General features: G+C 39.7%; 1 protein-coding gene across 1 annotated transcript; it reads right to left on the bottom strand.

The window, feature by feature from the left end:
* Window positions 1–8,218: 8,218 nt before the first annotated feature.
* Tmem178a (transmembrane protein 178A) lies at window positions 8,219–70,407 on the bottom strand. The gene is made up of 4 exons (XM_047523441.1): window positions 69,927–70,407; window positions 21,964–22,077; window positions 18,584–18,721; window positions 8,219–9,203 (listed from the first exon to the last, which is right to left on the bottom strand). Exons 1-4 carry the CDS (start codon window positions 70,324–70,326, stop codon window positions 8,962–8,964), a joined length of 894 nt encoding a protein of 297 aa, XP_047379397.1. The 5' UTR covers window positions 70,327–70,407; the 3' UTR covers window positions 8,219–8,961.
* Window positions 70,408–144,179: the final 73,772 nt, after the last annotated feature.

Here is a 144,179-nt window from a genome sequence, read left to right on the forward strand (position 1 = left end):
TCTGGCACACACTCTGCAGTCAATATAGATATGACAAAGGAATGACCCTATGACTGAGCAAGGGAGCAGTGCTGGTCACTCCGCCTATGACCACATATGTCTTTGTTCCATAGTGTTGAGATGTCCCTCTTTTTGCTGAGGCCCCAGAACGAATTTGCTGCTGCAGGGTCTGCTCTTAAAGAGACCGCAGAGCTCAGGTCTTAAAACAGTAAATGAAGCTTCCAAATAACACAAGAATATAACCTTGAAAACTAGACCTGGGAAGCAGCAAGTCTACTCCAGGGGTTCAGGGACCAGCATCTCCGTGGTACTGCACTTACTTATCCCCCTCTTTCCTTCAGCATGTGAATTTTAGCATTTACTCTCCACCCCACTGGCCCCCCAATAAGTTACTTTCATGGTCACCTGCCAATAAAGTGAACAGAGCCAGAAAGGTCCGGGTTGCTGAAAAACAACTTGCCCTCAGTTTGAGCAAATCCACACATCCCAATGTCTCGAAGGCAAAAAGAAAAAATTTTCTTTCCTTGAAAGATTTCTCTTTTCCTTTGTGACATTGGAATATATGGAATCATGCAGCACAGAGCCAGCTGCTCAGTCGTTACTAGGGAAAAGCTTGACATTTTCTGTGGCACCTTCATGATTATGTAGGCGTATCACAGACCCACAGGCTGATTGCTTTAAAAAATAATGAAATTGTGCTAAATTTTATCTTAACCCATTGCATTTTTACTCATCTGGCTCCCCGAAGTAACTGGCTTTTCCTTTTGTGCTTTCGGATAGGCTTGTGAGCCGAGGACCATTCACGTGTCCCCACTGTGTGACCTCACATGTTCCTCCCCGAGGCTCACCCCCATTCTTTCCTCGCCTCCATTTTATTTCTCCTGAAAACCGTTCCCCACTTCTGTGAGCACTCTGTAAACTGTGACTTTATTTGGAGAATTCTTTATTTAAGAACTGGCTCATCCTTTGAGTCAATACTGCATTAATCACTTGTGTTATCTCCTCAGATTACCTTTCACAGTTGGTTTAGTTTCAATTCCCGAGTCCATTTTATTTGAGAAACTTGTTGGCATGATAGCGATTTACTGTAGTCACAGCAGAGGCATATAAAGCAGAGGCCGATGCGCCATTGAAGGGTTTGCAGGAATACAGATACTTGCTCAGATATGACCACCTCAAAATCCAGCTCACTCCTCTGCCAGGACTGGCTGGGAATGCGTGGACTAACGCTAGGGGTCTCAGGTTCCTCTCCTGTCAAGGGGGATGACAATCACTGCCCCCAGTGCTTCCCAGGATGTCTGAGGCTTTGTTTTGTGCAGGGTTTGATTTTGTTTTTCCTGAAGTCATCACACAGTAACCATTCTCTTGAAGAGAAGATGCAAAATGAAATGCTCTTTCCTTGATGTGGAAGAAAAAACTTGGATGGTATTCTTGAATTGACTCCCACATCAGATGGCTTTGTTTTATTGTTTGTGTAATTTAATATGCTATGTTTTTAAATTAGTTCACATTCAAGTTGGATAAAGAAAATAAGTGTATAGAGGTGTTCAAAGTGTTTTTCAGGTTTCTTCAATGTGCCGTTATTGCCAACATCCCTGGATGGCACATGGGTTCATGGACATCTCATAGGAGGGCCCACAGAGAGATGGGCAGGGACCACACAGCAAGACAGCCAGGAAGCAAGTACTGTAATTCCTAACTCTTGGAGTTGCTAGCCTACCTCTAACCACAAGGCTTAGAGCCTCCTTTTTGGAGTAATGGCTTTCATTTAATAACTTCTTTAAAAAGCCATCAGGGATGCTTTCACAGGGCAAAGTAAGGAGGACATACCAACTTAAATATTAACCTTTGAGCAGCCCTGGTGACGTGGGAATTTCTCATAATGTGCTGTGCAGTGGGGAGTGCCAAGAAGGTAATTAAAATTTCTGTCATACCTTTAGGCTACTGCAGACCTCAGGGTCTCTTGAAGGTCAGTCATGTAAGGAGAAGTTCTGTGCTTATGAAAACAGGTCTGCCATTCTTGACTGAGTTACAAAGGGCAGGGTGTGCTCTGGTCTAGAAATACAGAAGCTTGATTAAAAACTATAGCGCAGTAACTTCTAAGGAGAATGGTCTAAAGTGGGGGCAGGGGATGTGAGTCTATCAAGATGTACACAACATTAGAACAGGCCCAGAGATGGTCCACGATGCTCCTGATGTATATTGGTATGTGTGCTGGGTCTTGGGTAGTGATCAGAATGCTGTGTAGGAAGGTGGAGACGCTTTGGAGGAAGCAGGCTTGGAAACCCAATGCTGGCTCTGCCACCTGGAACTTTAGGGAACTGTTCAGCCCCTATGAGACTTCCTTTCTCCATTCATTAAATAGGCACAGTAATAACAAGATGGTCTGAAATCGGCACTGTGGAGCTGCTGAGTCCTCTCCTCACTCACGGACTCACTCTCATTAATGTCAAAAGACCCACCTGGAGAGAACTTTGAAAATCAGAGCTTCTGTTGATACTGAACAAGAATAATGAAGACTTAAGACTTGACAGGGATGTGAGTGACTCTAGTTCCATCCTCTTACCATCCTTTAAAGGAAGGAGATGTTTTGTTTTGTTTTGTTTTGTTTTGTTTTGTTTTGAGCACCCAACAGAGTCTAGAACCAACAAATGGAAAACCAAAGCTTTGGCGGGAAAGGGGAAAACCTCAACAATTTATTTAAGTCTTTGGGTATATTTTAAACTCTTAATATGAACAGGGTCAACCAGTATGATGAGGTGCCATGTGTTTTACATCCAGAGAATAAGTGTGAAGCCCACTGAAACCATGGCTGGGTGAAGTTCAGCTCAGGCATGGCCAAGTGTTCAAAGTATTTATGTGCTCATCACAGTCAACCTGAGTGACAAAGGCAAAGTCATAAACAGAAATAGAAGGTATTTATGATTTAAGAATGAAATCTCCTGAGCCTGACATCTGGCTATGATTAAGGGGCACGGTGTTCATGGTGGTCTGTGAAGCCTGGCCCTTCTTGTCAGAATCTAGTGGAGACTTCATGAACCCTGGCCACAGCAAAGCTTTTGTGCACTTTCCAAAACCCCCAGAGGATGTCACTCCTCACATGCAGGTATTGAAGGAATTCATCTCCAAGTTCCTGTGTAGACCTACAGCGCATTCTGAAAAACTCGAGGGTACCATTCCCCCATCCTTACTACCCACACTGGAGGGAGTGGCAGTCCATCGTGGCCTTTCGAGATAAGCAGAAGGTGCAATGACCCATGATTTTATGACCATCAGGAATGTCAGCCATAGGCATGGTAGGGACTGATTTTCAGAATTTCTCAGTAAACTCCAAAAAAGGAAAATACTTACCGAAGCAGGCTGAGAGTCTATCAGATATGGTTGAAGTTGGGGATAGCCACGTGTGACATCCACCCTTCCCATTCACTCACGACCACTCCCCACGATCACAATTATTCCCCTTTGTACTTGAGTTGAAATCTTCCCAGTCACCACTAATTGATCAACTATCATCAATCCTATAGGCAAGTTCTGGAGAGCAACTAGAAATCAAAGAGGAATTGGCTGCCAGTCGGATCAATTAGAAAGAGCATTGGGAACATTGAACCATATTCTCAACCGCAAATTTCAGTCCCAGGCTCCTCTCAGTTCAGGATAAGTACCATCCTAAGCGACACAGTGTACCATGAAAGTTAGCATCCCCCAAAACCATGTTTTCCCTCCATATTATTGTATCCCTTTTTAGCATAAGAACCACAGTTGCCTTAGTAAATAATGTAGCCCTAAAAATCCTTAGGCATCATCCTTGATAATCTCCCTTTCTTTGTCCCCACCAGGGAATTTACCACAAGCCTCATCAATGCCATCTCTAAAACATATCCATCCACATGCCTCCGTCTTCACAGCCAGCTCCTTGGTCCAGGCCACCATCCAGTCTCCTGAAATCCTGTGACTGTCTCCCTCCACACTGGCGTCTCCACCTCTAGTTTTGGCCTCTTCTAAACTATTCTCCACCTAGTGGCAACACACATAGTCTTAGAGTAGAAATCGGTTCCCATCCTTGTTCTTCTTTTGAACCCTTTAATTGCTTTCTATTGCCAGAAGAAAGCCCAGCCCCCTTAAGGCAGCCAGCAACACCCCACCTGGCTCAGCAACCTCACCTGCACCCCTGCACCCTTGCTCTCCTCTGCAAACCTGTGGTCTCCTCTGGTTCCTGTCTGCAAATGTATAGCCCCAGGCTTTACACAGAGCAGGCACTATTTTACAGTGAATGCTGAAGGGGAGGAAAAATAGGAACTAAAAGCAGAAAAGTATCTTATTTTATAACCAACCAATTTGTTTTCCTCTTGTAAGGGCTCCAGGCAGATATTCTAATAGGATTTAGAACAATTAAAGAGCTTTGCTTTGAAGGTTTGTAAAGTATAGGTGGAATACTGAGAAGAACTGTATTGGCTAGCCATATTCCCGGTATGCATTTGGACACCCTGAGCATCTTCAAGCATTTGTGGTTGGCCGGCAGCACGGAGAACTTCTTTTCCTTCTGGTCAGAGGACAAGGCCCTGGAGAAATTCAAATGCAATTTAAAATAGTTCTTGGTCAGTATAGCTATTTGCATTCAAAGGAAGTCATTTCTGAAGCATTCCTTTCAGAATTCCAATTAGAGATTTGAAACACCCACACATAAATGAGAAAGTTTAAATTGAGGTGTAGAACCATATTGAGGTTACTAACGTAATAATGTTTGAGCCATCAAATAAATGTTCCATTGTACTTAGTTCATAACACATTTCAAATTACGTCTGGGTTAGTTTGGGTTAATAGTCCCTTTAATTATTCTAATGAGGCTTGCTAGCTTGCCAAGCTATATTCTCTTTCCATTTAGTCTCATCATACCACTGTCTATTTTTAATGGCTTCCCCAAAATTGGTGCTAAGGGAGTCAGTTCTGTCCATGAAGAGGAGAGTTTATCTGTGACTCTTAATTCATTCGATGATTCCACAAAGATGGGACAGCATCTACTGTGTGCTAGGTGCTGGGCCAAGCACTGGAGATGAAGCAGAGCAAGACAGTTTCTACCTTGTGGGAGTCTACAGTCTGGTTAGGGGTGGATAAGTAATTAGCATAACTGCTCAGGAAAGGAGTCAAAGTAGGGCAGCCTTCTTCAAGATGGCATTCAGAAGGGTTGTCTTGACACAGAAACACAAGGGAAAGTCAGTAAGCCAAGCAGGGGAATGGAAGTCCCCAGCAGAGGAGACAGCTTAAGCAAAGACTTGGAGGCAACATGCAGGTGACCTGAGCTTCCCCCAGGTATCAGCCTCCATCTAGTGGTCTCCAGGAGCCCACGTCTTCTCATCACTCTTAGCTCACCTAAGAGTGTAGTCCACTTTTGTCATTCACAGGTTCAAGTTTCAAATGGGAGATCTTCAAGAGGCACCCCTCCCAACCCCACCTCCCACAAGTTCATAATGTACTTTTTATTTTGCCAAAGACAAATTCAAACAATGAGAATGTCATGAAGTGAAAGGCACACAGCCAAGGGGAATGGGCAAAGGAAACTTATTTTAATAACTTTGAATTAATTTATTTCTGGATTTATTTATTTAGGGCCAGAAAGGGTGACGTCAATTTTTTTACTTGCACTTTACTGCATCTTACTAGAACATAAGCTTTACAAGGGCAAGAACCTTTGTCTAATTTGCTTCATTGCTGTTTTCCATGTGGCTAGAATAGTGCTTGGTACATATTAAGCATTCAATAAATATTTGGTGAAAGATATAGTGAATTTTATGGAGGCTATTATGCTCTATGGGAAATCTTGATTCTCAAGGGTCCATTGTGGTCCAAAGAAAGAGGAGCTGAGAGTCCCTGTGCGTGGGCAGGAGTGCTCTTAACATCGCAAATAAAACAAGGATGAAACAAGGCCATTTCCTTTGAAATGCTGTTCAAAGGAAAGGAATATATGTGTAGTCTGCGGTCACCTCATCGAGGTTTTGGAAAAAGTTTGGCTTTTGTAAATGCTATCTATATATAGCAGATGAGCATGATTTTTAATCTACAATCCCAGGTGTTCTGTAAATCCACTCAAAATCCAGAGCCTTATTTTGCAGGATTGGAGGAAATTGCCCTCAAACATTATTGGGGACATTTGGACACAATTGTGACCATGTCCCTGATCTTTCTAACGCTCCCACTGGTTACTACTGAGAAGTCTCCATTCCAAGGCTTGGCCCCTCCCTGCCCATTGAGTCTGCTTGTGGGATATGAGAGCTGTTGTACCAAGGGCCCCATTATCCCTGAACCTTTCAGGACTGTACAGCTAATCTCGTGGTCTCCATCCTTTTCTCTTTTCAGCCCTTTAGCGCTTCTACTCTGCCAAGTCACTCCTCTGACCCTCCCTCCTCTCCTGGACCCACTGCATAGTCACTTCAATGAGCTCAGCCACCTCTGCTTTCTTCCCAGCAAAAAGCCCTGAGGCAAAGAATACAGTCTGGCTACATGCATGCAGCTAGAAGTGGGACAGAGAGAACATAAGGAGAACAGACAAAGGGTCTCAATAAATTATTCATCCCACACAGTACCGTGCAACCATTCCAACATCTTCATTCACAAGCCAATTAAGAAAATCCCTCTAGGAGAACCCCAAGGACTGGGGACCAAATGCCCGATACTGGCAACGTTTGCTCACATTTCCATGACAGTAAACAGAAAGCGAGGAACCCTGGCCAGACACATCGCTGCTTCCTCTGAGCTTGCTGGGGCTGGAAAGCAGAGAGGCTCAGTTCTTGCCAGCACATGTTTGAATCCTAAGTGAACTCCCCTGGCTTCTGGGCAAATCTTTCTGGTGTGTGAACCCTTCCACCTTCTGCCACTGCGAAGCTTTCTTCCATTCTCACCTCAAACCCCGGAGGAAGCTTCCCTGAAACTTCAAAAGTTACTCACTCAGACACTGCTTTGGTGGGTGGAATATAAATGTTCAAGAGTCCTGACATCTTCTAGGGGATCTTTAAAAAGAACTTCAAAGAAAGAGCTCTCTCCCGCTTTGAGGATTTTCCACATAAGCTATAAATGAAAATAATTGCCCCTTTCTATACGTCTCTGATCCCATCCAGAGGGACTGCTTTATTAAACAGGCCTGAGAGATTGTCAGGAACGTGCTCATAAGCCTCAGCTGCGCCTGGAACCACGACAAGAGCTTGCATGGCCACTGGCATCTTCCAACTGTTTCCATGACAAAATGTGGACACTGTCACTTGGAAATCAGCCTTTAGTCTCTCTGGGGATAATTATCACTTTCCTTTTCTGAGTCCTAAATTAGCTTTTATAAAGAAGAAAGAATAACCTTTTGTGAAATTAAGACCTAAAACAGAATCTTATTCAGGATAAGGCATCTTCCCCTATTTTGCAGAACAACTTTACCATACATATACCATGTGTAGAGAGGGGGACAATGTTGGAGCTACAAGGAAAAGTTTAGAAGCTAGCTAGTGCCCACCTCTCCACTGAAAAATGAGAAAACGCATTGGAAGGTTTTTAGCTTTGGTCCTATACCCACACATAGGAAAGGGTTGGGGTGCAGATGAAGCCAACATTGCGAGTCTGCTCCTCAGCTTCCATGGAAGAGCGCCTACTTCATAGAGTTTTTGACAGGACTGAGTGAAATAACACCTGGAAGAAAACATTGCCCAGTTACAGGTACTTAGTAAGAACTAAGTACAGGAGCTAACTTACTTAGTAGCTAAGGAGGTATTAAGTGTAATTCTGTTCCCAAACAGTGCCAGTTGCACATCAGAAGTGTATGGGATTTAAAAAAAAAAAAAAAAAAAAAAATTCAGGTCTAGGTTCAGATATGGACCTTGAGTTAATGGGTCTGGGGTAGGGTCCAGCTTAGGTCCCTCCGAAGAATTTGCCAGGTGATTCTAATGTGTAGCCAAAGTTGAAAATCACTGGCTTAGGGGGTCCAAGAACAAGGTACCCTTATCACTGGCTAAATGCCAGCCAGATGGTAAAGGAGGCAGGGGAGAACTTTATATCTTATAGCAAGATCTACAAAGAAGTTTGAAAATGAAATCTTTTGTCAATAGCAAGTGTGTGATTGCTATGAAAGATAAATAATGGCCAACCTAATTAAAATGAAGCAATTAGGCTTCATAAGAGTCTTACTAAAACAATAGAGTTCTCATCTGTTCTATGGCTAAGGAAATTTGTTGACACAGCTAAAAGAGAAAAACACACCTAGATTAACAAGGGGGCAGTCATTTAATGCAGAAATCCAGTTAACGTAAACAGACGGAAGCTGAACAACAGATAGGACTTCAAACAATACTGCATAGTGTCACGGATTAGCTTTTACACGGTTGATCTGTTTTTCTTATGATTTCAATTCCAATACAAAGACAGAAAAGAGACTTCAATTAAAAAATAATAATAAGGCAACAGAAGAGTCCTCCTGTGACAAGGAACAGCCACAAATAATGCACAAATATTGGGTGCTGACACAACAAGACACCATTCGGACACGTTCTGAAGATGCTGCATTAAAATTTAACAAGCATTGTACAGTGACAAGAAAATTATACTTGCTTTGTTACGAATCCTTTTGCAAATAGAAATGACTCTCAGGTAATTGTTATATACAAACTTTCTGAAATAAATGGAAATCATACAAATTTTTTTTTTCCGTTGCAGTTCCTCTTTTCCTACACCTAGAAATGTTCCATGGCACTGCTCCCTATTTCTCACAGTCAAAGCATAAATAGTCATTAAAGCACTTGAATCCACAGTAGTCTTGTCCTTAGAAAGGTTGGGAGGTTTTGCATGATTTTATATCAGTCATCCAGAAAGGGCTGCAGGCAACAGGTTGGAATGTAAAAGACGGCTTTTGTGCTTGGAATCCTGATGTGAACTCTGCTCTGCTCCCCTCAGGAGTCGCCCACACCACGGAGGGGCCTTGAATGCAGACAGTCATACCGTTGAGTCCCTGCCAGACTTTAGATGTACAATCTTGGTCCGGCTAATAAACGGATAAGCGATGCAGAGACCTCCAGCTGCCACAATAAAACCTAAGCTGCACCAGGCACAAAAGATAGACCAGCTGTAGCCGTGTTCCACATCATCAGGTAGGCTATAAATGAGCTTCGGGAGCCGGTTCAAATCATAAGAGATACTGGCAGCATACGTGCAGAGGGAAATGGTGCAAAATATCCCTATAAATAATACAAAGAGAACAGAATGATCAGTTACTGCTTTGCCTGCTACCAGGCCTTTGTGAAAATCAGACCAACCAGTAAGGCAACCACTCCAAATTCATAAAGATCTATTTATTGTCCTTTTACTTGAATTAATTCACTCAACAGACAAGGACAAAACTTCTATGCGCCAGACCTCATGCTAGGGACTAGAGATACAGGGGTGAAAACAAGAGGAAACTTTTTTTTTTCTCATTTTATTGAAATATTTCCTTCTCTAATTCGACTTTCTGTATTATGAATTCTGTGCACACATGAAAATTTTATTCACAATAAGCCTGTTAGCTCCTATTTAGTCTGTTTCTTTTATTTATTTATTTATTTTTTAATTTTTTACAGACTACATTTTGATTCATTGTACACAAATGGAGTACATCGTTTCGTTTCCATGGTTGTACACGATGTAGATTCATACTATTCGTGTAAAATAGGAGACTTCTAATAACTTCACTGATTCAGAATTACTTGGTGAGAATGTTTATGCATGTTTGAACTTATTTTTGTTTTTATTCTTAAAAACAATTTAATGCCAGGCACAGTGGCACCTGCCTTTAATTCCAGTAGCTCGGGACGCTGAGACAGGAGGATCAAAGTCAGCCTCAGTAACTCAGCAAGGCCCTCAGCAACTCCGGGAGACCCTGGCTCTAAACAAAATACACAAAAAAAACAGGCCGAGGATGTGGCTCAGTGGTTAAGTACCCCTCAGTTCAATCCCTGGTACCAAATAAATAAATAAATAAATAAATAAAATAATTTAATAAAAATTCTATTTTTAAGGAAAAGAAATCTTTCTCAAACCTAACACAAAATAACTGTCATGTTCCTTTACTCCATACCTGACTTGAAAAAATTTTATATAGTGGCAATCATTATACAATCTGCTTTCTTTATCAATGAATATTATCATAAATAGTTATCATTTCTCTGTAAATAATATTTCAGTTGAATTCTTACAAGTAGCTAAGTGTTTTTTTTTAAGGTACAGATTTTGGCACATATTAGGGCATTAATAATTTTTTTAAATGAATGAATGCTTTTAAATAATATAAATTAAGTCTAGTAATTTGGATAAAGATCGTATACTTCAACCATTCAAACCAAGGGAATTTAACAGACACAAGTAGACACACCAAATTTTACTTTTTTATATAAATACATGTATGTATAATTGTCCTTCAAAAATAGTAAAACCCAAACCAATAAAAATGCTTCAAAAGCCCAAGTCATAGGATTTTCAGTGCTCAAGTGATGTTCCAAGGACATAGATGCTTCTATTCCACTGCAGTGGACACAAACAATGCTCTTTTTGGATAGGTAGTGGATCAGAATGAGCAATCGATGAGTTAGGGATGAATAATGAACACAGAAACTGACACCCAGTCAAGTACCAATTCCAGTTCTGGTGGTCTGTTCTGGGTCCTACACATCTCTTCATCATATTCGGGTTTATCCCTGTGTGCAATGGAGGCTACACCTATTTGCTGGGAAATTGCTTTGGCATCTTTAGGCATACAAGCAGCATTCTCCATCGGAAACAGAAACATTTTAGGACTGAAAAGAGAGAGTTGCAAGAAGCAGAATCAATGCTGCCCTCATCGCTTAAGGTATAGCTTGGGAGATGGAAAACACTAGCAAGAAGCAAAAAAACAAGTTCAGAGTAGGTAGCAATTTGAAGGAAATAAAAATCACCTTAATGCCATTTCTTAAAGTGTTATAACTCTACTTCCATTCAAATCATGTAAGGATACATTGCCTGAATCTGTTTTTCCAAATGTGCACTTAGAAAAATAAATATTCTAAATTACAAGGGCACTTCATCTGAGATAATTTGATATTTTCTACTCTTTGCCGAATTCTGTTTTTGAACTCTAAAATGATTTCATTTTTCTAAAACGGGCAAAAAAAATCTCATTCTTTCTTCTTGCTCCATTTTTTTTTTTTCACAGTAGACACATCACTTTGAGTACTCCAGAAGAAAGAACTAGATGGAAATAATTCTTTCATAAAGGAATATTCTATTAAAAAAAGAATATTCCATTGCTTTTTCCAGACTTCATGGAGAGTCAATGTTCTGACATCTCCATGAATGTTTTCACTCGCAGGAAAAAAAAAAAAAAAAAAAAGACAATGTTTATGTATAGCAAGTCCCTTGTAATGAATGCTAGTAATAGAACAAGGCCATTAGGGGGGAAAATTGATCTCTGGAGTAGCAACAGGTAAAATATAATAATAGAACAATGGCCTATTCACAGGGGGTGGAGGGAAAGCTCCATTTTGCATTTAGCTGTCTACACACAGCTGAATACCTAACAAGCATGTTGGTTTTTTTTTAAATACCATGGTTTTATGACCTCTGACAGCTTGAGTTCAAACAGACATTTAAGCATCCTTCGATGTCTGCATGCACAGAGTTTGGATGTAAAAAACAATGTATTCTTTTCCCTGGCTCTACTATTAGTCATTGTGTGACCTTGAAATTTCCTAACCTGAGTCTTCATGCCTTCATCTAGGGAAAAAAAAAAAAAATGGGGGACTTGGTTACTGAAGCACTTACAAGGTCAAATTTCTAGGATTCTGCTAGTTAAAAATAAGACATGGAAAAAAGACATTTTTCCAAAAATTCTTAGTGAAGTTTTATGTAGCACTCAGTTTTATGTAACTAAATAAGAAATGAAGTACCTATGTATTTTTCCTTCTGTATTATACTGTCTTCAATTTTATATTGAAAAGGAGTTTTCATTAGTTCCCCTTCCTCCATCAGCTCCCCAAAAATTGCTGTTGGTGAAATAAATTTTATTATTCCATCAAGGGTTCATATTAAATACAAAAGACCATAGGAAACAAAGATGAGCCAGGGCAAAGATTTCTGTCTGTCCTCAGTGTTATGGATGGTTGAGCTCTGCCTGGGCACCTGGTGTGCTTACTCCATGGACACTGAAGGATGTCACTCACAGAAAATCTTTGCCCAAGCTTCTGAAGAGCTGAAGCTCCTCAAAGCTCAATCTTATGCCTTCCATGAGCAAAAGTACAAAATTTGTTGGCATGCTTTTTGCTTCTGCTCTCACTCTTGGATCCATCTTGCCTCACATTATAGCTTGGATCATAAATGTCCCCCAAAGGCCACTGGTTGAAGGTTCAGTTCCCAGCTCGAAGCACTATTGGGAGGTGATGGACCTTTTAGGAGGTGATGCCTAGTGGAAGGAAATCAGGTCTTTGGGGGTGTGCCCCTGAGGGGGATATCAGGACCCCATCCCCTTCTTCTATCTTTGCCACCATGAGGTGAGTAGCTCTGCTCCACATGCTCTCTCTGCCATGATGCTCTGTCTCACCACAGGCCCAAAGCTAGGACCAACCAACAATGGTTTGAAACTTCTAAAACCATAAGCCAAAACAAACTCTTTCTCCTTTAAGTTGATTTTCTCAGGTATTTTGTCATAGTTACAGAAAGTTAATATACTCTGAAATCTGGTTGTCCCCTTGTCCTATTTCTTTTACTTATTTGTATTTATTTTACATGTAATATGATACGTATCTTTGAGCCACTTGGGTCCTTTTTAATTAGACACTCATCAAACTTTGTGAAAACTTGCTTTATTTCCTGTTGCCTGGATTCACTCCACAGAGAGTGGAAATCAGGTCTATTGGCCCACAAACATACCCCCTTTCTTCCCTACCCTCTCTCCAAAAATGCCCCCACAGGCTGCTGCCCTTTGATAACATCTTTTCTCCTTCCAAGGAGAAGTTGTTTTGGGTAAGATGAAAGCAAAGGAGCGATGAACAAGAACAGTTCTGCCTTTTGGACGTTTAACTCTCAAGGAAATTTGCAAATATCTAGCTCTCAGAGCTATTGTTTGTGGGATGAGCTGGACTATTTGTGATTAGCATAAGGAAATGTACTGAGAGGAAAAAAAGCATTGTTTCCAGCTTTTCCAATAAGCTTTTGTAAAAGAAGCTACCCCATGAAAGATTCTTTAAAAAGAAAAAAAAAAACTTCTAAATTCAAAGACATCAAGGAAAAAAAACACATCATTTTTAAAAATGAAAGTATGCTTATTGTCACTGGGTTAATAGTTTAGGTCATTGATACTGTGAATTCTATTTTATGTTCCATAGGCACATCTTACAAAATTCATGTATGTGAATTTGCTAGGGCTGCCATAACAAAGCACCACAGACTGGGTGACTTAAACAACAGAATATTTACTTTCTCACAATTCTGGAGGCTATGAATCTGAGATCAATGTATCAGCAGGACGTTGCTTCTGAGACCTCTCTCCTGCATTGTAGATGGCCATCTTCTCCGTGTGCCTTCATGTGGTCTCCCCTTTGTAACTGTGTTCAAATTTCCTCTTCTTTAAGGGCAGGAGTCACACCTGGTCAGGACCTGCCCTAATGATCTAATTTAACTTAGTTTTCTCTTTAAAGACCCTATTTTCAAACAAGGTCACATTCTGAAGTTCTGGGGATTAAAGCTGTAACAGAATTGGGAGACACAGAATTCAGCCCCTAACACTGTGTACACACGATCAATGAATCATGTACATTTCTATCTCTTTTGTTGGTCTTAATAAGATTGTAACTATTATAAGTGTTGTTTCATCAGTTAATCAACAATTGTTTCCAGACCTAGTTCTGATTATGTTAGAGGTAGCTTAGTTTCACAAGTTCTTGCCGGTCCTAGCCATAATTTGTTTGACCCTGATGTGGTTAGGAACCACTCCACTTTCTAGCATACTTCTCAGGAAAAGATACGAGAGACTTCTTTGACTTACACACATTGTCTAACAGAGCTGAGCACATGGAGTGAAAGAAACCTGCTGAACAAAACTTAATTCTGCAATACATTGAGTTTCTACCAACTTAAAAACCGGATCATCCCAAATTACCCCAGGTAGGACTTACCTATGTAGCAAGTTATTTCAGATAATACTGCATTTTCATCAATAGCAATCTAATTAATGAAAGACATGTGAATGGGGTGCGAAAGAATAAGTAAGATACTCTGGCATGCAGAGTATCAAAATCTAAGGGACCCTTTCAAAATCTAAGGGTCCATCTTGAAGATCCATGGGGAACAAGGCCACCCCTCCTTCATTCTTCTCTCATGCTTCCCCTCCCTTCCTCTTCTTCCCTGATAGCTGATACTTTCTCAGCCTAGCTGGTAGCCCCAGGAAAGAGAGGGTCCCAAGTCCTGTGCTTGCTCCTGGCTATTGCTGGTAGTATCTTCAAAAGAGTGAATAATTACTGTTCCCTGACAAGCCTTATATGCAGCTACTATTCTTATAAAATATTAAAAGATTTTTCTGACAATATTCTTAATTAGAAGATGCCACGATATTATGGAATTGCAGGGCTAGAAGGAATAATTTTCAGATCAGGACAGTAGTAAATTTATGCTACCATCCCAGATCATCAACCTAATGCCCTACCCTAAAATCTTCCTGGTGCCTGTGGCCAGCTGGTAAGATGTAATTAGGGAAACTGGGCCCATTCTTTTGACCTCCCTTCTTTGATGTGCTTAAAAGGTTGAAAGGAGTAGAAGCTGCTTCACAGTGGTTAGCTTGCTTGATAAATAACCTAACTACAACACCCAAAGGCATAAACATTGATTACCCCACCCCCTTCTCCTTCAAAAGATGGCCTGCCCATCAGTCTAGTCTCTGCCCTTCCAGCAAAAATGTCTCATGTTACTTTTCACATAGATTACTCCAACGGCCAGGCCTACGTTGTCTTAACTAAATGACCGGGCAGAACTAATAGAGACAGGTCAAAACTTAAGAAAATAATAAGTAAAAATAAAAACAGATCCACAATCTGTAATTCCTAAATAAAAAAGAAGTAGAAACAATCTTTTTCTAAGAGGTTAGCAAGTTCCTTTAGTGGTAAAGCCTGAGCGGCTCTAACATGAAGCTATTATTGTCCTTATTGATCCTGCTTAGTGTGAATATTCATAAGTTTTGCTGTAGAAATGTCAACATATTTGATTTCAAGATGCTACACCAGACCTTCCTGAGAGTGTTAGATAATATTGAATACATGTACCATACTATCTTTCCAAAGTAAAATTTTCAAAATCTTGAGTTACAGAACACACCTGGCCTCAAGGGTTTCAGATAAAGCACAGTGGACCTGTAGTTTCAGGTCCTAAATGATGGATGGCCTAGATAATTTAATACACCTACTACAGCAGAGTCTTTTCATTTGTCTGCACTGAAGCAAAAGAACTGGCAACCCGGCTGGGTGTTAACTGCTCCTGACATTTTAACAGTGCCCCCTGAGCACTGTTTCCTCTTTCTCTGCTTTCAGGATGTGAGTGTTACATGCCGAGTGTGCTTTCTCAAACTGGCAGTGGTCACTCAGGGCACAGACAGTGAAGGAGAATGCATTCATTGGGCAGGGAGATCCCCACCAAGGGAAGTCCAAGCTCCAATTTTTTAGACTCCCAGTGTATTATAGGATACTTAAAATACTTAAAACAGAAATATTAAAAATATTCAAACACACTCTAAAATGTTAGCATTTAATAAATTAACCCCTTAAGGTATTTATAATTTAAATTATAATCATTAGAAATAGTATTACCACAGCAATCTCACAGAATGCATCATTTAATGTGGATGGAAAGATTCATTCTCAGCACACTAAAAGTAGAACACCACAGTACTGAGCAGAAGAGTCGATCTCCTCATCATCTGTGTGTGCCTCTGCATCTGTGTGTGTAGCCTCGGAGCATGTGACGTCAAAAGTCTAAATTCGAAGCCCCTGGGAGATGTGAGGTCTGTTCCTGGTCTGGTTCAAGTAACCCTCACAGGCCCCAGCAAGAAGAAAGGGGGCGCAACCTGGCTCCCCGATGTGAGTAATAGCATTGCTGCTCCTCATGTGGGTAATCAAGACCTGTCTGCAGAAAACACGGCAAAAGGAGAAAGATGGTTCAATAGTTTCCATTTTCACACTTCCAACTGTCACATCATTGATGTTCTCCATTGAAGGTTTGGCTAATAAGTTCAGGCAGAGAATGAAGATACCAGTGCATTAGAAAGTGCTAAGTTTAACATCAAAAATCTGTGGGAGGGCTGCTGTCGAGAGCTGCCGGAGACAGGCTGCTTAATTAAAATCAATCTTTAACCCTTATTTGCGCTCATTCCCTGTTACTGCATGGGAAGGTTCTATAGCTAATTTATCTCAAGCAGTGGTTGGACCTAATTACTTTAGTTGTTTATAAAGAAAATTTCAAGGCATTATTTTGATAACAAAACAAACCTCTGTAAATCCCACAGTAAGGGACAGACGAATACAGCGCCCAGGAAACTCCAGGCTTTTCCCTGTGCCCACCCAACACTAAACTTCCACCTTCTTTTTCCTTAAAACCAGACCAAGCCCCCAGGCCTCCCAGGACACACCCACTACACCTGAATCTCATGGCCTCATGATTTATTTTAATGTTAACAGTTGCTCTATAAGCTAACAGCATCCTAAATTATTCAAGTACTACTGAATATTAACAGTATCCTTTAAAAAATAATCCTACTGAGGCTTTTGTCAAGTCTAGAGAATCTCTCTTTTTCCTGATAAAGGATAGTGGTGTGGAACCTTTTTTGGAGAGGGGTGCAAATCTGCACTTCTTTGATGTACAGGGGGAAAAAGTGGGGGGTACTGGTAAAGGAGTGGGAAGAAAGGGAAATTTTTAATGATCACTAAGCCCCAGCAAAGACTTAAAGGAATCCTCTGGTCTCTTTTTCTATGCTGCTCTGTCCTGCTCACTCCACAATTTGGATTTTAAACACATCCCACGAGCGGGCACCCAGTGGCTGGCCTCAAAGGTTCAAATAAATCCTCCTCCAAAATGTCAGGAACTAGTGTTAGGTTCCTGGTGCCATTGTACATTCACCAAAATTTGGAAAAGTTAACTTGGGTTTTTTCTCAGAACTATGCAGGGTCCATGGAATTTCTGAATGTTTTGCCAAGATGCTAGGAAAGGGGCAGATGAGAGTTGAAGGAAGGACCCCGGGAGAGCAACCCAGAAAGCCAAGCTCACCCACCTGCCAGTTATGCATAACAGACAGACCGAAAATGGTGCAAGCCCTGAAGGACAGGCTTAGAAAATGACCAGTGATAGTGAGAAGGCCTCAACACCTCATCATGGTCACTTGAGAATAAGCTTATTAAACATGGCCATCAAGGTGGCATTAGTCCTGATGCTGGGTACACCTGGAGGAACTTAATTTGTCATGCATTCATCATTAACACAGTAAATTTTTATGAAGGGTAGGAAGGAAGATTTGTACCCCGCCCCCACCTTCAGTTTGTGTTAGCCATCAACTCAACACCCAACCATTTTTAGACAAAAATACCTTTCACTTGTTAATCAAAAACTCCCTAGCCATGTCTCCACACACACCCCTCCCAGGCTCATGCTTTAAGTCAAGTTCCTCTGCTCAAATCCTTCTAGTGGATTCGTTGCCCTTAGCTTTAAATCCAAACTCTTCACCATGACCAAGAAAGTCCTAGAGATCTGGCCACTGCCTGTGGCTCCTGTGTGGTGTGATACGGGCCTTTCCTCTGCTCCTCTCCAGCTGCACTGGTTTTCTTCCTGTGGCTGAAAACACACAGGTACATTCCTGCCTAAAGTTGAGTGCCTAGCTTCCTGGGCCTGCAGCACACTGCCCACCACTGGCTGCTTCTCACAGTCTAACTCAGAAATCGCCATGCAGTGAGGCCTTCCCTGAGCTCCTGTTCTACTCTGTCCATTTCCTTCGTAGTTTTTATTATGATCATAAAGCATTGCTGATGTCTCCCCACAAAACAAACAAGCAAGAGGGCTCTCGTCTTATTTATCACATCTAGAGCAGTGGCTGACACATAGTAAGTCCTCAAAAAATATCTGTGGAGGGAAATGAGCGAATGTCAAATCTGCAACAGTGATGCTGAGGCCCCTGCTCTGAGGCAGCTACCTGAGCTGACTTTCAGCCCAGGAATGAGCTCGCTCTCATTGAAGGCTCCTGATAAGCAATGGCCCATCTCTGCCGAGAGTCCAGGCCAGGATTTGGTGCATGGTCTGAAAGAATGGGACAGAAAAAAACAAACCTGGCTCAAATGGAGACTGGATCCAGGGCACTTCCATCTCCCCTGCTAATAGGGCACAATGCAGAACTCAGGGCTGCATTTTTAACACTGCTGTTTTCTTTAAATTCTACACTTTCCTTCAAAGTCAAATGAGCTTCTGGTTGCTCTTCTCTCAAATGAAAACAAAATTAATGGGGATGCAACAGAGTGAAGTTTGCTGCATAGGAACAGGGTTCACCTTGGCTGGGAGAGGTGGCCTAAGGTGTGCAGCGTACCTGTCATGAGGAACAGGAGTCCAGCCACGTGCTGGGTCAGGCTTTCCTCCCAGAAGAAGCTGACGGTGGCCACGATGCAGCCGCACAGCAGGACAGCTACGGCCATGCCCAGGAAGCCGGCAGTGATTCTTCTTAAGTCTAATCTCAAAACAGAGACAATCAAAATCAGAAGACTCAGGAATGTGACTGAAATGAGAACAAAGAGTTTTGTATACTATGTGAAAATTACTCAGTTACACAGATAGGCTTTGGGCTACAGGGAAGTGGTTTGGGGAATTCTCTTCCCAGGTGTTCCCTTAAAGGATAGATACAGTGTAACCAATGGAGGAGTAGAGTCTACCCCTCCCAGTGTACGGAGATGTCCATCCAAGTACGCAGCACACAAGAGGGCACCCCAAGGTCAATCGGGTAGCAGACTGCAAGGGACTGAGTAAACTGAGAGTGAGGCAGGGTTGAGAACTCTCTTTGTTAGCCCCCAAAGAGCAATACAAATGAGGGTTAATTAGTGGCTGTAATTGATCTGCCGTAGATGGAAGAGCCTAAACAGTGAGCTATGGTGAATTAAGGTTTTTGTCTGAGTGTCATGAATGAAGATTATTTTGCTTTCATTTACGTTGACCCCTGCCTACTTTCAAAAAGGATTTGAGAAAGTGAAGTCAACTTGGGGAATGAAATAATGGCCCAAAACGCACATAGGAGGTGTCTGCTCATAAATACCCTCTATCCTAAGGTATAGGTCCCAGAAATCAAGCACCCATTTGCCCAGGATAAGGAGAACTGTACCCATTGGTCAAGTCTCCATTGTATACCCAACAATAGAGCTGAGCCCATCATAAAAGTGACAACGTCTAACCAGATGCATGATCCCTCCAATTACTAAGGTAACAAGCACTCAGAACTCGGGGTGCCCACCTTTGGGCTATTTTACTTTTTCATTCTATTTCCTTCCTTCCTTTTTAATTTTTTTTAAGAAAGTTAACTTTAAATTTTTTGCTATCTGTATGCTAAATTTTATGATGCTTCTTATAACAGATTCCGACCATATATTTGTTGCCCTAGGGCTGGGCAATAGGACTGGGCAAAATAACAAGGACCATGAACACACAGGGGCACATGGAACCAAGACAAGACACACACCACACCACACTGTTGGACGTGTGGGCTTCTTAGCTTAAGCAGCTGCCACCTGGCTGGCTGGCTGTGAGCTCCTGGTATCTTAGAGGTACTACATGGAGGATGGATTAAAGCAGCCTCCAGCCTCATTCTCAGCATCTTAGCCACACAGACCATCCCTCTTCTTAAGGGGAATTCCCCACTTCCATGTCAGAGCATCCAAGTGAAAACAGGGTATCTGCCTAGAAAAGGAAGTAGAAATACCACAGAGCAAGGGGTCAGGGGCAGTGGTAATTTAAGAGGCTGAGTTAAATGTTATGGATAAAAGGAGTTTGGAGAGATTCATATCTGAACTGAAGAAATGTGATAATAGTTCAGTCACTATTATCTGATGACCTCTCAAATTTCCTGTGGTTTGAGTGATAGTTCTATCTTCTATGACTATTAAAACACACAAAGTTCAGATATAATCCACATGGGATTTGCATTAGTACCAGACACGTTAACCTTATCCAGTAAATGTAGTACAGATCACCAAGGTGATTTTCTTAGAAAGAGCCACGCATAAGACTGTTAAAAGCATCTTTCTATGAGAACTTCCCCCCCAAATTAAGAGAATGCTAGAATATTGCCTTTTGGGGCCATAATGGGGTTCAGAGTAAAGAGATAAAATTCTTTTTCAAGATCCCATGATGATCTTTTCTGACATGATCAAAGTCAGTAACTATGAGGCTCATCTGGATAGATGAAGAACTCCAAACCTGCTCACAAAGAATTAAGAACACTTAGGTAAGACTCTGACTTGGATCTACTGAGAAGTGGTAGTTAAAATTTGCCAGCAAGAAAGAACTTTCAAGAAGTCATACTACTAAAAACTAAGCCACATTTCATCCAATGATTTTTCCAAGTTTTTAAGTTTGCATTCACAATATTTATATCATACCAATAATATAATGTGGCAATATCATTAGAGCTTGCATGTATGTTGCTATGATTTGGATCTGGAATGTCCCCTAAAAGATCATACGTTGAAGGCTTGATCCCAATGCAGTGATGTTCAAAGCTGGGGATTTGGGGGAGAGACTGAATCATGAGTCCTCTAACCTCATCAGAGAACAGATCCATTGATAGCTGAACATACTACCAGGAGATGGGAGAAACTGTAGGCAGGTGGGCAAGGATGGGGAAAGTAGGTCACTGGGGGGTATGCCCCAGGGGACTCTATCTTATGCCTGGGCCTTTCCTCCTTCTCTGCTTCCTGACTACCATAAGCAGAGCAACTTTCCCCTGCCATGCCCTTCCGTCCTGATATTTCTGCCTTGGAGTCAGTTGACCATGGACTGAAACCTCTGAAACCATAAGCCAAAATAAATCTTTTCCTCTCCAAGTTATTTTTCTCAGTTATTTGTCACAGCGACAAAAAAGCTAACACACATATATGTGTTTGAGATTCAAGGGCCTTTAGCCCTGCAGAGTTATTTACTTACAGAATGAGCCCCTGCATGGACTTCTGCAGTGGCTTTCACCACCAAACTAGCTGCAGTCCCTGCTGCTTATTTCATTGGGAAAATGACAATGTCAACCTCTAATTTGGGAAAACACTGAAAAGAATTCAATGCAGCGTTTTGTTTTCATGAGCTATCTATCACAAGACAGTTTGAATCAATAGTTTCCAGGTAAATATCAGTCCTCTTTAGTTTCACATTGCATGATCCTTCCTAGAGTTTCACATTTCCCCAACAGTGAAAAAGAGCTGTTCCTTTGGTTGAGATGCAGAGGTACAGGCACCCACTGAGAAAATTATGACATACACTCATAAAGATTTTTTAGCAGAAATGCCAAGGTCTGAGATAAACACAGTGACTGAAATACATATCGTATAAACAAAACAAATGTAGAAGCATAGAAAGTATAATCTCCTTGGTTTGTTAGACAAGTGGAAGGGCAGGTCCTTGTCCCCAAGACTTGGTTAAGAAAAGATTCAGTCGCCTGGTATGTACAGATGCCACCAGCACAGAAAGGCATACTACCCTGTCTCACAGAGCCTCATACCTGATTTTCACACATTTGGTTTATAAACAAGTTGTGCCCACAGCATAGTGAAATGATTCTCAGAGCCTCTGACCAAGTTCAATAGGGCCCAGAGGCTCACGTAGGATAAACACTACATTTCAGTCCAAACCTGAGCAGTGGTGTGGGGGGAATGGTGCGAACACATTTTTGTTCAGAAAGACACCATTTCCTCTCTCTTTCCCAGAAATACTTACGAAGCAGGTGCCATTCGTCTTGCTGTATTGTCTTGGTTAAATTGAAAGGAATGTTTCGTAAGCGGATTGGCTGAGAAAAGTGGTACTTGATAGCTGTGCACCGCTGTGCAATACCTGGAAGGAAATAAGAAATGCCATTTACTAGTCTATTCATTTGTAATAGAATTCTGGAAACCTAAGGCAGAATAATTTATCCTAAACTTGGTTGAATGGAAGAGGGATAGGGATCTCTTGATTATTCTCATTAACAGAGGCAAATCAGAACAGTAAAAACCTAAACCATGAAACAATTTTTAAGCCATATTTCATTTTTTAAAAATATTAAATTTTACAAGGATCTACATATTATCCTGTTTTTCAATACCAAGTTTAATATGACCTAAACATTAAACTACTCAAAAAGAAATGGCCTAAAAGTATAGAGATGGCTGGGAGAAATCAGTTCCAGAATTTTAAATTAACACATAAATTACATATCTGAATTTGATCCAATCTCAAACTCTCAAATAGGTTATATAGAAAAGTTCATTAGGAAGTGTGTAATTAGGAAATCAGAGGGCATTTCTCCATTAAGACAACTTCTGCGTGCTGCTTTAGGTAGTGACTATCTTCAGTCAAAAGTCCATGTAACCCTCGGTTGGCTAATGTCATTTTTTTTCTCCCTTTGTCTGGTTGCGTGGCTAGCCCTAGGCCCAATATTTTGATATAAGTAAGGGTACTCACTGGTTGATCTTGTAACCTCTCCTCTGCTTTTATTGCATAAATTAAAACAGGACCTATTCTTCTCCTAAATGCTTCTGAATCCCATGAAAAGTATCTACTTTCTCTTAAAATTAAACAACAGTCAAAACTTCCTTCTTTCCTTGCAAGTCATCTTGGCCAGTTGTTCAGATAAACACAATCTCACTAAATTAATTTTTATAAAGGCATGAGTGAATGTTAGCCCTTTAACTCTGACAGCTGTTCAGAAGTGTCCTTATAGATGTAAATAAATCTCTAATTTGTGGAATTTGAGTAAACATAAAAGTAAAGTGAAATTTGAAAAAAAATCAGACAGTGAAAGGAGATTAATAAAGCATGGTTCATATCATAAGCTAGTCAGTCCTTCCTGTGAACACACATACAGGCTTATCTTCCCTAAGGAGTTTCTCAGATAGTTATGTGCATAAGAATTACCTGAGGGTGTTAAAAATGCAAATCCTAGACTCTACCTTAGATAATCTAAATCAAAAGACTTGGAATGGAGACAGGAAACTTTAGGTTTCCTGAATATCCTATGTAATTCTGAGTTCTGAGGCAAGTAGTCCTTGAATTTCAATTTGAGAAATACTACCCCAAAATATCACTGATTTTTGGAAGTTTTTTTTTTTTTCCCTTATGAAACCACAGAGTCACCAAAATCTCAAAGTTCTTTTATTTTTCTTTTTGTTTTTCAACATAAGCCTGCTGGTTGTGCTGAGAAAGGTCTAAGGCATATAAGTTTGGGGTTTACATGTAAGTTACATGTTTGTAAGTCAGGAAAGACTTGTACTTGCAAAGAGCAAATAATCTGGTGTAGGAATAAAAGCAGTTAAAGGATCACAAAAGTGATAATAGCTTACATTTCTATTATTCAAAACTATCATTTCATTTGATAGTCATTCTCAGGCTGATCTTAAAGCTCTGCACAAACAGAAAGTGAAAGGTTAAAGCAGAATTGAAGATGAGTCCTAACAAACACACACAGTCTGTTGCCAAAAGCTTAGAGACTTCATAATGGTTCCAGGTATTGAAGGACATTTTTGTACAATTATTAGCTGAGCACTTAGCTAATTGGAGACTTCAGGGACCATGTATGACAAAAACACAAACTGCAGAATGAGCATAAGAAAGTCATTAAAGAAATAATAGCAACAATAAAAAATAATAACAAACCTTGGGGAAGAGAAAAATCTAATTTCCAGAGTTGCAACAATATATTATTTAAAATGCTCAGTTTTCAATATGAAAGTACAAGACAAGCAAAGATATAAGAAAGTATGGTCTACAGTTGGGAATGTAGTTCAGTGGCACAACATATGGTTACTTTGCATGAGGCCTTGAGTTTGATCTACAGTGCTACAATAAGGCAGGAAGGAAGAAAGGGAGATTGGTTCATAAGGGAGATAGGGGAAAACAGTCAAGAGAAACTATCACTGGGAAACCCAGACATTGGGCTTATCTGATAAAGACTTTAAAATAGGTAGTTTTAAATATGTTCAAAAACACTAAAGTAAATCATGTCCAAAAACCTAAAGAATGAAAACGGTATCTCATGAATATCAGTAAAGTGACCAAAAGATTTTTAAGATTCTAGAGTTGAAAAATATGATAACTGAAATGAAAAATTCACTACTGAGCTCCACAGAAGTGTTGAGCAGACAGAAGAAAGAATCAGCACACTTGAATATGAGTCAATTGATATTATCCTGCCTGATGAAAATAAAGAAAAATGAATATGGTTTGTGAGATCAATCATACCAACCTAAGTATAATGGGAGCTTCAGAAAGAAGGAAAGAAAGAGGCAAAAAGATTTTTGAAGAAATAATTGTCCAAAGCTTCCCAAATTTGATTTACAAAAATTAATTTATGCATAAGACGTTTAACGAAATATGAATAGGATAAACTCAAAGAGATCCCAACCTAGACACATCATAATGAAGCTTTTAAAATCCAAAGGTTGAGTGGGAATCTTGAAAGCAGTAAGAAAAAAGCAATTTATCATGTATATGGAATCTTCATTAGATAACAGTTGATTTCTCATGAGGAACCATAAAGTCCAGAAGAGAGTGGGATGACACATTCAAAGCACTGAAAGAAAAACATTGTCAACTAAGAATTCTATATACGTGAAATTTATCCTTCAGAAATGAAAAGTAAAGCGTCTCACCTAAACAAAAATGATAAGAATTGAGCACTATCAGAAATGCCCAGCAAGAAATACTAAAGAGAGTTCTTCAGGTTGAAATGCAAGGACTACAACTGAATACACATGAAGAAGTAGAGATCATTTGTAAAAGCTATGACACAGGTAAACATAAAAGACAGTAAAAAGAAATCCATAATTCATTTGTAATTTTTTTCTCCTATCTGATTTAAAATTCATAAAGAATAAAGCAGTAACTACCAATTTGTGTTGATGCACAATGTATACAGATAAAATTTGTATGACAATAATACAAAGGAAGGGAGAGGGAATGGCACTACATAGGAGCAAAGTTTTTGTACACTATTGAAATTTAGTTAGTATTAATCCAAACTAAGTTATTATAAATTAAGATGACAGTTCTAATTGATATATGTGTATATATAATATATATATGTATATACATGAAATAAAAAGGGAATTAAAAAGGCACTTTGGAAAACTTCATTCAACACAAAAGAAGACAGTAATGGAGAAAGTGAGAAACAAAAAGGCATGAGGCATCTAGAAAACAAATAGCAAACTGGTAGATACAAATCCTACCTTCAGGAGTTACATTAAATGTAAATAGAGTATATATACCAATCAAAAGATGGAGATGGGCATCAGATAAAACAACATGATCCAACTATTTGGTATCCACAAGATACATACTTTAGACTCAAAGACACAATAGGTCAAAAGTAAAAAAAATAGGAAAAGATATACCATGGAAATAATAACCAAAAGAGGGATGGAATGGCTATCCCAATATCAGACAAAACAGACTCCACATAAAAACTGGTACTGAAGACAAGAAAGACATTTTATAATGATGAAAGGATCAATATATTAAGAAGATATAATAATTAAAAACATATATGCACCTACCAACAGAGCACCAAAATACATAAAGCAAAAAAATTGACAGAATTGAAAGGAGAACAAGATAATTCAGCAAAGTAGTTGAAGAATGCATTAACCTACTTTCAATGATGGTTAAACAACCAAAGATCAATAAGGAAGCAGAAGATGTAAACAACTCTATAAACCAACTAGACACAACAGAAATGTGTAGAACACTTTACCCAACACCAGCAGAATATGCATTCTGCTCAAATGCACACAGAATATTCTCCAGGACAGACCATATGTTAGGCAAAAAAAAAAAAAAAAAAAAAAAAAAAAGATCAATAAATTTAAAAGTATTAAATTAAATTCACATTAAGTAAGTTCTCTCACCACAATTCAGTGAAATTAGAAATTAATGATAGAAGGAAATTTGGGAAATTCACAAATTTGTGTAAACTAAGTAACACATTCCTAAATAACCAATGAGTCAATGAAGAAATCATGAGTAAATCAGAAAACATGTTGGGAATAATGAAACAAAATCACAACATACTTATGATTTCAATATGAGGTGTGCCTTTAAAAGCTTATGCATAAGATAATGTAGAAATGTTCAGAGGTGAACAATTAGATTATGAAAGCTATAACTCAATCAGTGGGTTAATCCATTTGATGCATTAATAATTTGAGTCAATCAGTGGCAGGTAGGGCATGGCTGGAGGAAGTAGTTCACTGAGGGCTGCCCTTGGTGATTATGTTATTGCTGGCTCCTTGACTTCAAGTTCTTTCTGCTTTTAACTACCATGAACTGAGCAGTTTTCCTCTGCCATGGCCTTCTGTCATGATATTCTGCCTCAGCTTGGGCTCAGAACTATGGAGCTGGCTGAACATAGACTTAACCTTGGAAACCTTAACCTTGGAAGTTGCTCTAGTTAGTCACAGTGACAAAAAGCTGACTAACCTAATACTAAATTTATAGTATTGTTCAAGTATTGTTCTAAGTTTCAGTAGAGAGCTTAAAGGGAAATTCATAGTTCTAAACATGTTACAAAATCTCAAATCAATAACCTACCTTTCCACTTTAAGAAACTAGGAAGAAAGAGCAAACTAAACACAGAATAGAAATAGATAAAGTTAGAGATAAATGAAATAAAGAATGAAAATATAGAGAAAGTAAACAAACCCAAAACTTGGTTCTTTGATAAAGTTAACAAAAAAACTGACAGATTTTTAGATACTTTTTTTATATTTTGGTACCAGAGACTGAACCCAGAGAGAATTAACCATTGAGTCACATCCCAAGCCTTTTTTATATTTTATTTTGAGACAGAGTCTCACTAAATTGCTGAGGCTAGCTTTGAACTAGCAATCCTCCTGCCTAAGCCTCCTGAGCCACTGGGAATGCAGGCATGTGCCACCATGCCCAGTTTTAGCTTTAAAAAGAGAAAATTCAAGTTAACTAAAATCAGGAATAAAACAGGGACTATTATTAACAAACTTATAGAAATATAAAGGAGTGTAAGAGAACAGCATAAAAATGGTATGCCAATAAATTAGACAAGTCAGAAGAAATAGCAAATTCCTAGAAAGATGCAAAATCCAAGACTGACTAAAGAAGTAAGAGAAAAATCTGCCTACAAATACGACAAGAGATTGAGTTAGTAATTTAACTTAGTAAAAAAATTTAACACTGGCAAACATTTAAAAAGAGTTGTATGACCTGAACACTTGGTACACAGTAAAATAAATAAATAAATAAATAAATAAATAAATAAAGACTATAGTAAGAATATACAAGAACTCTGGGACATGAAGAGACTAAACTTAAGTGTCATTGACATTAAAGAGAGGGCAAGGAGATATAGGCTAATGTTATTAAGAACCTTTCCAGTGAAAAAATAGCAGAAAAATTTCCAAACTGTAGAAATGAGATGGACATCTACATAAAGGATTATACAGAACTCCAAGCAAACAATATCAAAAAAGAAGTTCTTCAAGTTACATCATAATCAAAATGCCTAACATAAAGAATAAGAATAGAATATTAAAAGCCTCAGGAGAAAAATATCAGGTCACATTTATAGATAAACTAATAAGAATTATTGCTGATTTCTCAGCTCAGACTAAATCTAGGAGGGCTTTGAATAAGAAAATCTTATTTCTCTGATAGAAAATAATTGCCAAACAAGATTGCAACATCCAGTAAAGCTATTCATCAGAATCAAAGGAAAAATAAAATCTTTCCAAGATGAGAATAAGCTAAAAGAATTTGTGACCACTAAGTCATCACTAACAGAAAATAGTTAAATAAATAATACAACAGAACTTTAAAAACACCCCCCTGTGCTCCTGAATGGATGAAGCTCACTAGAAAAGCCATTAAGCAAATAAAAATTAAGACAATTAAATGTATGAAATAATCAAAATGGCAGGAAATAATAATCATCTCTCCATAATAACTCTGAATATAAATTGTCTCAACTCTTCAATTAAAAGACATAGTCACAGTGAATTAAAACACAAGAACAGACTATATGCTATTTTCAAGCGATTCATCTTATGGGCAAAGACATTCACACACTGAAAGTAAAAGGATGGAAAAGGATATTGCATGCAAATAGAATCCAAGAACAAGTAGGAGTAGCTATTTTCATATCTGACAAAGCTGATTTTTAAAAAATTTATCAGAATAGACAAGAAAGGTCACCTTATACTGGTAATGAAAACAATCCAATAAGAAGTCAGAAGTGTAGTAAATATTTATGCCCCAAACACTGGTGTGCCTAATTACATAAAACAAACACTTCTAGACAAAATCTCAGATAATCACCAATATGATAAACTGGTCAATTTCAATAGGTAAGTCATCCAGACATAAAATCAATAACACACTTCAGATCTAAACATGATATAAATCTAATGGACCTAACAGACATTTGTAGAATATTTCATCCAACCACTGCTGAATTCACTTTCTTCTTAGCAGTGCAACCTTCTCCAAAACAGATCATATTTTTAGGATAGGACACAAAGTAACTCTTGACAAATAAAAAAAAAAGAAATATAAGTCCTTGCATCTTTTCAAGTAATAGAATTAAATGAGAAATCAACAGCAAGAAAAATATATATAAACCACAAAAACAATGGCGATTGAAAAATAGACTTTTTGAGCATGGAATGAATCAGAAAACAAAAGAGGGAAGAATTTAAATTCAGAGAATCAAACAAGAATAGTGATACAATGTACCAGAATCTCAAGGACACTATGAAGGCAGTTCTAAGGAAAGTTTATTGTATTAAGTGCCTACATTAAAAAACAAGCAACAGAAAAAAACCTCAGAAAGATCCCAAATAAACAATATAATGTCATATCTCAAGGTCCTAGAAAAGCAGGAATAAATTTATTCCAAAATCAGTAGAAAACAGGAAATAATTATGATCACAACTGAAATTAATAAATGGAGTATTAAAAAATACAAAAAATCAATGTAACAAAGAGTCTGTTCTTTCAAAAGATAAATAAGATTGATATAACCTTTTGATAACTGGAAGAAAGAAAAATTAGACAGTAAATATTACCACAGATATTAACAAATTTAGACAGAAAAATATGTAATTATATATTTTACATATATTTAATATGTTTACATAAATGAATATTTGATATACATGAATACACTTAAAAATATATATTCATATGTAATTATATACATGTAAATATATATATTTACATATATAATAAAATTAGAGATGAAAAAGGAGACATCAGTGTAGATATCACAGAAATTCAGAGGTTTATTAGGGACTTTTAAAACTCATATTCTGATAAATTGGAAAACCTAGACCATACTGACAAATTTTTAGAAGCATATGACCTACCAAAATTGAACCAAGAGGATATAGAAAACCTAAACAGACCAACATCAAGCAACGAGATTGAAACAGTAAGAAAAAGCCTTTCAATCAAAAAAAAAAAAAAAAAGGCCAGAACCAAAGGGATTCTTGGCTGAATTCTACAAGACTTTTAAAGTAGAACTAAGCCAATTGTCCCCAAATTGTTCCATGAAATATAAAGTAAAGGAACACATCTAAATTCATTCTATGAAGTCAATATCACACTAATACTAAAACAAGACAAGAACACATCAAGGAAAGGAAACTACAGGCTAATAACTCTGATGAACATAAACCTAAAAATTCTTAATAAAATATTAATAGTCCACATTCAAGAACCATTAAGATTTTATATCATGATCAAGTTGGTTTCATCCCAGGGATGCAAGGCTGGTTCACAAATGCAAACTAATAAATGTAATTCATCACATAAATAAAATTAAGGACAAAAATCATATGATCATCTCAATAGATGGAGAAAAAAATCTTCAACAAATTCAACACCCATTCAGGTTTAAAACACTGAAGAAACAGGGGATAGAACTAATTTACTTCAACATCATGAAGATTGTATACAATAAAGCCAAAGACAACAAAATACCAAACAGAGAAAAACTGAAAACATTTCCTCTAAATTCACGAACAAGTGAAGACTATCCACTCTCATCACTCCTATTTAATATAGTTCTTGAAACTCTAGCCACAGTGATCAAGAGAGAAGCAGTTAAAGGGATACAATAGGAAAAGAAGAAATCAATTCTCTCTGTGTGCTGATGACATAATCCTATACTTAAAAGATCTCTTTTAAAAAGCTCCAACAGAAGATTTCTACAGCTGGTAAACAAATTCAGCAAAATAGAAGATACAAGATCAACATTCATAAATCAATAGCTTTCCTATACTCCAATAATGAACCTTCTGAAAAAGAAATCAGGATAATAGTTCCATTCACAATAGCCTAAAGAAACAAAAAAATACCTAAGAATAAATTTAATTGAGGTGAAAGACCTCCATAATGAAAATTATAGAACACTAAATAAATTGAAGAAGACCTCAAAAGATGGAAAGAACTTCCATGTTCATGGATAGGTAGAATTAAGTGGTCATATAACTAAATGCGGTCTATAGATTCAATGTGACTTCAATCAAAAGACCAATGACATTCTTCACAGAATTAGAAAAAAAACAGTCCTAAATCCATATGGAAGAATAAAAGACCCAGAATAGCCAAAGCAATCCTAAGCTATAAGAGCAATGCTGGATGCATCATAATACCTGATCTCAAATTACACAAGAGAGCAACAGTAACAAAAGCAGCAAGGTACTGGCATAAAAACAGGCATGAAAACCAATGGGATAGAATAGAAAGAATAGAGACAAATCCACATAGATATAGATACCTGATCCTTGACAAAGTTACCAAAAACACACTGGAGAAAAGATAACCTTTTTAACAAATGGTGCTTGGAAAACTGAATATCCTTATGTAGAAAAATGAAACTAGAACCCTATCTCTCACTTGCACAAAAATCAACTCCAAGAGCAGAAATTAGACCAGAAACACTGCAACTGCTAAAAGAAAACACAGTGTCAATACTCCAACATATTGGCACAGGCATCGACTTTCTTAATAAGACTCCTAAAGCTCGAGAAATAAAACCAAGATTCGATAAGTGGGATAGATGCAAATTAACAAGATTCTGTATAGCAAAAACAGAAAAGAGAACCTACAGAATGGGAGAAAATCTTTGGCAACTTCTCTTCCAATAGGAGTTTAATATCTAGAATATATAAAGAACTCAAAAAATTTAAGATAAAAAAAGCTGAATAACTCAGTCAATAAATAGGAACATGAACTAAACAGTCATTTTCCAAAAGAAGAAATGAAAATAGCCAAGAAATATATGAAAAATGTTCAACACCCTTAGTAATTGGGGAACTGCAAATCAAAATTACACTGAGATTTCATTTCACTCCAGCTAGAATGGCAATCATTAAGAATACAAATAATGAGCCAGGCACGGTGATGCACGCCTGAAATACCAGAGGCTCTGGAGGTGGAGGCAGGAGGATTGCGAGTTCAAAGCCAGCATCAGCAACTTAGCCAAGTCCTAAGCAATTTAGTGAGACCTTTACTCTAGATAAAATATTAAAAAATTGGGCTGCGGATGTGGATCAATGGTTAAGCAACCCTGGGTTCACAAAAAAAAAATACAAATAACAATAAGTGCTGGTGATGATTTGAGGGCAAAGGTACACTCATGCATTGTCAGTGTGACTGAAAATTAGCATAACCCCTTTGGAAAACAGTATGGATATTTCTCAAAAGACTAGGAATGGATCCCCTATATGACCTAGTTATCCCACTCCTTGATATCCATCCAAAAAAGAACCAAAGTCAGTATATGGTAGTGATACCTGCGGTACCAATGTTTATAGCAGTGCAACTCACAACAGCCAAGTTATGGGACTGAAAGATAGAGGGAGCCCGCACCTGTATAAACACAGGCTTCCCCAAACTGCCCCCAGCCTCCTGAAAGTGGTAAAGAATTTTCCGTCTCTCATCTTATCTGTGAAGGCCAGGGGGCTGACCCAAGAGCAAACCGTGCTAACGACCACCCTCCTCTCGGAGGTCAGGGTGACTCAGAACTTAAGATAACATGCTTTACAATTGTGTATGTTAACCAATTAGGAAGAACACTGTATAACTGCTTGCCTTGCATTATATAAACCCTGATAACGAGGGCTCGGGGTCTCTTAGTGTCACTGGTTAAGGACGCAGAGGACCAGGCTCGAGTTTGCTAATAAATGACTCTTTGTTGCTTGCATTGATGGTGGTTTCTGGTGGTTTTTGTGGGGTCTCGAGCCTTTGGGCACAACAGGACCAGGGTAGGTGTCTCTCAAAAGACGAATATGTAAAAAAATATGGTATATATACACAGTGGAATTTTACTCAGCCATTAAGAACAATGAAATGAAACAATGAAATTGTTCTTAATGGACAATGAAGAACGATGAAGAACTGAAAAAGAGATGATATGGGCTTAAAGGCAAGAAAAATTCAGTGACCAGGTGCAGTAGTGCACACCTGTAATCCCAGCAGCTTGGGAGGCTGAGAAGGGGTATCATGAGTACAAAGTCAGCCTCAGTAATTTAACTAGGTCCTAAGCAACTTAGCAAGATCTTGTCTCTAAATAAAGAATAAAAAGGGCTGGGGATATGGTTCAGTGGTTAAGTGCTTTTGGGTTCAATCCCCTGTACCCAAACAAAAAAAAAAAAAAAAAAAAAAGAATAAATAATAAAGAAAAATTAAAATTCAATAAATCAAGGAAATTAGGGTCATGTAAAGTGAAGTGGCAATGACACCTGATGATGATGACTATGATGACAACAAGCAATTAATCTCTGGAGTCTTTTTAAAAACAAACGAGATATTTACTTATTAAATAGAAAAAGCATCATTATATTGTAAAACAGTGCTAAGAAAAAACATTGTAACTAAACATACTTTACTGGCACACAAAAAAAATATAAAGCTTCCATTGTCTACTTTAAAATATTGGATTTATTTTTCAGAACAGTCATAACTTCTTAATTTTGAGTTCTGAGGAAAAAAAAATTGGAAATATCATTTAAATTTGTAGCTTTCTATTGGTATAACACTATGTAGAAAAAAAAAACCTTGAAGAATCCTGAGAAATTAAAGATTAGAATAGCTGGCTTTTGTCTCTTATATGATTATTCTTAGTTTGAATTTGTACTGGTGTTTCATGGACGACTATTCAAGGTTGAAATTATTGATTAGTTCCTAAACTGGGTTTCATGTTACAGTCTTAAAATTGTATTTCTGCTATAGGTCTTGTCAAATAAGACATTTTTTTTGCAATAAAAGTCACATATATTTTTTAAAAAAAAGAACAATGAAATTATGTCATTCGCTGATAAATGGGTGGAACTGGGGAACACCACACTGTGAAATAAACCAGACTCAGAAAGTCAAGGGTTGAATGTTTTCTCTCATCTGTGAAAACTATAGAGAGAGGAAAAAAGAAAAGAAATAAAAAAGGATTCTCACAAAAACGGAAAAGGGACCAATGGAGTAGAGGAAGAGGAATGAGAGGAAAGGAAAAAAGGAGAACTGGGAAAATACTGGGGAACAGAATCTACCAAATTGTTCTATGTCCATGTGTGAATATAAACAGTGAACCCTACTTACATATAATTAAAATGTATGAATTAAAATAATAATAATAATAAAGGAGATCAGTGAAGTTAAGCAAGTGAATCAGGGGGAAGGATGAGTGGAGGGAAAGGGCAGGTACTAGGGAATGAGATTGATCAAATAATATCATGTGCATGTACAATAGCATAATGAATTCCACTATTATGGATGCTTACAATGCACCAATTATAAATGATTTTTTAAAAGAGTTTTACATCACGACCAAATGGAATTTATCTCAGGAATGCAAGATTGGTTCAAAAATAATAAAACCAATTAAGCAAATACACCTTATCAATAAAAGACAGAAATCACCTGATCATGTCAATACTTTGAAAAAACATTCGACAAGATCACATAATACTTGTGTTGACCCTTAAAGCTAAATATGAAAGGTATTATTACTTCCACTAAACAGAAAAATCTGGAGCTCAGAGACGTTCAATAATTAGCCTAAGGCCATGGTACAACATAGTAACCAAGCTTTAATCCAAACTTTGTGCACTACTCACTCGAGAAAGTCAGAAATTCTCAACCTGCTTAGAAATGCATGCTAATTATGTTAATTCTACAGGTAACTAAAACTGTAGTTATAAAATATATGTGAATTTGAAGTTAAAAAAATAAGAGTCGATTCTTCCAGCTTAGCACCAACATATGCTCTTTTGGAAACAAATCTGAGGCCTCATCAGGGGTTCTGCCTGTATATTATCCAAAACCCCTGTACTTGTTACTTGAGATGTGACTGACTGCATGACTGACATGTACCTGCATCTGGCAGAATCTACTTAATGCTAGAGATGAGATGTGGAGGAGGAGAAATGGTTCTCTCAGACTCAAAGGAGCTGGCCTTAGAACAACTTTTGTGCTAGGAAGTGTGTGGTCCATTTCAAATCACTGCAAATTTTCCCAGGGCTCATCTCCTCTGCCCCTTGTTGGTAACAGGCAGAATCCCAGCAGGCAGGGAATACAGCAGGAAGAAGGCGGCAGCTGGACTGGTCCTGTCCTTCTTCCCAGGGGATCCTTCATGTGCCAGGAATGAGGTAAGTAGTGCACACATCACCAAATGGCTTTTCCTTCCCCACTGGGATCTGGGGCTAAACTTAAAGTGCCAAGAATTCTGAAGTGAGAAGAGAAAGTCGGTAAGGGGAATGACCACACGGAGCCTGTAGCCAGACCTAGACAGCAAAAAGCAACACTGAAAGATCCTGGAGATTGGGGTTTCTAATGGTAAGCCCAGTTTCTCGGCTACATTTGTGTGTGGGTGGGGGAAGTCCTAGCACCACGCCCTGGGAAAATGATGAGAGACTTCGACAGAATGAGAAGAGAGAGAGGGAGTGAAGTATGGATCCGCAGCAGTATCATAAACCAGCCATTAGCTTTTTTATGTCCTTGATCTTAAACAGTTGTTCCACTGTCGTAGCAGAAAGTCAAAGAGATTTTGAAGAGGAAAGCATATCATTAAGGTTTGGCTTCCTACAGCACACACATTAAACCGACAAAATGAAACCTGACAAAAATCACACAGGAAAAGTCCTGATGCTGCGAGATGGCTTGCCAAGGAAAAAGGGGGTCCTTTTGACAAAAGGCAAGTGTCTATAGACAGTATGCAGATCTAAGGTAGGGACAGAAGCTCGTGCAGTACTGTTAGGGAGTGATACTGTGAAAATCCACAAGGAGGCATTAGACGCAATGTTTTCAAAGCCACACATGCAAACTTTGAAATTAACCCGGCTTTCTGGGTTTAGACAGCAGTGAATCTGGCTCTCTGAAAACGAACACAAAAAGCATGAGCTCATAGCACCAGATGGCATCACACAATGGGGGGAAGAAACACGCAGAGGATTGAAAAGAACAAGTTGTGGTCTATATTTAGTGATTAATTAGCTTCTTAAAGGGCCAAGTAGAGCCACTTCAATGATGATATGAACCACCGAAGAAGATACATAAATATGTTGCACAGGGGTGAGGAACAGAGCTTTCAGTCTGGTGAATTTCTGTTGTTTCCAATGCTAAGAGATGTTTTAGTTCCAAGCTAAATCATAGAAACCCACACTGACGAGTAAATGAGGGAGAAACAGAAGAAGCAGCAGAATATGCTATAAAATGTCATTATTATCAATCAAAGATGAGGCGGTTATGTGACGCTTCGAGGGCTTGCAGTCAGACAGACGTGGGTTTGAATCCCAGATGTGTGACTTTTGGCAAATTATTCAGCCTCTCTGAGCCTGGGTTCCCTTATTTGTGAACAAGGGGAAGTTGTGGCAGATACCTCATGAGGTTACTGGGAGGGATGAATGAGGCAATGCAGGACTTAGCATATGATGTGGCCTACTGTAAGCACTCCATGGGTGTCAGCACTGGATTATGAGTGACCTCTTGGCACCTGCCCACATTCATTACAGAATCCCTGCCACATACCACAAGTCTGTACCCTCAACGGCCATCAGATTAACCCAAGCGTTGGGAGAGATAAACAGATCTGTGGGACAGTTGCTGAGCAAAGGCCCATCTATCAGCTCTCATGTTTTCTCTCCATTCTCACCCTCAGTACAAGACTGCCATCGCCTCACTCCTGAAAAAAATCACCAATGGACCTCCCAACTATTCTCTCAGCCTTCAACCACCCTCAGCCGCTGCTAGGTAAATCTGCTGTGTGAAAACCTGGGCCTCTGCTGCCCATCAGTGAAATGAGATATGCAAACCTTTAAGGTTTTTGTTACTTCTGCCTGCCTTTTACAGTATCATGAACTTATGTTGCTTTAAATTAATGATTATAAATGAAAAACAGTTGTACTTGCCATGGTAGAATTATGTGTTTATTTGAAAATAAAGTGCCTGGCACATACAAGTGCTACATAATTGTTTATTAAGTCGCTTTTATGCTTTGCCGAGGTGCCAGCTTTCAAACTTAGACAACCTGAAGGTGAGAAAGTCTCTCATGGGCCCTCAGAGCAGAGCATGAGACTGGGGTTTCACTGTCAGCTCTGTCAGGCCATCTTGGCCATCTGTCTCTGTCCAAGAAGATATGATAGGCTTCCCCTTGAATCAAACCTGGATACTAACACCTCTCACCTGTGTGTACCCTCACCTCACCTGCAGTTACCTGGGACTGGTTACCAGGAGCCACCTCTGCCCTTCTCAAAAGTGTCCTCTGGAAGTGTCAAGCCCACTTCTGTGAGCCTCCTGCACCTCCAACCCTCACCTTGAAATACCCCAAACTTACTAAGCCCTGCCTACCCACTACCTTGAAAAAGCCTTCCCCAAACTCCAGAGTCCACGCAGCTCACTCTTTTCTTGGTTTTTCTATTCAAGTTAGACACTTGGCTTCACAACCTGGCTCTTGTAGTCAGTCTGCCATTTCCTAATAGATCAAAAAGTTTGCCTCCCAATTAATGACCCAAGTTCCTTATGAGAGGAGGTGTGACTTCTCCTTGGTATGGGACATTTGAGAGACAGGTCCCAAACAGACGATGACATCTGATGCTTACAGAAGTCCTCTAGCAGGAGAGGTAAACAGCAGTCTGCAATGTTTCCTAAAACATTTTGAGGGCACCTTGGAATTCCATAACTGGCCCATGGGCAGAAAAATAAAGAGTTCTTTTTCCTGCCAGCTCTGCCAGCATGCATCCTAGTTTGAGGAAAGATCAGGGTCACAGGGCAAGGCAGCAACCATGTTCTGGTTGGAGAGATTTAATTTTGGAGCAAATCAGGCACTAAGCAGACAAAAGAAAATGTCTTCCTTATCTCCTCCTTTATTAACCCTCACTTAAATAAATAAACCAAGTACAGTAAGCTCAGTTACTTAACACTGACTTTAGAGCCTCAAATGACCAAAACCAGTCCCAAAGTAAAACCCTGGAGGATAAATCTATAGAGTCCACACTGTTGAAAGGAGGCAGATACAAAATTAGTAAGCCAGAGCTGCACTGTCTAGTGGAACTATAATGCAAGTCATATAAAATTTTAAATTTTCTAATAGTCACATTAAAAGTAAATGGGAGGTTTTAATATTTTATATGTAAACATATATAAATATGGAATTTTGTATATTTAATATTTAATTTTTAACATTTAATATTTTAACACACAATCAATACTTTGAAAATTATTAATGAGATCCTTTTTTTTCATACTAAGTCTTCAAAATCTGAGTCTGGTGTTTGTGTTCTGCTTACAATACGTCTCCTGTCAGACAAGCTTCACTGCAAGAGCTCAAAGTCCCAAGAAGTTAGTGGCCATTGTATTAGAGAGGAGATGTTTAGATGAAGGTGAATAAGCCTGCAATTAAAGTAAAAGCAACTGAGAGTGGGGATGTTTCAGGAAGGACCTGAAAGATGGGAAGGTTATTCTTTGTTTAGGTTCTCTCTCCACAATATACTACTTTGTTCCTCCTAATTGTTTATTACTATTTATGAAGAACCAACTTCTTGGCAGCTATGGAATTATATCTGGGTTCACTCAATACTCTCTGGAGCAAGATGACCATTTGCATTTTGGGTTCACCATTTGCCTGCTGATAGTGCCCTTGGCAAGTTGCTTAAATTCTCTGAGCACCAGTTTCCTCAGCTATAATATGAAGACTGCGATAGCCTATTTGTCTCACAGGAGGATTAAGTGTTAGTGTTGGCTTCCATTATTTTTATCATGACTACTGCTTCTTTTTAAATCTAAACAAACCCAGACAACGGGACTATTTCTTAAAGACAGGACTTGGGTGAAGTTCCTTAAACTACTTACACATGATCTCTTGAGGCAAAGATGGCGATTTCAATGAGGAGTCAGACAGACTCAACCCATGCCATGCAGAGACAATAAACATCATTACAGGAAGCTTTTTTAAAAAATGTCAGTGAAGTCAACCAGAAACAACAGCATCCAAACAAGGATGAGCCTATGAAAAGTGGAAACCGTCTTGGGTTAGCGTAGTGTATGGCTACTGGTTTCCTGAAATAATTTTGAAATCTCCTTGAATGTTGCTATTATGTCGTCTCAACAATAAAAAGTAATGAAATACAATTTTAAAACCAAGAATTCTCGGCTTCTTAGAACCATCACGGCATACAGCCAGTGGCCTAACTGGTATGGTTGGTATTGGTCATTTGAGGCTAAAGACAGGATATGATTTTATGTGACCTGTATGGAATTTTAGGCCCAGCTAAGTACTCTCTGCTTCTCTCTCCCTTTATATTCTCCTTTTCTCCATTCCTTTATCTTCCTTCTCTAGTAGGAGACAAGAACCACAAGTGGAGACAATTCATATTCTTCATTCTGCATCCCAGAGTTACCATGTTGAGAGAAAGGGACATGATCTTACCATTGGAAAGAAGACAGATATAGACAAGTACAAACACGCCCCTGAGCCACTTGCTCCCTGGGCCACTGCCTGATGTGAAACTGAACATATCCATTAACTCAGTGGATGCTCAACTGAAATACACTTTGCCTTTCCACAGGGATACCATGTTACCAGGACAGCCAATAGTCACTGCTGATTACTCTTGCTCTAGTCACAACATGCTGCCCTCAGAGAGATCAATACAGTCAGAACTAAGGCTTTATTCACAGTACATGGGTCTAAAGTTATTGTATGCACACCTGAACTTAAAATCTCCTGGATTCAGGAAGATATTCAGTCCAAGTGGAAAGTTAACCTCTCCATTATGACTTTTTGATTAGTGTGAATGTCAATGAATGTGTTTAAAATGGTGACACTAAACCTATGTGCTCCCAAATATTGCAAGAAACCTGACAATGCATTCTTTTTTCCCCCTGCATTTAAAATGTGTTTATAAGAAGCAGCATGTAAGAATGTAAACTAGAATATTAGCTTCAGGACAACCTGTGAGAATTAGAGCAACAAACTTAGTCTGCATTGAAGCTTGGTTTCCTCATCAGGAAAACAGGTGATCTCCCAGAACTGTCAGGAGGATCAAATGAAACAATACACACAAAGTGTCCTAATTCGGTGCTTGGCACATGGTTGGTGCTTAATAAATGTTGGTGTCCATCCACTCCCTCTCACCTCCCTCTTTATAAGAAGCACAAGTAAATGGTGACCTTGGGACTGCAGTTCTTTCTGCCATTTCATCCTCATCTCCAGCATTCAGGAGGAAATAAATGGCCAAGTCACAATCACTCTCTTTTTTTCCTCCCCCCAGAAATTTTCTTATTGTAGTAAAATACGCATAACATAAAATTTACAATCCTTCATATTGGGTATACTGAAGGTGTACAACTTGATTATTTGATATATGCATACATTGGAATAATCATCACAATCAAGCCAATGAGTGTATCTATCACCTCACAGAGGTTTTTGCTTTTTGTTTTTGTTTTTGTTTTTGAGTGTGCCTATAGTGAGAACAGAAATTTGCTAAGAGAATAGATCTTAAGTATTGTCATCATGCTGTATATCAGGTCTACAAAATTTATGCATCTTGCATAGCTGAAACTTGTACCCCTTAACCAATATTCTATCTCCCCATTTCCCCCAGCTGCCAGGCCCTGGTAAACACCATTCCACTCTCTGTTTCTATAAGTTTGACTATTTTGGATTCCACATATGAGATCAGGCAGTACTCTATGTGTCTTTCTGCAACTGACATACTTCACTTAGCAAAATGTTCATCAAGTCTACCCAGGAGGGTGCAAATAGTAGGATTTAAGGCAGAGTAATGTTCAATTTTATGTATTATCACATTTTCTTCCTCCATTCATTTGTAGATAAATATTTACATTGTTTTTATAGTTTGGCTATTGTGAGAAATGTTGCTAAGAACATGGGGATGCAGATATCTCTTCACAATCCTGATTTCAATTCCTTTGAACATATACCCAGAAGTGGAATTGCCGGGTCATATGAAAATTTTATTTTTAATTTTTTAGAAACGTCCAGATGGATTTCCACAATGGCTATATGAATATACATTGCCACCAATAATACCGTCATTGTGGTGTAAATTTCCTCACCAGCACTGTTTTTGTTGGTAATAGTCACCCTAACAGGTTAGAGATCATATCTCATTGTGGTTTTGATTTGCATTTTTTTGATGATTAGTAAGACTGGCCACTTGTGTGTGTGTGTGTGTGTGTGTGTGTGTGTGTGTGCCATTTTTATGTCTTTGGCAATGTGGTCTATTCAGGTTCTTCGCTTATTTTTCATTTGTTTTGTCTCTCTCTTTTTTTTTTTTTTAACTGTGGTATGTCTTAACTATTTTGACTATTAACCTGCTTAGATATATGGTTAGCAAACATTTTCTCCTGCTCCACGGATTGTGTTTTCACTTCATTGATTGGTTCCTTTGCTGGAAAAAGTCTTTTAGTTCAATATAGTCCCACCTTTTGATTTTTTTTTCTTTTATTGCTGTGATTTTGATGTCATATTTAAAAACAACAAATTGCCAAGAAGGTTTCTGCCTGTTTTCTTCTAGAATTTTACAGTTGGGGTCTCATATTTAAATCTTCCATGCACTTTGGTTTGTGTATATGGTATAAGTGTTCAGTTTCATTCTTTTTACATATATATCCAGTTTCCCCAACATCATTTATTGAAGAAGCCATCTGTTTCCCATTACATGTTTCAGGCACCTTGTCAAAGATTAATTGACCACATATGTGTAGTTATTTCAGAGTTAGTTATTGTGTTCCATTGGTCTATGTGTGTGTTTTCATACCAGCACCACACTGTTTTGATTACTATTGTCTTAGAATATAATTTGAAATCAGGAAGTGTGATGCCTTGACCTTTGTTTCTCCTTCTAAAGACTTCCTTTTGTTATTCAGGGTCTTTTGTGATTCCATATGAATTTTAGAATTTTTTTATCTCTGAATTTTTATGTCATTGTAATTTTGATTGGAATTTCATTGAATTTGTAGATTGCTTTGGGTAGTAAGAACATTTCAGCAATAAAAATTCTTTTAATCCATAAATGTGTAATATGTTTCTCCATATTTGGGTCTTCTTCAATTTCTTTCATCAAGTTTGTAATCTTTGTAGTTTGCCATGTATACACCTTTTACTTCTTTGGTTAAATTTATTCCTAAGACTTTATTATTTTTATTTTATGCTTATTTATTTTTAAGGAATTGTTTCCTTGATTTCTGTTTCAGATAGTTCATTGTTAGTGTGGAGAAATGCAACCGACTTTTGTATGTTGGTTTTGCATCCTAAAACTTTTTTGGTAAATTTTCCAATTTTCTTCTCCTGTCATTAATTTTTAGTTTCATATAATTTTGGTCAGAAAAGATACTTGCTATGATTTCCATGTTCTTATACTCATTGACTTGTTTTGTCATATAATCTATCCTGGTTTCCTTGTATTCTGTTTATTTATTTATTTTATTTTATTTTATTTATTTTTTTGGTTTATAGTTTCTGGATTTTTTTGTTTATGGTTTTGGTGCTGAGGATGGAACTTGGTTGGCACATGCTTTATATCCCCAACTCCATTATCTGTCCTTGAATATGTTCCATGTGTGCTTGAGAGGAACTTGTATTCTACTACAGTTGGATGGAATGTTCTATATTTGTCTGTTAAGTCTATTTGGTCTTTAGTGTTCTTCAGGTCAGTTATTCCTTTAGGAATTTTTCTGTCTATATAATCTATTCAATATTTCAAGAGGAGTATTTGAGTCTCCTACTCATATTGTATTGCTATCTATTTCTCCCTTCAATTATGTGACTATTTCCTTTATATATTTAGGAGTGCCAATGTTTGGTGCATATATATTTACTATTGTTACATCCTCTTTATGAACCAACTCCTTTATCATTATATAATGGCCTTCTTTGTCTCTTGTAACAGCTTTTCCCTAAATTTTATCTTGTCTGATATAACTGTAGCTACCTCTTCTTTTTATTACACTTTGAATAGAATGTCTTTTCCATCCCTTTGTGTGTATTCTAAGAGGAGTTTTTTGTAGGCAACTTATAACTAGATCTTGTTTTCTGATTTTTTGTTGTTCCTTTATTTCTTTTGTTTGTTTGTTTGTTTCCTCTTTTGTGGTCTTCCTTTGTTATTTGATGATTTTCTGTTGTATTATGCTTTTATTCCTTTCTCTTTATCTTTTGTGTATATACTGAAGATTTTTTCTTTGTGATTATCATAGGCCTACATAAAACATCTTATAAAAGACTTTTAATCAGATAGCAACTTAATTCAATTGGATACAAAACTCTTAATTTTCCCTCCCCCACCTACATTTTATATTTCTGATATCATGATTTGCATCTTTTTATGATATATATCTATTAACAAATAATTGTAGCTATCGTTATTTTTAAAATTTTATCTTTAAATACTTATAGTTGTGTTAAAAGTTAATTTATACATCACCATAACAATATTCTGAATTTAACTATAGACTTACCTTTATCAGTAAGTTATATATTTTCACATGTTTTCATGTCACTATTTAGCATTCTTTTACTCAACTTGGGGAACTCCCTTTAGCATACCTTATAAGGCAGATCTAGTGATGATGAACTCTCTTAGCTTTTGTTTGGGTAAGTCTTTATCTCTCCTTCATTTCTGAAGAACTGCTTTGCCAGGTCAAGTATTATTGGCTGATCATGTTTGTCTTCTAGCACTTTTAATATATCATCCCCCTTTCTCCTGGCCTGCAAGGATTCTTTTGAGAAATTCACTGATTGATTTGAGAAACTTCTGGAGCTTTCCTTGTTTGCAATGAGTTGCTTTCTTATCACTACATTCAAATTTTTCTTTTTTCTTTGACTTTCGACAATTTGATTATAATGTGTCTCAGAGAAGAAATCTTGATGTTTAGCCTAGGTATCATGGATCTGAGTGTTCATTTCCCACTCCAGATTTTGAAAGTTTTCTGTTGTTATTTCTTCAAATAAACTTTCTGTACCTTTCTCTGATCCTTGTGGAACTTCCATAATGCATGTATTGTTTTCTTTGATGGTGTCACAAAAGTCACATTAGAATTCTTCACTCTTTTTCATTTTCTTCTCTTTTTCCTCTACCATGAAATGCTCTATTGAGTATTGAGTTTTTCAGTCCAGTCATTGTGTGCTACAACTCTAGCATTTGCTTGGTTCTTTTTTATTTACTTTTTTATCTCTTTGTTGAATTCATCATTTTGTTCGGTATTGGTTTTATTGATTTCATTTAGTTGTCTATTTGTATTCTTTTGTAATTCTTTGAGCTTCTTTAAAATAATCTTTTTGAATTATTTGTTAGGCAGCTCATTGATCTCTATTTCTCTGGGATCAGCTACTGGAAATTTATTTTGTTTCTTTGATGGTGCTATATTTCCTTCATGTTCCATGAAGACTTGCACTGCTGCCTTTAGATCTGAAGAAGCAGTCCCCTCTTTACTGACTGACTTCAGAAGAAAATAACCCTAACCAGCTAGAGATATTAGAGATCTCTCAGATCTTTCCTACCAATGCCTCTGCCCCATTCCACTCATTTTCTCTTGCAAGGGAAGTCTTAGGATTGTTGGCTATTTATCAATTCCACAGAGTTAGTACAAGTGCTAAGAGACTCTATTTATTTTCCTTAAGTGTTCAAGGTTGTGTACTTTCTCCTAATCCCAAAGAGTTGAGCTGGCTGCTAACATCCATGTGCCATCTGCAGGAGCACATCATCAGTGCAGGCTTGTGTGCACCATCTCAGGGGTGTGCACAGAGTTCTGGAGGCATGCATCAGTCAGTTGTGTTCAGGAGGGGGAGGCAGTGAGGCATCCCCTATGTCTTGTGGGTTGGCCTCTTAATGGAATACACAGTTAGTAGAATCTGTGGTCAGATTTTGAGATTCATGCAGATTCATGCAACATTCATGTTATGAGCCTCTTATTTTCCCCATGCCTAGATTTCTCCCCACAAGACCATTCAGCCATGCTGATACCCTCAGTGATCTGGGTGGAATGAAGCAGAAGCGGGCCTCTCAAGCAATGTCTTATGAAGTTGTGGAATCTGGATATCCACTACACTCTTTTTTCTTGGCACTGAGCTATGCCACCTTGGGGAATAGGTAGCATGGGTAAAATGAAACTGATCTTATTACTTTCTTTGATGCATCTATTCTGACTATTTTTTGCTCAGAGGTTCACCGGATTCCTGGGTTCCCACAGAGGTACTTTTGGTTATGGGTGGTTGTCAAAAACCAATATTTTTTGTGGGGGCATTAGGGTCAGACTCTCTTATTCAGCCAACTTGTTGACATCACTCTCTTAACCAATCCCAAGTACTGTTCAGTGGTATTAGGTACATTCATATTCTTACATAGCCATTGCCACCATCCATCTCTAGAACTCTTTTCATCTTGTGAAGTTAAAATTCTACTCATTAAAACCGCTGGGTGCAGTGGCTCACACCTGTAATCCCAGCAGCCTGGAAGGCTGAAGCAGGAGAAGCACAAGTTCAAAGCCAGCCTCATCACCTTAGGGAGGTCCTAAATGACTTAATGAGAACCTGTCTCAAAACAAAAAGTAAAAAGGACTGTGAGTGTGACTCGGTGATTAAGCAACCCTGGGTTCAATTCCCAATACCAAAAACCTAAAACCAAAACCAAACCCAAACCCTATTAAACAAAACCTCTCTATTCACCTACCCCCTGGCAATCACCATTCTAATTTTTGTTTTTACACAAACCATTATGTCTTATATTCAAGTCAGTCACTTACCATTTATTCTTTCACTCATCAAATGAATGAATAAAGGACTCATTCATTTAATGAACATTTATTTTTCAATAATCTTTCAAACTGAGCACCTACTTTCTGAATCTAGAATACGGTACCACAAAAACTAATGACTAACTAAGTGAAACTAAGCCAGAACTCTGAAGGGAGGAAAAAAAGGGATGGAAAGAGAAAGAGATCTCTTACTTGCCTCAAGATGACCTGGAAACAACAGATAGCATTATCAATTTCTCAAATATTCAGGAAAGTACAACTTGTGGGAGAAAGGTTGCATGTTTCAGAATCTGGCGGTGTTCCAGGGCAAAATATCCTTAAAAACAATGCACTCTTCATCCTTTCCAGGTGTCTTGGTAGAGTTCTTCTAATTCAGCTTCACTTTGAAAAATCTGTTTCCCTTTATGAAATGAACCCTGAATTGACTAGTAACTACTGTATATGGAGATTAGGAAAGTGACATTTAGTACAGCTAATTTATGAAAATACAGACAAGGGCAATAGCTTTGTTCAGACTGTGAAAAAAATGCAAACATATTTGCTATGGTGAACAATGTTCTCGTGTCCTCTTCACCAGATGGGCTGCTGGATTTATGACAGGTTGTGTCAGAGATACATATCAAGATAAATGGGAACAAGGAGCCCTTGAAAGCTGGTCTTCAGGATCGAGAGCGCCTACTAAAGCCTGAAAAGGGTGTGGAGAGTAGAGAAAGCATGGCTTGTGTGTACAGAGGTGCTCTTGGATAGGAGGAATACTTTCTAATGTTCTATGTAGCACAGTAATACAACTATGGTTGACAATAATTAATGGAATATTTCAAATGGATGAATGAACATTTTGAATGTTCCTACCACAAAAAAATGATAAATATCTGAGGTAAGAGACACACGAATTACCCCCTTTGATCATTACACATTGTAAACGTGTATTAAAATGTCACGCTTTATCCTATAAATATCTACAAACACTATGTTCATCAAAATTTTTTAAAAATTATAGGAGACTGCTGTATAGCTGGCTTTATAACTGATAAAGCTGTACACCTAGACTTTTATGAATTATTGAGAGCAATTTCAAAAAATAATATAAATTGATTTAAAATTATATTTGCAGCTTTTTCAAAGCAATGATCAAGCAAAACAGAAACCTGAATCTCCATTCCTTTTACTTCTGTCCAGCCCTTCATGGAGAGCCTGGGAGGTGCCAGAGACAAAGAAGCAAAGGGCTATAAAATCTACAAATTGGTTGCATTATCAAGGATGCACTCCAACAACAGCTGAGGATGACATTCCCCACCTTCCCATGGCAAGAGCCTGATGGTAGAAAGAAGCCAAATCCCAAAGCCATTCGTGGCAGCAGCAGGAAGTGACAATCAGGGAAGGGTCCTCTATCTTTGGCAGCCTTTATCACTATTTCCCATGTGTTCTGCTTCCTCCAGCAGCTCCACAGACGTCTCTAAATCACTGCATCAATCAGCAGCCAGATAAGCACACTTTTGAGACCACCAGAATTGCAGGAGTTTAGTTATAGGAAAATGATAACCATGCTTTTATTCATTATGTAGTATGTTGCGCTTTGTTCAAAGTGCTTCTCACCATCCATGTTAGTTACATAAAGCAGGCATTTTCCCCTTCCACAGATAAGGAGAACAAGACACAGGACACTTAGGAGGCTGCCCCAAGGCCACATAACTCAACAGTGATGATCATGACCTCCTGGAGCTGACTGTAGGCCAGGTTCCATGCTGGGAGCTTCACTCACCTTTCCTTCATGGGATGGGTTTTATCACTACCTCGATTTCACAGAGGAGGAAACTGAGGCTCGGAGAGGTTAAGTAATCTGCCTAAAGACTCATGCTAGCAAGCGACAGAGCTGGGACTGAAGTTGCATCTGCCTCCCAAATCAATTCTTAGATGCTGAAACAGACTGTCCAATAAGAATCTTGATACTGTCTTGATAAGGACTATGACGACATCTGGTCATACCTAATTAATACTTTTCAGTGGACCAGGAGAGCATGTGGGCCTACATTGACAGCACACTGCTTTCACCATGATCTCCATCTGTACATTCCTAACCCCTGTGCCCTTGTCCCGAAACACCCAGGCTGCCCCCTACCTGCACTGAAGCAGGAAACGAACTGCTGGCTGAAGGCACCTTTCCAAACCACAGTCCATAGACATCTTTCTCTGCTTGCTGCACAGGTTTTCAAGGACCTAGACACCTGCCTAGGACTGGGGGAAAACAAAAGAAGGACCAGAGAAGTAACTGGGAAGGAAGTGGTATGGGAAAGAAGGGCCCACAGAGAAAGGAACGCCACATCTCTGTAGACCCAGAGCCCCAGACACACAAGACCCCTGATCAGGGGTGGGGATGGGGTTCATCTCTAGAGTGAGGAGGGGAAAACCTCACAAAGTGACCAAGTGGAAATGACATCTCCAGGTGGGAATCTATCCATGGGGGAAGCGGCCCCGTCCCCAGAGCCACACACTCTACCCTGGATTCCCCATATTTCCTCTGTCCAGAATCACCCACCTGCTGCATAGTTCAAACAGTCCAAGTAGCCATCAGGTGCTTAAGCCTGAAAAATAAATGTACTTTTGGCTTGTTCCAATGACAGCATAGAGGGAACTATTTCCCTTTCTGTTTGCCACCTGTCTTAATCATAAATAGTCCTAACAAGGACATACAGACTGCCTGGTGGAAGGACAAAGAGGACAAGATAACTTGCAAATAGTCTAGACTTATCCTTCTTGTTGCTTTCCATCACACACACACATACCCGTTGCCTTTCAGCCTACATCTCAACAGAGCATGCCCACACAATGTTACCACCCTTAATTTTACATCAAACAGCACAATGGCATAACTAATTAAGCAGGAGGGAAAAATGCCAATAGGCAGTTTTGTTAAGCATCTCTTAAATTAACTCCTGGAGGATTCGGGCTAAGAACCAGTAAATAGGCGGAGTTTACAAGGATCACAAAAGTCAAAGGTTAGCACCCAGTCCTCATTCACCCTGTCATTCAGCAGCTGGGTCCTCAGTTCCTTGGGAGCCCAGCAGATCAGCCCCTTGCCATGAGATCAGCCCCACTCACCCACTGGCACCCTGCCCCCAGGCGCTGTGCTGAGTCTGGCTCTCCCCTAGCCTAAGCCTCGGCCTAGAGCTGCAGCACATCAGCATTCCTATCACTCCCCTCAGCCCAAGGGGAAAAATTTCCAGCTGCCTTGTACTTAAGCATCACCCTCGGCACCATCAGCCCGAGCCTGTGCATAATTGACAAGGAATATGTTGATAAGGAATGGGACTGCTCCAAGTTTCTGAAGGATAAGTAGGTAATTAAAAGAAAAACCTAATTTAAGAAAATTCAGAAGACATAAAAAAAAAAAAACCTCTTTGGCAACATTCTTTATGGATTATTCTTTTAGCAGAAGACTTCTGTTTTGAATCTGTTTGTTTTTCAAAGCCCAAGGCAAGATATCCAATATTCTAGGACATCCCACGGTTCTCCTTCTCATGCCTCCTAGGCAGGGTAGCTTAAGAGTTCTGGGCTGGAAACAGAGAGCCCACATCTTATTTCCCTGCAGGGCTCAGAAGCACCGAGTTTTTCCAAGTCTGAACACCAGGCGACTTCCTGCTCAGGGCTCAGCTGAGTGCTGAGGGTTCAGACACACTACCCAGGTCAGAAGCTGCCCCTATGCAAAAGATCTGAGAGAACCATTAGGCATGGGGAGCACAGGTGTGCAGAGGCGAAATCAGCTTCTGCAGGCGCTCACTGCTGCTGGCCACACCACTTCACTGCCTGGATGGTTTAAGACCCACAACAAGCTAGCTAGCTGTCAACATGTTTGCCTCAGACAGGAAACCAACATGAGCTCTACGAACTGCGCCCTAAGACACAGCCTGGACACATTCTTCATTCCACTTCATCTCCCTGTTCTGGAGGTTGACTTAATATTGGATTATGGCCCTACTACACCCATTAGCTTCATGACCTTCAGCAAAATAATTCTCTGAGTTTTATTCAGTCCATAAAAGGGGGTTGATAATATTGATCTTATTGGGTATTCCAAGGACTACAAGAGTCCAGGCACTTCTTATGCATGACCCTCTTAATCCATGCTTCCTGCCTTACCCCACTTGGTTCCATCTAATTTAACAAGTCTTGTTTAGCCCAATGGGTCGCAGAGCTTATCTAACCTCAGCTGTTGGACCCTGAGATTTGCCCCAGTTCAATGCTACCTGTGAACTGAATGGAAGCAAACACAAGCCCTCCCTCACAGAGTTTAGGGTCTTGTGAAGGACATAGGCATTCTTGAACTGATACCACAAAAGATGTCAAATTACAACTCTGGCCTAGAGGAAAAGCACCCTGCATCCTGAGATCATAGAACAGGGTGCTTGAGTCATGAGGATTAGGGAAAGTAAGTCGGAGAAGGCCAAGGTCTCAAGGAGGGGTAGGATAGTCCTTGCAGGGCAGAAGGAAGAGCATGAATAAGGACTTACTGGTGGAAGCTCACTCCTGGAATGGGAATGCCTGCAGGGCCGGGTGCAGAGAGTAAGTGGGGGCCACCATGGAAGATGCTGCTAGAAAGAAAGGTGGGGGCTAAACAGAGGCCGATCCGAATTCCACATTGAGACTTGGTCTCTATCATAAGCCTCAATGGAAGTCACCCCAGGTTGTAAAATGGGAGAAGACATGATCGGAATTGATTTTTTTAGCAAACAAGCAAAAAACCATTTCACTCTGGCTGAGCAAGGAGAGGAGTAGGCGAGGCCAGCAGCAATTTAAGTGATAGAGATACAAACAGGCCATCACAGAACTGCCAGCAGGAAAAGGTTCCCAGGGAGGGGACGATGGGGAAGCCCTCCTGAGCCAGGCAGCCAGGTCTGGGGTGGTGCTGGGGAAGGATTGGGCATTCCAAACGGAGGAACTGCAAATCCCAAGGGTGCAGACGAAGGATGTTTATATGAACTAACGACTAACAGGAGATTGGGTATTGCCAGAACAAAACATGTTAAGATGGAGTGTTGAGAAATGACAAGATAGAAGGAAAGGCTGACAGAGGACAGGCAGGAAGCACTCCTCCCCTGCGCTACAAAGCCCCATCCACCAAGTTCTTAGGAGCCACAGCTAATTTAAACAAGGAAGTAAGATCAAGTTTATTTTAGACAGATGATTCTGTCTACCAGGTAAATAAGGGATATGAGGACATATGGGAGTCAGAAAGATAGTTAACTAGATGACTACATACATTAGAATACACCCATATAAAAATATTAAAAATGATTAAAATTGGAATTCATGGTTCTTTAAAGTTGGATCCAAAGCAGCATATTTCATCATATCTCAAATATTTGCATACATATATGAATGAAGACTGGATGAAAACAAATCTCTTAGCAAGTTTATACAACTAAGTTAGGGGTTATAGATGATTTTTGTTTTCTTCCATAGTGAGGAAAATTGTTTTCTGCAATGTCTACTCTAGTATATTATTTATTGAAAGTTCATAATCAGAAAAAATACTTAAACTACATGAAGTCAGCATGAATGGTCCTATCAAACTGATAACATCAATTTACATTTTGATATTTAGTGACCCTAAATCTTAAGCACAAGATAAATATCATTCTCTCTATGCTCAGAGAGAGGAAAAAGGAAAACGGGAAAGCAAAATGATTCATTTAACATGACACAAAAGACTGGAGGCAGAAGCAGATAGGAACTAGGTAGACACATGCACTCTTTTGCTGGTTCAATTCTTTTTGCTGAGAAATTATTTGAACAGAACAGATCATGCACAATCCAATAATTAAGATAGCCAAAATAACTAGAAACAGCCCAATAGACTGCATGATTATCACCCCAAATCAATAAAGAAGAAGTCAATCCCAATCCTTAGATAAATAAAGCCAACTACACTGCTATAGGAACTGTAATTCCAGAATCCTGAGCTCAATTAAGATGATATTTTTCTAGAAGCGAGGAAGAGGCCATCTTTGCAAGGGAAGAAAGCAGAGGTTGCCTCCATGCTGTGACCATCATCAGCCACACTGTGTCAAAAGAAAGGTAAAAGTTACCACAAGGGCACACAATCATAAGATGCATAACTTCCATGCCAAAATAAACAGTACCTGCCGTCCTACTTCTCTGATGGTTGATGGTTGTGTGGCTTTCCCCCAACTTCCCCATCGACTTCATAAGCTACAAAAACCTAACCCTAGAAGCAGCCCCAACCACAGGTAGTATGAGTCACTCCAGGCTCCAACCTGCCTGCCCAGGATGGACATCTATCATCCTCTCAGACGGGGAAAGTGTGGTCTCAACACAGCACCAGGTCTGACTGCAGAGCATATGGCTTCTGTTCCATGGGCACCCAGCCCGGCATTAGACTGGCCCTATTTTTATTTATTTATTTTAAATTTCAGAAGAGTATACAGAAACTCAATATTTTTAATATGGCTTTCATAGCCCAAAATAACATTCTTGGCTTCTTTGTTGGATGGGTGAGGTGAGACCATGGGGAGGGAAGATGGAGGAGGTAGGAGGTTTCCCAAAATTGCCAGCCTTGCAGATAAAACAAGTGCAAATTAGTCAGCTTCCAAATTTATGATGAAATGGACCATACTGTAGTTTGCACGCTAATAAAGTGGCTTTTATTTGTAAATATACAGAAAATGAGTAACCAATTTAAATTTTCCTAATCCACTGCAAGTGGTCCTGAGGATCAATAGATAACAATGAACTAGAAGTTCTGCATACATGGGTCCTAGTTTAACCTCCACCACTACCAATCCCCCTGGTATCTACTTTAAGAAGGTGATAAAGGACAAATGAGGCTATGAATAGGATGATTGTGTAGGATGCCCTACAAATGAGATCCGGTCATGCTTGTCAATCATCTGGACACTCTCATAGACCCTGAGGATCTGCCCTTTGCATGATCTCTTTATACTTCTGAGCCATCTCACAGTCCCTTGGACTATGCCATTCTTTGCCTGCTGTCATCCTTATTTTCTCCTACAAAGTATAGTCACACACTTTACATTGTTCTGTAAAACAGGAAACACCATATACCTTGATACTGTACTTATTAAGGGTCACTTACTGCAACACAGAAGAATACCCCCAAAGGCCTTTGGGACAATAAAGTCAAAAAGCTTCACTCACAGGGGTAGCTCCTGAGATGTCACTTACGACTATTTGCCCTAACTTCAGAACTAATATCAATGGTGCCTGTGTCTAGTCCATTAGAAGCAGCAAAGTGGAATATAAAAAGGTAGACATAGATAGAGGCAGACATAGAAACAGAAGGAAATGATACTTAGCACAGTAACAAGCACACACACACACAAATCAGAACAAGCACAGTTTTTAATGGAGAGTAGACAGCGTCACTTAGTTTTAAGGCACAGAGTTCTTACCGCTGCATTTCCTCAGGGCGCTTAGGTATTATGTCATAGTTCATAATGACAACCTTGAGTCATTAAGCAAAAGTTAAATTTAGTGCTATTTCAGAAAGCAGAAATACTCATAATGTATGGAATAAATGTATCCATCCAATTAGATAAAACAAGCTTTGACGCACATAAAGGTAGACTTCAGCTATTCGAAAAACTTACCCTTTAAATCCTGATGCTCTGAATAAATCATAAAATGGAACAATCTGAAAAACTCATAGAAAGTATGAAGCTCGACTGTTCACTTTAAAAAACTGAGAAACTGAGGTCTAGAGAAGTTGAAATGATTTGCCAATGTTCAAAAAGGTGCAGGAGAGCCAGGACCTGGCGAACAGCTCCCAGTTCCCAGGGTTCCTGATCTTCCCCCTCTGTAACAGATAGAGACTCTCCACCATACACAAACAGCAGCTCCACAGCTACTCTCCCCAAACACACGATTGGTCAGAGAACATGTCTCCTTTTTCTCTTTGTAAAACTGCCTTGAGTTATGTGAAAGGAAGTTGCTGTGTAAAGTTAAGGTATATTTTCTCGTATTCCTTGAATGAAGCATTTCTCATCATACAGATACTACAGAATCATTTCAGTTTTCTAGTTAATAATCTCCTATGGATTTTATAAGAAGGAAAGGAAAAAAGCAAACCAACAGAAATCCCAACCAAATGAAAAAAAATATATATATATATCCTAACAAACACTTCCCCAGACCAGGAATCCCAAGTTAAGACCAACATGTAAAGGGTCTTCCCTTCCTCCTTCCACAGAGGTCTCTCCCTCATCTTCCCCATCACTGTTCAGTGCAGGTTTATTAATGTGCTTTGAAGAGGTTTATTTATTTTTCTCCTCTTAGAAAATCCTCTAAGTCAGTCTTCTATATAACCAAAATGCAAATGACTAGAAGTCGTACTATGACCATGTCACAAGAACCAGCCAGACCTGACCAGGTGCCACAGAAATGGGCTTGTCTAACTAATGTGGGCGCAGTATGAAAAGATTTAAGAGAACCAAAGGTCCTATGGCGCATCAGAGGCTGAGAAACAGATGTGCCATTGTAATCACTGCCATGTTGACTAAAGCAGGTTACCCAGCTAGGTCCTTTCATCTAGGACCTAGCTAGGTACGAAGGAGGAAATTTGGGGTCAATTACATCATGTTCAAGTTTTTTAAATAAGGCTTTCCATGAAATTAACAATCATGCCTATTTCAATACTTGGCAAGCTACCTAGCAAAATCATTCAAAGAAGAAAGGGAGAGACTGAAATGACTAACCAATATTCATAATATGAACTAAAGTGATCAAATACCACTTCTAGGTATTTAACACCATGGATTATTAAATTCAAAAAGCACATCTCTAAAAATTTTGAACAAAGTGAAGAATAATTATAGGCTTCTTGTTGAATTCACATGGATTATGAGTATTAAATACTTTCATGAAGCAAAGAAGGAAATCAACCTAGAAATTTTTCCTATAGTAATAAAAAAAAAGTAGATTTTTTTTCTTTCATTAAAATCTTTTCAAAAGTTTTTTAAAGACATCTGAAAGGAGCAGGAAAAATTTAAATTATACATACTATGTAATTTTCTAAAGGGTATTCTGCTCTGTTCTCCATTATAAACTCTAAATCCATTTTCTAAAACCACATATACCTTATTAATAACAAATTCCCCCATGAAACCATCTAAGAGGAAAAACACAGTGGTGTTCTTCCAACCAAATGGCAAACATTGCTCCAACCAAATAGAATTCCTGAAATAATATAAACGGTCTTGAGATCTCTTTTAAAACAACAGGAGATGAAAAAGAAAATTGGTGATAAGAAAGCCTGTCATATTCAAAAGAACAAAGGAAAGCTAGGTGGGCAAACAACTTGTAAACAGGAAAAGGCCCTTAAATTTGAGTTGTCCTGATACTTACCTACTTCTGGAGAAAAGTGACCTTCTCTAGTCTGCCACACGGCTGAGTTAATTAAGCAGCTATTTTCTAGGCATCCTATCATTACAGTTGGTTAATGCTGTAGGAGTCCTAAGAGGTTACACCAGTCCAACCTTTCAATTTACAAATGAGAAAATCAAGATCTGAAGAGGAGAGGTGACTTGCCCACAGTCACACAGCTAGTTTAGAGCAGAGTGAAGAAATGCTCCAAATCTCCTGACTCCTGTTACCTCGATGAACCACAAAATAAACCTGCTAGAGGAAGATCACTTCAGAATGCCAGCAAAGCCCCTCATCTCTTCAAGAGCCACCTCTGCCTGAAGAGCACTCTCACACACCACGTGACAGCAGGCTTTTCTCAGCACACAGAAACCTACCTAGCAACAGGTCTGACAGCAGCAAACAGCTAAGAGCTTAATGAAGGGCAGCAAACAAGTCTTTCGATTCATTCAGCTATTCTGCTTCCTGATAAAGGGAAGTATATAATTGGACTTGCAATAATTTTCTTGAAAAAAATATTTAATAAGTCAACTGTACAAGGACATGCATAAAATGAACTTGGTAAAATACTACCAGTATATTGAGTTCCAATGATTTAAAAACCACCCTACTGGGTCCTGTAAAACAAAGAAGACAAAGAAATAGTTCCTGACAGTGGGACTTCCTACAGATAAGCAGAAAGACAAGAAAATCTGAATGACAATATCATCTTTCTGATAAGGATTAGCATTTTATGAGGAAAACCCTCATAAAGAAGCTGTCTTAATTTTATACTGATAACTTTGAATATTTGGGAGGTAAAAGCATAATATGAATGCTGATTTTCATCTTTTTGTTTTTGTTTTAACATCTACTATTACTATTTTTTTAATGCCAAGTACTTTGTCTTCTTTGAATTATTAGTATCTTCGTCTTTGAAAACTGAGAATAATTCTCCCTTCTCCTTGTCCTTGAATTGGATAAAAACTCTGAGGTAGGTGAGAAGGGAATGGATCTGATACGACTAGGATTTGAATCAATCAAATGCAATTTTTAAATAGCCCTTCTATGAAAAGATCTCCATGTGCCAGACACTGAGCCAGGTAGCAAATATTCCTGGTCTTAAGGTAGGAAGTAAAATGGACAAGGAAATAAACTACTGTACAGTGTACACATTATTATAATAGAGCTATGTATAACACAACAATGGGGTTCAAAACCCCAGGAGATTTCTGAAACCATGAATGGTACTGACCCTTAAAGATACCATGTTTTTATCCCACATATGTGTAACTCTCATAGTTTATGAATTAGGCAAATAAGAGTTTAACACAACAATAATAAAACAAAGCAATTATAATATACTGTAAATAAATTACCAGCATCACTACTATTGCACTTTGAGGTCACTATTAAGTAAAATGAGGATTATTTGAATCTAAGCATCAAGCAGGATACTGCAGCAATCTGATAACAAAGGATACTAGGTGACCAACAGGCAGGTAGCACACAGTGTAGTTACACTGGTCCAGGGGACAATTCACATTCTGAGCAGTACAAAGCAGGAGGATGCAAAGTTTCATCACACTTTTCAGAATGGTGCACAACTTAAATTTATGAACTATTTATTGATGGGAATTTCCATTTAATATTTTTGGACTGCAATTGACCACAGAAGCAAAACTGTGGATAAGACTAGACTACTACAAAACAAATTAATTCTGTAGGAAATGAGGATAGATTCAAGAAAAGCTAGAAAAGGAATAACAATGGCTCTAAGCTTTCAAGGAAAAGCAGACGCTGTGCAGATGGACAAAAGAGGATGGTATTTCAGGCAGAAATAGGATATGCAATGACAGAGAAACATGAAAGGGCATGTGTACAGAGGAAGCAGCAAATGGTCTAGGGTAGCCTGACCCCAGATTTTATGGAGAAGTGACTGGGTCTGTAACCAGCAAGGTAGCTGGAGCTTCATGGCAAAAACTCATTTTTGGTTTGTTTGTTTTTTTGTTTGTTTTAGTTGCAGACGGACACAATACCTTTATCTTATTCATTTATTTTTATGTGGTGCTGAGGATTGAACCCAGTGCCTCACACATGCTAGGCAAGCGCTCTACCACTTAGCTACAACCCCAGCCCTGGCAAAAACTTTTTTATGACCAAAGAAATTTAGACTCAAAGCTTTAGGCAGTGGGAAAACAGAGTTTGGGGCGGGGGTCTTTTGTTGTTGTTATTGTTATTTGCCATTTTAACCATTTAAAAGTGTGCAATATGGTGATATTTAGAACCTTGTGTGATCAACTCTCACTACCTCTCTCCAGTACATTTTCATAAACCCAAAAGAAAATCCCATACCCACTAAGCAATCAGTCCCTATTCCCTGCTCCATGTTTCCTTGGTTTGTCTATTCTGGATATTTCATATAAATGAAATCATATAATATGTGGGCTTTTGTGCCTCAGTTCTTTCACTCAGCATGCTTTCAAGGTTCCATCATATAAAGGAATAAAATTATATGGACATTCACATTTTCTTTATCAGTTCCTCAGCTGGTTGTTTACCCTTTGGGCTATTGTGAATAGTCCAGTTGTGAAGAGTTATGTATAAGTTTTTCTTTAAGTATCCATTTTTAATTTATTTGGATGTGTACCTACAAGTGGAACTGCTGGATTAACTGGTAATTCTATGTTTAGTTTATTGGAGAATCCAACAGAGAGTTCTAGTCAAAGGAAGGACATGGTAAGATTGTATTTTAGAATGTTAACTGTATCTAATGGATATTCAAGAAAATAAGATCCTGTAGAGATTGTTCCTCAAAGACCTACCAAATGACTTTCTCCTTCCCGGCCTTCCTATCCCTTTTCCTTTCTGCTCTCTTGCTGCCTTTTTTTTTTTTTTTTTTTTTTTTTCCTAAACCTACAAGTTGGCATGCAATCTGGTGGTCCAAATATATGCCCACCCACATACCTTGTGGCTTTACACCATCTTTTGAGGCTTCTGTGCTAAAATCCTGCTAGCTCAGCCCATCTGCAACAGTTCAGACTTTCTTGCTTCGTAATTCCTGCTCTAAAAGGTGCCAAGCTTTAATAAATAGGCCTCACAATGTCAAACGAGAAGCCCAGGAGGAGCAAAGCAATTCCATCAAGAAACTGGAGGGTCGCTGGAGTCGTCTGAAGTGAACATTCCTGATGAGATGCCTGGCGTTTTTCTTCATATGCCCTGTGTCCATCCGGCTCTCCAAAGACAGAAACATATACTGCTAAACAATCACTTCCCTGGCTGGACTTCGAGATTTGTACTTTCAAAAGCAAAGGATTCTTGACGAAATTTCAAAGATTATGAAACTGGCTTTTCTTTGAATTCAAATTGGTTTCTCAAATCTTAAATATGTGCCTTTATCAACACACCAGGACCTGAGCAATAGCAAAGAGTGTTTTGCTAAGTTTCTTTCTTCAAATAATTACAGTTGTAGATGCACTTGGAAATTGTAATCATGGCCCCTCAGTACCACTCAAGGAATTGGAATGAAATAGATTGTTGTTTTCCTCTAAGGAATCAGGAAATTAAAACAAGTCATATCATGGCTTGAACATGGTTTAAATGGAACTGGTTGAGAGGTGGGATAGGGGCTGAGCATGATTAGAATAATGATCTCCATGACACTCTTCTCTGGAGTGTGCTGAACTTTCATTATTATTATTATTTCATTATTATTAATTATTATTAATTAATAATTATTAATTATAATTATTATATTAAATATTAAATAATATTATTATATTATTGTTGTTGTTATTGTTATTATTATTATTATTATTTGCAGGAGGTGGGGGGTTGGGTGGGGACAAAGGCTGTGTATCTGGGAAGCACTTTAGCACTGACCTCACCACTCTAATGTGTATTAAACTTTAACAACTGTACCATCTGATCATAGAGCATACGGATATCCTCTAAAATGCACAGTTTCAAGTATTTTGTGTTCCATTGTAACAGTGCAATTGTAAATAAACCTCCTTAGAAACAACTCCCACCTTTGGGCCACTAGAGGTTAAAGAGACACAAACAGTTCCTCAAAAAGAAAACCATAGAGCTTTCAGTACACTTCCATGTGCCCCTCAGGGCAGGATACAGAGAAAGTGGTACCCTTGGAAGAGCTAGCAGGAAATCTGGGTTCTGTTTCGCAGTGTCCTGCTGTGGAACAACCAGAGGTAGGATGGGAATCCACTGGAATGTCCCTGCTGTGGCAGCCTCTACAGGTGTAAAACAGCAGCCATTCTTTCTTGACTACCAGAAACCAGGCAGCCAAGAGCTTCCTGAAGAGACTGCCTCCCTCCCAATCCCCAGGGAGTACAGCTTGATTGGCCTAAAAGAATGCTGGTAATTCCACTCCAGTTGCCAGGGATTGGTTTAGAAATAGTCATGTGACATAATTCTGACCAATGAGACCTATGGGAAGTCTACTGGAGAACTTCCAAGAAATTACATTAATTGTAAAAAATGGACTATGTAAAACTTAATTATAAAAAAAAGGGGGGGCTATTATGCATGGATTCATTGTTAAAAAAAAAAAAAAATGGCCTTTCCTATTTCCTGGTTTTTGACTTAAACCTGCGTGAGGAAGTGACTCACACTGTGACCAGAAAGAGACAAGGCTTAAGCAAAATTGCCTAGGCTGGGACTCTAAAGCCTCAGAGTACTGGATCTCCAATTCACTGCAGTGCTAGATTCCTCCAGATTTCTCATTATGCAAAATGATGCATTTTACTTGTAGACTAAACTATTGTTATTTGGATATTCTCTTATTTGTCACTAAAAGATTCTGAACTAATAAACCCACCCGCAGGAATAGGAATGGATAAATGTTTCTTAAGCACTTTATTAGCTTCATTTTTAAAAATTATACCAACCCATAAACCAAAATATAATGTTTCATACCTCATCAGTAATGTTACTGTATCTGACCTTTATTGGGAGAGAAAAAAAAAAAAATTCCAGAAAACTACATACATAGAGGAACTGATCAGAGAGAAAAAAGAAAATATTTTAACCTGCAAATAGAACTGGAAGAGTGCTAAAACAAGAACCTGTGATAATTTAGAAATAAAAATATGCTCTTAAAAGCACCCATGCCACAAATTTCCAAATGAAAATCTGGGACCTGTTAGTAAAAAGCACTCAATTTCCCCCATGGCATAATCAAAATATTACTGCACAATCATCTGTATGTGCAGCCAAATAGAACAGGGAACTACTCTATTTAATGCCTCTCAAGTACATTTATTTCAATAACTCTGTCACATTTGGAGGACATACACAACTGTGCCCTGTTAAGGTTCCTACTGTCATTTTATACTGAATTTTCCCAAATCAGGTGTGTTGGGACCTGCTCAGAGAACTAACAGGAAATGAGTTATTTATACAGCTGCCAATTTTCTAAAACAGTAGTGGTGCCTGGAGATGACATTGAAGGACTTAAGCACCCAGGCCACAATATCCATGAGCCCCTGATACAAACCTCGACTCTAGAAAATGCAGTCTGAATTCAGCCCCCACCCACACCTCCTATATACCAAATCAAAGAACCCTTGCCCTCCTAAGGATATACTGTTTTATAAATTAAAATCAATTTGTGAGATTATGCCAATCCCCCTTGCTCACAGGCATTCTGATAAGCTCTCAGAGAGAAAGGGAGGGAGTTAGAGGGATTGCATGTAATTGACCGGAGTTTCCAGCGCAAATGCAAATCACCCATTACAGACATCATGGTATAAAAAATCAGGTGAGGATCTCTGCTTGAAGTTCCTTTCAAGTCTGAGTCTACCTGTGCTTACCCATTTGCCTACTACCAGTTTGAGTTTCCTTCAGAAAGAAAAGGTAACCCTTGAGAGAAACAGAAAGTCAATATAACATGATTTTGATGCTGCTTCTTCAGCTTCATCTGGCTGGATTTGAACTGTAAGTGCTGAATGGAAAATGGTTATCTTGTGCTTTTGTTTTGTTTCGAACACCTGAAGGAAAAAAAAAAAAAAAAAAAAAAAAAACAGCCTTTTTCAAACCCATTCATGTTAGCAGTCACTATTGCTTTTCCTGCCACTCTTTTATTTAGCCTACCTCTTTATTTTTCCAATACTTGTGAGCTTTAGCTTCCTGCAACCAAAACTTCCATTTTCTCAATATCAAGTACAGTTTTCCTACAATATGTTAAACACTAAAGACAAGTCACCTGCAGTACATGATTCTTAATTATCAGTGGCATAAAACAAATACTGAGCTCCAACTGGCATAGTTTTAATTATTCATTCTAATGGACTTATAATTTTTGTCCCTTACCACTAGCATTAGCAGTTTATCTTCTGCGATGTTAAATTGGTGCTCTGTTGATCTGTTTTATAATTTTCCAATCACAGGTGATCAACTGTGGTTTTTTCCCAGGATGACTTCATTTGACAATATTTAACGAGATGCACATATTTAAAATTGCATAACAATCGTAAACATTACCGTAAGCAGTTTTCAAAACTGTGAGAGCTTAGCTGGGTACAGTAGTGCACACCTATAATCCAAGGGACTAGGAAGACTGAGGCAGGAGGATCACAGGTTCAAAGCCAGCCTCAGCAACTTTTACCAAGACCCTAATCAACTAAGCAAGACCCTGCCTCAAAATAAAAAATAATAATAATAATAATAAAATAAAAATAAAAAGAGCTGTGTATGGGGTTCAGTGTTTAAGCACCCCTGGGTACCAGAGGTTACAAAAAATTGTGAAGGCTTAAAAAGAAAAGGCATTCGAACTTGAATTAACCCACTGACTCAGACCCTCTTTTCACTGCTCTGAGTGTGATAAGGAAAAGCTTAATCCCTTGAAACCAAGAGGATTTAGCACTAGGTTTTTGCTTGTCTGTTTCTTGTTGTTGTTGTTGTTGTTGTTATTGTTTTACTAAACAGGCAAAGGAAGGAAGGAAGGAAGGAAAGAAAGAAAGAAAGAAGAAAGAAAGAAAGAAAGAAAGAAAGAAAGAAAGAAAGAAAGAAAGAAGGAAGGAAGGAAGGAAGGAAGGAAGGAAGGAAGGAAGGAAGGAAGGAAGGAAGGAAATAAATTCTAACAGTAACATTTGTTGACTGATTGCGAGTGAAGTAAATGTTCACATCTCTCACACCAAATAAAAATTCCTTAAAATGTAGACAAAAGAGATTCCAGACAAATGGGGCCTCCCACCCTAATTCTCTCTACCCTTCTTGTTCTTCTTTTGTTACAGACCCTAAGTAAGGAAGTCAGTGCTTATTTGCATGGGGGATGAAAGCATCAGTGTTGATCTGCAGTTGAGTGACCTGCTGTAAGACAATTAAGCCTTCTAGAATTATAAACACAATTTACCACTTCCAGAATTTCTGGAGTCTGTTCTCTGTCTACCTAGATAGTAGTATAGTACAGTATCAAATAACTTAGATAAACCAAAAGGAACCACATAATATCCTTTTGGTTCTTAGCAGGGAAATGACTTGATTGATTTCCACCTATGAACAACATATTAAAAAGTCTGAGCACTGGGGGACATCAGCAAGTTCTAGAAAATAATTCAGTGTGTCCTCAGTAATTCAAGAAAAGGGAAAGAAATATGGTTTGTATTCTTCCCCTTTTTTCACTTACTAATGCATTCCCTGATGGGTGTCCCCATGACATTATTGTTTGGTCTGCAATCAGCTTATCTGGCTGAGTTACAGGAAAGATGGAGTGCAGCGTGTAGTTTCCCGGTACTCTGCAGCAAACAAAGGCTGTCAGCCTCACTACTGCCGACACTGACTCTCTCATGCTCCAAGAAGTTCAGTTGCATCCTTTTAGTTAAAACTTGCAATAAAACAGATTAATCACTGCAATCACTTTTAACCACAGGGAAATGCTATGAGAGAACAAAAGAATAAACTGTCATAAATTTTACCAGGTTTGGAAGATAAAGTCCATTTTCTATTTTCAAATGCCTTTTATTTTTGATAAAAATCTTTACTACCAGCTACACACTGCCTTAGACAATATCAATGGTGTGGTGTTTAAAAACAAAAATAGGGAAACAAAAAAATTAAAACCTAAAGCAGAAAATGTTAAAACCTACATGGTTAAAGTGATCTTATCTGGATTACCAAAATACTGAGCTAATGTTTTGCTCCACAAGAGACATATTTGCTGTTTGTATTATCTGCCAATCCTCTTTTCTCCTTCTACCCCACCAGGTGCTTTGGGAGGGAATAAGAAGTGAAGAAGATGATCAGACCAAATCTATTTTATTTTTTGAACCAGTTTAATATATAAGGAAATGGACCCCAGACATCCACACAATTGAGATCCAAAGAAAGACAGTGGAATTTCCCTAAAAGATAAGGTGGACACAGAAAGGTGAACTCTGAGCATGAGGAGATAGCCAATCCAAGGTGTGGTTTGCTTGGGGGGGCACAGATCAACAATCTGTGATTGCAATCTTGTAATCTGTGATTACATAATTTGATAAGCTAGGGTGCAAAGCACTATGGGTGTATTCAGAAATGAAGGACAGTTCATTCTTGGTAACAGTAGGGAAAATCCTGTGTCCTGCCTCAATCACTTCAATGTTCCCACTGCTGAGGATCTCTTGCTCAGCAGTGACACAAGGAATCTCAGTGACTCCAGATGCTCCTCCAACAAAAGCTTATCTTGTACAGCAATCAAGAACACTTGCAATTATGATCAGTCTGCCTGATGGGGTTTGAGGGCTCTCTGAGCTTTGAAGAAGAAAAATCAGTAGCTAAGGAAAAAAAATCACAGTGACTTGAGTAAAACTAAATGTGAACTTTCTGTGACACAGCAAAAACTTTTCTATCTTTCCCCTCAAGGCCATTGCTAGATGTTATTCACAAGACATGGTGAATGAAAATGTCATTGATTCTGGAAATTTTGATCACAAACCATTTAAAGCACGATCCACTTTTCTGTTTATAAATTACTTGTAAAAGGTATTTCCTGTGCAGATGGCAAGAATGGCAGCAAGTATCTTCTTTCGATGGCAGAGTGGCAAGAATTTAATTTCTGTTTGAGATGACCTTCATGAGGGTTTGCAATATGATGTGTTAACACACAGACTATCACACTTGGGTATGCACAGCTTCAATACAAGATGAAGCTGCAAATGTAGTCATGAGTTGAGTAGAAATAGCAGTGGGTTTATCCAAAAAAAATGGTTCATTTAATACTGTGCCTAATGTCAGAATTGATGCATAAATAAAATGCATCTTCTTCTCTCCCCTTTGCAAGATAAATGCATGTGATATAACAGCACACTGGGAGACCCACCTTAAATTTCCTCCATGGTAGGACAAATCTTCCTTCTGCCCAGATGAGAGATTTGACTCTGCTAATGAGCAGTGAAAGAAGTAGTCTCTAAAGTGGGGTGCTTACATGCCAGAGAATACTTGGGCAATTCTTTGGAAGGTAGGATGAAAATAGTCCAGCTTCTACTTCTATATTTTTATTACTGTATGCCTTCAAAACTCACTTTTGTCTATATCTTATGATGTATATGTTAGTACAGTTCATGCACACAATTTAAAAATTAGTAAATATAAATTATGTTTATATGAGCATCAAATAAGTGCATTCTTAAAAAAAATTTGGATACCACTTGCCTCAAGAAGTAAAGAGAGAAAGGAAAAGGAAGTCGTAAATTGCAATGCTAGCATGCTCCAACCCAAGGAATCCCTTTTCCAGCAGCATCTTCTAGGCCAAGAGAAGGTCTGAGAACAATCTGTGAACTTCCAAGTCAGGAGGAGTAAGAATGCAGGCCTCTCAGCTTCCCTAGATACATCTGCTCTTGGGAGATAATTACTCTAACACAAATGATACTTTGGCCTACAAATGAGCTGAAGAAAATCATCAATCTATTTCTGTGTCAGGTAGAACTTGGTGGGTCCTGTACAGACTATTAATTTCATGGACAATAAGCAACGGGGGAAGCAGATAAATCATTAGCACAGTGAAGAGCAGATCCAATGAATTCCTACCAAATCTCTTACTTTCCTTTTCTTACACAGAACAAAATGACAAAGTATTTATGTCCTGCTGTCTTTGATATCTCTGTTTATCTCATTAGAGGAAAAATGCTTCTGAAATCACAAGGACATATTTTATTTCAAGTCTCAAGAACTCAATCCCAAATGATTTATACAAGTTAACATGATGCGCTATAGAATGATAATCTTCACATTTCTGAAATCCGATCATTTTTAATTTCATAAAAACAAAACACTAGAACATTAATATTCCTTTTGCCTATTGCAGGCAGTATATAATGTTAGAATTTGATTTACATGCACAAAGTACATGTATTTGAAAGGTAATGTTGTTTTTAATTTAAAAAATTCAAGTTGAAGCTAGTAGAACAGTTGGAACTTCCAATATAATTTTAATAACTCTGATTCCTGTTCAAAATTGATTTCTCCAAAGTTCTACATGATGTATTCACAAGTCTTATTAATGTTTATTTGTTAAAGTCAGTGTGACTGAAAGAAGCATCACATAATATTCCCACAGAATCTCTTTTCTTCTTCCTATCTTACTATGCATCCAATAGTTGAAACACATGTATTGTATACTTGGAACAGAATGGCTGGGAGTCCCCCAAAGGGCACAGCACTCCATTACTTTGCACTAGATTTTCTGTCATTTACTTCACCAGTACTATCAACCTTCCCCAAGTGCTCTCTGCTTCGTCAGGTAATCTTTCACAAACTACTTGAAGTAGTTACTATGTAATCTACTACAAAATACAAACTCCACTACTTGAAATAAACTCTAAGGTAGGCATTTTGACCTTTTTTGTTCATGCTACCTGAACCTCATATACCTGGATCAATACCTGAAACTCCAGTATCTATTTATTGGGTGAATAAAGGAGAATGAATGAATGAATGAATGAATGAATGAATGAAGAATCTACCATTAGGTCACCTCCTCTAATTGCCTGGGACCCTTACATACATCATGACAAACCCACTTGCCTTACAAGCTTTTTATGACTTTTATACAAAAAGGTTTCTGTCAAACCTCCCCCACAGTCCTGATGGCACAGGGATGCCAAAAACGCTAAGCTTTAAGTCCATCTGTTCACGTTCCTACCACAAGGCTCCCCCAGCTATTCCAGACTTCTTATGGTTGGGTGGAAGATGACTTCATTTCACATTCTCAGAGCCAGTTCTTTGACTGGCACATCTTCCTTAGTGCCAGAAGTTAGCCAGTACTGCAAGAAGGGCATATCTGGAAGATTAATTTAGATTCAAACACAACAGAACCCCATATGTGTAGCCCAAACCTTCCTGATATTACCTTGCCCGTAATAGGTTTCCATGGGCATTTTGTTGAGTTGGATAGTGAACTACAGAATTACAGTGTGAACCAATTATCTCTAAAGCATTTGATAAATTCTCATGTCATTCTGGTGTGCAAGATAACGAAGTGTGGATTGGTGAATACAGTGCTATAAAGAGAACTTACTACCAGAAAAACAACTGTCCTCAAACTATTCTGGTGAGTTGACTATTCTTCGTTAGCCTAGTGGAACACCATAAGGTTCTAGTCTTGGTTCTTAAAGAATGTGTCAATAATTTTACCTCCCTTCTTGTTGAAGGTTCTAGTTAGAGGTCCAACCTTAGACACTTCTAGAATTATAATGAGAGGGTAAAAAATCAAAATGTAATGATTCTCCCAAATGTTAGCTCCATTAAGATCAATGCTTTTCTGACTCATGTGACTTCTTGTAAGTAGATTAAGACTACAGGGCCTATACATATTTCTGAACTAATCTCTCATTGCTCATATTGTATTTTCTCTCTTATTTATCTCTCAGATATTTAAGCATACTTGCCTCCAGTAATAAGAAATGCAAATAATCCTGATGGTGAGAATGTTTTCCATATTTTCCTCTCTGCAGCCTTAACCCACCCACCTCCTGGTTTTGCCCTATGGGACCACAGAGAAAAAGGCTGACTTCTTTTCCTCAACAGCTCACTAAACCTGTCAAGCAGACCTTATACCCCTCTCCCATTCTTCCCCATTCTTTTAAGTCAACTTTTCAAAAAATTAAAATTTCTATAGGATGTTAGGATTTATAAACAAAGTAATTCAGAGAGGAAAATAAGAACTTGGGCTCTAGTTTTCCAAAGTTTTAAATAAGATATAATGTCAGTTCCTTGGGTTTTTTAAAACCTTTATTTTATTTATTTGTTTTTAATGTGGTGCTGAGGATTGAACCCAGTACCTCACATATGCTAGGCAAGGGCTCTACCACTGAGCCACAACCCCAACCCTCAATTTCTAGTTTTATATGGTTCATTTAGGGAATTCCTACCACTGCTGCTAATGTCAGATACCTGAACGAAGGCAATAACATTTATCCAATACAAGTAAGTGCTTTAAAATCATCTGAGATAGGGAAATATTGATGACGCTCTCAAATTATGCAGAGAATCAGGATTTTAAAGCTGTTGATGTCATCCATTCATTTTCCATATGATGAAACTGAGATCCAGAAGAGTTACATAACCAACCCACGGTAGGGTATAGCAAAGTTCTATTAAGAGTACCAGACATTGCTGACCTTCTCCCAAACAACGAACTTTGATTCTATAACAGACCTGTGTCACCCTGTCCTCCAAACTCCTCATTTCTTAATAGTGCCAACTCATTAGCCTTCCAGAAAGTTAAATTTACTTTGTTATGATTACAACAATGATAAATGTTAGAACTATAAAATTCTCTAAAAACTAGTCAGCATTCCTAACAGGAAGGACAATGAAACTGAAGGCCATCCTTGCTGCTGGCTTGGACAATAGTGGGAGAACGAACTACAATTTAGCAACAGAGCCAGGGAGTGACCCTGTGTCTTCTGATCACAACCTCAGACTCTTCAGTGGTCTCCACAAAGGATTAGCCAACACCATCAGTACAAATCTGAGATTGTTTTCATCTGGGAGATGCATTCATGACTAGAAAATTCTAGTTCTTTTAACTAGCATGTGAGTTCTGTCTTATGGAAGTGCTGGACTGGACAACCTTCTGTCAGGATTGTAGAAGGGAGGTAGGACAATGGGAGAAAGGTTGGATTATTGACCTCTAAAGTTCTTCCACTTCTAAGATCATTTGATTCTGGACTGTCCAGGAGCTAGAAACGTCAGCTAGTGAGGGCATTTCCAGAAGTGTTCTGCAGTGCCTTGTGGGAGTCCCTCTCCTGCTGGGGGTTGGACTCTGTCCTGCTGTTTCAGACATTACACTCTACCCAAATTACATGCAATCAAATACTCTAGGCGTAGAAAGAGTGTAAGGAAATGCAGTTCTGTCATTTCCAAAGACAGACTACACTGCTTAGTTTTCAAAATTGCTTTGCCTAAATGAGCATTCCATAACTGAGCCTCCAAATTCAGCTTTTACAGTTTGTTCATGTACTATGCTACTATCAGGATTAATTATGCAGCATCTCCATGAGGAGAAATCAGAGATGGATGCAAGTTAGGAAAGCAAGAAAAAAGGTGCACTTTCCAAAGGAAGATTACTATATCAGATTCTCCCCAAATTGCTGGACTCCTTCCATGTACAGACAGTTTGGATGGCAGTCCCCAGCTGGGTTAGCCATGGGAAGGAGGAAGTTGACATGTTTGAGAAATGAAGAATATGCCAACTAACAAGACTCGGAAAGCCAACACATTATTAACCTCCTTTCTATGTAATTCCATTTCAAGCTGTAATTTAATGTACATCTGTTCATTTGCTTTCCTGAATGGCTACTAAATATTAAAAATGTTCTGACATTGGACTTTTTTCTTCTTTGAAATAATGAGTCCAAAGGAAGAAGGTGTATATATATATATATATATATATATATATATATATATATATTTTTTTTTTTTTTTTTTTTCCCCCAGAGGGGAAAATAATTCTGTTAGGGGTTGAGTTCTGAAAGTTAAAGGATTGTCACATTAAATATTTTTGAGTGGAATTACAAAAAAAAGAATTCAAACTATCTGATTACATGCATGGGAACCAGGTGTTGCATAGATTTCCGAAAAGCAAACTCAGGCCCAGATAACAAACAATAAAAATATCCTTCTTTAAAAAATGTCACAATGTAAGAGAGAGTGATACATACAGACTCCATGCCCATATCTGGGCTCTCCACTTTACAGGACTTGGCTATTTTCTCTCCTCAGCTTCTATCTGGTCCTGAGGAGGGTAGGGATGGGGCGGAGAATTGGTGCAGGTGGGTCATTATCAGGAGGACTGAAAACCATAGCTGTCCTATCTGCCTTTAGCTGCCTCCGCTAGTGAATTGCTGGTATGTGAAGTCCAGTCCACACAAGCCCTGCACTCCAGGTGTTTGGAGGAAGGTTCTGGGGCCTCCTTAGCTCCCCATGAGCCCACCAGGGTGGGATGCCCACATCAGTTCAGTTTGACACCAACATCCGTGCATCCAAGAGAAAGCCCTTTTCCCTCTTCTCTGAGGTTTGCACTACTTTTCTTCCAAAGGGTATTTCTTCCAAAAGGAAAGCACAACTTGAAGGAAGGAGTCCAGTGTGTGTGCGGGGGGATCGAGTCTTTTTGACTGTTGCCCTCACAGGGAGGCGCGTCAAGAAAACCCACACATGCTTCCCAAGTCAGGCAGGTGTAGCACAGGGAAGGACGAGACGGGAAGAAGAGGGCCAGAGGCAGGGAAAAGCAGGAAAGGGGACAGGCGTGGGGTAGAGCACAGACTTGGAAGGGGAAATGGGAAGGGCAGAATGAGGAAGAAAGAGGGATCGTGAACAAAAAGAGGGAGAGAGAGAGAGAGAGAGAAGCCGGGGAGAAAGAAAGGGAAAGGGATGGGGAAAGGAGGCGGCGGGGACGGATGAAAGAATGCGCCGGGCAGCGGAGCGCGGAGCCGCGGCGGGGAGGTGGCCGCGGGGACCGGCGCGCCCCTGGGAAGCCACGAGCTGCGCTCCACGCGCGGCCGCCGGGACGCGGGGCGTCCGCCGCTCACCTTTCAGGATGAGGGTGTCGATGTCCCGGTCGATGCCCAGGAAGTAGCACTTCCTCCAGAGGCCCGAGTAGGTGGCGAAGAGTGGCCGACCGCACTCGGCGTCTAGCCCGCCGAGCCCCAGCAGCGAGCGCCAGGACTCGGGGTCGGCGCGCCCGGGGCCGCCCGGGAGCAGCCGGCGCCCCAGGGGGGGCGAGTCCCGCAGCGGCAGGTGCGACAGCGGCATCAGCCGGTTCTTCTGGTCCGGGGGGTCGGCGCCCGCGCGGCTGCGCTCGCAGCTCTCCTTGTGGCGCCGGGGGTCGGTCTCGTACCAGTGGTCGGTGAAGATGGCCGTGACGAGCAGCCCCAGGGAGCAGAGGCTGAGGCCGAGGCTGAGCGCCGTGACGAGCGCCCGCGGCTCCATGGCTTCCCGCCCCGCCGCAGCCGCCGGTGGGCTCGCGCGCCGCCGCCAGACACAATGCACTTGGCCTCGGCTCTCCTCGCGGCCCTCCCTCCCTCCCTCTTCCCCCACCTGCCCCCCACCTCCCTCCCACGGCCTCCCCGCCCCGCTCGCTCCGCTCCCCGCGCCCGGCTCTCCTTCCCGCGCCCTCCGCCCCCTCCCCGGCCCCAGGCTCGGCGCCCTCCCCGCGCCGCTCGCACTTTCCTGCCCACCTCCTTCGCTCCAGCCCCCTCTCCTCACTCCGGGCGCCCCACGCCGTCACTCCCCTCGCCCCTCGCCCTACCTCCAGGTCCAGCCGTCCACCCTTCTCTCTAGAGAGCTCGCTCGCCTTTTCAATCCCTCCCCGCCGTCCTCACTTTTCTCCCTCTCATCTTCTCTCTCCTCTTAACCCTGTCTCTACTTTTCCCCTTACTTTTCTCCAACCGGTCCTGTCGCTCTTTCCCCCACTCCTGTTGTCCCTCTGCTTCCCGGATCCGTGTTTCTTTATATCCCTGCCCTGGACTCGATGCCTCTCTCCACCTACCCCTGAGCACACCATCTCGCGTCCTCTCCCCCTCCAATGACCTTAAAAGACATTCACCAACATCAGACTCAGTCTTGTCACTTGTCCAAGTTGATTTTGATCACTGTCCCGTTTTGTACCCCGGGCTGTGCGGCAGTGTTTAAATCTCTGGAATCTTGATCTGCAGCGGTGGACCCTCTGCTGCCCGAAGCGTGCAGCCTCTTAGACCCCCTGCCAGCTCCCTCTGTCTTGGCTCTATCCCTCTCAGCCTTTCATTATGCAAGCTCAGACCCTCCTCTGAAAGAAGACACCCAGTGTCCCTGGAGTGACAGAATGAGGGCCAGAGATTTTTCTCCCACTTCATTTCAACCAGCTCTGAAATGGACTTCTTTTTCGTTGACCACCTCCACCTCCCCCTTCTCCCGGGAGTAACAAGCCTCTTGGAATTTCTAGAAAAGCACAGGATCAATAAGTCCTGGCAATAGCACCTGCGCTGTGAAGTGATTATTGCCTTTGAATAAAGAAATCCCCCCGTAATAAATCAAAGTAATGATTTTTCTCCTGTGCAAGTTTCTCTCATGGGCTGAGAGGGTCAACAACAAAGTCGTGCTACACACCAAAGTCAACATCTGAGCTCTCCTGTTCTTCCAGGGCACTCGGTAGTCACAGATGTTAATTCCAAAAACGGCAGGCAAATTCTTATTTTCTAAAATGAAGAAAAACATTAGGACCCAGGGTATCTAAGAGTTAATGGTGTATGTATATAATCTGTACAACAGAGGTGCAAAACCTTGTGCCACTCAATGCCCTTGGGGCCATGTCAGAGACAGGAAACCATGCTGCTGGAACCCAGGGATGGCAATTCTTCTGCTCTGATGCTATGAAATATTAATGATCAAGAGATTATGAGGCATTCATTAGATGCTAAATGTCATTACTCCATGATTTAATGGGACTTATTAATTAGTGCCCCACATCAATTGGTATTAATGTGATTTATATATTTCCTCTAGAATGACATCTTTAAAGGTGGTATTGAGAATCATGCTGGGATTTATTTTCATTGCTGTTTGTGCTCAGCATCTTCAGACAGTATTTTTCCAATGAAGAGCATGTGCCTCTTCTGAGCTGTTCAGTTCACAGATAGATCCCTTAAGCAAATCTTTCAGTCATATCAGACCCCTGTGCCCGTTTCTGCTGACCTGACAATGTGAATTATTGCTTGGATTTTCTCACAGCTTCAGCAAGAACTATGGTGAGCTCTAGTCTAATTAAGGAAGACAAAGAATTATAATTTTAGTGTTCCTCTCACCTATAAGCTTTCCCTTAACAGGAAACACTAAGCTCATCAAAGGAGTCTTATCTGGATTTGCACAAAAATGATGAGTCTTAGGAGCTTTCTTTTATTTGTATTCCATGATATGTGTAAAATCCTCGATCTTTATGGATACACAGAGAGAATACCTCGAACTATAAGTCCACAGTTGACATCTAAAATTAGGTCATGGTTTTTTTTTTATTTAAAAAATTGCTTCTTGAAATAAAGTCATTACAAGTTATTACAAGCCTTGAGAGTCCCAAGGGATGTCAAACCTTTAGCATGCCCTCATCCCCTCTCAATCTTTACCTGGTGTTCTACAAGAAATATTCAGTCACATTTCAGATCATCTTCACACAATAACTCTGTTCCCAACTGGAGCTAGAAAGAAGAAAACCTCTCAATCAGGCACTGCCATTTAACATAAAAGGACATACTGTTCTGCCTCATTTTCCTAGCCAGAACTCCTTGATCGTACCCTTCCCAGAAAATAGCATTATCCTTGAAGTTCATTTACGTCTCTGTTTAAGACCGGTCTCAGCATATAATCCAAAGGTTACTATATGATGGATTGCCCTAGACAGTTTTTCATAAAAAATGTCACACATTACAAATATGGGCCAGCAGTATGTAATGAGAGCACTGCCTCTGCTGGTGCAGCATTAACGGTGTCGGCGGGGATGTGACATATGATGTGTACACAGGCTCCGCTACAGCAACTGCACATTTGCTCCATCCACATTTGAAAATTTTCTATTTTGGATATTTCCAACAAAGAGCTATCACCCACTAACCTCTGCTCTGTGAGGAGAGCGAGACATACAAAGATGAATAAATGGCTCCCATCTTCAAGTTGCTCCCAATCTGGTGGCAAGAAAAAAGACACCTAGAATAAGAGGCAAGTGCTGTAGCAGAAATGGGAACAAAGTGTTGAGGGAACATGGACAATGGAAAGACTAATTAACTGCCTGGGGGAGTCGGGCGGGCTGCATAGAGACTTCTGAGTTAGTTCTCAAAGGACAAGTTAAACTTTGCCAAGAGGCTCATACCAAAGATATTAACATTGCAGTCAGGCTACACCTCTTTGCTTTTATGTCTACCCCGTACATCTGAAGGCTTTGATATTTGGGGACACTGTAAAATAAGTATTGTTCTACATTTTTAAGTCATAGTGTTGAAAGAGTCTAGTGACTTACTACAAGCTAGATACTTGCAGATGAGTGGAAGCAGAAGTCTAAGTCAGAATATAGTCAGTCATTTAGCCTGGCATGGAGTCAAGAAGATGGGAGATCAGATATCCAGCCAGTGCTATGTGCTATAACCTCCACATTTTCAAACTTTGCTTGTTTTTCATTTGTCTTAAAATTCTTTTTGCCATCTCCAGATCAAATACCCCAGAGCATCCCTCTGAAAACAATCATGTCCTAAAATGTCAGGGAAAGAGCCAGAAAGTTTTCACCTGGGTGTCTCACTGTAGTGATCACAACATGTCCCAAACTAAACTCTCCTATGTCCCTATGGTCTAGCTGTCCTTTCCCACTTCTTTTTCTCTGCTGTTGACAAGTCATGTAAGTCTGTCAAACTCAGTATTTTGCAATTATATAAATTATAGAGATTTTTTTCCTTTGACATGTCTTCTATATCCACTCCTTCTTTGTACATTTCAATGATTTGCGATTGCCATGCCTCTAGTACCTCACGTCTGGATTAATACTTCAGCTTCCTTCATGGCCCCCATGATTCCAGGACCAATCCCCTGTAGTCATCACGGACAGTGTTTCCAGATGCATCTTCCTCAAATGTTACTTTTATTATGTCATCTTTCAGCCTCCTACTCTCTAGGATAGAGACGATGATCCACTATGTTACTCTAGAGTCCTTCTTTGTTACTGTCAGTATTCCCATAGCATTTAAACATTACAAATGATGTGCTGGCTGGCCATGTTTAAATGTTTAGAAAACAAAATACTTTTGCCATCTCCAAACACATTTACCATAATATCTAAGTGTTTTATGACATTTATCATATTTCTCATATTTCTCTTTATAGTCAGAAGTTCTTTAAATATTTCCTTATAAAAAGGCACATGCACACACACACACACACACACACACATATGTTCTCCAGGTATCCCAGAGCTATGAAAATGATTTATTGACATACCTATGCTAAGCTAACCATGCTAACCATGAATATTCTAAGAGGCTTTCACCCTTTGTCCCAATGTCAAGGTTCAAAGCAATATCCTTCCTAATTTCAAATATTTGGATCCCACTATGGTGCCTACATAGTTTAACCAAAACTATGCACTGGTTTTCATAAAGAGTGAGGGTTTTTTTCCCCCCTTAGTAATATCATACATTGTTTTTTTCAGCATTTAAAGTAAGGATATAGTCAATTAGATTTTTTAATTACAATATGACATTTCTGCAAATACTTGAGGTATCTATATTAAAGTCAGCACTCTAAAATGTTTTATTATTTTTCTAAAGCAATTTTATTTTAATTCATCGACATACACTGAGCACCTCCAATGTAAGCTATCATGCTAGGCCCCTGCTGGATTATACAAAGATGAACAAAAGATGGTCTAATGTCCTTAGGGAGCTGAGGTTAGTAGGAGGGTGGGGAGGAACAGAAAAGCAAAAGGCCATGCAGAGGGACAGCCTGGATGAATGCTATCACAGAGGAACAAACAAAATGCAACAGGAAACTCTAGTACCGTGAGTTTGGTTTCCATTGGGAAGAACATGGGCAAGCCAAGTGGAATAGATGCTATCTCAGGCAGGCCCTAGAGGAAAAGGCGTGTTTTCTGTATGTGTCAACTCAGTCCAGGACAAAGCCAAAAGTGAATTTTAGAAGTAGCTCCTACACCATGGTGCTCTTCTCCACTCCCACGCACGAGGTAAGTCATCCTGGCAGTGCCATTTTGTCACTTACTAGATGCCTGGAACCATAAAATACCACAAAATCCCTGAAATAGATGGTGCCTGATAAGTTTCTCATTTCCCTGACACACCGCAGAATGTCACCATTCTTTTTCACATTCCTGGATTAAGCTGTTTCCTTTTTGGATCCTTTAAGCACATATGGTGGGGGAAAAAAAGTGTTCAAAGAAACCCATAACCATGTTCAGTCCCACTCAAAGTGTGATGTGTTAGCAGATGGTAGCTCATTAATTGCCATACCTAACTGTATTCACCACCTCATCTGTGTGTGCAGATAGCTGGGGTTTAGAAGTTAGTGTTCAATCAGGCTCCTTCAGGCTACGTTTGGCAACCAAAGCAAAGCTGGGTAGAACTGAAATACCCAGTGTCTGTGGTTCACAACCACCCGTGATGCAGTTCGCGGTGAACAGAAATGCCAGCCCTTCCAGGCGTCTCCCCTTTCTCTTACCAGAATCTGGGGAATGCACACATGGGCACTAGAGCCAGTCAGAAAATTCCAGCCCCACTGCTTTCTACCTGAGCACCTTGAGCCAGTTACCCAAACACCTAAGTTCTGAACAACAGAGATCAACATCTACCTCCTAGGATGCATGACTCACCATCATCACATGCTAGAGACATCCTTCCCACACCCAACCCCATCCTACTTATCTACATAAACACATAAACATGCTTCAGAAAAGCCGTCAAGACCATCTCATTTAAATGCCATAAATACAAATGGCCAAATCATTTATTAATGACATAATTTATCCACATTATTATTTAAACTATTCAAATAAGGAAGACAATCTACTATTCTCATCTATTCATTATTGAACACCCATGAGCCAGGGAGGGAGTATTCCAGTCCTAGAGAGAGTATTCTAGTCCTAGAGAATAGCCAATACAAAGGTCCTGAGGCAAGAGAAAGCTTGTATCACTGAGGAACTGAAGAGAGACCACTATGGGCTGGAGTAGTGAATGAGGAGAGGGATGGTCCAAGATGAAGCAGCAGAGTTAGTTGCTGTCATATCATGAAGGCCCTTGATGACCATACTACGGAGTTTGGACTTTAAACCAAAGAAAATCTTTGAAACGTTTTAAGCAGGGAAAGGGTATGAATTGATTAATGTTTTTAAATGTCACTCAGACTGCTATGTGAAAAATGGATCAGGGCTGGGGATAGCAAGTGAGAGGCAGGGAAATCAGTCAGGAAGCTATTACACTCATGCAGACAAGGGTGACCTGGACCAGGAGGCAGCCCAGGTAACAGAGAAGTTAGTGGATGGAGGTTGAAGTCACCAAATCACCGTGAGTGTAGATGAGGGAAGGGAGAAATCATGAACTGTGCTGTTTCTGGTCTGAGTGCTGAGACGGGAAAACTAAGGAGAAATGTGCTTGAGGGGAGAAACAGAAAAAAGGTTTTAGACATGTTGAGTTTGAGATGTCACTTAGAAATCCCAGTGGGACAGGCATTGGATATGTGAACCTGAGAGTAAGGGAAGCAGTCTGGACTAGAGATTTAGACTTCAGAGATGTCAGCCTGCAGGTGATATAGACATATTGATACTTAAATTCATGGGACTAGATGAGATTGCTAGGGGGATGTGTAGCTGGAAAAACTAAGAGGTTGAGATCCAAGCTCTGAGGCATTGAAAAATATAGATCTCCATTAGAGGAGAAGGTGCCACAGCAGGAAAGAAAATAGGAGAGAAACCTAGAAAACACAGGTGCCCTGAGCCAAAACAGGAGAACCTAACGACATACTATAATGACACAGCAGGGCAATATAGAGGTTGGATAAGGGGTCGTGGAGTCTCGGGTTCAAGTTCTAGTGTGATCAGGGCTTGGGGAGTGATTTATCTTCTCTAAGCCTCCATTTCCTCATCTGTGAAGTGGGGATAGGAATAATAAAGACCTTCTTAGGAAATGTTAGGAGAATCCGAAAGCATAATGAATATAAAGTACTTATCAACATAAGGAATGTGAAGTCTGGCACCAAGTAAGTGCTCCATATACAAATGACAGCTGTTGTCATTATTGACATTTATCATCTCCTACAATAATATTTGGAGACAGTTCACATTTGCAGGCTGTAATCCTAGATGTGATGCAGAACATTACTCTCCCAAGGATTGTGCCCTAATGAAACGTATGGAGTCCTACCATAAAGTCCCTAAAAACATAAATCATCTGTAGTGTTGGTGAAATGATGAGCATTCAAAAGTATGAAGAACTATTATGCTCTTTCAATAGGCTGTTTTGTTATGAGCTCATAAAAGGGGTTTAATGCTGTTTTGTGACTAGCAGAAATAAGCTGCCAGAGCACGATAAGGTATCTCCATTTCTCAAGGTCCTTAAAATGGACTCAGTGGAAAGGCGTCTATGGAAAACGACTGCCCAGAGCTACTGCCTCTCATGGTACAAATCATGTGAGGTGAATAAAGAGAATGCCTGGACCTTCCCTTCCCTAAGAAACAGGAAAGTCCTGAGAGGATAGGGAGACATCAAGTCAGCTCTGGACAGCATCTAGGCAAATGGAGGAAAACGAGACAAGCTCCCTCTAAGAAAGCCAGAGAGAAAAGGGTAAGAACTCAGGAAAACCCAAGACGCAAGAATGCAACTCCCAAAAGACAGAAGGCAGCTCCCCACAAGTGATGAGGGATCCCAACTTTTCCCACATGAGCTGGGTCAACATTCCAAATTCTTACTGCCAAGACCAGGGGACAAAGAGTGAGTTAGAGGTCCCTGAAAATGGTAAGTTCAACACAACTCCTTCAGCATTTGGACAGCTCTGCTTTGGTCTGCAATTCCTGATTCAGATAAAACCCTTGAAAATTTATTTCAGTTTAGGTAATTATTTAACAAGGATGTGAATTGGGGCCCAGATACTCAGAATAGCTAACACTGCTAGGTTCTTTATAGCTCCTAGTATGCCAGGATTTCATCCAGCACTGTGTAATCGTCGGATGTGCACAGTGCTTGGAGAACCATCCTGTCCTTCTGTAAGTAGTAACCAGTTTGGCAGGACTTGGCACACACCTCTCATGGCCACACCTGAGCCCCTGTAGTGAATGGGCACCACATGGCACTGATGGCCACTCAGGTGGAGAAGCAAATGAAAGCTGGAGGACAAATTACCATCTCTCCTCCAATGAGGATATGGAGAGGCAGGACCTTGTCAGGGTCAGATTTATGAGGTTGATTAAAAAAGAGAGAGAGAGGAAATGCACCAATAGCCAAAAAGGAATCCAAGGAGGTGGCTTTGATGTATGAGTTCCATCTGCTGAATTTATTTGGTGTCTGCAATCTGCATGTGATGGAGAGCCTCGGACTATGTGAGTGGCAAGTCAGAGAGGGGTTGGCGGTAGGGGAGATGTCTCTTAGTATTTTCCAGCCAAGTCACCATGTCCCCTTATGAACCCCGCTGAAATTCAAACACAACAGAAAGGAATTGTCTCCTAAGAATTCTTGTAATTAACCAAAAGAAATTCCTGGAGTTTCCAACACTGAAGTTTAACCCCAAATGTAAAGGGTTAGTTCTTGGATATTTGGGAAATTCTTTAATCACTCAAGTTTCTTTGTCTGAAAGATTCCTGGATGTTTTGGTACTGAATTTTATAGACATAGTTTTAATTGCTTGGTCCTTCCATTCTCACTCAGAAGTTTATCAACCACTTTTGTCAAGAAGCTCAGGTTCTTCATGTCAATAAAGTAAGAATTAAAAATGGCTCTCATGGCAGTATGAACTGGGTTTATATGACCCCTTTGGTTTTTGTTTGTTTTTGGTACCAGGGATTGAAACCAGGGACACTTAACCACTGAGTCATATCCCCAGCCCCTTTTATTTTTTCAATTTGAGACAGGGTCTCACTAAGTTGCTTAAGGCCTCACTAAGTTGCCCTAAACTTGCAATCCTTCTGCCTCAGCCTCGTGAGCTGCTGGGATTGCAGGTATGCCCCGCTGTCCCCAGCTATACAATACCTTTGTTATAATTGGTAGTAGTGACAGCAAACAAAATATGTAATCCTGACGTAAGGTTGGAGGGTCACCTAAGGATATAGCCAGGATCAGGACCAAAGCTATCTGAGTTTCCTGGGATCTGAAATGAGATTTGGAGAAGGTATGCTATAGAAATTACTCTCAAGAAAAAGGAAAAGTACATGATCAGTACATCATAGATATAGATAGATAAAAGCTGAACAAAATAAGCAACACACCAAGCAGTAGGCATAGGTCAGGGTGGTTTGGTACAATTGCCCAATCTGGCTCAGTGTTGGAGTATTTAAAGAGTTGGATGTTTTACATTTAGGATAATGGCCATTTTCACAGTTTCTCTGATCTTATTGCCTGCTACTTTCCATCTATTATTAAAGAGCTTTTATATATTTATAGAACAATAGTATGTAGCTAACATGTGTTGATCACATACTATTTGCCAGGCATTGGCAAGCACCTTATATGCCTTTCTCCTTTAACTGTTGTAGCAATTATTATTACTAATTATTATTATTATCCTCCATTTTACAACTGGGGAAGCACAGAGAGGGTGATAACTTGCTTTAGTGGCAGAGCCAGGACTCCAGCCTGCCTCGTGTGACTCCAGGACCTGCACTCTTAATTGTTATTTGTATACTTAGTTGAAAGATGACAGTGTTTTAGAACAGGTGATGACAGTGGAGTGATGAGAAGAGGTTGGTTTCTGGATAGATAATGAAGGCAGAGCTGACACGCATGAGGCCCTGAGTTCAATCCCCAGTATACACACACACACACATACACACACACACACACACAAAGGAAGTAGAGCCAATATAATTATCAATGTGTATGATGTGTGACAAAAGAGAAAGAATGGAACTGGGTGGAATTGTCATCAACAGACATGGGGAAGGTTATGGAAAATATAAGTTGCAGCAGGAACAGTTTCAGGAGTTCAGTCTGGGGTACACTGAGTTTGAGGTTCCTATTAGTTACCCAAGTGGAGATGTTGAATGAGCAGTTGGATATACAAGTCTAGGGAAAAGGTTCAGACTAAAGATATAAATTTGGGATCCAAGAGGATCCAAATATAGAAGAAACTTCAACCATGAGACTAGGTGATGTCATCCAGGAAGTGAGTGCTGATAAAAGAGAAGAAGGTCAAGGACTGAGACATGGAAAACTACTATTTATTGAGGTTTAAGAGATCAGTAGAACCAGCAAAAAAGACTGAGGGGAAGTGGTCAGCATATGAAGTCCTGGGAGACAGGTGATTAAAGCATTTTTAACAAGAGACAATCATCAATGTCAAGTAGTTGCTGATTAGTCAAGCAAGACTACAGCTGAGAATTCAGCATTGGGTTTAGTAACACAGAGGTTTCTGGTGACCTTAATAAGAACAGTTTCAGAAGAGTAATAGATACAAAGGCTTGATTAGAATGAGTTCAAGAGAGACTGGGAAGGGAGAAGTTAGAGCAATGGGTATAGAAAACTCTTTCAAGGAGCTTTTCCATAAGAGAAAGGTGAGAAAAGGAATAATAGCTAGAGGTGGAAATGGGATTTAGAGAGGATTTGTCTTTAGTCCTCAGGGAGATGCAATTTAAAAGTACACTGAGATTTCATCTCATTCCTGTTAGAATGGATATTATTTAAAAAAATAAATTCTGGCAAGAATGTGGAGAAAAAAGAATCCTTATATACTGTTTGTGGGAATGTAAATTAGTACAACCACTATGGAAAGCAGTAGGGAGGATCCTCAAAAAACCTAAAAATAAAACTACCATATGATCCAGCTATACCAATCCTGGATACATATCAGAAAGAAATTAAGTCAGCATACAAAAGTGATAACTATATACCCATGTTTATTGTGGCACTATTCCAAATAGCCAAAATATGGAATCAGTCTGGTCCATAGATGACTGGATAAAGAAAATATGTTACATATACACAATGGAGTATTATTCAGTCATAAAGAAGAATGAAATTCTATTATTTGAAGAAAAACAGAACTGGAGAGCATCATGTTGAGAAAAATAAGTCAGATACAGAAAGATGAGTATCACATGCTTTCTTTCATATGCAGAAGCTAAAAACAAAAACAAAACAGATGACCTAAAAGTAGAAAAGGGACTATTAGGGACTGTGAAGGGATCAAGGAGGCGGGGCAGAGATGGGAGAGCAGGAGAGGTAGAAGAGAGGGTGGACATGGTCAATGCACAATACGTGCATGTATGTAAATGTCACAGTGGAATTCATTATTTTTACAACTAATGTGTATTGATTTTAAAAAGTGAGGGTTTGCTTATTTTATTGAGTGTAGGAGGAAAACAGTATGCTTATGTGCTGATAAGAATGATTAATGAAAGAAATTGATGCATAAAACAAAGAGAGACTTTCTGGGGTTAAGTCCATGTGTGTGTCAGAGGGGAAAGGACCTGGTAGATAGCTGGAGAAGTTGTCTTATGAGGGCACAAGCACGGTTCATCCATACTAAGAGTAGGAAGAATTGAAGACATGGTAACAGTGGCAGGAAGATGGATAGGTGTGACCTTCTGGAAGTTCTCTGCTGATTCATAATATGCTCAGCAAATGTTAGTGTATTCAGTAGACAGAGAAAGCTTGCACATAGAGATGGCTGAAGAAGTAATATGGGGACTTAAACTTTTGAAACTTAAACTTTGTGAGAATAAGCTGGTAGTAAAACAGAAGAGCATTTCAGGAAGGGAAAACTATGTGAACCCTGAGACAGTCAATGAGCAAAGTATGCTTGTGGGACAGTGAGCACCCTCGTCCTGTCAGGGGGAGGACCTGTGATGATAAACTCATGATAAACTTGGAGATGTTGATTAGATTCAGACTACAGAGGGTTTAAACATCCATGATCTTGCACAATGGAGAGAATGTCAAGATGGAAGGAGAGATGAACTACATGGCAAAAAGAATACCAGGTCATCCTGGTGATGAGAGTCGTGACAGTGACATTGGAAGCAAAGGAAGAGACACCAGACAGGTGATAAATACAGAATAGAGAAGGCACGGGTCAACCAAAGTGGGGAAATGAGTCAGATGCTGAGGGTCAAATGCTCAGGCCAAGATGACTAGACAACAATGGAGCTGTTGACTTCAGGTAACTTCAGTAAGTGAGTAAATAAATAAATCAGGAGGGAGACAAATTTGTGGATTGCAGCTCTTCCCACAGAATGATATCTATAAAAATGTTCACCAGAGAGTGGTGTAATGATTAATTTGAATTGTCAACTTGATTGGATTAAGAGATGCGGATGATTAAGGGACTTCTGGGTGTGTCAATAAGAGCATCTAGGAATGATTGGCATTTGGGATAGCGAACTGAAGTGGAGACCCTCCCTTAGTGTGGGCAGCACTGCCCAATAGGATGGTGGCTTGGATGGAACAAAAGTTGGAAGAACAAGGAAGCAGATGCAGATGCAAGCTTGACTCTTCTTGAACAGGTTCTTGGCTGCTGCTTTAATCATCTGAGGATATCAGACTCTTGCTTTTTCAGTCTTCCAAAGCGAACTCTGCCAGTGGTTCTCCACATAGTTTCCAGAAGCTTTGATCTTGTACTAGGGTAGCACAGTTGATCTTTCTTGTTCTGGAGCTTCTGCCTCTTGAACTGTGCAGCTACTGGTTCTTCCAACTCTCTAGCCTGCAGACAGCCATTGAGGACTATTCACCTTCCGGCCATGTAAGCCAATCTAATAAATCCCCTTTTTATAATCATACTTCCTGTTAATTCTGTTCCTCTAGAGAACCCTGACGAATACAAGTAGGAAAAGTAATCCTCCACGTAGAGATAACCATGAAGAAAAGGAACCCAGGTCTAGCAGCATCCTGTGAGCAAATCAGGAGAGCTATACAAGCCAAGAGTATGGAGTTCCATAGTCAATTGTACCAGGAGTTACAGGAACATCCAGCAGCTGATAAAAAAGGAAGGGTTCCAGAGATGTAACCCTAAGACCCAAGAGAAGTTAAAGCAGGAATCAAAACTTCTGGTGTTTGAGGGGTAAATAGAAAGCGAGGAAAAATAAAAGTAACATATCTTGATTAATATTTTGGAAAACTTTGACAGTCAAAGAAGGAAGAGAAATCATTCTGGGGCTACTGAAGACAGGAAGATTAAAGTTTCTAAAGGAGAGATGACTTTGTAGGTTTGCAGGAGAGGCATAGAAAAAATGAGACCCATTTTACCCCTACAATCAAAATTAAGATTGTAATTTGAATAAAGAAAAATTATATCATTAATAATAATATTATCACTTACCTATAAAATCTCATTTGTCACAAACTGATCCAAGGCCATAAAATACAGAATTTTAAAAAGAGAAATTATGGATACCCATTAGATCTCAGGAAGATGGAAGTGGCAGGTCCAATGTAAAAGCTTCCTTCTCTGTCTCAGTAAGGGATCACTTTTGTGGTGGTGGTAGGTGGAAAAACGGCCAGTCCTCTAGGACCTATGACTATGTTACCTTGCTTGGCAAAAGAGATTTTGCAGGTGAGATTAAGTTAACGATCTTGTTGAAATGGGGAGATTATCCTGAATTATACAAATGGATCCAATCTAATCACACTCATTCTTAAAACTAGAGGATCTTTCCCTGGGAAAGAGAGAATTATGCAATATAAAAAGGGACAGAGAGTAGCAACACTGCTGGCTCTCTAGGCATGAGGCAGCCTCCAGAAAAGAGGAGGAAACACCCTAGGGCTTCAGAAGGTATGGTGGCAGAGCTGCCACCACTTTGGTGTTAGCTCAGTGAGACTAATTTTGAACCTCTGGCCTACAAAACTGGATGATAATAAATTGCCTTGTTTTAAGTCATTAAGGGGCTCATAATTTGAAATTGCCTCAATTGGAAACTAATATAATGGTTAAATTGCTGCTTTTTTCAGACAGGTAGCCCCAGACTCATGGTGATCTCCCCTCCTCCCTGACCCTGCTCCCTCTTTGGTCCAGGTCCAAGGGCCCACTGAAATCCTAAAGTCAGGAAATTCAAATGTTTGGCAGCTGGAGAGTGAATGTGTGAGCAGATCCTCCTACTTTCCGGGCCTTCGGGCATCCTTTACCTTCAGGCATTTATTTTAACTGAGCGCTCAGTCCATCGCCCAAGGCGCTACTCTTGCTGCCACCAAGACAGGAAAGGTTTGAGAATTATTGCAGTGGATACTGCAGAAAGCAATGGAGGAAGCCCAAGTGCAAATCATTGTGTCTGCTACAGTCACCAGAAAGATATATACAGTGAGTTTCTCAGGTTCCTGCAGAAACCCTGAGCTGTTTCCTGTATCAAACAGCTGTGAAGACTTTGTCCCCTTCAGTCTCACTTCCAATGCCACCAGAATGGTTTTTCACCTGGCATTTAATAGAACAAAGCACATTCAGCTATTGACCTCATTACCTAACCAGAGATGTCAAGACCTTAGAGGGGGTCTTCAGACTCTGCATACGGACTCTGCAGCAAAGACACTGAGTGAGCAGTATTGATACGAGGGAGAACTGTTTTGTTCAGGAGGAAGGAAAGATGTCAAGGTTAACAAGCAGAAATAAAAGGAACCGAGTGAATAAATCCAGGGGAATACAGTAAAGATTTTATGGAGAAAACAAAAACAAAAAGGGAAGGAGAAACTGAAGATTGTTGATGTTCTCAGCACCATAAATAAAAGCAAAAGGTGTGAAGAGCACAGCGGGGTTAGACATGACAAGCTGAAGGTTCAGATGAAATCCAGTGATGCCTGCCCCAGTCCCTGTTGCTCGGGCATTAGAGTTGCTTTCCCTTATTAATGACGTCATGACAGGGAAAAGGTGCATTGGTCTATTTTGTCGGAAAATGGGCTACATGTGACTAATTAGCACCATTTGGGGAGGAAAGTGGAAGAGGTTTGGAAGAAGGGTGGTTATGTCGCAATAAATGAAGCCATGAAAGGAAGGAATCAGTTACATTTAAAGAATTCACTTGGGCCCTTCCAGCAGAGAGGGCTTCTGGGCCTGAGACTTGATTCTCTGAACTGGCAGCCAATCTCTAAACCCTGGAACCTTCTAGAACTGTTCCAACTAGCTAAGGGTAAACCTGTTTACCCTGCCTCTCCCACTCCTTTCTTGCTCCCTGCATTGACCTATGAACCATCCCTGTTATTTCTGAGTGTGGGTCCTGCATGTTGTATCCCCTGCTCTTGAGAACTGAGCATAACAAATTCTCTTTTCATTGGCAGTCAGCTCCTGATTTGTTGACCTCATTGTATCTGAATAATTAAAACCTTCACCTTAAAGCATCACCCCATGGGCACAGGCTCATGAAAATTTTGTTTATTAACCAAAGATTAGGATTCAGTTGTTTGGGAGATGATATTAATGAGAATAAGGTGACAGTCAGTTATAAGGAAAATTGATTTGCTTTCCTCTGACCCATTGCCAAACGGTCACACAGCACTTTCAATTGTTCAGCATATATTTATTTAAAGCTATCATGTGCCAATTAGGTCTGTACAAAACCATCTTTCTACTTTAAATTCAAGTGGGATCCTTATATAAGTAGCTGAAATTACCAAGGTCAGGAGGGAGCAGTTCACCATGACCACCTGAGCCAGTACAGATGCACAATATCTGTAAGCTCCCTGATTTCTTCTTGTGCCCCCTGGAGAGGAGGGCCACCGCAGGTATGATATGACTGTGTCACCTCATGTTCTTTCTCACCAATCTGCAAGACATTAAGTCACTTCATAATACCCAGCCTTTTTACCTTCCACGCAAACATGCTAACAGAAAGGCCACCAGCCATGTCCACACAACATAAATATCTTTAAACGCACCTAGGGAATTGTTTCAAAGTTAATTGGGGGTGATGGGTAGGGAGAGGGGCTACTTAGTTTTATTTAAACAATTGTGTACTTTTATACTGAGAAAACTTCCCTATCCTCTATTTTATACTTGAGGAACTCAAGTCCTAGAAAATCGGTGATCTACCTGGAAGTAATGGCCTCGCTGGGAATAGAATCCCTACTTGACTCCTCCTGTAATTCTGCTCTAACTGCCTGCGTCACTGAAGCACATCCACTAAGTTCAGGAAACTTCGACTCCTTTTTCTGAAAAGGAGGATAATAGTACCCCTCATAGGTCTCTTGTATTATTCATGATGTGAACGGTGCGTCGCAAACTGTGAAATGGGACATGAGTGACAGTCTATTAGTGGTAATATTGTTAAGCTGATAGAAGAAAAAGGCCAGAACAGTAAACAGCTTGGACTTACATCCCCACCCCCTCTCGGAAGGCAGAACACATGTCCCAGAAAATAGACTCTGATGAAATGTTTCATCCAACAGCCCCAAGCTACCATTGAACCTCTGTTCGCAATTATGGATTTGTTCTTTTTGGCTACAGTGTAATCCCAGGATTACTCTGGGAAATATGACTGAAACACTTTTAAATTATTTAATCTCCTTTTTCAAATATATATTTAGCTTCACAAGTAATACATGTTAATTACAAACTCTCCAGTCATACAAAAATGCAGAAAGACAAAGGAAGGCCCTTCCCTCACCTTCCCTGACTCCACTTCCAAAAGGTAGCAATGACCCTCACACACAGTTTCTTAAAATACAGAAATGCATTTCATGTTTTTCGTTAACAATCTGACTGGTGTCTTCATCCTTATTCAGCTGCTTAGACGTTTTTCCATAAGTTACATGATATTCCATCATATAAACGTGTTATAATATACAACTCCTCTCCCATTCAGGTCATTTCCAAGATAGAATTCACATACATGATGATATATTTAACCTCACTATGTACATATTTGTGGACACATTAATTAATTACTTTTGCAATACTGGAACCCAGGACCTCAGCATGCTAGGCAAGCACTCTGTCACTGAGCTATGTTCCCAGCACCCCCCCCCCCTTTTTTTTCTGAGAAAAGGTGTGGCTAAGCTGCCTGGCCTCAAACATGAAATCCTCCTGCCTCTGTGTTCCAAGTAACTGGGATAACAGGCATGTACCACCAGGCCCAGCTATTCACGGACATTTATGTGAGTATTTCTATAGAATTGCTTCCTAGAAGTCAACCAGTAGGTACCTGTGGGATGGCTAAGGAAACCGAGACTGGTGTTTTCACTTCGAGTAATTGTCCTGACTTTCACCTTTTTTGATCACCAGCTATCCCTCCATGCAGACAACCATGCCCAAGTCCCAGCTGAACACAGCCTAGAGAGGACAGAGATGGGAATGGCACACTTGGAGAGAACCCATTACATAAGTCTGGGAGGGGTTATCTGGTGAACTCTGCAGGGTGACTCAGCCCTCTTTTCATTCGCCTCTCACCTTGTCAAACTCCACATTCCTGCTGACAAGTGGCATCTGTGTGTACAATGAAATTTTGACAACACCGGCCCAAGGTTGCTTTAAATAAACCAAAGAGGTCATGTCACAGTTAGTGAGCATTCATAAATAACTTCCTAATGAATAAAAACAAGAGGATGCCCAAACTTCCACTCTGCAAGAAGACCATATTCAGTCTCCACTGGAGACGGGGGAGCATCGATCCGTCACCAGCCAAGCGAGGCCCTTGTGTGCCCAAGGCGAAGTTCCACCCAGCGGGCTGCTTCCAACTCCCGGCTCTCTCAGCTCCCACAGTCCCAGCCTATGCATCTGAACTCCAACTCCTGGGAAAATGCTGGAACAAATCCCAACTTTCAGAGTTGTCTTTAGCTTCAGGAAAATATTTTCCGGAGTTCAGTTGTATTTACAGGCCGATTCCTAATGCATCCAATTTTCTACACCAACTGTAATTCACCTGTTATGTTTGGACTTTTAGCTATGCTACAGTTTTCCTAAATTGAAACATTTCTTATTCTCAAAGATCTCCCTGATGTTCAAAAGCAAAATTGGTTTCCTATAAAAACTTGGCATACTATCATTAATTAACAGAAAGCAGAATGCCTCTGTGTGTTTACCTTTGCAAAGTGTATCCATGCAACGCATTTCTTTCCCAGGGGCATCGTTTATTCCTATAGACCAGAAATTAAGAATGCATTTAAAAATAAATGCATGTCTTTCATCAGTAGGGAAGTTTTGAGACGCAGATTACTATATTTTATGAAAGGACACCCAACACAGGGGTGTGAAAATTAAATAGAGCCTTGCAATATGAGAAAATAAATTATGTTAAATCGTTCGCTTAGTCTGTGGTTACTTTTCTATGATTTGATCCAATTTGCCAAACAATATATGGGCTGATCACCCCACCAGTCACTAGTTATTCATCAGCCTCCTTTATGGATGTTCTGAATTGGAATGCAAGATAAGGATGTGTGTGTGTGTGTGTGTGTGTGTGTGTGTGCATGCGTGCACACTTGCTTTTACTTCTAATTAAAATTCCAAGGGCTCATAGAAAATTACAGTTTACAGTTAGAATTCTTTTAAAATGTGGTATAGGGTCAGAGGTGTAGTTAAGTGGTAGAGCGCTTGCCTACCATGTTTGATACCCTGAGTCCAAATGCTAGCACTGCAAAAAATAAGAAACGAAACAAATAAACAAAAAAGCCTGTGTACCCACACACACAGAGGAATATTATTCAGTCTTTAAAAAGAAGTAAATCTTGCTATTTGCAGCAACCATGACATTTCAGAAAAACTGAGTCCTCATGTATGAGAACTGACTACTAAAGGCTGAAGGTGCCAAGAGACCAAAGAAAGAAGCAGATGGAACCAAGATTACATAAAGTGTGAGTTAATGGTAATTTATGGACAACAGTGTGTCTTGGGTGGCAGCAAAATAGGTGGATCCCTATAAAACGAAGCAGAAGGAAGGAGTTTATATGCTAAGCTCTACTAAGGTGGGTCACGGCCAACTGGAATGTACCTGTCTTTCTCAAAAACTATTAACAGCGTCCAACATTAGTTAAGAAACAGTCTGAATATAAGTGGTTGGCCCACTATACTCAGCTATCTTTTTTAAAAATTTTTTATTGGTTCTAACTAGTTGTACATGATAGTAGAATGCCTTTATACATTTTGATAAATGATACATAAATGGAGTATAATTTCTCATTTTTCTGATTGTACATATTGAAGGATCACATAGGTCATGCAGTCATACATGTACATGAGGTAATAATGTCTGTTTCACTCTACTATCATTCCTAATCCCTTCCTTACCCCTTCCCCTCCCTTCACTTCCCTCTACCTAATATAAAGTTATTCTATTCTTCCCTAGCCTGCCCCCCTATTCAGCTGACTATCTTAATGACCTCATTCATCCTACAGGGATTGGGGATTGGGATGCATGCCAGGGTTACCTGGTGGGTAAAATGGTGGTTACAACTAAGATGGCTGTAGTCATGTCAAGCTGGATATCTATACATGGATGAACATTCTGCTCAGTGAAATAGGCCAAACACAGAAAGACAACTACTCCGTGATCTCACTTCTATGTGGAATCTACAATACAACTCACAGAAGCAGAATAGCATGGTGGTGGCCAAGCAGCATGGGGTAGGGTCAAAGATGGGGAAGGAAATAAGATGCTGGTCAAAAAGTTGGGTTTCAATTATGCAAAACAAGTAAGTTCTTGAGATCTAATGTACAGATGATTGCTACACTTAACAATATTGTATATTTGAAATTTGCTAAAAGGGTAGATCTTAAGTGTTCTCACCACAAATAAAAAAAGAAAGAAAATAGAAACTCTCAAGGTATGATGGATTTGTTAATAGTTGGACTGTGGTGATCATTTCACAATGTACACATATATCAAAACATCAAGTTGTGCACCTTAAACATGTCAAATTCCAATTTGTCAATTATACTTCAATAAAGCTGAAAAAAAAAGTTAGAATTCTTTTAAAGACTAATGCTGGAAAGTGAGACTAAAATGTTCTTCATGTGGTTATTTTAAGTTGGCATGATTTAAGTCCTGGTGTATCTAAACCCATGAACCATAGTGTAATATAGTTACATTTCTGTCTGTATTATAATGTAGCTTGGGGTATAGCTCAGTGATAGACTGCATGTCTAGTATGTACCAGGTCCTGGGTTCAAGCTCCAACATTGAAGAAGAAAGAAGAAAGTCATAATGACTTCTGGGTATGCCCTTGAAGGCTGGAACCACACTTCATATTATTTTTGCTTCTGTGACTTTTATAATAAGGTTAGGGATGTAAGTAATGCTAATAAATACAAGACATTTGAAAAACGTTTTCCAACTTTAATTAGAGTGGATCTCCTATGTTTCCTACCTTCCATTATAGAAAATGTAAAAAATTTTAATTTAAAATTCCTACTTAGAATCTTTCAGGCTTGTCACTCACAAAAAGCAGGAGGCACAGTGGGACCGGCTGAAGGAAATGGCCTTGTTGGCAGTCCTCTTTTCTTTCCCCCTTCTGTTGAAAGCAGTGCCAAAGCCAAACAGAGCAAAGCCATGTGTCCTGGGAGCACTGAATAACATCAATTCTATTAAACTGAAAATGGAACAGAGCACAGACTCCAGCAGGCAGGGGAGGCTCGCTGGGGCCTTGGCAGCAATAGGCAGGCAGCAATAGGCACAAGGAACCAGAGTGCAAGCCAGGCCAGCTGCAAACTTGAAGGTCCTCATCCACTCTAACAGGTGCCACTCGCTGCCCCATACAGGATCACACAAACCTGCAGGAATCACCCCCTCACCTGACCCCGCTGCGCCCCTGCCTGCCCTCTGTGCTCCATAAGTCACGTCGGCCCCAAATTCAACTCTGTCCACCTATTTTAGACAACGGCCTACCTCTTCACCTCTAGGTTCTTGGTGTTTCTTTTCCTTCCCTATTTGGTAATGTTTAAACTTCTTTTCTAGAATTCTGAGCATCGTAGCCCCTCTAGTCTGTCCTCAGGACTCCTGTGACTGTCCCTACAGGGAGCCCAGTCATTCAGCCCAACATTACCACTTACATTTGCCTTCTCTCTGGGCATGGAGGGAATCCGTCTCAGTCTCAAGGCACAGGATGTGGGGAAATCAGGCATAACTCAGAGTTTGTGGCTACGAGGAGCTTCAGCCCAAAGGGAGGGACATAGTAGCAAGGGATTCTTAGGACAGGCACAATTGTGGCATCAAGCAAGGCATTGCTGATTGGCATCAGGTGACACAGGCCTAACAGTAAGGAAGTGTCCTGAGCCAACACTGGAGCCCACCATTGGTGGCCATATCCCTGGACACCAATGTGAACTAATTCCAAAAGTGAGTTGGTATACTTCCTGCCAGGACTGATTTTGAAACTGAGGTGGATATGGGATTGGGACCATGTTAAATCTAATTTTAAGGATAGGGAGGATGCAGCCAGAAGAAGAAAGTTGGATAAATAAATGAGATGGATACTTCTTAGAGGAAACACAGGCTTTAAAAATGACTACGTGTTTTAGAGTAGAACAAGACAGGTTGAAAAAGATCTTTTATTTCCACCCTAAGAATAATGTTTTGGAGGGGCTGGGGAGATAGCTCATTTGGTAGAGTGCTTGCCTTGTAAGCACAAGGCCCTGGGTTCGATCCCCAGCACCAAAAAAAAAAAAAAAAAGGAATAATGTTTTGGAGAACTCTTAGGAAGAAAAACAAAACGTTGGAGTAGTTAGCAATTTTAGGTTCTCCAAACTAAACAGAAAATAGTTATGATAGTAACTATAAATTCCCTCACAAACCAAGAGCATTTATTTACAGCAGGCATGCACCTGTCTGAAGGAGAAAGAATAAATTTCCCTTTTGGAACTCACAAGGTTCCAAGTTAGAAGACAACTCTTCCATTGAGCAGGTAGTTCAAAGGGAACAGGTGATGGAGGCAGACTACTGGTTATAAGGCAACATCTGAACTCACACACCAAGATCAAAAGGTCCTCCCAAAAGTATGTCAGTAATTTAATTCTCTTTGCTGCGTAATCTGATTTGCCACTATAAATCAATGTAATGATCACAGCAGCAAATACTTAAATACAGGCTTCAAACCTGGATAATTGCCCAGAAGTAAAATGAATCTAAGGGTCCAATATTCTGACATTTAATAAAAGTTTGAATTATATTTGCAGCCTGCTGTGATTTAATTTTCTTGAGTTCAATATTTAATAAACAATAGAAAACTATTACAAATATCTTGCTCCATTCAGAAACTACTGGTTACCTGCCTAGATCTGGGGTCACACTTCAAGATAATAAATTCCAATTGAGTCACAAACTTGTTGTCTAACAAATTAATCTATCTATCCTTCAATTTTCTCATCAATAAAACAGGGATTATGACAGAATCTACTTAACATGGAGGGTTCATGAATTATCACACACAAAGAGCCCAGGCCACTGCCTGAAAGTAGTGAGGATTCAGTGTAAGCTAATTATGTTGAGGTTTTTGTGTGGGGGGGGGAGTTGTTGTTGTTGTTGTTATTGTTGTTTTAAAGTGGAACCAGACTGCCCTCTCCTCTTCTCTTGTTTGCTTGCCTATTTCAAACAACTGTACAAAAAATATATATATCTTTTTAGGAAGAGAAGAATTCTCCCAATTGCAGACATCAACAAGGGTAATCTGTATCTGAATCAAACATTGTCACAGAGAAAGCTAATTTTAGGGCAAACTTAAAAACGGTCCCAGGCTTCTGAGTTCCAAATCTGATAGAAATTCCGCAAAGCACAAAGAGACACCTGATAAACAATGTAGTGCAGTGCTGTTGCTTGTGTCTCCTTCTGCCACCTTGGCTATAAGCCCCATAATAGCCAGAAATATGTCACATTTGTCTTTTTATCCTCAGATGTTACAAGAATGTCAGGAACCTAGAAGGCAGTACTCAGTGATTCTGGTTAATTGTTTAATGAATGAAATTCAATATGAATTAGAGACTTGACACAGAACTCATAATTCACCCTATCTTCATGTAAGCTAGTGCTATATCACAGCAAAGGACTCTTGAAAAGAAGCCTAACTGAACACAAATATTTTCCTTAATTTTTCTGTAAAACTGTTTGGGGGCTTTATTTTTCTTCCTGGATCTCTAATTATTTACATAGAATATTGTATAAAGGGGACCAGGATGCATAATAATAGTAGCTCCTATTAACTGAGAGTTTTAAATGATCCAAGCCCTATGCAAGTATAGTACAATTAACTCTTAAAACAAGCCTGAGCTCTAGCTGGTACCACTGTACCAGTTTTATAGACGATGAAAATGGAGAACATAAAAATTGAGTTTTTGCAAAATCATACAACTAACAAGCAGCGGACCTTGCCTGAAACCATTTTCTCTGATTTCAGAAAGCCCTACTTTTGACGATTACACTGAAGTTAGCCCTCTTAAAAATTACAAAATAACAGCTGAGAGGATCTTACATATTTTACATGAAAGGAAACTGAGATGCAGAAGTATGAAGTGCCACCTGGTTCTTCAAAGGCAGAGCCTGAGACTTGAATTAAAGATTTCTGTTAGCCAGTTGCAGAGGTGCACACTGTACTCCCAACTACTCTGATGACTGAGGCAGGAGGATTGTAAGTTTGAGGCTAGTCTGGGCAATTTAGCAAGACCCTGCCTCGAAAGAAAATAGAAAGGGCTGGGGATGTAGCTCAGGGGAAGAGCACTTGCCTAGCATGTGCTGAGGCATTGGGTTTAATCCTCAGTACACACACACACACACACACACACACACACACACAAAAAAAAACACAAAACAAAAAAAAAAATCCTCCTGTTTAGCCATCCAAAATGTTTCTCCTATACCTAATCACTTCCTTTTTAACAAAAGCAGCACTATCCTCACTCTGGCAAACCTCAGTCTCTTTATTGAATACTAAAAAGAATTTCTGTTATAGAAATGACTTGCTCTTATTTCGTAAGTTTAATCAATTCTTTTGAAATAAAAAAATGCACCAAGAATTAAATTTCATGGGTTAATCGCCTAAGCATTCATTTTTTAAAAATTTTCTCTGCCTCTGAAATTGCCACTCAGAGCATGCCATCTGACATAGACTCCTTTCTAGAGACTTTGTCTGATGAAGGGAAAAAGAAAAAAAAAAGACACAGTTCAAATCTATTTTCACAATCAGATCTATCATTCACCAGGTGATTGCCAGGTAATAGATGTGGGTGACAACAGTTCCCTGATGAGGTCCAGCATCTTAACTCAGATACCCATTGTGTTCAGTCCATTTGTTAAAGATGCCCATAGTATACCAGCCATGTGATGATTGAGTCATTGTTCGCCAAACCGGCATTCCGAGTGATGGGGGACGATGGGGGGGGGCATATATGCAGAAGGCAAATCAGGTAAGAACAACAACGATGCTGGGCTTAGTTTAGAAGGAAGGCTGCTCCTCCAGTTTATTTTATTCCAGCAACAATGGCAGCTGGAACACTGGAGCCCCATAAGAATGAAGGGTGCCTTTCCAGGGAGGGAAAGGAGAGGATTCAGTTTATGGACAAAATAAACATGAGATCTATCCAGTCCCTTTGGAATCATCCATAGGACCTGCTATGAAGTCATCCCATTAAAAGTGTTCTTCTTTTCACATAGGACAGCAAAGGGTAGCAAAATGTTGATAATTGTTGAACCTGGAAGAATGGACACGTGAGGTCTATTTTTCTATTCTATTTTTTTGTGAATTTAAAAAGTTTCACGGTAAAGCATGGAGTGGTATTTTAAGGCAATCCTTTCCTTAGGATGAAGGAGCCCGCAGAGTCTTAGTGACAATGGCCATCCAAGAAGTAGGCAGCACTGGACTTGAACTGAGAAGTCCATGATCTCTAGCAGTTCAGGAACTTCCCTGGCCACAAAGCCTTGAGGATTCAGCCTTCCCCGCTCCACACATACTTCACGTTCTCCTCCTCATTTGCTCCTACCAAGCTCTGGGTAGCCCATGTCATGCTGTATTTTCTTTATCTTCTTCCCTCTCCCTGCAAGAGTCTGAGTACTCCTTGAGAGAGGGGATCACCACCTCTGCAAAAATGAATCACTGCACCTAGTGCAGTGGCTGCTTGTAACCAGTGCTCAGTAAATACTTGCCCTCAGTCAAGGAAGAAAGGAACTGACATTGATTAATTATACATTTATTAATAGTGCCCATCTACTAGAGTTGTTGCAAAAATTAAATGAGATCACTAAGTAAATGAAATCACTTAGCACAGTGAACATTCATTTAATAATAGCTGCTTCAATCATTATCAATATAACTACCCAACTTTCCTATGCTTCCCCACCCCCTTTGGTACTGGAGATTGAACCCAGGGACATTCTACTACGGAGCTACATCCTAGTCCTTTTATTTTTTATTTTGACACAGGGCCTCTCTAAGTTGCTGAGGGTCTTGCTAAGTTACTGAGGCTGGTCTTGAACTTGCAGTCCTCCTGCCTCAGCCTCCTGAGTTGCAGTCTATGCTATTTAATCATCACCTGAAAGATACACCCTGGGAGTTTCCAGTTATACCATCACTAAGTGGCAGAATTTAAAACCAAGACCATTTGTCTCCAAAGCATATGCTCTTAGCTCTACATCATTCAGCTCCATTTCTAACATCACTGTCAACTCTACAAAAATCATTCTGCAGCAGGGTCTAAAAAGAGCCAAAATCTCTCCCAGGACTACCACTTGTGTATTGTGATCCTCACCGACAGCTTGTCAGATTCTAAATGCAGGCAGGACACCTAACACCTTCCCTGACTAAAAGGAGGAATCCTCAAACTGTTCCAGGCTGCTTGGTCTTAATTTAATCCTTGAATGGACAGAAAGAAACAAATAGCAGTCATTGTGGCTTGTGTGGTTGAAACAAATGTAGATTTTCCTTGAGTCTGCAGTTTTCTTCCCCATATGCATTAATGTTAGTATACTCTCCATATATTTTCTTTATAGTGAGTTTAATCATGGCTATAGTAAATCATGTGGGTGCTGCTAGTCAAATGGCACAGGTCTGGATTAAATGTTAAGAGAATGCTGGGCTGTAACCATTTCCTTTTCTTTCATTTGCACTTAAATTTTCCCTTTTTCCCCAAGGAACTGTGGACGGCAGCTCTCTTGGAGGACAGAGTGTGAGGTAGGCTGGTGGGCAAGAGGTGCAGTAAGGGATAAGCAGTCTATAATCTCTGCCTCTTTCATTTACTCTGTGATCTCAATCAGGTTATTGCATCTCTGTATGCTTCTGTGTGCTCAGTCATAAATGAAGAAAATATCATAGAGAACTCATAAGAATGGAGGGTTCACACTTGCAAAGAACTTGACAACCTCCTTAAGAGATAATAAAAAGGAGTTTATTATATATGCAGATCATTGCATTATGTTCCACTCCACATCAATAAAGTACAGATTTCCTCAGCTTCATTCATGTAAGTTTTCTCAGCCCACAGCTGAAGAATCTGCACCAGGAGGCCCCCCCAGTCACTATCAGGCCAAAGGCAGCCTCAGGGTCCATTTGCCTCAAGAGGTCAGATGTGTGCTCTTTGCAATGTGTTTTCCCCTGTGAATTCAGCAAGGGATCCAGGGTTGGACTTCCAGCACCAACCCTCAGATACACCTTTTCTAAATATATCACCAAAATAACATTTTAATTGCATCAAATAACCTACACTAATTCTTTATTTTCAGCCTTCTAGGGAACTTGGAGTGAAATTCGAAGTTACCTCCTTGGCAAAGGAATGGAACCCTTAAAACAACAAAATGGATCATTGGTGTAGAATAAAGGGTTAGAGGTGGACATCCATTTGATCTCTCAAAGGTCTGCCCACATCTGAAGTTCAGCAGTTTTACCCCTTCTCAGGAGTGGCACTTCCTCTAAAAAAGAGCAACACGAGAACCTTCAGGAGACCAGGGGATGTCAGCTATTTCCATCTTCAACAAAACAGATGCCTTCCTAGAGTACAATCATCTCCCCCCACCTAGAAGTGTCTAGATATTATGATCATAACAGTGCAGTGGGATAACTTCCAAAGGAGTCCATAAGCCCTTGAAACCTGAGCAAAGGAAACAGTGGATCAAGACACCCAGAGCAGACATGCCCTCAGCTCTAGGAGCTAGAGAAGCATTGCCAGATCTCTGTGGAGGGAGAATTTGGCTCATCCTTGTGTAACAAGCAAGGGTTAGTAGCTATACGTGCAAACGAATTGGCTAGGTGAATGAACAGCTAATCGTACTAAGCACACTGAGTTATCTCGAAACAATCCATTCATGCTTTTAAGCTCTGATTTAGGAGCTCTCACTGGGTACTAGTTACAGCTAAAAACTGCATCTAACAGATCCTAAATGCTGTCTGACATCCACCCTGTGTCACAGATGGTGAGCAGATCAGCCTATGTCAGAAGTACCTAGAGACTTCCTACCAAAAGGAGAAAGCACTTCATAATCACCTTCTGTCTTTATGTAGCCTGTTGTCCTCTAACAACCCCATCGTGACTCTTCACCTTGGCTTCTGTGCCCAATGTCACCTTCGTTGCCTATTCTGTGCCCTTTACCCAAAAAATAACACTCTATTCTCTCATTTTGCAGTAATCCAGTTAAAGTAATTTATATAAATTATGGATGTTTGATATCCTTTCCTGCAGAATTTGCATTTAGAAACAGAAGATCCATTAATCTCAATTCATCTTCAGGTTAAAGGTTTTACTAATGTGTAGGTGACTTTTTGAAATATCAGAGCATCTTGGTCTTGGGAGTAAGTTATTGAAAGCAAATCAAGATACTTCCAGTGAAAAGGGAATCCGTGTTTAATTCTGCTGACTCCCTGAAGACCATTTTAGTGCTTCTTCATTCACAGGCAGAATAAGGCTTGCCCACACTCTAGAAATGTCATGTTAATGTTATAGACTGGCTGTCCCTAAGCACCATCTCTGATTTGCAGAGGTAGAGAATTTAATAGTTCAGCCTGGTTCCCTTTATAACAACCAAGGATATAGGGATGACATAGCTCAAATAGAACCCTAACTACTTACAAGTTGAGAGTTTCGTTGGCAGGTACCTTATAGGCTGGGTGGACATCCTAAAAGCTATTTCCTACAAGGAGTCTTCCCTCAGACACTTTCAATTTGTATTTCCTAAATTTCCTGATGGTAGATACACCAGAGTCTTACCTGAAGAGTCTAAATCTGTGAGTCCGGAATGGGATCTGGGAACATCTGCTTTCAGAAAGAGCACTGAGTGATTTTGATGATGAAAGAAGCTTGGGAAACTCTGCTGAATCAAACCACAGAGGCTCCTGCCTGCACAGAAGGACATTTTTAAGTAGCCAAGCTCCACCATCCTGAACTTACACTTGAAAATGTCTAGGCCTAAGATTCTGAATGCACCTCCTCTCTCCTCAGTCTGACACCTTGGGGGTCTTCTTTCCTGAATCATTTTGAGGTTTGGGGAAGTAATGGTGAGAAGATTCAAGATTGCCCATTGATTGCCCATCGATGTTGGATGTGAAACACAGGTTTCTCTCCCCTTCCTTAGCAATCTGGATGGTAAGAAAAACCCTCCTGCTTTAAGGACTTCGACTGCCTTGTGAGTAGATGAATTGAATCCCTCAGTTTCCCTTCATCCCTGTCTTAGTATTCTAACCCTGGGTACTCGGGTCTTAGACATTCAGTCACACAGCTTGAAATATCAAGTCACCTTTCCCACAACATCCCCATAAGGGGTTGAAGGGACAGTGATGTGTAATAAACTAAAACCTTGTTTTTACATGTTGTTGTGTGACTCAAATAATATTATGCTAAAAAGATGATGTGATAGTCGTGTATTTTTGGAGGGGTGTATAAGCAACTAAAGGAAGCCACAAGATGCAATTAGGGCAAAGGTCAAGCAGATGGCTAATGACAGCAGCTAAAGTCATTCTCCCCCTTAGGTAGAGTTGAATTTTAAAACTAAGCATGATGCAAAACAAGAAATACAAACAGCCAGTGAACATATGAAAGACTGTTCCACCTCAGTAAGAACACAAGTTAAAAGAGCAATCGGCTCAGATTTTGCCTACCAAACTGGCAAGGATAAAAAATAATCCCTAGTGCTGGTGAGGAAGTGGGAAGACAGGCCTTAACTATATTGCTGATGGAGATATGAACAGGCACAGCTTCTCTGGAAGGTAAAAGACTTAAAATGTTCATATTTCTTAAATCTATCAATTTTGCTTATAAGAACTTATCCTAAAAAATTAGAATGGGCAGAAAGGTTTATGGTGGTTGTTCATAAAAACATTAACTATATTGGCAAACACCTAGAGGAAAGAATATCCAGCAAGAGCAATTGGTTGAACAAACTGAGGCAGGTACACAGAATGGAGACTACACTATCACTAAAAGTGACAAGTTGCAATTATACTTATAGGCAGGGAAGTATGTTAATAAAATATTTAGTGAAAAAAATAGTTATAAAAAGTGTGATCTCACTTTTATATTAAATAGATTGTAGTAAATATACTTAGGCATGCCTGCCTAGCTCATAATCTATTTCAGTCAGCTCTTTGTATCTAGGGGCTCCATATTCATGGATTTAACCAACTATAGATTGAAAATATATTTTTAAAGTTGCATCTGGACTGAACATGTACATTATTTTTTCTTAAATAATGCAGTATAACAATTTTATTCCCTAAACAATAAACTATTTACATAGCATTTCCTTTGTACTAAGTATCATAACTAATCTAGAGATAGTTTACGGGAAGATGTACGAGGGTTATATGCAAACATTACACCATATTACATAAAGACTAGAGCATCTCAGATTTGGACATCTAAGGGGATGGGGTCCCAGAATCAATCTCCTGTGGAGACCTGGGGTGGACTGTAAGTGGAATTACCCCTCACCCACAATCCCTACAAATGGCTTCCTGGTTCGATCTTAATAACAACTTGATTTGGGTGGGTTGATGTGAAGAATCAATAAATAGTCTAATTCTCATTCTGGAGAATTAGAAGTAGAGACACAAAGCCCAGGGTCACATGACTCTCAACACGTGGACTGAAGGACATTGTCATATCAAGGCCAAAGTGACCATTTTCAACCACCTGTAAGTCAGGAGTAAGCAGAGGGATCCTTGCTCGAAGAAAGAACAGGAATAGAGCAAACAGCAAGGAATGAGTGCTAGGAGAGACTGATAGGTAGAAGTGGGAGTGTCACTGTCTCCGTCCTCTCTCCACCATTAAATAAGTCCCCACTAGTTGAGCTACCTTGAGTCATAGAAGAGTAAACTTGCATGAAGGTGCTCCCAATACCAAATGTACCGCATAGTAACTATAACTAATAAGATTTGCTTGAATTTGTTTAGAGAGTAGATCTGAAGTCTTCTCACTAAGTGCACACAATCAGTGACTATGTGAGGTGATAGACATGTTGATTAGCTTGATGGTGATCATCATTTACAGTTATACACATATCAAAGCATCATGTCATAGACTTTGAACATATACTACTTTTATTTGTCAATTATAGTTCAATAAAGCTGGAGAATAGAAAATAAACATCAAAGTTTAATAGATATTAAAAATGTGATCAGATAGATTTTGTGGTCTCGGTCTCTGAATTTTCTGACGGCAGTGCATGAAGCAAAATGTAAGAGCGCCTGCAACCCACCCAGGACTCTCCTTTAAGTTAACTGAATGACTTTAGGAAATCATTCTGCCATCCAGAGTCTATGGGAATTTCAAGTGCAAAATTCCTGGTTTTCTGCAGAGGATAAAGAAAACTTATGGAGCTAAGACTCACAGGACTCCATATTTGCCCACCTTGCAGCTGGAAACCCACGGAAGAAAGATGAAATAATGTTCTGCCAACAGATGTAAATCCTGATTCTGTTCCTTAGTGTGTATGATTTGGGGCAGATTACTGTTAGGTTGGATTCAGGCGGATGAATAAGAGGGAGCAGGACAAAGGGCAACCAGCGCATGTGCAGCCTGCGAGCACCAAAGAACAAACTGGCAGATGAACCCTAATGGCGCTTCGCACCCACTTGTCACTCAGCGGAACCCCCAGCCAATTCTGGACAATAAAGACCCTGGCCCTCTACCCTGGTCTTCAAGGTGAATCTTGCTGAGAGCTAATCCCAATAAAGCATTGTTTAGCCGCTTTTGGTTTGACTCCTTTTTGGCCATCCGCATCTAACTTTACAATTACATGATGGGTTTTTGTCTCAGTAAAATAGAATTAATTTTTATACTGGTTCCAAGGACTGTTGTAACAACTAAGTTGAGATAAATCATGCATGAAGTTTTCTGCATAGTACCTAGAACATAAAATAGGTATTGAATAAATAGTTGTAGTCCCCAAAGGCCCTGTTCAGGACAAACGGGTTCTTTGCTTTCCAAAAGTCTGCTTACTCCCTATCCCTAGTCTAGTACTTCTCACACTTCAAAGTGCAGATGAATCCCCTGGAGATGATGCTAACGTGCAGCTCCATTCAGTAGTCTGGGGCTGGAGAGGGTACCAGGGCTGATGGTTTGCATTTCTAACTAGTCCCAGGTGATGCTAACACAGCTGTTCTGCCAGGCTGGTGGTAGTAACCATTTTTCTCAAAGAATTCCTAACATAGAAAGGCTTCTCATACCTACTGTCCACATATAAAAGAATTAACTGGAAACTTTTTACTGTAGTACCATTTGGTGACAGATGTCCTAGTCACATTGGGGTTAAACACTGCCATGTTTTCCGTTTCAGCTCCTGGAGTCATGGTTTCTAAAATATATTATTAGTTCACTTTTTGGCTTTGGTAAGTACAAGACATAATTTAACCTTTCTTTGGTGATTTGTGAGGCATTTCAGACCCTTGCAGCGCCTCGGGTCATTATTTAGAACATTCACTTTCATTGCCCTGTCCTAAAGACGCAAGAGTTATAGTACAAGAAATTGCACTGAATTTGTTCAGTTCCAGAGCATGGGCTGAACTCTGTTGAAGGTTTGTTTTTTTTTTTTTTCCCCCCCGTGTGTGTGTGTGTGTGTGTGTGTGTGTGTGTGTGTGTGTTTCTACTTTGGAGTGTCTTATCTTGCCTTACTATGAAATACAGAACACTATTCAGGTTAATTGAAGGATCCATGTGTGCTCTAGAGAGTTATACACAATGCTAAGTGATTGTACAGACCAGAGATGTTACCACAGACCCCTTTAATAGGCCACTTCGACTTCTACCACCTACTTTTTTTGTTTTTTGGTTTTTGGTGGTTCATTTTGTTTTTGTTTTTGTTTGTTTTGTTTTGTTTTGTTTTTTGGTACTGGGGATTGAACCCAGGGGAGCTTAACCTCTGAGCCACATCCCCAGACCTTTTTTATACTTATTTAGAAACAGGGTCTCACTGAGTTGCTTAGGGCCTTGCTAAATTGCTGAGACTGACTTTGAACTCACAATTCTCTGGCCTCAACCTCCTGAGTAGTGGGATTATGGGTGGGGGACGTGGTACCCAGCTCCTTCTTCCACTTTCAATGGAGAGTGCTGAAGGGCACATCCACAGGACAAATTCAGACCCTGAGCATCCCAGGAACCATATTACCTTATCAATCATGCATGCTTCTTTTTCCCCAACCCTATCTGCACAAAGAATTAGGGCTGCTTCAATGTCACTTCTAAGATGGGGGTGGGAGACAAATCCACTTCTCAAACAAATAAACTCAAGACTGCCGCTACTGAGCATTTAGGAAATCTGTTTGGCTTTGGTTTGCTGTAGTTTTACGGAAAATTTCTGCTCTATGAAGTGGTCATTCTCAAGCTGTTTCAAGCTCTCCCAAGATCTATTAGAAACCACATGAACCATGTCTAGTCTTGCCTGACTCTGTTTTTCTCCACTCAGTTCTGACTGGTTCCTCCCTTGTCCTCCATCCCCCTTCCTTCTTTTTTACCTCTCTCTCCACCTTCTCAGGCATTCCTGAGATGGTTACAGTCACTGAGAAACCCATGTCCTCTCTCCACACCCCACAAGGGCATCCCCTTTGTTTCCAGTCTTTGCCCTGTGAGGATTCTCGGTTAATAACAATTCCATTCTTACAGGGAAACTTGTTTCCCTTTTTGTGTATTTAAGGGCAGGCACTGTATTTCCCAGATTCCAAGTCCTTCTGAAGATCTGCAGGTCCCTGCACACACATGTACTCACCAAAGGTAATTTGGATGTGTACTTCATAAACCTTAGAAATGTTTGTGCTTCTGAACCTAGTGATTTTCCTTTTAAGAACAGAATTTACCCTAAAAATTAATTAAGGCTGAGCACAGATTTATGATGATTGTTTGTAATGACATTGAATATATTGGCAAATCCCTGGAGGAAAGAATATCCAGCAATAGCAATTGTTTAGCAGGTGCATGAAATGGATACACACTATTCACTCCTTCAGCTACTGAGGTATGTCAAGTCTGACTCCCCTTCCACTTAGGTCATTTATAGGCATGGGGGGACAGGGTCTGCTTGTACAGTTCTATAGCACCAGCCACACCAGCCCAAGATAAATAGAAATCAAACTACAGAAGCTTCAGGGAATACAGATAAGTATTGCCCAGTAGAAATATAATGCAAGGAATAGATGGAACTTAAAACATTTCTAGTAGCCACATTTTTAATAAAAGCAAAAAACAGTTCAAATTAATTATGATAACATGCTTTCTTTAACCCAATATGTTAAAATATTGTCATTTCCATATATATCTTCAATGTAAACAAAGATCAATGAGCTAGATATTTTACATTCTGGGTCTTCAAAATTCAGTTTTGAATGTCACACTCACCGCGTATCTCAATTGGCACCAGCCACAAATGCAAAGACTCAATAGCCACATATGGCTACTGGCTTCCCACTACTCGGAAGAACAGAACGAAGATCTTTGCTGTGATTTTCTTAAAGGAGCAGGGCAAGAGGTTTTATAAACCATCATATATCATAAAGGTTACATCCTCAAAATCCTTTCTAGACAACTCTGCAAAGTTCCCACCTAAGACAACTAATAAGAATCTCTTGCCCAGTTTGCTCCCGTCACATCACACTCTTTGCCCTTTGTCCCTTTTTCTCCCCCTTCTCCTCATCTTGCTCTCTGTGCCTCAGTCCCTAATGCCCAAACTCTTTGACTACTTTTCTCCCAGAAATTTGCTTCTGAAAGTGTAGTGAATAAAATTGTCTTATTCACATCTTAAAGGTTCACAGTTGGACTGCACCAGTTCGCCCATCTCCAGGGTGTCAAGCACAAGTGATCCCCGGCCTGGGAACACATGAGCCACTCTTCAGATGCGCAGGGACTTCACCAAGGCAACCGAATCTGCCTGCAGTGAACATGCTCCCATTCACCAGCCCACTTTCAGAGCCCTTCTCAGAGCTGCTGCCAGCACCTCAGCACTATGGGGAGAATCAGAGGGAATAGAAAGGATTTCTGCTCCATGGTAAACATGGTCCCTGAGAGTCATAGGAATGAGAGGGAGGAAACGCAGATGCAGAGGAACCCTCCCTGGACCCTGGCTTTATTATATTTAGCTGGAGGGGCTACCGGTTTTGCTGTGGTCTGTTTGCACAGCTTTTCTGTCAACCCCGATTATATCTATTCTTTGCTTGTCTAAGACCCAGATGGTGCTGTCCCCAAAAGATGACATGGGTTGAGTTATATCTTCGGTGATTGGAAGTGGATGTATGCATGTTTGGTTTTATCCTCCCTAAGATTCCTTATGAAATTCATAGTTTCAAATTATTTGGTTGGGATGAAGATTGCAAACCTTAGTCATAAGATAGAAACTTTATCATGGAAAATCGACACACATAATGATGTCTAGATAAACAGTCTTGATGTTCTTCTAACTCTTTTGGATCTAACTGAATGAACCCTAGTATCTACTGTGTGCACATAAAAGACCCATATTTTCATGGGTATCAAAATCAACCCAGAATCATCCAGATACACAGAGTTCTAAGGCTAATCTATTGAGCCCCTGAAGTTTTCTAAACCAGTGCAGTTCTGGCAGAAATGGTTGTCCAAGGACAGCCTCAGTTTGATCAGCATTCAGTTCAGCATCTTTAACCTGCTATTAATCACTCACACAAACCCTGGCTGAAGACCTGCTACTCCTGAGACACCCACTTATATCTAAACATTAAAAAACATCCAAGAAATACCAATTGTTCTTTTCATTTTTCCCTGTCCAAGCCGAGTCATTCTAACACCAAATGGCCTTTTAATGTCTTTCACACACTCCTCCTCCTATGTCTGCCAATATTATAATGTATTGTTTGGCTGGTGATTTTTCTCAATTCTTTTCTCAACTCAGCAGCCAGAAACACTTCTCCCAACTTGGCATAAGTCGAGAATGTCCATTCTTGCTGACTTCTGTGCCTGAACATTGCCAAAAATCCATGCTCTTAAAGATTTATAAAACATCTCTACCTTTTGGGGGGTCCAGGAGACTATTTAATCTGTGGCCAGAGAGTCAATATTTTCCAAGTGTACTCTATGGGTTAAAAAGTACCAAACCTAAGTCTCTGTCTCCTTACGATCCTCAAGAGATGTTTAATTTTCCACTGGGACACATTATGCAAGAATTCTACTCACAACCTAATGAACAGAAAGGGGTTTCTTGTTCACTATAAGAGCACATCCTCACATATTGGTATGCAAATCATAGTTTCCTCTGAGCTAACTCATTTATGACATTTCTCTCAGTTGATTTGGATAAATAATAATTTCAGGAAAATTGAAGACTGCTATGATACAGTAGGAAAAGTGTCAAGAATATGGTCATCGGTGAGTTTGGTCTTGGAAAGTCACTTAATATCCATAAACTGCACTGTCAAAACATGAGATTAGATTAGAACAATGTTTCCTGAGGTACAGTCTCTGGGGACCTCTGGATCCATAGGATTTCCAAATTGATGAGTCTACAGGTGACACAAATGACATGTCTCACTCATGTAGTCATAGCTATTTGTTTTGAACAAAGGTAGTTGCTGCTCTGATTAATAATGTTGAGGTTCATATAAAATGATTATTGAATTCATAATGGCATACTGTCACTATATACCTTCTCAGTGGATGCTATAAGCTTTAGTGCTACTATATAGGAACCCAAGACAGGCTGATGTTGAAAAGGAATTCCACTTGAAAAGCTGGGAAACTCTGTGGTATAATGGTCTGTTACATCCCTTTCAGGAATAAAATTCTATGACTAAATATTTCTGTTTTGATGAGAAGCCCTTCCATGCCCCAACTCAAAAACTGGTAAAGGAAAAAGTCAAATACAGGCCAGACTTGTAGTAATGGTCAACTTACATGTAGGCAGAGCTCTCTCCAGTCCTGTGGTACTCTAATTAACTGCAGAAGCTCCTACAAATACAAAAGAGAGAAAAATTCCACACGGGGGCTATTACTGTCTTAGAAGATTTCTTGAGATTCATTTTATTCCCCTCTTTTCTGTTCCATTTAACTGTCAAATCACTTCTGACAGGATGCTTCTAAAACAGGCAATCTATAGCAATTATGGTAGCCAAACAAGAAGCACATAGCCTACCTTTGTTTGTAGCCATAGTGTTTTATTTTTTAACTCAAGAGGAGATGTCTTTTCAAAAAAGCACATGCAAATATTCAGTAAATTAAACCCAAATGACTAACCATTTCTTTTGGGAACTGAAGTTTTTTCATCTTAATGTAGGCCTTAGGATAATCCTGGTGGTGAGAATTATCCATGGATATAGGAATATATATTCATTTGTGGAGACAGTCAAGTTTCATGGACAAGATAAAGTTATAAATATCTTTTAAAGAAATAAGGTAGTAGACTGGGAATATAGTTAAGTGTAGAGCACTTGTCTAGCATGCATGAGGCCCTGGATATGATCCCTAGTACTACAACATCAAGATAGATAGATAGATAGATAGATAGATAGATAGATAGATAGACAACTTACTTATTGTGAGTTCTTTAAAGGATGGACCATATTTTGTTTACCTCGATTTCTCTGAATCCTAGAATTTGCTTGTGTTATTATTATCAAATAATCATTAATCATAAATATCAAATATTTGCTAAATGGTCAATTTTCAGAATATAGAAAGAAGATTTGGAATAGGAAGAGGAACTTGACTGTTTTCCACTAAAGGAAATAAGACTGAAAGGAATCAATCACAGTCTGAGTTAATGTGAATAATAGGAAATTGAAGAATATTTATTTGAATGTATTTTCTTCTTTTCATTTTTATTGGTGCATTATAGTTATACATGATATTTGGGTTCCTTTCGACAAAATCATAATGCATGGAATTTTATTTGCTCCATTTCAGTCCCGGTTCACCCTTCCTTTCCCTAGCCTCCTCCTTTGCCTTTTTCTCCTTCCTCTACTCTACTGGTCTTCCTTTCAGTCATTTATTTATTTTTGAACATATTTTCTGAGAACTTAGAAGAAATGAGAAACGAGATGATAGAACTACATATTACTATAAAGTAATTACTACATATTACTGTAAAGTAATAGGCACCAAATTCTCCATGATCTCAATGAAAATTTGCTTCTTGGAAATGGGTTTGTTAGATTACACGTAAGGGTCAGCAAACTACTGTGAGAAGAGGAAGTGTCTACAAATTCAAAGGAATGACCCAGAGGGGTTATTTTCTCCATTCTAACAATGCAAAAGAGGAGTAGGCCCTTGGAATTCTTAAGGAAAAGAATGGGTAAAACTTTTCAGAAAGAGATGGTCAGATCAAGGTGCTCAAGAAATACAAAGGGAAGCCACAAGCAAACAAAACCACTAACTTTTGAGGTTTCAAAAGAGAAAGAATATTGGTGAATTTGTGACATTCCACTGAATGGTTAGCATGGCAACAAAGAGATACTTCAGCTTAAGAGTTATTACCAAGAATAATAAAAGCAAAAATTAACATTTTTTTCTTAGGGTCAATTATGTGTCTGGCACTATTCTGGCAAATTACTTTCCCATCTAATTTGATCTTCTCTCATTTCTGCCAGGCAAGTGTGTGCAATGTGATCCCATTTTACAGATGAGGCTCACAGAGGTTTGCCTAAGATGACCCAACCAGAAAGTGGCACAGCCAGGAGTTGAAGACAGGACCCTGATGTGCAGGCTGTGATCAGTGTTAGACACTACCCCGCTCTCGTCAGGATCCTAGCGGGAACTCAAGGAACAAGGGATTTAGGGACAGGATGAACTTACTAAGGGGAAAGGATCTTTGTGAAAACTTCTGGTTCTGCTTCTGCTAAATCCATGAAAAATGACTAGCTGCACATAGAAGAAAGGTGAAATGATCTACCCCATAAAATAAGGGGTCTATTATGTCTTGAATAGGGTTAGTCGCCACCAAACTCATGTTGAGACTTGATTCCTCAATATGGCCGTGCATGAAGATGGGACTTAGAGGCTCATGGAGGAGGAGGAGTCTTGAATGAATCAATGCCTTTCTCACACAAGTGTGGATCTCACTCTTAGAGAACTAGATTCCTCACTGTGAAAATGCAAAGCTACTCATGTTCTTCCTCTTCTACCCATGCCCACTTGCCCTTCTGCTTTCTGCCATGTTTTGACAAAACATGAGGCCCTGGTCAGATAGAATCAGTCATCCAATCTTGGATGTCCAGCCTTCAAAACTGAGCCAAAACAAACCTTCTTTCTTTATAAATTACCCAATCTCAATTATTCTAATACAACAGAAAACAGAGCTTCTTTTATAGAAGAGAAAGAAAACATTAGTAGCAGAGGCCACTGATATTGCAACACACTATCAATAAGACTTTTGCAAAAGTTCCACTGCAATGGTTGACAAAAACAGCCAAAGACAATAAATGAAATCTGGCCGTCTGCCATAGGGAGGCAGGAAAGAGCTGACAGTTTGGTGAACTTAAGTCACAAAGAGGGAATGCAAAAGAAATTTACTAGGTTTTAAGCAAGGAAAAGTCTTTTTGCTTGGACAACACAAATCGTATGAACACAAACTAGATAACAAAAAGTAGTATATTAGGGGAAGTACCACCTGTGATACAGACTATAAAAAATATAGGAAATCAAGTATTGGTGCTAGATACCCTTTGTGCATTTTCTCACTAAGTTTTTTAAAAAGACCATGCTGGTTTGGAAAGCATTTTTCAAGAAGAATTCCATTAAAAAAAATCAACAGTGAAGTGTCATTGAGTAATAGAGAAAATACTGGACTGGAAGTCCAGAGATGTAACATGATATTTGTAAACAAATAACTTGGTATTGCTGAAACTTAATTTCCTCACAGAGTATAATAATATCAAGTTCAGAGGATTTTTATGAATATGAAATGCCATGATATTTGAGAAAGCATCTTATAAACTTCCAGTACTATTCAGTCTTCATCATCATCATTATTCCTGTTCGGTTCCTACTTAACTGTGTAGCCTTCCCAGTTATAAAATGGCAGAAGAGATGGGAGGAGGTTAGACTAGATTATTCTTTTAAACTTTGAAATTCTCTGCTTATATAAATCATGACTTTCTCTTCAAAATTACATAAATACATGTTGTGATAGACAAGCAATTAAAATGTGTAAGAACACAGCATCCCTGTACCCAGTGAGGAGAGAAAAAGAAAAATTAAACTACCAAGGAGAGAGGCAAAGCTGCCCATGTAATCCCATACATGGAGATCTGTCAGTCATAAGAAAACACTGTGAAATTTAACAGCAGTGGAGTAAAATTTTAAAAAGAAATAGCAATATGCAGACTAAGCCCTAATCATCCCCTATTAAAAGTCTCTATAAGCCAATGATAACAGAATAACCCACCCAGTCCACTTGTCCATTTAATTGGTAAACTGCTGATCTTACAAAGCTTATTTCAAATTTCTGTATCCCTCTCTCACATGAAGCCTTTCCCAAATCTCTCAGAGCACTGTGTATATAACATACTCATTCATCATTTATTGATGATTATCTTACATATCCACCTACCCACTATATTGCTATATTCTTTGGAATTAGAATAGCATCTTATTAAACTTTATAACCTAGTAAACATAGGGTCTGGCACATACACAGTGTTCAGTGATGCTGGTTTGTGAGTTAATTAAGTGAATGTTAAAAAAACGCAAAGTACATGATGCCTTGTCTGGCTGACTCCTAAGTCAATAGAAGGCCTCCACCTTTTTTAAATTATTTTGTGTGTGTTGATGGCAATTGAGCCCAGGGCCTCACCCATGTTAGGCAAGTGCCCTACTACTAAGCTACATCACTAGCCCAACTACCAACTTAAATGGCATCTGACACAGACTTTCTAAAATTTCTCTTAAGATATCTATTAATTTGAAGAACTAAAAAATAAAAACATAACATCTTAAAAATTAAGACATTTTCATTTAACACTGGTCTGATGGAACTGTGCTGAGAGGTTCAATTGGTAAAACTTTGTGTTATTCTTCTCAAAAGTAAGATGATTCATCTTTAAAAAGGTACGCAGACCATTAATTTCTCCCATTCTTACCTCCCTGGATTAAAAATGCAAGATCTGTCCCAACCCAGAAACCAGATAGTTGGCTTTTATTGGCTAGTTTCTGCTTTTTAGGTTGTCAGAGTGTCATTTTCTGCTTTCCACAGTTCTTAAAGATCCAACTTAAGAAATATAAGTAAAAGAAACCAATGCAAATGGAATGGATATGATAATAAAAATATAATTGGAAAAAATCATGAATTGTAAAATTAGGTTTCAAGTATACATATTTAAAAAGCTCACCGCAACTACCAATAGCTAAGTGCATTTGTGAAAGAGGTTTTAATATGAATACAAAGAAAAAAACTTCTTCAAGCATCCAGACAGGTGATAAATTGCATATATATAAAGGAAAAAAAATCAAGATGATCTTGAACTTTTCCTTTATCTTATTATATCTTGGAAAGAAATGAAGCCAGATGTGTAGAATATTAAGGGACAAAAGTCGTAATCAAGATTTTATACCCAACTCTGATGACTCGTAGTTATAAATAAGAGGAAACCCGATTCAAATTCTCTTAAGAGGAAATAAATGAATATATTTGCTCCCCAAATTTCCTAGGTATGTTTAGATACAGCTGGACCCAAATAATGTCATTCTCCCTCTCTTTCTTTTCTCCATCCTGTCTTACTTTGTCCTATCTCTACTTTTCTTTCTACAGTGACCTAATTCTCTTCTGCTATGAGTATACTCTTTCCAAGTCCAAAATACAGGACCAAAGAAATAACTCCAATCCCACATGGTTTTAACTCACGTATCAAATGGAAGACAGACTCCCTGCATCCATGAGATTTAAAATCTCACTAAAATCATCTGATTGTTTGTATTCATATTAAGTTCAGTCATCATGAACAAGAGATTGAACCATTAATGGTCAGGCCTGGGTCACTAACCACTCTTATGGCCAGAAGATACACTGTGATAAACATTTCCACAAGAACCTGAAGAGATGGGAGAAAGGCATTTCATAGACAGAAAGAGTGATAGAGCAAATATCATAAACATTCTCCAAATTCCCCCACCAGGCCTGCTTAACACATCTATGCATTTATCATTTCAAAAGTGCCTCCATCTAATGTTTTTGTGACTAATGCATAACTCAAATCATACTTACCCCAAAGAGATACAACCCAGAATCACATCCAGTTACCAACCCATCTCCACATCCAAAAAAATCTGAGTGTGGCACACAACTCTCTCATCCAGATCTGATTCCTCTTGGTTCAACAACCTGCAATTTAAATGACCAATGTAATAATGCCTTATACTTCTATTACAGAGTAGATGAGGAGAAACAGGATATATTTAACTCAAATTCCCTTGAGATAGGGTAACATGGCACATGTCACCGTAAACATGATATCCCACAGAATAGCATAGCAAGGGTTGCATGTTAGCAATAGAGCCAAACTGACTGCCTCAGGTTTTGCCCTGTGAATAGATCCTCCAAATTCATTGTTCTCCAAGGTTGTGCCTGAAATAAATGCAAGAAGGGAGTCCCTCTGAAAGTCCAGCCCCTTAACCTTCCTTTTACTTTTGGTCTAATTGCTCTAGAGCCTAGCAATCCCAAGTTTCCTTGGTTTGCACTCCTCTGGCCAGCCCAGACTAGAATTCCTTTAACACCCTAGTTATGCACTGTTTTTATATACACCAGAAATTGTGTCTTGCTGCATCCTTGACTATGGACCAGATTCTTGCCATATTTGTCCCTTAGCAACAGGTCAGCTGAACAACTCCTAAATGATTCAGGTTGAAGTGTTATGGAACTAGTCTAGCCCAGTCTGAATACCATTGGTTGGCCCTTTCCTATGGAATGATCTATTGCCTTCATCACCAGCAAGTTCTCAATAGGATAATTTGGGGAAGAGCTAAAAAGATCAGGTTTCTGGATTTCCCAAATTCCTCCTGACACCCAGTCATATACCCACTGTCTCCCACTTCTGATTACACTAACCTCAGATTGACAGAAATACTGGGTTTTGTAGTTTCATGAGATACCTGATTATCTGACCCACAGCAGTCTTAGATTACTCTCACCTCCAAATGGGAGAACAGTATCTCTTAATGAAGTTATATACTTTTTCCTCCCTGCTTTCTGAGGGACCAATTTATACTGTAACTTTTTCTTTTCTTGAAAGACATGCAAGAAGCAGACAACATCCTGAAATTTTGATGATTCCCCTAAAGCTCTAGTCTCAGCAGGCACCTGATCTGAGTATAAAAAAGCAAGAGTTGACCATTAAACCATGTTTCAGAAGGCATGACAAGAACTGCCAATTCTCCTACCTTTCATATGAGAGTGCCCCCAATCCTGTGCCATACTTATGCTCAACCAAATCTTCATTTTAGCATCTGTTTCTAGCAACGGTCTATTTCTGGTACTAATTCAACACTTTTTTTTTTTTTTTTTGGTTGTAAAGGACAGAAAACCTACTCAAATTATCCTTAAGGGAGAAAAGGGAAATTTATTGGCTTATATGACTGGAAAGGTCAATAATAAGACTTCAAGCACAGCTGGATCAAGGACCTCGATTCACCAAACTTCACTGTCAATATCTCATTCTCTCTCCCTCCAGTTAGCTACCTGTCTGTCTCTATCTCTGCAGACCTTAGATCATCTGATTTTTTTTCTATCTTTTGTTTGATTAATTTTGTTTATGTTGACCTCATTCTCTCCTGCCATAGATGAGTTCTGTTCAAATAACAGGAAAGATGGTCTAGGCAACCCGACCCTACATATGGCTCACATGTATGGCTCATACTCCATACATGTGATTTAATTCAAGGGCTATTATTGGCCCTACTTAGATTGTATAACCACACCTTTAATAAGTTCCTGTGAACAGGTCATCACAAGCAACCAGTCCAAGTATATGCCCTCTCAGAAGTAATAATTCACCAAAGACCAAAACATATAGAACAATATAATCGTCTGAAATCTGAAAAAAGATTACTGTTTTAAAGGTTAATACCAAGTGAGTCTAATATTTTGCATGTCATCTTCCATCTAGACCTGTGAGTGTTTCAGAGACAAATATCAGTATGGAAAATGTGAAAGGAATTTGGGTGTAATTAGTGGTAGAGCCCTTGCCTAGTATCCATGAGGCCCTCTGTTCTATCCCCAGCACCTCAAAAGGGGGAAAAAAGTGAAAATAAAACATAATAGTAACATTGTGATAAAAACATGGGAAGTGGTGTCCAGTTGCCTGGTTTGAATCACTCTTACTTCCTCCGCAATCATGAGCTTTGGAAAAGAAACACCTTCTCTATGCCCTCGTTGCTTCATCTGTAAAAGAGGGATCATGACAGCACCTGCTTCATGGGGTTTCCCAAGGACCACGTAGGTCATTAAATACAAAGAACCTGAATAGTATTTTGCCCACAGAGAGCACCAGAGTCAAGTTGGATGTTGCGGTGGAATATCACCAGGTGACTTATATTCTTGTCTTTATATTATTCTGCACTTTTCAAATTTGCTTTAATGTTTTTACTATAAAGGCAATGGGCTCCTTTAAAAATCCATACCATACCATATGTTTATAATTTTTATTAAAAAAAAATACACCTACAGTCATTTACATTTCCTCCCTTATTATCCACTATGGTCTGAATGTTTGTGTCCCCAAGAGTTCATATGTTGAAATCTATCCCCAATTTGACAGTATTAGAAGGTTTATAGGGAGGAGATTAGGTCATAAACAGAGTCTCCATGAATGGGATCAGTTACCTTATAAAACAGGCCCCAGAGGGTTGCCTTGCCCCTTCCACTGGGTGAGGTCAGCAAGACTGCCCTCTATGAACCAGGAAGCAGGCCTGAACCAGATACAGAAACTACCAGCACCTTGGTCTTAGACTTCCTAGCCTCAGGAAATAAAAGAAATGGATTTCTGTTTTTTATATACCACCCTGTTCCTGGTATGTTTGTTATAGCAGCCCGAACGCAACCCTCCTTGCCCATAGGAAAAGATCCTAACTCCTCAACCCAGCGGACAAGGACTATGGGAACAAACCTAGCTCTTCTTCCGGCTTCAGAATCATTTCTCACTCTGTCCCAAACTCACAATTTAGTCATAACTGATTTCTTTCACTCACTTAAAATGCTGCTTCCAGTCTCTGTCACACTCTATTCTATTTCTTTCCTGAAACCCTTTTCTCCACCTAACTGCCCAGCTGACACTTCCTTATCCTTAGGTTCTCAGGTTCCTCATTCATGCATCCATTCATGTAAGGAATCAACCATGAACAAGACAGACTAGGTCCTCATATCTTTGAGGTCCTGGCAGAAAATAGATGACACAAACTGGGTCATTTGAGGGATAGTTCAAGAAGGCATGGGAAGGTATACAGAAGTCCAGGCATGGTCATCTTTACCACCACCTAGGCTGGAAGGTCAAGGGAGGGAGTGGTTGGTGGAACCAGTGGGGAGATCCTTTGATGGGACCCATGACTTTTAGTCAAGGACACAGATATCCCCAGGGACCCCCATGGAAAGAAGTCAGAGGAGTATATATCTCAAACTCCTCTACTCCTGTCAGTGCTTTGCATTAGTAAACCCACCCTGAAGCCAGAGGTAAGTAATGATGCCCATTTGGGCCAATGGACCAGTCCAGTGAACAGGTGGAGAAGGGCAGAGCATGGATCTGGAGGGGCAGATGGAAGGTGTTCATCCCCAACACTCCTCTCACCAGGAGATATATGCTAGTGGAGGAAGATAAACCATAATAATAGCTACTGTTCAGTGAGCAATAACTGCATGCAAGGCACATCCTTAGCACTTTTTATGTAATAACCCACTTAGTTGTCAAGATAGCTAATAAACCCCAGTTAACAGGTGAGGAAACCAAGCACAGAGAGATTAGAACCTTGCATAAGGCTACTGAGTTAAGTGGAAGAGCTGGTTTGGCTTCCTAGCTAAGGCTTCCTGGGCTGTGATCGTCTGCCTTCCAAGTTAGACATTTTTCAAGAGTGATATGAATGAACAAAGAAGAAAATACATCTGGATAAGCAGGTAGAGAGTTTCAGGGGGCAGGAGCGAGTGGGGGAGAGTACTTCATTTGCTATGTGGTCTTGAAGACCTTTCTAAGAAAAGGACTTTGGGGCCTTCACTGTTGCATTCAGAGGAAATTCTGGGGGGGAAAAAAAAAGAAATTTAGAAATTGGAGAGTCAGGTTTCATACATGATAGTGTTAATTTAAGAAATCATTTAATTCATATTGTTAAAGTTCTCCATTTTTCAGGTAAGGAATGAGACACTCCAAAAACAGTATATTATGTTGTGATGGGCTGACAGATCTGGCTCCATGAGAATGTTATAGGCCAGACTCTAAGGGAAATGAATAAACAGATTCCATTTTGCTCTGAGACTCCATGTTATGTAGGAAATAAGTTTCTCCCATGGGAACACCCCGCCTCTGTGCCCATCATCAGTTACTTGGTATGACATGTTTAATAATATACAATGGCAACTCCTATGTAGTAACCAATGTACCATGTAAACAGTAACTGTGTGGATGTTAGCAACCATTCTTTAGTTTGTACCTAGGTAAGGGTCAGTTTGACCCACTTCCCCCTCTGTCGATGATCTCATGATGTTAGTTTGTAATTTTGAATCATAGCAACAGACACTTATGATTGATGTGATTTTTGGTATAAAAACCCCTACAACCCTGTGGTCGGGGCTGTTCTCCCAATAGCCATTTTTTGGGGCATTGTGTGAGACAGTCAGCTGGCCAGCTTAATAAAGACTCTCAAATTCGGACTTCGCAGTGGTGATCGGTCTGTTCTTAAGTTGCGCCCCATAACAATGTATATAAAAATAGCTGTCATGTAAACTCAGGAAGCAGAATGAAACTTTCTAGCAGCAAGTATAATCAAAGAGAGAAGTCTGAACAGTGACTTCCAACACCTTAGAGGTCTTGTGGAGAAAGAGGGAACAGTAATTGAAGACTAGGGAGAAGCAGTTGGTAGGATAGGAGGAGAATTTGTAGAGGCTGGTATCAGAAGCCAAGAAAAAAAGTAGAATTTCCACAAAAAGGAAGAAAACTCTGCTTAATGCTGCTTAAGGACTGAGTGACACCAGAACAAAGAAATGGCCATTCAGTGTGGCAACATGGGGTTTATTGGTTGCCGTGCTAACAAAGGCAAAAGGCAGCACATATTTCAGGCCTGCTGGAGCAACTTTCATAGGAGGAAACAAAGACATAACAGCAGCAGTGGTTGTGGGGATGTCCTGTTGGAATGCACAGAGATCTAGCAGGTTGGACATCAATTCCACAATCATGGAGCTAGTGGGACTTTCACCCTGCACAATCAGGGATGCAAAAGTGGTATGCTTTGTCCAACCTTGGCCCCAGTCCTATTCTTCCAGTTCCACATTTGTTGTTTAAGGGGAAAACAACCCTTCCCCAGCACAACAAGGAGGCTGAAGTCCACTTCTTGTGGTTGATCACTTCGGCAATTGGCCATGGTGGATTCTGATGGAGCTCTGCAGGAAGCCAACTCCTTTCCTGGAGAACCACTTGCATGGGCTCAGTATTGGAAAAATGGACTCTTATCTTTCATCTGTGATCTTGGTAAGAAGAGCCTCAGTGAAGTGACGAAATTAATTGAAGAAAAAAAAAGGGAGAGAACAAGCGAAGACAAGTTTTTCACTCAGTTCACTGTGAAGTAAAGGAGACAAATGAAGGACCAGTCAAAGAGGAGGTGGAGTCAAGGAAGGGGTCTTGTAAGATAAGATATTCAAGAGCATGTGTGTATGCTGCTCTGAATGACCCATCAGACATGTCACCAAATAAGATGTGAAGTTCTTCTGTGGTATGGGGATACTTCTTCCACTGCAATGGGATGGAAGGAAGAGGACTGGCGGATAGGACTGTAACTCTGGTGTAGGGAGAGGAAGAGATCCCTAATGATGTCATCATTTCTTCAGTGAAGGTGAGTTCAGAGGTCACTCCCAAACTGAGCCCTCCGTATGCCCTAAAAGACCCTCCTTCTCACTATAACCTTCTACTAATCACACTGTATTTTAATTTGCTGCTTACTTGTCTGTATCCCTATTAGCTATTTGTGAGCAGGTATTTTACCTTGTTTTGATTATACTCACAGCATCCAGCATGTTATAGATGTTGAATCATTGTTTTCTTAAATAATGGAATGAACCATCATCACTAGGCAGAAGGAACATGAGAGATTAGTTTTATTTCTGCTACTTTTTTTTTTTGCATTATCCAAATGTCAGCCTATTTTGCCATAATAGAAGAAACAAATTACATTAAAATCAGCAGAACAAATACAAAGATATTAAACTGAAAACAAAGGAAAGTATGATATTATTAAACACATAAGCGTGCTAAGTGATGATAAAATTTTATTTCATATGCTGTGGAGGGAATAAGAGGCAGGAAAATGGGAAATAAAGGAAGCAAGGAGAGAACACAAATTTGGCAAGAATTTGGAAGTTGTCATTAGAAAACTGGTAAAGTTGATTGTGTTGTTTCTGGTGTTCAATATATTTTCCATTAATTGCCAGTTGATCCTGTGAATATGGAGTAAAGTCCCTGTTGTGTAAAGAAAAACTTTCCAAGGTCTATGAACTGTATTGTATTTGTTATCTATTTGTACATAACTCCATGGCTTAAAACATTGGTAAGCATTTACTATCTCACACAGTTTCTGTGGATCAAAATCTTGGGAGCATTTTAGTTAGATGGTCCAGTTCAGGAGACTGTGGTCAAGGGCTGCAGTCCTCTGAAGTCTCCACTGGGTCTGGAGGGTCTGCAACCCAAGTGGCACCCTCAGACAATGTTAACTGTTTGGCAGGAGACTTTAGATACTCTCATGTCAGCCTCTCCATGGATGGCTTCAGTTCTCATGACATGGTGACTGACTTTCCTCAGAGCAAGTGATCCAAGAAAGAGCAAAATAAAAGCCACCATGTCTTTTATGACCAAGTCTCCCAAGTCACACACCATCCTTTCTGTAATATCCTGGTGGTTACACGTGTCAGCCCTATTGAATGCAGGAAATGGTACACAAGGACATGAATACTAGGAGAAAGGGGTCACTGGAACCATTCAGAAGACTGGCTATCACATAGAAAATCAGAAAAAAATCTAGAACAAAGGACTAACAGTACAGTAAATCCAAATGAAAGAAAGAAAAAGCAAATGAGACAAGATAAGTGAAGAACTGATTCCAGGAACTGGGGATGTAAAGGATTTGCCTACCATGCTTGAAGCCCCGGGTTCAGTCAAGAGCCCTGCAAAAAAAAAAAAAAAAAAATTGATTTTATTCAAATGCTTTGTCATTGATAGAGCAGAAAAATAGCAATAATGAAAAGCAAACACCCCATTCTAACTATATATATATATGTTAAAAGACTGACTAGAAGTGTGAAATCCGTTTTAATTTTTTAAGCAGAAAGGAGTAGCAGAAAAACACTTCTAGAATACAATGGTAGGATGGAAAAAAAGGGTTGGTGACCTCAAAAGGAAAAACCAGCAAAACGTACACCAAGAAATAATTGAAAGGAAACTGTCTCTATCCAAACAAAGATTTTGGTAGGGGTTTAATCGCTGAAGATATTTTTAAGCTCTTCAAAATTTTGTGAAAATGTGGAATGTGCCATTTAATGTTATTAATTACATAAGCATAGATCCGGGGCTTATGTATTCAGTGTGTGTGCTCTACCTACCTCTCCCCAGTTCCCATCCCTATGCCCTGAATTGAAATTAACTTGCTTTAACTCTTCTTTGTTTACATCCTGGAGTGCTGTCCTGGTTGCTGTGGATGAAATGCTGGGGCAGAATTTTGAGATGCTGGGGATAAAGCGTGAGAAGATAAAAAGAGAAGGTTACAAAAAGTCAAAGTTGATGACAAACCAGTCCCTCATACACCAGGGGGTGGTGATGCTCTCTAATCCCTTCAGATGTGACCAAGGAAGTAGGGCATCACATCTCAACTTTCTTGGCTTGTTCTATTTTCTCCCTTCCTTATGGAAGTCACATTGGCAACCAGGGTGATAAACTATTACCTTTAGCCCAGGATAAGGAGTTTCCCAGGGTGAAGAATTTTCATTGCTAAAACTGGGACAGTCCCAGGCAACTAAGACAGTGGGTCACCCTACCTCTTTTTATTTTTTTTTAAAGCATATCTGAGAACGAGGTTCACGTCTGGACTCACCTCCTTCTTCCACATACATGGCCATCAAGTATTCTTGCCAGAATATGGAATCCTCATAAAATTAAAGAGTAGAAAAGAAATACACCTAAAAGAACTTTTTTGAGGAAAGAAAAGAACAGGCTATATGTAAACTCTAAATAAACCATGACAAAAAGTTTTTGGAAACTATAATATTTGAGAAAGATGGAAAATGAGGGCAAAATAAATATCATGGGTAAAAGAGCAGTATCATGGGTTTGTTTGTTTGTTTTATGAAGGTAAAAATGTACAACACTAACACTTATGGTCCTCTGGATCAAGACTGGGATGCATCTGAAATAGAGTTGTCAACACAAGTGCAAAAAACAGGTTTAAAGAGTTGAATCAAGGGCTGGGGACATAGCTCAGTTGGTAGAGTGCTTGCCTCACAAGCACAAGGCCCTGGGTTCAATCCCCAGCACCGCAAAAAAAAAAAAAAAAAAAGAGTTGAATCAAAAAGCAAAACAGGGAAAAAGAGAATGGAGGAAGGGGAAGGAAATAACAAGCTTAATATGCAATTGTAAGTATTTAAGCATTCATACTATGAGAATGCCTTTGCAAATGAGATTATAGATTTGCTTGCAAATAGTAAGCATGCTAAACAATTATAAGGTGCTATTATTTAAAAAAAAATAAAACTTAGTGCATGATATTGGCAGCAGTCTCCACAGAAATCTTGAGCTTCCAAGAAGATACCATCTATGAAGAAATATGCAGTGCCCTCGGCTAGATGGGACTTAGCAACGAAGATATAAATATTTCTCTCTGAGTTCTTCCATGAATTAAAAGAGATCGGCTTGCTGGATCATAATTGGTGAGTTTGGGAATGGATGTTTACTGGGTAGGATCATCAGATTTTTGACTGCTCCACAAAGTTCCCCTTGGAACCAGGATGGACTTACACATGACCGTAGGCCAAGTAAATGCTCCTCCTGTTCTGGTACTTGTCACTGTGTCACATCTGTGCTGCCACCATTCATTCGACTCCGCTCCTACCCTTCATCCAAAGGGCCCACAGAGCCCAAGGACTGTAAGGGAAGCTGAAGTCACTTATGTTTAGATCAGTTCTGCAGGACACAGCAAAATCTAAAATGGATTGTGACCTGCTGATAATCTTTCACAGCTAACCAAGTGATCATTGATTAAAAATAGCTTTGAACATGTATCACACATCTATTTCAGGCCTCGTTTTATTTGGAATGCAAATCCTGCTGGAAGCCGGAGCTATATGAGCAGCAGCTGGAAATCTACTCAGACATTCCAGCCAATTCACGTCAGGCCCAGTTGGCAGAATTAATGCCATTCTGCGGTCTCAGTGAAGGAGAGATGGTTAATTATGCTCCACTGCCCAGTGGTTTCTATTATGGACACATCTGGACTGAAAGGCTCATTTGAAATCCCCAATTTTGCTGCTTCCCAGTGTCTACAACAAGTTAAGAAAAAAAAAATTGATCTGCAATGAGGAGAGAGGGGAGAGTATGCAAACTACTTGTCCACAGAGCCCAGACAGGCGCTAATGAAAGCCTACCCTGGTTTCAAAGGCCCTTTCATGCCTCCTGTGCTGGGATTTCCATCTGTGTTGCCTACTAGTTCCTAAAATACAGTGTTTGGACAGGTTTCTTGGTAAATAATAAATAAAACACACATGCCTGCACCTCAGGGCTAAGGAGTTTAGTTTCCACGACTGCAGGCTGTGATATTTCCATCTCTCTTAAAGGAAGGTGGGCTGGGAAAACCTTTCCAGGAATATCTTTGCCCTGCATCAAGAGACACAGTGGTTTATTCTGAGGAAAACTTCCCTCCAAATTGATGGCTGACTCCTGTTCTGGGAGCAGGAATGTTCCAGTGAAGACGGCTCTGTTGGAGGTACCACCTTGAGAACAGAATTAAAACAGGTCATCAGGCAAACCCAGGCTGGCCATTTGAATCTTTCCAGGCTTTAATTTTAGCAAATAGGCCTCTTTCTTTTTCTTTCTCCAGGTATTGGAATACTTTCTGTTTTTTATTTTATCATTGCTTTCTAATTGCATTCCATTATGATCTGGTAGAATACAAGGTAGTATCTCTAATTTTTTGTATTTACTAATGGCTGCTTTGTGGCATAGCATATGGTCTATTTTAGTGAAGGATCCATGAGCTGTTGAAAAAAAAAGTGTATTCATTCGATGATGGGTGAAATACTATATATATATGTTCATTAAGTCTAAATCATTGATTGTATCATTTAATTCTATGATTTCTTTGTTCAGTTTCTGTTTGGAGGATCTATCCAGTGGTGACAGCAGTGCATTAAAATCACCCAGTATTATTGTGTTGTGGTCTATTTTTTCCCTGGAATTGAGAAGGATTTGTTTGAAGTACATAGATGCACCATTGTTTGGGACATAAATGTTTACCAACATTATGTCTTGCTGGTTTATGGTTCCCTTAAGCAGTATGAAATGTTCTTCTTTATCCCTTCTGACTAACTTAGACTTAAAGTCCACTTTATCTGATATGAAGATGTAGACCCCTAACTTAGGCTTGAAGTCCACTTTATCTGATATGAGGATGAAGACCCCTGAGTCTGTGTGTGTGGTAGGTTTTTCCCCATCCTTTCACCTTTAGTCTGTGGATGTCTTTTTCTATGAGATGATTCTCTTGGAGGCAGCATATTCTTGGGTCTTTCTTTTTAATTCAATCTGCCAATGTATGTCTTTTGATTAATGAGTTTGGGCCATTAATATTCAGGGTTATTATTGAGATATGATTTGTATTCCTGGTCATTTTGGTTTATTTTTGGTTTTTAACTTGACTTGGTTTCTCTTTTGATTGGTTTTTCCTTTAGGGTAGCTCCTCCCTTTGCTGACTTGCATTGCTGTTTTTCACTTCCTCCTCATGGAATATTTTGCTGAGAATGTTCTGTAGCACAGGCTTTCTATTTGTAAATTCTTTTAACTTTTGTTTATCACAGACAGATTTTATTTCATCATCAAATCTGAAGGTTAGTTTTGTTGGGTATAAGATTCTTGGTTGGCATTCATATTCTTTCAGAGTCTTAAATATATTGTTCCGGACCCTTCTAGCTTTAGGGTCTGGACTGAGAAATCTGCCGATACCCGTATTTGTTTCCCCTTACATGTAATTTGATGCTTCTCTCACAGTCTTTAAAATCCTATCTTTATTTGTATGTTAGGCATTTTCATTATAATGTACTTGGTGTGAATCTGTTGTAATTTTGTGTGTTTGGTGTTCTGTAAGCCTCTTGTATTTGATTTTCCATTTCATTCTTCAGGTTTGGGAAATTTTCTGATATTATTTTGTTGAACAGGTTGTGCAATCGTTTGGTTTGTATCTCTGTGCCTTCCTCAATCCTGATAATTCTTAAAATTTGGTCTTTTCATGACATCCCATAATTCTTGGAGGTTCCATTCATGATTTCTTACCATCTTCTCAGTTTGGTCTACTTTATTTTCAAGATTAAATATTTTGTCTTCATTGTCTGAAATCCTGTCTTCCAAGTGATCTATTCTGTTGGTGATGCTTTCTAATGAGTTTTAAATTTGGTTGATTGTTTCCTTCATTTCAAGTATTTCTGTGTGTTTGTTTGTTTGTTTGTTTTTCAAATCTCTATCTCTTTATTGAAATGCTCTTTTACTTTTTGCATTTGCTCGTTCAACTGTTTATTGGAGTGATCATACATTGCCTACATTTACTCTCTTATCTCATTCTTTGCTTCATGGATCATTTTATTATATACATTCTAAACTTCTTTTCTGACATTTCTACTGTCACTGAATTCTATTAACATAGCATCTTGATTTGTTAGGGACACTTTCTTCCCCTGTTTTTTAAAGTTGTTCCTGTATCTTCCCCTCCAGCACTGAGGATCTGAGGTATTGCAGTTCCCCGCTGTAGGTTTATTGTGACCCTGCAGGTGTCCAATACCTCTCCTTTTGAGAGAGAGATCAATATTAGCAGTACCCAATACAAACAATATGAAGCCCTAAACCAGATAGCCTGTATAAAGACGTTAACAGTACGGTAATAAACAGGATGAGTTTGATTATTATCTACAGTATAGCCCGTAGGCTTGCAATGAGCTCTACAATTTCTAATGGTGGACAAAGAGGATGGGGAGGGGTGTAGGATGTAACTGTTAACAGAATGAGAAGTTAGTATATAGAGGGACTAGATCATGGGAAGAGTGAGAACAGGATCAAAAGAAGTTGTTAGTTAGCATGAGAAAAGGACAAGAGAAACTCCGAAGAAACAGGTAAATAAAAGGAAAATAGAGTGAGAAAAAATGAAGAAATAAAAAGTTAAAATTTTTTTTAAAATATCTACAGTATTGGGGCTGCGGATATAGCTCAGTTGGTAGAGTGTTTGCCTCGCATGCACAAGACCTTGTTTCAATCCCCAGCACCACAAAAAAGAAAAAAAAAAAAAATTTATGGTATAACAGTCATTTACTATTCAAATCTCCCAGTCTTCAGTATCCTGATGCAAGCGAGGTACCTGACAAAGAGGTTCCAGTCTTCAGCAGACATCTCAGGATGGGAGTTGCCCCACCTAAAGATGGCAGCTTCCCCTTTGGGAATAATCCAAGATGGCTGCATCAGCTTCCAAACACTTTAGGGAGCCGCAGCGTGGGTGCCAAATCCATGGGGGGCATGGGCCCAGGTGGGCTAGGGTCCTGAAGCAGCAGATGGTCACAGGGAGGCCCTTGAATTCATTTATTTATGCCAAACCTTTCAAGGATTTGTCTTTAATAAAGTATAAATGCTCTCGGGAGGGGTCAACTATACCTGATGTTGACTGTGTTTCCAAACTTTTTCTGACAGCAGGAATTCTACTGGAGGAAGAAAAGTTGAAGTAAAGGTGGTGAGAAGCAGCTCTCTCCAAAGTAAGGCAATATAAATTAAGGATACTGAAAATAAACTCCACTAGAGACCTTATTAATAATTTTGCCTGGAACTAAACTTGCTAAGTTTGCTCTAATTTGCATAAACTACTTGATTGATGGATCAGCTTCATAGAAATCAGTCTTTGATAAGATTGAGGAAAATCAATCAACTGAGGAAGTTGATAATTATAGAGAGCAATATATGTTTAATTTTTAAGGAGTTTCTGAGCCATTAGGGCTGCCCAACAATGTTTCAATTAATGCAGGAGATCATGCATCTCCATCCCAGGGAAGCATTTGAACAGTCTGAATTCATTTCTGACATTGGTATGAGAAAAGGGTAGTTTTACCTTAGGCAGGCATTGGAACTAGAGTAAGTTGGAGGTCCATTGCTACTCTAAGGTTCTGATAATTTCTTCAATTACCTCATGAATACTCATGATTCTGATCATAGGAGATAAAGTTAGTGTGATATTACAATGATCGAATCAGAAACACAGGTGCTCACAACTCACAGGGTCAGAAAGCCAGGCCACAACTTCTCTGTACCAACTTCAACACAGATACCCTTCAGAGGCATGGCCACTGTCCAGGAATTCTGACTCCAGAAACATCCTCTACCTGAGTTGCTCAAAGTTCATGGAATAAAAGGCAGTAGCTTTAGGAAGCACCCATTGCAGTTCACCCCCTGAAACCAAATACTAAAGCTGTGAATGCTACTTCCTGTCCAAGCTAGAGAACCAAGTCAAGTCAAGAAAGGAAATGACAGATTGGGATCAGATTTGGACACTACGTAGAATCCAGAGTTGCTCAATACTAAGGATTTGAAATTTTCTATTAGAGTTTAGACAAATATTTTACTCTCTGGGTCTTGATTTCTTTATAACTAAAAAGAGGAGGAATGTTTTGGTTTTATAGGTTTATTTCACCAAATATTTGATGAGATGTATTTTGTAAATCTCCTAAAAGAATAATTGACAACTACTAGGTATTCAACAAATACTTGTTTTTCTCCCTTTCTTGTCATTAGACAGGGAACACACATGTATGAAAATATTAATAATATAGGGCTGGGGTTGTGGCTTAATGGTAGAGCACTTGCCTACCACAAGTAAGGCCCTGGGTTTGATCCTCAACACCACCTAAGAATTAATTAATTAATTAATTAATAAGGTATTGTGTCTATCTACAACTAAAATAATATTTTAAAAAAGAAAATATTAATAATATAAATAAGGATATCAGACATGAGCTGCAACCCCTTAACTAGCCTTGAAATTAAAATAATGAGTAACTATTTCAGGCAAAACTGTTTTCCCTATCTTCAATTAGGACATGGATTTAAGTCCTGGGACAGAAATGGCAAATATGCTGTACATGTACCCAATTTCTCCTTTCTATGCCGATATCACCAATCAATTACAACACCCCTTTCTATTGCGCCCAGAAGCAGTCTCAAAAGTCCTTTACCACATAGGCCTCCACTAACAAACATACTATGTGCACTGAAACAAACTCGTCAAACCTATCACAGGTCAAGGACTTCCATAAGCCTACAAATGAAGTTTCTTTCAGAGGTGATTAAGTGGGTTCCCCAGTGAAGAGGGAGTGTGGACAGAAGTAAAGGCAGACCTTAAGAGTGCCCCAGCACTGTTCAGTCAGATCTATAATAATCCAAAAATCTGTGCTTTCTGGGGAGAGAAGGGAAAGCAGTGAAGGGAATGAGCGAAGGTCAAGCTAGACATGAAAAAGCCCGCGCCTGAATTCTGTTTGGTGCCATGGAGGTGTGTGTGCCCACCACCCAGTTTCCAGACAGGGTCATCAGGTTGATTCCAAAAGCCAGATTATTTTTCTGATTTATGAAGCATGAAACTAACTATCCTAACTATCTCCTAAGGCAATGGGGACAGGCTCTGATGGGAAAGTCCTCATGAAGCTCAAGTTGGTGGGGGGAAACTGACCTTGTGCCTGCAGGTCTGTCAGCTGAGACCTCATGAGCACCAAGACCAGAGGACCAGGGCTAGTGGTGGAGATCCTCACACACTGTGCCCACAGAGGAACACCAAACACTTCTGCAGATGAAGGCCTCTGCTAACAACTCATTATTGGTTAATCCCTTTTGCAGGCCAAAAGCATGATCACTTGCTACAGAATAACCTTAGTCCCTGCTGGGCAAAATCATGATGGACTTGAACTGATTCCACAGCAGGAACAGGTTAGAGTTCTGATTGTCTTTTCTTATAAAAAAAAAAAATCCTTTTTACTTGGAATCTTAAATGAAATTGTTACTCACTACACTCAGTCCCCCTCTTCTAATTTTTTTTAAAGAACATTTTTCTTTGTAAAGAGTGAAGAAGAGGAGCTAGGATATAGAACTCCCACAGATGGAATGGAGGGTTGGTTTTGTTCAGTTTGGTTTTTTAGCACCGAAACCTGCTTCATGGTCCCTTCACTTCCTTTCCCAGCAGGGAGAAGTCAAGAAGCAGCTGAAATCACAAGAAGGTGAGGGGTTAAGAAAACCTGCAGAGGCTGCCAGAGACCAAGGATGAAGAGCAAAGAGCAGTGAGACACCCCTCAGGAAGGAAATTGTTTGTAGAGGTAAGAGGAAGAGTTAGTTGTGTGGTTGGGAGACTGAGAAAATAAGTAAATATATTGAAGATAATATTGGTGTGCACTTGTGCTTTTATTATATGTATGTGTATGTATGCATACACAGACGTAGATATAGGTGTTTATGTATGTAATCTATATATGTACATATTTAGATATGCATGAAAAATGTGTATATTTCCTAACTCTGTCCACTATGTGGACCTGAAAACAGTGACCCCCGCTAAGTAGCAATTAGCTCACTGAGTACACAGGTCTTGGTTTCTAAATACTATCCTGTACTCAAAGGAACCAAAACCCTTGGGAAAATGACTGATTCCAGAGGTGCAACAGGTAATGTGCAAGTTGAATTTGAATCTTGTGCCAAAACTAATCAATTAAAAATAAAAGATATTGAATTTAAGGCAGAGAGAGATGACAAGGTGACAACAGGCATCTCAGGTGAGGCTCTGAGAAGAGCAAAGTGGCCTATCTGAAGGATTACTGCCAAGAAGGCACAGCCTCAGGAAGATCAGGAGAAAGCACCGGACGAACCTGGGTTGGAGGTCATCCAACAGAATTTTACAACTGTCCAGCACATGAAAGACAGGGATAGACAGAGGAGCTGCAGCAGTCTAGAGAAGTCCAAAGAGACACAGCAACTAAATGCAACATATGTTCTTGGACCATGTTCTGGAACACAAAGGAGAAGAGAAATCCCAGGGGATTGTTGGGGAAATTTAAATGGGGTCTGTGACTGGACATTACACCAATTAAGTGTCCTTGTTTGGGGAACCTACTAGAGAATGTGGGAGTAAGATCACATCAGGTTTTCAGCTTGCCCTCAAAAGTTTCAGAAAAAAGACAAATGATAGGTCTAAGTAGAGAGACAATGGGTGATAGGGAAAATGCACTAAAATATTAACTGTTGGAGAATCTGGTACAAGGGTATGGGAATTCTTGGAATTATTCCAGAAACTTTAAAATTATTACAAAATCGAAGGCTAGCTTCTCGGAGCAGACCGCCCAGTGAGAGGCTTTCTACATAGAACCAGTCACAAGCCCCCGAACCAACGGAGAGCTTCGATCCGCAAGCAGCCTCTGGGATCAGGGCAGGGCAGCCAGAGAACTCTTCAGGCGGCTCTGCCCACTCCGGCTGCAGGCTCTCTTCACAGGGCGATCCAAGATGGCGGCCTAGAGGGAGACTGCACCCCCAGTCGCTCCAGAACCCAGGAGTTAAGAAGGGGAGGCATTGAGAGACTCGTACTGAAATAGAGCCATGGGTGAGTCTGCCCACTGGGTAAAGCTCGGCCCGGGTGGCAGGCCCAGATAAAGGTGGCTTATCGGAGCCGGGCAGGGCAGCTAGAGTCTTCCACAGGCAGTCCTGAGCACTCCTGCGGTGGGACCTGCCCACACAGCCAGCTTCTCCAGGTTCCCGGAGCGGGCCCGCTAGTGAGAGCCTTTCTGACCAGAACAAGCTCCAAGTTCTGGAGCCAGCACAGCACAGCATACTCTGGCACACAAGCAGCTTCAGGGACCAGGATAGGGCAGCCAGAGACCTCCCCACGTAGCCTGGACCCCTGCGGTGGAGGGTGCCTTTCAAGGCTAGCTTCTCAGACCAGACTGCCCAGTGAGAGGTTTTCTACATAGAACCAGCCACAAGCCCCCGAACCAACGGAGAGCTTCAATCCGCAAGCAGCCTCTGGGATCAGGGCAGGGCAGCCAGAGACCTCTTCAGGCGGCTCTGCCCACTCCGGCCGCAGGCTCTCTTCACGGGGCGATCCAAGATGGCGGCCTAGAGGGTGACTGCACCCCCAGTCGCTCCAGAACCCAGGAGTTAAGAAGGGGAGGCATTGAGAGACTTGGACTGAAATAGAGCCACGGGTGAGTCTGCCCACTGGGTAAAGCTCGGCCCGGGTGGCAGGCACAGATAGAGGTGGCTTATCGGAGCCGGGCAGGGCAGCTAGAGTCTTCCCAAGGTAGCCTTCCACACTCCGGCAGTGGGCTCCTCCCACACGGCTAGCTGCACGGTGCAGGCCCACAGTGAGAGCCTTTCCACACAGAGCCAGTTCCAAACCGTGGAACCAGTAGGGGGCTAGGGGCAGTTTTCTTCAGATGCGCTGCATTATCAGATTCCTCCAAGACATCAGGCTACTGAAGGCTGGGAGGTGATACACTGGAAATCTACCAGGACACTATAAGCCAATAGCGGAAAACTGCAATATCTCAGGGTCCCACTGACAACTGACCAATATGAGAAAACAAGGGAAGAAAATGTCCCAAACAAACCTAGATACTACATCAATAAAACACAATGACAGCACAGCAGAAGAAATGTCAGAAAGGGAGTTCAGAATGTACGTAATTAAAACGATCAGGGAAGCTAATGAGGAGATGAAAGAGCAAATGCAGGCATTGAAGGAGGAGATGAAAGAGCAAATGCAGGCATTAAATGATCGCACCAATCAACAGTTAAAAGACCAAATACGGGAAGCAAGAGATCATTTCAATAAAGAGTTAGAGATACTGAAAAAAAACCAAACTGAAATCCTTGAAATGAAGGAAACAATAAACCAAGTTAAAAACTCCATAGAAAGCATAACCAATAGGATAGAACACCTGGAAGACAGAACCTCAGACATTGAAGACAAATTATTTAACCTTGAAAGCAAAGTTGGCCAAAAAGAAAAGATGGTAAGAAATCATGAACAGAATCTACAAGAACTATGGGATATCATGAAAAGGCCAAATTTAAGAATTATTGGGATTGAGGAAGGCTTAGAGAAACAAACCAAAGGAATGAACAATCTATTCAATGAAATAATAACAGAAAATTTCCCAAATCTGAAGAATGAAATGGAAAACCAAGTACAAGAGGCTTATAGAACTCCAAACATACAAAATTACAACAGACCCACACCAAGGCACATTATTATGAAAATACCTAACATACAAAATAAAGACAGAATTTTAAAGGCCACGAGAGAAAAGAATCAAATTACATTCAGAGGGAAACCAATAAGAATATCAGCAGATTTTTCAATCCAGACCCTAAAAGCTAGAAGGGCCTGGAACAACATATACCAAGCCCCGAAAGAAAACGGATGCCAACCAAGAATCTTATACCCAGCAAAACTTACCTTCAAATTTGACGATGAAATAAGATCCTTCCATGATAAACAAAAGCTAAAGGAATTTACAAAAAGAAAGCCAGCATTACAGAACATTCTCAGCAAAATATTCCATGAGGAAGAGATGAAAAACAACGATGCAAATCAGCAACAGGAGGCGCTAGCCTAAAGGAATAGCCAAATAAAGGAGAAACCAAATCATGTCAAAAATAAATATGAGTCAATTGACTGGGAATACAAATCATATCACAATAATAACCCTGAATGTTAATGGCCTGAATTCATCAATCAAAAGACACAGACTGGCAGATTGGATTAAAAAGAAAAATCCAACAATATGCTGCCTGCAAGAGACTCACCTCATAGAAAGAGACACCCATAGAATAAAGGTGAAAGGATGGGGAAAAGCATACCATGCACACGGACACAGCAAAAAAGCTGGAGTATCCATCCTCATCTCAGATAATGTGGACTTCAAACCAAAACTAATCAGAAGGGATAAAGAAGGACATTACATGCTGCTTAAGGGAAGCATAAATCAGCAAGACATAACAATCATAAATATCTATGCCCCGAACATTGGCTCATCCACGTACGTCAAACAAATCCTTCTCAATTCCAGAAATCAAATAGACCACAACACAATAATACTAGGCGATTTTAACACACCTCTCTCACCACTGGATAGATCGTCCAAACAAAAATTGAATAAAGAAACTATAGATCTCAACAACACAATCAGCAGTTTAGACTTAATGGACATATATAGAATATACCATCCAACAAAGAACGAATACACTTTCTTCTCAACAGCACATGGATCCTTCTCTAAAATAGACCATATTTTATGCCACAAAGCTACTGTTAGCAAATACAAGAAGATAGAGATACTACCTTGTACTCTATCAGATCATAATGGATTGAAATTAGAAATAAATGACAGAATAAAAAACAGAAACTTCTCCAATACCTGGAGACTAAATAATACACTATTATATGATGAATGGATAACAGAAGACATCAGGAGGGAAATAAAAAAATTCTTAGAAGTAAACGAGAACAAAGACACATCATATCAAAATCTCTGGGACACTATGAAAGCAGTACTTAGAGGAAGATTTATTTCATGGGGTGCATTCAAAAAAGAAGTAGAAATCAACAAATAAACGACTTAACACTACAGCTCAAAGCACTAGAAAAAGAAGAGCAGACCAATACCAAAAGTAGTAGAAGACAGGAAATAGTTAAAATCAGAGCCAAAATCAACGAAATCGAAACAAAAGAAACAATCGGGAAAATTAACAAAATAAATAGTTGGTTCTTTGAAAAAATAAATAAAATTGATAAACCCTTAGCCACACTAACAAAGAGAAAGAGGGAGAAAACTCAAATTACTAAAATTCGGAATGAACAGGGAAACATCACAACAGACACGAGTGAAATACAAAACATAATTAGAAGCTATTTCAAAAATCTATACTCCAACAAAACAGAAAACCTCGAAGACATCAACAAATTTCTAGAGACATATGAACTACCTAAACTGAACGAGGAGGACATACACAACTTAAATAAACCAATTTCAAGCAATGAAATAGAAGAGGTCATCAAAAGCCTACCAACAAAGAAAAGTCCAGGACCAGATGGGTTCTCAGCCGAGTTCTACAAAACCTTTAAAGAAGAGTTCATTCCAATACTCCTCAAACTATTCCATGAAATAGAAGAGGAGGGAACCCTCCCAAACTCGTTCTATGAAGCCAATATTACCCTGATACCTAAACCAGACAGAGACACATCGAGGAAAGAAAATTTCAGACCAATATCCTTAATGAACATCGATGCAAAAATTCTCAACAAAATTTTAGCAAATCGCATACAAATATATATTAAAAAGATAGTGCACCACGATCAAGTGGGTTTTATCCCAGGAATGCAAGGTTGGTTTAACATTCGGAAATCAATAAATGTCATTCACCATATCAACAGACTTAAAGTTAAGAATCACATGATTATTTCAATAGATGCAGAAAAAGCATTCGATAAAATACAGCATCCCTTCATGCTCAAAACACTAGAAAAAATAGGGATAGTGGGAACATTCCTAAACATTATAAAGGCCATCTACGCTAAGCCCATGGCTAATATCATTCTAAATGGTGAAAAACTGAAAGCGTTCCCCCTAAAAACTGGAACAAGGCAGGGATGCCCTCTTTCACCGCTTCTATTCAACATCGTCCTTGAGACTCTAGCCAGAGCAATCAGACAAACCAAAGAAATTAAAGGGATACGAATAGGAAAAGAAGAACTCAAACTATCCCTGTTCGCTGATGACATGATTATATATTTAGAGGAACCTGGAAATTCCACCAGAAAACTTTTAGAACTCATAAGTGAATTCAGTAAAGTAGCAGGTTACAAGATCAATGCTCATAAATCCAATGCATTTTTATACATAAGTGATGAATCTTCAGAAAGAGAAATTAGGAAAACTACCCCATTCACAATAGCATCGAAAAAAATAAAATACTTGGGAATCAATCTCACAAAAGAGGTGAAAGACCTCTACAATCAGAACTACAGAACACTAAAGAAAGAAATTCAAGAAAACCTTAGAAGATGGAAAGATCTCCCATGTTCCTGGATAGGCAGAATTAATATCGTCAAAATGGCTATACTACCTAAAGTGCTATACAGATTCAATGCAATTCCAATTAAAATCCCAATGATGTACCTTGCAGAAATAGAGCAAGCAATTATGAAATTCATCTGGAAGAATAAAAAATCTAGAATAGCTAAAGCAATCCTCAGTAGCAAGAGCGAAGCAGGGGGTATTGCAATACCAGATCTTCAACTCTACTACAAAGCAATAGTAACAAAAACGGCATGGTATTGGCACCAAAATAGACAGGTAGATCAATGGTACAGAATAGAGGACATGGACACAAACCCAAATAAATACAATTTTCTCATACTAGACAAAGGTTCCAACAATATGCAATGGAGAAAAGATAGCCTCTTCAACAAATGGTGCTGGGAAAACTGGAAAACCATATGCAATAGAATGAAATTAAACCCCTATCTCTCACCCTACACAAAACTCAACTCAAAATGGATCAAGGACCTCGGAATCAGACCAGAGACCCTGCATCTTATAGAAGAAAAAGTAGGTCCAAATCTTCAACTTGTTGGCTTAGGATCAGACTTCCTTAACAGGACTCCCATAGCACAAGAAATAAAAGCAAGAATCAACAACTGGGATAGATTCAAACTTAAAAGCTTTCTCTCAGCAAAGGAAACTATCAGAAATGTGAAGAGAGAGCCTACAGAGTGGGAGAATATCTTTGCCAACCATACCTCAGATAGAGCGCTAATTTCCAGAATCTATAAAGAACTCAAAAAACTCTACACGAAGAATACAAATAATCCAATCAACAAATGGGCTAAGGAAATGAACAGACACTTCACAGAAGAAGATGTACAAGTAATCAACAGATATATGAAAAAATGTTCAACATCCCTAGTAATAAGGGAAATGCAAATCAAAACTACCCTAAGATTTCATCTCACCCCAATTAGAATGGCGATTATCAAGAATACAAGCAACAATAGGTGTTGGCGAGGATGTGGTGAAAAAGGAACACTCATACATTGCTGGTGGGGTTGCAAATTAGTGCAGCCACTCTGGAAAGCAGTGTGGAGATTCCTCAGAAAGCTTGGAATGGAAACACCATTTGACCCAGCTATCCCACTCCTTGGCCTATACCCAAAGGACTTAAAATCAGCATACTACAGAGATACAGCCACATCAATGTTCATTGCTGCTCAATTCACCATAGCCAGATTGTGGAACCAACCTAGATGCCCTTCAGTTGACGAATGGATAAAGAAACTGTGGCATATTTATACAATGGAATATTACTCCGCAATGAAGAATGATAAAATTATGGCATTTGTAGGCAAATGGTCGAAATTGGAGAATATCATGCTAAGTGAGATAAGCCAATCTCAAAAAACTAAAGGACGAATGATCTCGCTGATAAGCGGATGAGGACATATAATGGGGGGTGGGAGGGGCTAGCATTAGGTTTAGGGTTAGGTTTAGAGTTAGGCTAAGGAGAGCGGTAAGAATGAAGGAAAGAAGGACTGTGTAGAGGGAAAAGAGGGGTGGGAGGGGTGGGGGGAGGGGAAAAAATAAACATCATTACCCTATGTAAACGTAAAAAAAAATTCAAAAAAAAAAAAAAGAAAAGAAAAGAAGGACTGGAATGTAAGAACATAGCTCAGTGGTAAAGCTCCTTGGGTTCAATCCCAGGGCACCCCACCCACCCACCCAAAAAGGCAAATTTCCTTAATTAAAGGTAAGCAAACAAAAAGAAATTGTTTGCTTACAAAATAGTTTTCAAATGTAACTCCTAGAAAGAAAATAAAATAACAACTTAAAGGCATTATGGAAGGCATCAATAAATGGAGAAAGAGAAAAAAGAAAAAAAAAAAAAGGGACATTTTGAATGGTTTCATTTATGTGAAGTTCTAGAACAGGAGTCTGTAGTGGGGGGAAATATCAGAGCAGTACTTGCCACGGGGGATTGATATGAAGGTGGGAAAGAGCTCAAGGGAAGGGGCCTGCGAGTACTCTCAGGTATGGTAATATTCTCTCTTGACAGAAGTTTGAGTTGCACAGATATAGTGTTAGTCAAAACTCATCACATGGTTCATTGAAGATTGGCACATTTTCATGTATGTAAAAAAAATTACCTCAAAAGGAAAGGAAAATAACAACAAACAAATATTAAACTCTAAGACATACTGAAGTATTCTTAGAGTTTAATGTTGATGTCAGCAATCTATTTTGAAATGCATCTTAAAAATAAGGTGGATAAATGTGTGCTTGAGAGATAAATACATACGGAAGAAAGCAAGCATCATAAAATATTAACCAGAGAATCTAGAAATCTAGATGATAGATATTGAGTGTTCTCTGTAATTTTTAAAAATCTTTTTTGTATATTTGAATTCCCATAACAAAGTGTTGGGGAAATATATATACATAAAAAAACAAAAAACTCTTGCCATAGACTAAAAGTTTGGATCACTATGGTGAAAACAGCATAAAGCAAAGCAGTTGGATGAGCTGATATCTGAACCAGCCACTCTGGAGTAATCTCTCTAGTGTGTGTCCTGAGAGAAATAAGACCCAGGAACATCTATGGGTCAGTTCTTCCCATCATCCTTAATGTTAGATACCCCTCAGAATGACCACTACCCTTTTGAACATTTATCCATAGAACACTTAAAAGACCAATTCAATCTAACCATTTCTACTTTGTCTTCTCCTAAAAGCATTGCCAGTTAACAAAATTGCATGAAACAGCTTATTGGATGTAACCGAATGTTCCCTCATATCTACTGTAGGTCAGCTGTTATCTACAAGGGACTGTACATCAGAATTAAATATATTACTTTATGGTTAATATGGTTATATTTTTGTGGTAATGCACAATATTCTTTACATAGTATTCTGCTACTTACTGTTTGGTTATTATATCCTTGGACATCTTCCCATGTCAATATGTATAAATTATATTGTCTATAAAATGGAAATATGATCGTTGTGAAGACTAGTTAATACTTATAAATAATGAAGAACTCTGCATAGCACATAGTAATTGCTTAATCAAGATTAGCTATTGTTAGTCCTTTGGAAAAGTGTTCCATAATTTGTATAATCAATTGACAAGCATGTAGGTTGCTGCCAGTTTTCCCCTACTATAAATAACATAGAATAGAACAACCTTACATGTAATCTTAACACATGTAATATTACTTGGATAAATTCCTAAACATAGAGCTTATGGATCAGAGAGAATATGGCATCCTGCCAGTTATATATCCATTGTCTCTCAGCCAAAGTCCATCCTCTTACACCTTCCTCGGTGACCCAGGGTAGTAGCCTATAAACTTCTTTTGCCAGACTGATTTGCCAACTGGCTTCTTTTCTATTTCTTCTAGGAAGATATTGCCAAATCAACCTCCAAAATGACTGCACAAGTTTGTACTCTCACCAACAATATATAAAAAAATCTCCTTCTTTACCTGTGGCATTAAAACATACAAACAAACAAAAAGCAAAACAAAGAAATACCTACAGGGCCCATTCAAGACCTTCTGAGTATGATTCCATAAGGGTGGTGCCTGAACTTCTCTGTTTTCTAAAGGCACTAGAAGTGATGCCAATGCACAACCAGGTAAGAACTATTGTTTTAGATCTCGATTCTCATCCTGTGGTCCCTAGACTGCCAGTGTTAAGACTATGTGGGAGTTTGTTTAAAATGCAGAATTTCAGAAGCTACATTCTAACAACATCCCCAGAGGGTTCAAACCCATGTGAAAGTCTGAGAAACACTCCTCTATAAAGGATGCTGCAATAGAAGAGCAGTAACAGAGCCAGGTTTTGCCAGTTTATATAATTTGGGGAGCCCATTTTTACCAAAAAAGAACAGTGTTAAAAAATGAGCACAAATTGAACACTTATTTAAAAAGAAGTAATGTAATAAAATATGCATTTTTAAAAGCTGAAAAATACCATAAACATCACAAAATCTAGAAGAACATACTTACTAGTGAACTACCTAAAGCACCTTTATAATATTTTTTCTAAGAGTTTAGCTGCCTCCTCCTATGAAAAAAAATTTTTCTATGATCTTTCTATAAAGGGATGAGAAAGATAACTCAGTTGACTAAAAATTCATATTTATTATTAAGTACTTAGAACAGAGTTTTTTCAATTTCTAACTCATTATAATGTATACAATTACCTGAGTTTTGTCCAACTTGAGATAAGCTCTACCAAGTTTCTTTCAAAGGAACCATGAGAGTGATGGCATTTGGGGCTTCTTGTCCAGCGGCTGGTTTTATGTGCCCTTTGAATCAAAGGCACTCCTTAACCAGTTGTAATCCATGTCTTGTTCACACATTACTCTCACCTTCCTCTGCTCTTTTGGGCCTTTTTCCAGAGGGTTCTAATTCACAAAAATTTCTTTACCTCTTTTGCAGTCATTTCATCTTTTTTTATTTTTTTGCACCAGGGATTGAACTCAGGGGCACTTAACCACACTGATCTACATCCCCAAACCACCCCCACTTTCCTTTTTTTTTTTTTTTTTTTTTTTTTTTTTGAGACAGGGCTTCACTAAGTTGCTGAGCCTGGCTTTGAACTTGAGATCCTCCTACCTTAGCCTCTTAAGTCACTGGAATTATACAGGTGTGTGCCACCACACCTAACTTTATCTGTATTTTCTTTGCTATTATGATTCTGTTTCCTGTCCTTACAATTTTGACCATCAGTTTTTAGCGTCTGTTGTGAAATAAAGAGTTTTCAACATTTTGAAATTTTTGTTAGTCTTCCCTTTAGGTTAGGTTTTCAGTTTCCAGTAGGATGTTTCCTGCTCTTTGAATTTCAGTATGATCAACCATTCTGAAAATAGATACAAAATTAATCTGAAATTAAGGCACACACAGGAGCAAGTCAAACTATAAATGTGACTATAATATATTGAGCTACATAATCATGTAAATTACTCTTATACTATATGTTTTCCTCACTGATGAATATAGAAGTTCTGTCTCTAGAACCCATGATTCTGCAGGACTAATGAATTGCGCTAATGTGGGATTCATGAAGACAGATGCATCAGATATACTGAGACTTATTTTGAGATGCATAAAACCTGCAACATCACACACAAACTTATCATTAAAGTTTTTTTTCAATATTTTTAGTTGTAGATGGACACAATACCTTTACTTTATTCATTTGCTTATTTTTATGTGGTGCTAAGAATTGAACCCAGTGCCTCACACATGCTAGGTGAGCGCTCTACCACTGAGCCACAACCCCAGTCCCTATTAAAGTTTTTTGTCCCTTCAAACACAAGAATTCTTATTCTATTTTGAGCAATTACCATCAAAAGAATTAAGAATTGTGTGCTGAATTGTGTATGCTACATTATCCAGTATATTCCCGACAGAACATTTCCATTTTGTTTAGGTATCATAGTGAATCATCTATAATTCATATGTCTGATGATGGAGAATTTTCTGCATTTCAAATCCTGTTTCTTTTTGACTCCCCAGATGCTTCTAATGTCAAGTGTTATAGAACAAGTTCATTCCACGACACCAAGGGTGGCCCTGGACCTTCACACCATAGTACTGAGTGAGGCAGCACAATGTGTGGTGGTTGTATTCCCAGCAGCCGTGTCTGTACTAGGAGGTGGGCAACAGTACAACTCCACATGGAGTAACCACAAACTACACAGAGATAGAGCAACATGCCCCAAATCAACAGGTCCCCAGTTCAATTTCCCTTTATCTGGATCTCCAAAATGCCTGCAGATACTTGCAGATCACCCCACACCTGGGAACTTGTGTTGGGTAGAGAAGGGGAGCATGGTGGGTTTTCCACATCCCTTGTGGATGAGAGGAAGAGTTTCTGTTGGATGACAGTGGTGCTGGTGATCAATTAATTACTAATGAACTTATCTAATCAATAAACACAAGAGCCAATACTCTTTTCAAATGGAAAGGGGAGTGATGGATTGGGCCATACCAAATCTGGCCTCCAACAAGATGGAGGAGCCCCACCTTCACCTTTATTAATAGTCCTATAGGTAAAGGGCCCCAATCAGGAGGGGCTTCTTCTGAGAGGAACAGGGTGGGGTGGAATTAGGGAAGCCATTTGCTTAGAGAATTAGCATTTCCTCAGGGGTGAGCCACCTCTGTACAGGGCCACCTACTCCCCGGCTGTCTGAAACAGTCTTTCATGACTGTTCCTGGGAGTCAGACCTCAGTATCCCATGGCTCAGCCAAGAATGATTCTGCTGAACATGGATGGCTCCCCACAGGGGAGTAGAAAGAAAAAAACTGTCATAACCAATTTCGGTTAAAATATCTTACTTTTGAAACTTTACAAAAACGAGATAATTTAAAGACATTGATGGGGACCCTCTCAGGGCTTTTGAAAGGAGGTGTGTAAGCAGAGTCATGAGGCTTAAGCTTAATTAAGTTCACAGTAAATCTAATCTGTTTCTTCAGAGGAACACATAGAATCAAAATGATAGAACAGAGAAATATCTACAGAAATCATCTAGTTCAACCTTTTTGATGTAAAGACAGGGAAACTGAGGCTCTCAGAGATGACTTTCCCAGGATCCCACAGCTGATAAGAGACTGAGACTAGAATTTGGACTCTGAATCCAGTGTACTTTCTCTAGATGCTTCTAGCTCTATGACTTCCCCTAAGATCCTTATATTTTGAGAGTTCAATTTATGCCCAATGTATATGGAAGGAAATAAGATGTTAGAAGAGGTGTCACTCTAGATTTCACTCAGGCAAAGTACCAAATAAATACCTTTTATCCCTGGGATCAGTCTCATAACCTTTCATAAAGTACTTAACAGCAGAGACATTTTGCTGATCCATTGAATCCTACATGACAAAGAAAAAAATCCCTTCCCTAAGTCATAACGCATTTGTTGTTGAGAATTGTTTAATGCCAAAATAAGCATTCTCCACCCCAAAAAACAAGATTACTGAATGCTAATACCAATACTAATATTGGTTTATTACAAGTGTTTCATGCTGTGGCTCTATTTTGATTTGTGCCTTGAGATACAAATTTCATATCCCTCACAAATTACAGTATCTATTCAATTTTTATGGGCCACAGTATGTTCCTACACTAATATTTCAATTCAATCACTTCCACAGTGAAGATTTATTTTGTCTGACAATTCACACAGGCCACCACATAATTAAAACGACTTAAATATCAGATATCCGGGCCATACTCTGTGGTCTTCATTCATGCAAGGATCACTTATTAAATGTCCCTACTGTGCCAGGCACTGTGATACAGGAGAAGGGGCATGGAACACTGAAGAGCAGATACAAAGATGAATGAGTCAAGCTGTTTGCCCTCAGGGTGCTCTTAGAGTAGTGGGGAGAAACAGAGACCTGGGCCAGTCATCGCAATGCACTACGGTGGAGTCTGACAGCGCAGAGAGGGAACAGTAATTCTGCCAGGAGAGAACTTCAGTTTGGCTTTGGAGAGCTCACACCTGTCTCAGAAGAGGCTTCCCCAGAGAGAGAAGAGGAAGGGCATTCAAAGCAGAAAGACCAGCATGTGCAATGTTGTGGAGATACGAAGGAGGCGTTTGGAAGACTCCTAAGCATTTATTTACCTAAGACCTGGAAGGTGGGAGCAGAAGAAAAGCTGAAATGTAGGAGTGTCCTCTCAGCCTGGGAAGATTTTGTGTGTCATGTTAAGGAGTTTGGACTTGCTTCTGTAGGAAAGAGTAAGCTTCCAGATAGCAACACAACATAATTGGATCTGTGTTTAGGAAAACCAAGTACAAGGAGCATGGAATCACAATGCTGTGCGCAGTGAAGTTCCAGGCAAGAAATAAAGGGCAGGGCTATGAAGATCCCAGGGATAGTGGTGACAGCATCGGTTGGCAAATAATCTCAAGAGGTCTCTTCTGATATCCATGTCATCATCAAAGTCTGTAACTAAAAAGTCCAGGACTGGAAAACGAGACTGGAGCTCTCGTCCTCTCCTTTCATGAAGCCAACAGTTATTCACAACATAAAGTCCCCAGGTCATTTTGATAAGTAAATGATGTGTCCCAGGATGACTCATATTTGGTCCTTTTCCTCTACTTCTTTCTAATCTCCACATGCTGTTCCTTTTCTCTTTTATAATCAATGAGATTGGCTCTGGATGGGCCAATAATTATGATTTGTAAAGACAACAATGATGTCAGAAGCTTCTGATCTAAGTCTCCAAGCTCCTCTCTTTTAGATCAAACGGGAAAACAAAAATCCCCTGGCCCAATGAGAACCAGAGCCAGCTCATTACTAGGCCAGCACGGATCCTATAATCCCCCAAACTCAAGAGTTCACTGCTAAAAACTGAATTGGAAGGAAAAAAGGAAAAGAAAAAAATATGAAACATTAGGATAAATGGAGCCTCTGCTCCCATCCCAAACCTACACCTTGGGAACTGAACACTAGAAGATGCCTATGATGAACCGGCCCACAAAGCTAACTCTCAAGTCCATTCACTGGATATTGGAATGGAGAGGCCTACAGCAGGACAAAGGGAGAATTCCCTACCTCTTTCCCATGAGGAGCTCTGCTCTGGTAGGAGGAATCCCCCAAAGGAGAAAAAGAGTCCATGGCCTCCACGTCTAGGCAGTGAACACCAAGGTGAGAGCCACAGGTCTTATCTCAGGCACAGTTATCCCTGTCAGTCAAATGTGGCCCAGGAATGGTGCAGATTCCAACCAAGCATATTAATCAGCTCCCTCCTATTAGAAAGCGCCAGTAGGAGGATAGAGAGGGGCAGAACTGCATTCTCAGCATCTCCAAGTGGGGCAGACATGTTGGATGGAAGGCAGGGTTTGCCAGATAAAGTACAGAAGCCCAGTTAAATTTGGATTTCAGATAAACAACAAATCATCCAGAAATACATCCCCAATATAGCATAGAACCTACACTTTAAAATGTATTTATTATTTGTCTTAAAACCAAATTAAACCGAACATTCTGTACTCTGTTAAATCTGACAACCTGAGTGGAACAATTTTACTCCATGGTGTAGATATTTGCATCTCCCAATCTGATTTAGAATCTCAGAATTCTTGAACTTTAAAATCACTTAGTCCATCAGCTTAAATTAATCCAGGATAAGAGTGAAGAGACCCTGCAATAACTGACCCAAAGTCACACTGCTAATTAATAACAGACAGAGAAATAAATTCATCTCCAGGTTCCTCTTGCAATGTTCTTTCCCCTCTGCCACCCTAAGCCCCTTTGTCCCTTGGCTCACTAACTCCCAAATTACTCGAAAATTCCCTAAGGGCAAAAAGAATTATTTTTTAATATCTTCTCCCGAGGCTTTATGAGCCCTGGCAGCACAATCGATGTTGTGGAGTGGCCGGCCACATGGCTCAATTATCTGGATGACAGCCACCACTCTCTGCGTCACCCACACCTTCTGTGTTCTGTGCCTGTGAGCCTGGCCTTTTGGTCGTGCGGAAGTTGGCACAGCCTTTAGCCAGGTGTGAAAATTGTCCTAGTCCCCCCAGGAGGCTGTGAAGTGTAGCCTTCTGAATAGGATACAGCCTTTGGGAAGGATCCTGAGGTAATGGATTCAAGGAAAACACAGCTGAGACCTGGGCACTCATCTGAAAGGCAATCTTATTTTAACTGGGAACTTCAGCTTCCTTCACAGCAAACCTTCGGCCAGAGTTGCCTGCAAAGAGCCACCTGGACTTTTAAGATTCCTTTCTCTCCTTTCCCTTGCCTCCCTCTTGTGGACAAGCAAGCAAGTAGTTAGTGCAATGGTTGTGAGATGAGGATACCTCAACAGATGCATTTACTGACCCATCACTAAAGGTAGTGAATGGGCCAGGCTTTAACAGAACCATGCGCTGGGTGATCTTCAGTCTTTCATCATGTCTCACAACTCACACTACTGTGCCTTCTTCTTATTCCCCAGAACCCTGATCTCTTCCTTCCTCCCAACCTCTCCCCACCTCCATTTCCATAGCCCCATCTCCTTCCAGTATAACTCACTAAAGCTAGATTTCTTAGAGTCCTAGGGTCCTGAGCAAATAGTTTCTTACTCTTCCAGGGAACAAGTTTCATCATTCCAATTAGAAGAGACATTCCTTTTTTTTTTTTTAATATCTTTTTAGATGTTGATAGACTTTCATTTTATTCATTTATTTATATGTGGTGCTGAGAATTGAACCCAGTGCCTCACACATGCTAGGTAAGTGCTCTACCACCGAACCACAACCTCAGTCCCTAGAGGAGACATTCTTAAGCAGGAAAGTAAGATGCTTAATGAAGATAATAACATTTATTTAGTGCTTAGTAGGTGTTTCCTTTGCTAATCACGCAATACACATTATCTCACTTAAATGTATAATCCTCACAGCAAAACAATGAGGCAAATACTATGATTACATTCATCTTATAGACAAGGAAACTGAGGTCTGGGAGCCTTAAATGACTCATACAAGCTTTTGCTCTATGTGGTGGAACTGGCATTAAGACTCAAAAAGATCTGACTCTAGATTCCAGAAAGCCTTATCCAAACAAACTTTCTATTATGGTGGAAATGTTCTGCATTGTCCAACATGATAGCCACTAGCCACAAGTAGCTAATGAGCACTTGAAATGTGACTATTGCAACTAAGGAACTGAATTTTTAATTTCGCCTACTTTGAATTTAAGCAGCCACAGGTGACCTGTAGCTACTCTACTGAATAGGACAGTCTACAATAAAACCCTGTGTTATTCCAGAGACCTGCTGCCCACATCCATCCCTCTATGTACATGCTGGTGTGCATCCCAAGCATGTTAAAGAGGTATTTTGTTCACACCATCCCCTTGGTCCTCAGCTTCACATAGATTTAAGATGGGCTCAATGGAAAATTGATCATTGATTTATGTCTTCTTGGATGCAATAAGGGAAGGGAAAGTGAGTTTGTGATTTGGGTTTTTCTCCCTGCTGTGCTGGTGACAGTTCACATCATTTCTCTGGACCTGTTTCTGCCTCTGTAAAAGAACAGATGATCCTCCATGATCTCAAAGATCACTTCTGGCTTTAACATTCTGCAGTGGGAAAGAGTCCCACAGAGTCCCTCTCCCACCCCCAAGATGACACATGGAAAACAAGAGCCCCAGGTGATAAGTCTGGCACCAACAGTGATTACCTGGAGGAACTGTCGTCGGCAAGCATGCTTGATTGTACACATCCAACACCCCATAATATATAGGGCTCTTTTTTTAGAACCCTAATCAAAGATTCCATTTGCATAATTAA

Source organism: Sciurus carolinensis, chromosome 13 (assembly GCF_902686445.1).
Source record: "Sciurus carolinensis chromosome 13, mSciCar1.2, whole genome shotgun sequence".
Classification (NCBI taxonomy): domain Eukaryota; kingdom Metazoa; phylum Chordata; class Mammalia; order Rodentia; family Sciuridae; genus Sciurus; species Sciurus carolinensis.

Bases quoted from the DNA above. Each gene is read 5' to 3' on its own strand.
- Tmem178a (XM_047523441.1), bottom strand. From the start codon at position 70,326: ATGGAGCCGCGGGCGCTCGTCACGGCGCTCAGCCTCGGCCTCAGCCTC. The intron at 22,078-69,926 runs GTGAGCGGCGGA...ATTTCCTTCCAG, and splicing joins CGACACCCTCATCCTGAAAG to GTATTGCACAGCGGTGCACA. The intron at 9,204-18,583 runs GTACGCTGCACA...TATTATTTATAG, and splicing joins ACTCCTGTTCCTCATGACAG to GGATATTTTGCACCATTTCC.